This window comes from Netta rufina, assembly GCF_964035555.1.
Source record: "Netta rufina genome assembly, chromosome: 1".
NCBI lineage: Eukaryota > Metazoa > Chordata > Aves > Anseriformes > Anatidae > Netta > Netta rufina.
In genome coordinates this window covers 125,663,515-125,807,693 of record NC_140123.1, presented here as the reverse complement: position 1 = coordinate 125,807,693, position 144,179 = coordinate 125,663,515, and the positions used below count along the sequence as shown (strand labels likewise).

The following is a 144,179-nucleotide window of genomic DNA, read 5'->3' as shown; positions in this document are numbered from 1 at the left end:
GTGGGTCCTGTCAGCTGCTCACTGCTACAAATCGTACGTATGGCTTGGGTTGTGTATCCGGGTGGATTCTGCTCAAATCTTACAAACCCACCGCATCCAGAACTCCGGTGCCTCTCAAGAGAAGACCATGCATGCATGGGGGGAGGGACAGGGGCGGGGCAATGCATGGTGTACCTGAAGCCAAAGGAGAAATCCTAGCCTCAGTCCTGCTGTGTTACATGGTCTTTCCAGTATTCCTGCACTCATAGCATCCTTTTCTGTGCATCCTAACATGCCATTCAGTCTACATTTACACGTCCATGGGGCTTACCATTACCGCTTTCTTCTTTGTCATTCCTCCAGACTTTCTCCATGGATCTCCCTCGTCCTGAGTTTAGGGCACACTTCTGTGCAGAGGGAGAAACAGGAAACTGAATCTCCCTTTCTTGTCTATCTGGCAATGCTCTCCCAACTCAGTCTTCCATGAAATCATGAAGTTCCTAGAGCTGCGTGACACACAAACCATTGATTAGCACAGCACTCCCTTACTCGCTTTCAAGTGTCTGCCGGTCCCCACGTGGCAGCCAGTTGTTCTACCCATGGCTAACTGCTGCTTTTCTCTGCAGCCGTATACAAGTGAGGCTGGGAGAGTACAACATTGATGTGCAGGAAGACAGTGAAGTAGTCAGGAGTTCTTCCGTAATCATTCGCCATCCTAACTACAGTTCAAGAACCCTTAATAATGACATTATGTTGATCAAGCTGGCTTTCACCGTGGACTACAGTGCCGACGTTCAACCCATAGCCCTGCCCACCTCTTGTGCCAAGGCAGGGACGGAGTGCCTGATTTCGGGCTGGGGAAACACACTGAGCAGTGGCAGTGAGTATCTACGCACACCGCATGTAGCTTTCACACTTCTCCTGCTCTACCACCATGCTTGTGAGACCCATGTACAGTTCGCCCCTTCTTTGCAGCCTTTTCTTGTTGTGCCCGCAAGTCCTCCACGCTGCCCTGACTTCACGCTGCCCTGCCAGTGTGTCTCAATCTACAATGCACTTCACTGTTTTACTTTACCCTGCTCTGCTGGATGGCTCTCGCATATAGGTCGTTGGTCTTTCTGTTCACTGACAGTACTGAGTCCCAAGACAAAACCTAAAACTGTTACTGCTCTCCCGGCAGCCAATTACCCTGAACTCCTCCAGTGCCTGCAAGCGCCAATTCTGAGTAACCAAGAGTGCCAAGATGCTTACCCGGGTGAAATCACCAGCAACATGATCTGCATAGGATTCCTGGAGGGTGGGAAAGACTCATGCCAGGTAGGAGTTGATGTCTGCGCAGAGCCCTGGGCCACACACTGCCAGGGTGCGCCAGGCTGCACGGTATACACTGGAGCTTGGCAGCCTGCTTAGCTTCAGCTTCCTCCTCGCCAGGTGCTCTCTTCTGACGCACCCTTTGCAGCACGCTTTGGGTGCAGGGTGGACTTCACTGAAAATAGCAGGCCCAGCCGCATCTGCTGGTTGGCACTGAGCATGGTACCAGTGAATTTTGGGGGGCTAGAGGAGGCCAGCAAGCAAGGGGGGGTATCTCTCTGTGCTCCCATATCAGGGCCTGCTGCGCTTTGTTTTGCATTCCCTGGATTCTTTGTGCCAAGTCAAAAACTTTCTGGGTGAGATTCTGCTTTTAAATCATCTTGTGCCTCTAAATTTTCCCCTTCAGGGTGACTCAGGTGGACCAGTTGTGTGCAACGGAGAACTCCAGGGCATTGTGTCATGGGGAATCGGGTGTGCTCTGAAAGGTTATCCCGGTGTCTACACCAAGGTCTGCAATTATGTTGATTGGATCCAAGAGACCATTGCAGCCTACTGATACCTTGACAACCACCTGGCTCCTTGGCCACTACCCTCCTGCCCTAATGCTTTCCCTAAGAAGACAACAGCACAAATAAATATCTAACTTAAAGAGCCTTACAGACATTTACTTTGGGGACTGTAGCTCATCAGAGACAAGTGGGGTTCCCTGCAGCCTTCCACCAGCTCCTCCTGAACCTTCCATGTTGTTCCGGTTCAGGTGTGTGCACTGGGAGCAGCACCCTAGAGCTGTTGGGCTGTGAGAATCTGCAATGGGGAGCTTGCAGGCCCTCTCTGTCCCTCAGAAGGGAGTCGCCTTTGACCATTACCCTTCTTTCTTTCTTGGTGGAGGGAGTCTTGAGGAGCGGAGGTGACGTCCTTGCCTGAGACAGCGTCCTGTGTGGCCTTTCCCCCACATCCTCACCACCCTGTCCCTTGCACTCCAGGGCCTCAAATCTAGTGTGTAAGGGCACTTGGGGTCGAGAGGCGGGTAGGGATGGGGTCGCCTGCGATGCCAAACAGGGACCAGTATCCATTCCTCTCCATCTCTCAGGCCCCCTCCATCTGCCCGACAAGAACAGGGTGGGAGGTCCACCACTCTTTTGGGTGCGTTGCCCCAGTGCCTTTCTCTCAGGCGTGATAGGGAGCGACTCCACCAGCCCAACTCCTGCTCACACTCCCTGATAGTCCTTAACCTCCTTCTTGAGCTCTGCCACCAGGCTGATCACATCCTCTACCCGCTCGCACCTCACGCAGGCAGTATCTCTCACCCACCATTGGCAGCAGCAGGCTCAGGCACTCCCTGCAGCCAGAGACCTGAACAGCCACATCTTTGGGCAGGCACTCAGTCTGGGGTTCCATAGTGGTTTTGGCAAGCACTTCAGTGAGTGCTTCCTGCCTGGTTGCTCATGCTTCCTAGGGGCTGCCTTTGTATGATAGGGAGAGCTGCTGGCTCCGCCCGCACCTCATGAGGCAGCCTCATGAGGGCGGCTGGGTCGTGGTGGCTGCCTCAGAAGCCTTGAGCGGCCTCAATGCAGAAAAGCGCCCTCTTGCTGCTCCTCTGCAGTAGGCAACTGCGTTGGAACTGATCACCTGTTGAGTGGCCATGAAATAGCGGTGACACCTGATTGAAATAGCTTGCCACTGCTTCTGCTGGCTCTGCTGCATCTTTTCAGCCACCCTTGCGCCTCTTCAGCCACCCTCAACAGCCACTTTGGCATAAGCTTTGGGCCCTGAAAGGACATCGCCGCCTTGGCAGAAGCTTTGGCCTCCAAAAGGACATAGAGGACTGGGGAGTCCCAGTTTTAAAGTGTACATTTAACCCATCTCATGCAACACATGATCTATAGAGGGTGGAAGAGAAACCTCCCCCAAAGCACCCTAAGGCAGTGTAAACTGGGCCAGTACAGAGCAACTTTAGCCTCTCCAAACCTAGAAACTGCCTCTTTCTTGTGAGAATCTGGGATGGGGAGCTTGCGAGGAAAAAAAGAGAGAGGCTGAGGAGAGACTGGGAAAAGTGCAAGATTCCTGCAAGGGTGGTGAGGTGGAGAGTCGAGTGGTGGAGAGTCGAGTGGAAAGGTTTCTGCAAGAATTGTCTCCAGTCAGGTGAGCCCTGACCCTCCCGATAGTCTCCTTTTTATTAAGGGGCGATCTCACTGCTTTCCCCAAGACTTACTGTTGGGTAGAGCTGAAACTGGTAGCCCGACAGAGGGGTGGCTGCCATGGCCTCACACACCCAGGCCCAGCCAGTAGCAAGGCTGAGAATGTGTTCTCAGTAGGAACTCATACATGCAACGCTGTTGAGGGATTTTTTGAACCAGCAAAAATCCCATGGCTTGCTGCAGCTGAGCAAACCAAGCTACCAGGGCAACTATGAGAAGTTCCCATGACAGTGTTCCCACATTGCCCAATTGAGGAATTTAGAAAAATATTGTTACCAGCATCTGTCTTCAAGGACAAGGTCTACGTGACTGCTAATCACAAGGGGGTTGTTTTCTTGTAGTTGTTTGTCTGAGTGCTTTTGACCAATAATCATGTGTGAGACACTGTCCGCCCCTGTTAAGTTCACTATAAAAGTCAGTCTATTCGGGCAATAAAATGGAGCATGATCTGGCTCTACTGGTGTCTGTCGTGCTTTCGACCGTGCTTCCTGCAACACAACACATGCATACCTACATTTGCAGCCAAGCACACAGATCAGCATAGACTCACACTCACATTCACACCAACAAAACCAGCATCATTTTTCTTTTTTTCTTTTGTGATTTGGCTGTTTGTTTGGCTGTGGGTTTTATTTTGGTTGGATTTTCGTTTTGTTGGATTTTTTATATACACTTGTCTGCTCATCTTTTTACCAAGGCAAGAAGCGCATGCCTGATTTCTGGGTGGGGAAACACACTGAGCAGTGACTGTGAGTATCTACATACGCTGCATGTAGCTGTCCACACTTCTCCTGCTCTACCACCATGTTCATGGAACCATGTACATGGAACCACACCTTCTTTGGAGCCTTTTCATGTTCTGCCCACAAGCAAGGTTCGTTTTGGGGAAATATGGACATCTATAAGTACAATTTGCATCTTTCCTATAGCTGTGGTCAGACACTTTGTCTGGCCAGTAGCTGCCCCTGGATTCCAGTCTCTGCTTTCACTGGTACCTGGTCCTATGAGCCCCCAAGCACAATCACAGAGACACTGTGTTGGGTCTGTCTGAGCTGGAGTCACATTTTCCCTGCAGCAGCCCACACAGTGCTGTGCTCTGCACTCGTAGCTGGAACAGCACTGAGAGCACTCCAGTGTTGTGTCTATTGCTGCGTAGTGCTGGCACAGCATCAGGACTCCTTCCAAGCCCCCAAGAGCCGGCAGGCTGGGGGTGGGCAAGTGATGGGGAGGGAACATTGCCGAAGCAGCTGACCTAAACCAACCAAAGGGATATTCCATAACACCTGATGTCACACTCAGCAATAAAAAGGGGGGCTCTCGTGGGGGAGGGGGCTGTTCCTCCTGAACAACCACTGCGCGTTTTGAGGCTTCCCAGGATGTGGCTGAATATCGCTCATTGATGGGAAGTAGAGATTTTTTTTTTTTCCTCTCTCTGTGCTTCCACGCGGACTTATTGTTTCTTTTCTTTCTTTTTTCCTCCCCATTCCCTTTCCCTTTAATTAAACCTTTCTCATCTCAGACCTTGAGTTCTCTGTGTTGTATTTTCTACAACACAGAGAGCGGTTGTGGTGGAGCTAGGCTGCCCACCTGAGTAAAACCACCAGAGACAGCTTTGCAAACAGCTGCCTGGGACAACCCTGGTCCCTTTGCTTTCCAGTTCCCACTCTAGTCCTGCCATCAGATACATACACACATGTACCACCCATGTTTTTTTTTGCCTACGTTCCGTGGAGTCCAGCCTGATGTTCACTAGCAATCATACAGACTGTCATACCCTGCCTTGCTCCTGTAGCTGGCATCAGAAAAACATGGGCCCATTTACCCGTGGCCTTCTTCGAGTTCCTAGTGCTTAAGTTCACTCACTCTGGTCTCTCCAGTCACTGGTACCTGTGGTCTGTGGTCTGACTACAGTTCGTTACACATAGCCCCCCAAACACAAAGGACATGTACACAGACCAGAGTTCCTCACTTAGGGAAACTGTTAGAAGTAGAACTTAATAAAAGGAAAGGGACAGGTAGAGGCATAGGGCATAGCCAGGCAAGCATACTCACTAGCAGCTTGCCCTTTCTATACCTTTATTCCTCGTTTTTCCCTGAATTCATTCCTCCCCAGATCACCTAACTCCCTCCATTGCCTTGCCTTTGGTTCTTCACATAACCATCCCCTAAGTCTGATGCAATCCCCAAGTGCTGTTCTCCTGATTCCCTTAGCATGTTCCATGCCTGTAGGCAGTAAGACCCATGAGACCCAGAAGTGATCCAGAGAGCTGCTCGCCTTGATTCATGTAGATGGATTTCACAGCTGGACCATGGGGCTTATTGCTCTTTGGGGATAGCTCTGGGTAGAGGTTGAACAAGCTGTTTCTTCAGCTCTGAAATTTGGGTTCCCATTGTAAGGAATGTTTCAGCAATTCGTGTCAACAGAAGGCTTGCAGGTGAAACCTTCCGTCTCTGACATCTGGGGGGGGCGGTTCAGCATAACTGCTAACTATTGTGACTATTGCATGGGACACGACGCAAGTCTCTGATATCTGGCCAAGAGATTAAGGAGAAGGGGAAAGCTGAAGGATGACTAAAAGACAAAGCTTGCATGGGATGCTGCGCAAGTCTCTGATATCCAGCCTAGATGGACAAAGGAGAAGGACAAGGAAAAAGCCTGGGAGGAAGACTATGAGCCTTCAGCACAAGAGACCCCCAGAGGGACCACCAGAGACTGATATATATGCACCAGTGGGAGGGTTCGGATTCCTTGAATTAGTTATAATAACTCTGCCTTTTCTAGAAGTAGTAATGAGTATGTATTAGCCTAGGAGCGTAAAGACCATCGGCCTGATGTAACTAGTGTGTGTGTTGGAGGAGCCCAGGCTCCCTGCGTACCCAACGCTGTTTACTTGCCTTTTATTGACCCCATAAATAAATCTTATACAGCTAAATTGACTCGGAATTTATAACAAAACCACCTCCCATTGTGCCTCGTGTCTCTTTGATTGTACAGGTGAACCTTTGATGGGCTAATCACTCTTGTGTGGTAGGACTGGGAGAAGTGACACTAGGGTGTCCCCCCGTCAGACATCGCCTCTCTGCTTCAGCTTTTATTACATAACCTAGCACTTACCATTTCTTCAAAGAAAGGGAAGTTCACAGAGAAGAGCAAAAAGGTATCTTTAAGAAAGTACGGCTATAGAGTTGTATATTTTGGAGTTCTTCTGATCACAGGAAAAACAAAACAAACAAACAAACAAACAAAAAGAGTGGGGGCTGAAGAGAATAGCTGGTAAGAGCAAGGTCAGGGAAGCATCTGGGCGCATGATCTGTGCTAGATCCTCCCTCCCATACTCCGCTTTACCACAATTTCTGAGAGACTTCTGTAGTGCCAGGATGGATCACTCACTGTCATGCCAGGATCCTAGCTTCTTCCTGGTCAACCAAGCTGCGTAAGTTTTACTTTGCTTCCAGGCTCTGCTCTAAAATAAGTTACACTCTTCTTGACTAGGGAGATACAGACGCATGACAGATACTTATGTTAATTGTAGTCCTGCCCTGGGCATAGGGAGGGCTCTGAAGAGGCTAACTTTCTTTGTTACCCTGACTTAATGCAATCCAAAAAAGACATTTCTGAAAGGGCCTTGCACACCCTGGTAGTCAATGTTCTTACTTCAGGAGTTGTTCAGCAAGGAGTGTAGCACAGCATTCCTTGTTCTCAGGGAGCACTCACCTATTTGCTCCTCAGGAAATTCTCGGGCCCCTGATCTACTCACTGTTTATATCAGGTAATAGACACACAGCAGGGAAGCACTGGGAAAGCATTGTCTCTCACAGACCCAGTTAGTTGGTAGTATTGGTGATAGGAAGATGGTTGGACTATATGATTTCATAGGTCCTTTCCAACCTTGTGTTTCTATGATTTTAAGGCATACATCAAAACAGCAGTGGCCCATGCAACTGTCTCAACATTGGACGTGTCTCAACCTTTCTCATCGTAGCAGTGCTCAACCTAGAGCCACTGGAGAGCATACAAAGCTTTCACACATCACATAGAATATACATTCTGCCCCTCTGGGGAAAAAGTATAGCTGTTTGGGTCATATCTGTGACATCAGAAAATCTCAAGTATCCATTAACAAAAGTCATATACTTTGCGATGCTGAAATGGCATGAGAGACTAAATCAAAATGATCTTTTTACTCTATTTCATTAAGGATTGGTGGCACCATAGAGGTGGAAATTTTCCTTCCTTAAAAAGGACAATCCCAAGATCAAGGAATACTCCACACTATTGGATTAACGATCTTGGGCTTTAATCAGCATGCAGTTTTCTTACAAAAACTTTTAACACGAAAAACAAATAAGGATTAGAGATACCCTCTGGAAAAGGATTTATAATGTTAATGGTAGTAAGCATGGCAGAAAGTATCAGAGCTATCTAAGTACATCACACACAAGTAGGGCAAAAGAATTTCCACGCTGCAATAGTGTTTATTTTGATTCTGCTGTGGATTTTTAATTTCATTCTCAAAAACATACCACTGGCATAGAGAATGACTGTCACCAGACATTTTAAATATTGTTCCTGATGTCTAAATCTGATAACTGAATTTGGTAGCTTATAGGCTGTGGTGGTTTTACCGTGCTGGGCAGCTAAACCCCACAACCGCTCTCTCACTCCCCCTCCTTTAGATGAGGAGGGGGAGAAGTAAAGCAAAGAACAACTCACGGGTTGAGATAAGGATAATTTAATTAAAGGGAAATAATTATAATAATTAAATAAAGATTACCATGAACTAAACAATTTAACTAAGGGGAAATAAAAAGGGAAAGGGGAAAAGGGAGGGAAAAAGGAAAAATAAAAAGAAGGGAGGAAAACAAACAAACAAAATAAATGAAGGTTATATGGAAGTGCAGAGGAAAGAAATTACTCTCTACTTCCCACAAATGAGTGATGATTGACCATGTCCTTGAAGCAAGGCCTCAACGTACGCAGCCGGTGTTTGAGAGGAGGACCGACGTCTTCTCAACGAGAGCCCACCCCTCCCCTCTTCTTCCTGTTTCCACCTTTTATTGCTGAGTGTGACATCACATGGTATGGAATATCCCTTTGATTGGTTTAGGTCAGCTGCCCTAGTGATGTTTCTCTCCTCACTTTTTGCCCACCCCCTAGGAGGGTTAGAGAAAGGCCCAATGCTGTGCCACTGCTGCTCAGCAGTAGACACAACACTGGTGTGATAACACTGCTGTTCCAGCTACAAGTACAGAGTACGGCACTGTCTGGGCTGCTGCCGGGAAAGTTAACATTCCAGCCAGACCCAGTACATAGGCTACAAACGCTGTCTCCCGTTCCCATTTTGCACGTTTATTAATATTAGTTTACATAGCCTGTCTCTTCTTCCTCCTCCACCAACCAAACTTCATGAACAAATCAGAGCACAGGGAAGGGCATCAGAAAATGGTATAGACAGGAGCCCCAATTACTAAAATAGCCTCACTAGGTCATAGCAGTGGTACATTAAGAAAACTAGTCCTAGGAAGAGGTTGCTTTCATTTCCCAAGTACAGCTCTCAGGAAAAGTTTAGACATATTGCTGGGTGCCAGGGTCGACGGGGAGAGTTCTTGTTCTGACTGCTATTCTCTCCCATAGGTGTATGCTGCTGCCTGAGTGTTCACCACACTCTTTCAGATGTTTTAAGGAGATGTATAGCACCTGAGTACATGCTGATAAACAGAAAGCATCTTCTACTCCAAAATGGTTGTACAAAACAGACTCAAAGACTCCCGAAGATGAGGCTACAAAATGTTCCAAAGTTCCTCTAGCTGAGAGGAACTACAAACATTTAATATTTTCCTGTGGCGGTCTTACCTTGCTGTGAATCTGATCTCCACCACAACCTCTCTCTCACTCAGTCCCCATTCCTGGAAGAAGAGAGGAAGAATAAAGTATGATCGATAGAAAACAAACAACAAAACAAACAAACAAAAAAACAAAACTCACAGATTAAAGGAAAATTTAAAGGAAAATGAAGAATGAAAACTAAAAACAAAACAAAACAAAAAACAACAATAATAACAACAAAACACCAACAAGCAAAGACTGCGTGGCAGCACAGACAGAGAGAAAATAAATTACTATTTCCCATCAACGTGTGCTGTTCGGCCACATCCCAGGAAGCATGGCCACAGTACATGTAGTATTGCTTGGGAGAACAGACATTTTTGTAACAAGAGCCCTCCCATGCCCCGCTTCTCCTTTCCCACCTTTTATTGCTGAGTGTGACATCATACATTATGGAATATCCCTTTGGTCAGTTTAGGTCAGCTGCTCTTCTCCCTCCTATGACCAAGCTTCATGGACAAATCAGAGCATGGGGAGGGGCATCAGTCTCTAGCCTCTTCTCTCTTAATGCACACTGTTCTGGAACAGCTGCTCCTAACCATGCTGACCATTTTGCTTGCTCTTCTGCCTGGTGAGAGACAATAGATCCATCTACAGCATCATCCAGGCCATGCTGGACTGGTATGAGGTGAAGGGCCATTTTTGGCCACTGTCCATACTTCTTCTTCTCCTTTTCACTTTTCCTCTTTGACTCATGCAGGAGTTGGGGTCGGAAAACTCATCACACAATGGCCAGAGGAAACCCTCAAGAGAGCTGGAGAGACTGTGGACATCTCCTGTTACCAGAATAATAGCCACCAACTTGCCTATATGTTCTGGTACCAGCAGCCTCCAGGGAGTGGCCTTAAGCTAGTAGCCAGCACTTCTCTGTGGTTGCAGAAATCTTATGCGGAAGGTTACAGTGAGGCCAAGTTTGAGATCAGCAGAGACAACAGTGAACTCTCTGTTATGACTATCAAGAATGTGACACGCAAGGATGCAGCCACGTATTTCTGTGCTGCGAGTGATCACACGGTATCGTGAGGGGGTTGAGCACTAACATAAAATCCCCACCTTGCCAGAATGGGAGACAAAGTCTCTGAAAACTGTGAGACAGATTGGAGAGGGGCAGAGGAAGATCAGAAGGAACACAAGGGCAAAGTAAGTTAATGGAACCGGGACTCTTTGGAGGGAAGAGGGTCAAGTAAAACAATGCAGCAGCACCTAGCATTTTTGAAGACAAAAACCCTTCAGACATACAAACACACAGGTCGGCATTAAGAATTGAGGCACTGCTGGCGTGGTTAGTAAAAGGCAGCAGATACTTCTCAGGACTAGTGCTGCGGCAGCACAGCCGTGTTCTGGGCCACTATCCCCACAGCAGGCCCTACCGTGGCACCAAGCAGAGAGAGAGTGTGGTAAGAAAAGGTTGGCTGTTGAGGGAGGAGAGCCCAGCCTCTGGCAATGGACATGGGAGGCTGACACCAGTCCAGGTGGGAGGAAGCATACCCAGGGCACCAGGCATTCAATCCACTGTGGAGAGGGCAGCCCCTTGGCAGCTTCACAAGTAACAATGTGCCCTGGCAGACACTTTTAGCCACCTGCTCCACACACCTCTTAACTGCCACAGGAACGCGTACAGTTCTGAGCAGGACTAAGGCACCTCTTGATGGCAAAACTGCATGTCCCGAGAACGGAAACCGCAAAAGGCTGCTCTCACATGGTGCATCCATCGTGACAGCCAGCTGTGGGCAGAAACTGAATACATCTTGGCCAGAGCACTGCCTAACTAGGCTTGCAATTTCCCTAACCCACCTCCCCCTTTTAAGGCTCCCTTCAAGACCCAGGGAAGGAACCGTCACCCCCCGTGTGGAAGCACATGGTATGTGGGCAAAGCTGTGGTCTGGTCTACTCACATGAATGTCAGGCACCTCGGCATTGGTACATGGGACACTAGTACTGTAGGCAGTCAGTCAAAAAGGAGCTGCAAAACAGCACATCCTTCAAGCAGCACTCTGCACCCCAGGTGGGGCCTCTCTGTACCCACTTCCTCCCGAGGCCTCAGGAAACCCACACTAAAACACAAGACTCCCTCTCTCTCTGTGTTTTTGTTTTTGTTTTTTTTTTTGTTTTTTTTTTTTTTTAATTTACCAGTTTAAAATACAGATCATCCACTCTCAAAGGCATATATGACATCGCAGGGGGCTGGGTTGGTAATCTCCTTCGAGGGAAAAGGTCTCTCAGACAGTCTCTGTGCTACCTGCTTACGTCAAGCAGCGGATACTCCTGTCACCTTCCCGGACTAATGCCAGAGCTTGCAGCAGAAGTTCTGGATCCTTGTTCCTAAGTCCTTGATGAGAGACATATAGTGAAAGTACTGCATCTGAGTCTCTCCCCATTCTCTGTGAATCCCAGTAATCAAGAGGGCACACCTCTAGGCGCAATAGTGCTGGAGCTCATGGCACAAACAGATCTCAAATGGACAACTCAGATATCATCCAGGAGACAGACCCCATCAGAAAAGAATTCAGGCTGCTCGTTGGGAACTCTGAAGGATGAACTGACTCCTTTGTGTTCAGGTTCAAATTAGAACATCTTCCCTCCCTCCATCCCACCTCTTCCTCTTTCTTTAAGATGAGGAAGCTCTCCATGGAATGTAAATGCCCTCTTCTGCTCACTGTGGGTGAACATCCCACAGCCTCATTATTCGGGCTCTTTCCAAACATAAACTCCTGGGGTGAGTCCAACTCTCCAGCTGCAAACAATTCTCTCATTGAGTGCAGTGGCACTGCAGCAGAATGCTGGTGGCTCCAGGGGCATGGGAGAAAGGAGGGTTGCTAAATGGAGAGCAGCTATATTCTGCGTTATCAGTGGTCTGGCAATGATACCTTGCATTTCTAGAGATACTTTCCCCTAGTTCAGGTATTTCAGTCAGATGTGTCATCACTGTACTCAGATAAAATAGGTAAATTTTTCCAGTCTGATGCAAGATCCTGGGAAAGGGAAAGCTGGAGAGACCATGGGCTGACAAAGATAAAGCTCTCCAGGAGCATAAAGCAGAGGAGTTTCTGAGGCTAGTCCTCATCCACGTCACAAAGCTTGGTCGTGGAGGCACCATGCATTCTCTCTTCCTCCTTCTCTCCTGCCTGGGAGCCGCTGGTACGTTCTCTAATGATACTGATTGTCTAGCTACCTGCACACCTGAGCAAACCTTCTCTCACAGGCTCTTGCCTTGTCCTCTCTACTGGCCTTTCTCTTTCCCCAGTAGCATGACATTCTGTTCTTCCTCAATTTCCACCCATGTCAGAGACAGACTCTCAGCCTCCTAGAGACGTGGAGAAGGTAGGACAAGACAAGGGTGCATAAAACAATGCAGGGCTTGCTGTCTCCTTGTCTACAAGAATTAGGGAGTATGAAAGACAGCTGGGCATTTTGGCAGGTTCAAAAACAGCAAAGGACATGGCCTGATAAAATTTGGGGGGGGTGAAGGTGAGCTAGAGGGGAAGAGGATGGGACGGATGGTCAGGCAACACATTTGTGAAAGAGAAGTCCATTGTGGTTTATGAAGTCATCTTCTGCTCCTTGCATCTGTAATGGATGGTCAGAGGCAGGATCCCAGCCTGCAATGTTCTAGTGCAGTGGGTTCTAAAATGGGGTGCATGCACCTCTGGGGTTGTGCATTACAGTGTGGGAGGAAAACATTCGAAGTTCAGTAGGGCAAGTACGTAACTTCGAAATGAACAAATAGACATATGTCAGGGCTGTGGGAAGGTGTTTTACTGATAGGGTTATGGAATCAAAAATGCTGGAGACCACCGTTCTGTTGGCTCCAACAAATATCTTCTTTCTTACATTCTGCTATGACATCATCCTCCAACTCTGTGGAGCCTTTGTGTTCTCTCTGAATCCTTCACTACCAAGTTTTTCTACCTCTCTTGCTCACTCCTTGTCTCACCCCTGCAAATGAAGAAGTTCTCTCAACTGCGTTTGCCCGTTTTACATACTCTTTCTACCATGGCACAGCTGTCTCATCCCAACCCAAAGGTGCCCCGGAAGGAACACAGTGAAGGCTGCGTACAATTCATTTATGAGGTTCTTTGGCAGCTTGTGCTCTCCTGTTCTCTTCCTGACTTCAGGTGGTACAGACAAAGCCTGGTGTTTCAGAGTAGTGCAGAAAGAACTCAGCAGGATATTTCAGGAGTTGCCTGGAGACTTCTGAAGTTTCAAACTGTCTTGGCTCTTGCTCATTCTCTGTAGCTCACTGGCTGCTGCTATGCTTAAAGAGAACGGATTCAGGCATGGTGCTGTGAAACCCAATTCTCTTTTCCTCAGTTGCTTTCCCTGGAGCTGCTGATGATGACAAGATTGTAGGAGGCTACAACTGCCCAGAGCATTCAGTTCCCTACCAGGTGTCCCTGAATGCTGGCTATCACTTTTGTGGAGGATCCCTCATCAACAACCAGTGGGTCCTGTCAGCTGCTCACTGCTACCAATCGTACGTATGGCTTGGGTTGTGTATCCGGGTGGATTCTGCTCAAATCTTACAAACCCACCGCATCCAGAACTCCGGTGCCTCTCAAGAGAAGACCATGCATGCATGGGGGGAGGGACAGGGGCGGGGCAATGCATGGTGTACCTGAAGCCAAAGGAGAAACCCTAGCCTCAGTCCTGCTGTGTTACATGGTCTTTCCAGTATTCCTGCACTCATAGCATCCTTTTCTGTGCATCCTAACATGCCATTCAGTCTACATTTACACGTCCATGGGGCTTACCATTACCGCTTTCTTCTTTGTCATTCCTCCAGACTTTCTCCATGGATCTCCTTCGTCCTGAGTTTAGGGCACACTTCTGTGCAGAGGGAGAAACAGGAAACTGAATCTCCCTTTCTTGTCTATCTGGCAATGCTCTCCCAACTCAGTCTTCCATGAAATCATGAAGTTCCTAGAGCTGCGTGACACACAAACCATTGATTAGCACAGCACTCCCTTACTCGCTTTCAAGTGTCTGCCGGTCCCCACGTGGCAGCCAGTTGTTCTACCCATGGCTAACTGCTGCTTTTCTCTGCAGCCGTATACAAGTGAGGCTGGGAGAGTACAACATTGATGTGCAGGAAGACAGTGAAGTAGTCAGGAGTTCTTCCGTAATCATTCGCCATCCTAACTACAGTTCAAGAACCCTTAATAATGACATTATGTTGATCAAGCTGGCTTTCACCGTGGACTACAGTGCCGACGTTCAACCCATAGCCCTGCCCACCTCTTGTGCCAAGGCAGGGACGGAGTGCCTGATTTCGGGCTGGGGAAACACACTGAGCAGTGGCAGTGAGTATCTACGCACACCGCATGTAGCTTTCACACTTCTCCTGCTCTACCACCATGCTTGTGAGACCCATGTACAGTTCGCCCCTTCTTTGCAGCCTTTTCTTGTTGTGCCCGCAAGTCCTCCACGCTGCCCTGACTTCACGCTGCCCTGCCAGTGTGTCTCAATCTACAATGCACTTCACTGTTTTACTTTACCCTGCTCTGCTGGATGGCTCTCGCATATAGGTCGTTGGTCTTTCTGTTCACTGACAGTACTGAGTCCCAAGACAAAACCTAAAACTGTTACTGCTCTCCCGGCAGCCAATTACCCTGAACTCCTCCAGTGCCTGCAAGCGCCAATTCTGAGTAACCAAGAGTGCCAAGATGCTTACCCGGGTGAAATCACCAGCAACATGATCTGCATAGGATTCCTGGAGGGTGGGAAAGACTCATGCCAGGTAGGAGTTGATGTCTGCGCAGAGCCCTGGGCCACACACTGCCAGGGTGCGCCAGGCTGCACGGTATACATTGGAGCTTGGCAGCCCGCTTAGCTTCAGCCTCCTCCTCGCCAGGTGCTCTCTTCTGATGCACCCTTTGCAGCACGCTTTGGGTGCAGGGTGGACTTCACTGAAAATAACAGGCCCAGCCACATCTGCTGGTTGGCACCGAGCATGGTACCAGTGAATTTTGGGGGGCTAGGGGAGGCCAGCAAGCAAGGGGGGTATCTCTCTGTGCTCCCATATCAGGGCCTGCTGCGCTTTGTTTTGCATTCCCTGGATTCTTTGTGCCAAGTCAAAAACTTTCTGGGTGAGATTCTGCTTTTAAATCATCTTGTGCCTCTAAATTTTCCCCTCCAGTTTGACTCAGGTGGACCAGTTGTGTGCAACGGAGAACTCCAGGGCATTGTGTCATGGGGAACTGGGTGTGCTCTGAAAGGTTATCCCGGTGTCTACACCAAGGTCTGCAATTATGTTGATTGGATCCAAGAGACCATTGCAGCCTACTTATACCTTGACAACCACCTGGCTCCTTGGCCACTACCCTCCCGCACTAATGCTTTCCCTAAGAAGACAACAGCACAAATAAATATCTAACTTAAAGAGCCTTACAGGCATTTACTTTGGGGACTGTAGCTCGTCAGAGATAAGTGGGGTTCCCTGCAGCCTTCCACCAGCTCCTCCTGAACCTTCCATGTTGTTCCGGTTCAGGTGTGTGCACTGGGAGCAGCACCCTAGAGCTGCTGGGCTGTCGGGCTACGGGAATATGGCACTATTCCACCATCCAAGAAGTTTTCTGAGCCAGGCACCTCCTTTTCTTTGCTCCTGGCCCTCTTACTGAGAAAAGGAGCAGGTCTCTGGGGAGCGGGTTCCTACAGCAGCAGAGCAGAGTTCCATTTTGCTCCTGCCAGTGGCAAAGTTTTCTTCTCACTGGCACCGTAACAGCTTTGATGGTGGCCATTACTGTTATGGCACGAGGTGGGACAGCAGGCAGAATCCGGAAGCACAGAGCAATCAGGCTACAGGCAACACCTGTGGGCAGTGATATGTTCTCCTTCACTTGCTCCAGGACATTCGAGACAGGTGGACTGTGTCCACCAGGGTCCAGCAGGTAACACAGACTATCTGCTAAGGAAAGGCGGACAACAACAAAAGGGGATAAATACCCCAGGCCTGACTGCAGTGTAAAGCATCGAGGGAAATCAGTTAAGAAAGGAAATACAGAGAGCAGCTTTGGCAGAAGCTTTGTGCTGCAAAAGGACATAGCCCATGGATGAGTTCCAGTTTTAAAGGGTGTATTTAACCTATTTCATCCAGCACATGATCTGCAGAGGGTGGCTAGAAAGACCTTCCCCAAAGCACCCTGAGGCAGTGTAAACTGGGCCACTACGGAGCAGCTTTAATCTCTCTAAACCTAGAAACTGCCTCTTTGTTGTGAGAATCTGGGATGGGGAGATTGAGGGCCCTCTGTTCCCCTCAGAAGGGAGTTGTCTTTGACCATTACCCTTCTTTCTTTCTTGGTGGAGGGAGTCTTGAGGAGTGGAGGTTACTTCCTTGCCTGAGACAGCGTCCTGTGTGGCCTTTCCCCCACATCCTCACCACCCTATCCCTTGCAATCCAGAGCCTCAAATCTAGTGTGTGAGGGCACTTGGGGTGGAGAGGCGGGTAGGGAGGGGCCCCCCTGTGATGCCAAACAGGGACCAGAATCCATTCCTCTCCATCTCTCAGGCCCCCTCCATCTGCCCACTAACAACAGGGCAGGAGGTCACCACTCTTTTGGGTGCGTTGCCCCAGTGCCTTTCTCTCAGGTGTGATAGGGAGCGACTCCACCAGCCCAACTCCTGCTCACACTCCCTGATAGTCCTTAACCTCCTTCTTGAGCTCTGCCACCAGGCTGATCACATCCTCTACCCGCTTGCACCTCACGCAGGCAGTATCTCTCACCCACCATTGGCAGCAGCAGGCTCAGGCACTCCCTGCAGCCAGAGACCTGAACAGCCACATCTTTGGGCAGGCACTCAGTCTGGGGTTCCATAGTGGTTTTGGCAAGCACTTCAGTGAGTGCTTCCTGCCTGGTTGCTCATGCTTCCTAGGGGCTGCCTTTGTATGGTAGGGAGAGCTGCTGGCTCCGCCCGCACCTCATGAGGCAGCCTCATGAGGGCGGCTGGGTCGTGGTGGCTGCCTCAGAAGCCTTGAGCGGCCTCAATGCAGAAAAATGCGTGCCCGCTGCGATCCCACGCTCCTCTGCACTACGCAACTGCCTCAAAATTTTTCAGCTGGTGAATGACTGTGAAATAGTCGTGATGCCTTATTAAAATAGCACACCACTGCTGGCTCTGCTCGCATTTTGTCAGCCACCTGCCTTTAGGCTGCTGTGTCCTGACAGTTTTTTCAGCTGCCTCCAGTGGCCTTGATGCTGAAAAGCAACTGCCCGACACTATACGCCAGTCTGCTGCAGCATGTTACTGCCTCGGAACCAATCACAAAATCCTGTGGGTACGTGTCCAGCGGTAAATAAATAAATAAATACATTCCTGTTTAAAGCTCTCCAGTTTTAAAGTCTGTATTTAACCCATCTCATGCAACACATGATCTGTAGGGAGTGGCAAAAAGACGTCCCTCAAAGAACCCTGAGGCAGTGTAAACTGGGCCACTATGGAGCAACTTTAGCCTCTCCAAACCTAGAAACTGCATCTTTGTTGTGAGAATCTGGGATAGGGAGTTTGTAGGAGGAAAAAAGAGAGGCCTAGGAGGGACTGGGAAAAGTGCAAAATTCTTCTAAGGGTGGTGAAGTGGAGAGTTGGGTGGTCTAAAAATGTTAGGAAGGGGTTTAGAAGTGGGAGCTACTAAGTTTGGCATAGTGAAATAGAATGAAGGAGGAGGGGAAACTCATACCACATCAACAGGTGCAGTTGTATCAGAAATGGAATAAGAATGGACTGTTTGGGTATGAGAGGTGTGAAAGAATGAGCATAGGACTGACTGGGCAGGGGATCTGGGATGGCAAGCCCCAGGTGGAAGGGTTTCTGCAAGAATTGTCTCCAGTCAAGTTCCGGGGGAACTGTGCACCAACATAGGCTACTGAATGAAACTGGCATGAGATGCTTTACATCCATTAAAGCCAAGAAGCCATCTGATGGTAATCGCACACAGCCACAGTTTAGCTGGACAATCCTAGTTGTGGCGTTAAGTGTTAAGCATCTGTCGAGCTTTGGAAGTGGGCTGCCAGTGCCTTCGTTGCATTGAAACCATCATTAGTCCCAGTCACGACTGGAAAGCCAGTCCTTACTTGATGTTCTCAGTCAAAATATTAGCCTCCAAATCCAATAGAAACTTCTGCCAAGCAGCTCTTACTGTTCCCAGCTGTCCTTAAACACCCTTCCCTCAATAGGAAGCATTTCCTTGATCCTTTGGTCCTCTTCCACCTAGGCAGGAGACATCAGCCCTCTGGTCATTGCCACATCTCTTCCTATAGTCCCTATTTTATTAAAGGGGCGATCTCACTGCTTTCCCCAAGACTTACTGTTGGGTAGAGCTGAAACTGGTAGCCCAACAGAGGGGTGGCTGCCATGGCCTCACACACCCAGACCCAGCCAGTAGCAAGGCTGAGAATGTGTTCTCAGTAGGCGTGCATACATGCAATACATGCATACCTACATACATAGCCAAGCACACAGATCAACACAGACTGACATACTCAGCAGTCATGCCAAGAAAACCAGCATCAATGGTCTCACCTTAGACATCTTTTTTTTTTTTCCAAAAAAAATCCAGTAGTTCAGAATCTGAACTGGTAAGCTCAATCATACCTATCTTTATCTTACTATGGTTTGGCTTACAAAACATACAAAGCATTAAAAAAAAAGCATACAAAGCTTTCACACATCATATAGAATATATTTACTTCCCTTCTGGGAAGAAACTATAGCTGTTCAGGTCATTTCTGTTTCCTTCTTTAAAAAGCAGGGTTAAAAAGGAGAGACAGGGAATATTCACTACCAATTCTTCTGGGATGTACACCACTCTTACAGGCAGAGCATGCCCTTTCTACAAATCTTTGAAGGCCAAGGGACAGGTATGAACCTCGTTGAGCTTCAGGCAAATACGTGAGGCATAACGCCAAAAAGGGTGGAAAAAGTGAAAACCTCAGTAATATTGCTTGGAAGAAGTAACATCAGGACTAATGAAGAGGGTTACTGCAGTCAAAGACCTACATTTCAGTCCAACAGTCCTGTGAAAGTTCTAGGAAAACCAGTTTATGCCAGAATCACTATGGAATATAAACACCATGATGGCAACTTTGGAAGTTTTTTTTTTTTTTTTTTTTTTTTTTCGTCTCCTTTAATAAGTTACCAGTTCGTGAAATTCATAATATTACAGTCCTAGTTCAGACCTCTCCCTTAAACATTGAAAACCAGTTCTATTAGCTTGGGAACATAAGCAAAAATCTATTTCTCAGCTCCCAGTTACGTTTTTTTTTTTTTTTTTTTTTTTTATTTTATTTTTGTATGAGAAATGCAATTGTAAGAGCCTTTTAAAGCAAATTATCAGTAGCCTTCATTCCAGTAAATAAATGAGCTGGTTATTGACTGGTCACAGCTGTGTAGTTTCCAGTTGCAGTGGAAAACCATCCATATCTCTAGTGGACTTTGTCAACTTGAAGTTCTGCAGCCACAGTGCCCAATTCCAGCTCTGAGGTAAAACTTGATCCTAGGCATTGGTTCTTTTGCAAGCTTGAGATGGCACCGAAAATAACCTGCTATTCTAAGAATAGTTTATCATGAAATAGCTATTTTCCTTGTCTCATTCCCTGTCCTTATATTTATTCTTCTTCAACTCCTGCTGTAGTGGATTTTAGGGAAGCTGTAATTACAGAAACCACAGTCAAAGGTACCTGTTGCAGATGTCCAGCAATGACATTCCAGACACAACTGTGTAAACTGTTGTATATTCACAGTGTTGTATATTCACAAAAATAACAATTTGTCAGTAATAGCCTACCAGCAGTCTAGAAATTGATCTGGCTTCTCAAAAGATAATATGGTGGAAGGAGAGGATATGTAAAGTCACATCCCTATGCAGAAAATGCCAGACCACCCTATGTATGTATATTTACTTTCCTTCCATTCTCTCCTAGCCTGTGTATACTCAAGCTTTGTATTAGAGCCACTGGTTTGCACCCAAGTTTTACTTTAGTTTTACTACTAAGGAACAATATTATTTCCCAAATGCCCATCTGCTCCCAAGCTAGTGCCTATACTGGGCAATTAGCACAAGGTCATCTGTCCTGTTATTTCTGTTCTGTCAGCTCTTGTACCACAAGAAGCCTGAAGAACAGCATCTGTAGTCACAATTTTTCAGCTTTTTCTTCATTGTCTGTTCTAGCTACTCAGACTTTTTCTGCCTTTCTCCTTTTAGAAAGTCAAGCTTATAAGTCTTGGAATGAGGAAACTGACTTTTGCTTACCCAGCTAGGAAGCTTGATCTCTCTGTTCTCCACTATGCAGCGCAATTATGCTCTGAAAGGGCTGTTGCTTAATTTTAGGGGTTCATGATCTGAAGTACTGAACATTTGTGAAACAAACTTCCTACTGCTCCTAAGACAAATTTATAAAGCTCAAGACTTCTCTGTATTTTGCTTCTTCTGTGTATTAGAGAATAATCCAAGACAGACATAAGCAATGAGATCATTATTTCCTTTGAAATTCCCTCACTAAAATGATACTGTTTTTACATAATATGGCCTTAAATGTTTCTTGTTGACAAATCCTTACCTTTCCTTCTTGGCTGGAGTTTTACACATGAAGCCTTCTATCAGATACATGGAAACCCAAAGCAATAAACAGTCTTTGCTTCCCTCCCACTTGTTTAAATTCATGGCCTACAAGGCCTTTCCTTTTGAGGAGGGATGAGGGGGGATGCAAGGGGGGGCGGGGGGGGAATGGTGGGAACTAAAAATGAACTCTAAAGTGGGACAAGACTGCTGTCTGCTGGCACTTTTGGAAATTACCTCATAATAGTGACCATCTATGTGATGTTAGCATCACATAGAAATACTCCTTCAAAATTAATACAGAAGAAGTGGTTTGAATGGTTTTACATGAAAGACACAATGTTGGAGAGAGTCTGCTAATGACAAAAAGGACCATAATGGAGCTGTAGACTGGTAAAGGAAACAGAATAATCTTAAAGGGATTTCAGTAGAATGGTTTTAGACCCTGAGTAAACACTGCTGACATCAGAGACAGAATTAGACCAAGGCAGGCAAATAATATCACACTATTAGTGTTATCATGTAGGCAGAGACAGACCAATAAAAAATGCTAAATGTATTTTTAAAATAACTCAGTCCAAACAAAGACAAATGTCTGCCATCATTCTTATAATTGGTGAGTTAAACATACAGGCAAGTTAAACACACAGGGCATCACCTGTCACCTGTCCAATATTTTACATGGCTTTCTGTAGTCTTCTGTTTTGGTCCTAAATGTTTCAACTTACTCTGACTTTCTCATTCACCTCCCCTGGGGACATAACAGCTGTTAGGAGCTTAGCAGAACAGCACAAAAGAAAAAGAAATATTTTGCTTGGAAAGCTATCTATTTTCAAATAATTGTATGTATCCTATAGTAACTGACTGCTATTTATATCAAGACAGGATGGAGTGAAACCATTAGAATGCAACATGAATTGTAGGTATTCAGTAATGTTGCTAACTATGTCCTGACTATTTACACAAGAAGATGAGGCCTGGATCAGCTAAGCATGTCCTAAACCTAAATTTGTTTGTTCATGCTCCTGTCTCTCCCTGTATAGCCTCAATGTCTGTTGGTATACACAGTTGCACTGGCACAGATCTTTCCCTCTTGGAAGCTACATCATACCTGGGCACACCTAAGGGGAAAAATGCAGTTTTGTTTCTTCATTTAATTACGTGTGTGAGAGAGAAAAAAAATAATAAAGTACCCTTCCACCTTAAAGTTCTCACCACCTTAAAACAATCTCCAACATGAAGGTATGCTTGTACTCCTAGATGAAGCTTTTTTGTAGTCATAGATACTCAGGAGAAGATTATATTTCTGCTTCCTGGAACAGGGTAGTCAGAGTAGTAAAAACCTAAGAGCTCAAAATCATACTTCTTGCCCTTTCAGAGCAGCCAAAAAGTATTGCACAGACAGAAGAAGATATTCACAACCAGGCAAGACTACAAGTATAAACACCAGTCTGTAGTAAGCAAATCAATCTCAATGCAAAACAATTACAGTTGGTTTGCGTTCTGCTTATCATTCTGTGTTGGAAGAGTGAGAATGAAAGCACCATAAACACTACCATGAAGTTGCATGGTGAAAAATAACTGCATATAAAACCAGTTAATAAAATGGGAAGAAAAAAAAAAAAAAAGACTAATTTTTGTCTATAGGAAAAAAAAATTAAAGTTGGAAATATAGATTCTGGGATAATGGATACACTAAGAGGTGATCAGATTATCTCACAGACAAAGCAATGGCAGTGGAAGGAAGGGGCCTGTGGTTGCCACAACTTCTCATGGTGACTGGATGACAAAATGTGAGGGTGGAGACATGTGGGATTGTTTTTGTATGAGGTTGTATCGTTGTGGGGACAGGGGATCCACAATGATATATTCTCCAGGAGGTCTTTACAAAAACCCATATGTGCATAAGCCTCAGGGGAGAGTGTATTTAGACAAATACAGAGCATTCTGAAGCACAGTGGGCATGTTCTGTCTTGGTTTCTCCTGACAGACCCAGTATGCTGAGACTTACTTTTATCATCTGAGAACTGCAAGCCTAAGCCTATCCTGTCTAGAAGACAAGCCAGAAGATTCTGGGATGACTTTGAAATAATTTTCAACAAACCAGATTGATTGGAGATGCACCTAAAACTTATCAGAGTATGTGAAACACACAACTAATATTTTTTCTGATGCAATAATGCCCCCACCCTCCACCCCATGACCCCCTCCCAATTGTTCTTTGCTAACATGACCAAAGTGTTAGGAAAAAAATCTGAAAAGTAGCAGGTATCAGTCAAAGGCAATATATAAAATGGTGTTGGGGCTTTCTCTGGGCAAGTCTCCAGTGTCCACTAAGACATGCTTGTCAGGGCAATTTTCTTTTCTCAAATCCTCCATTCTTTCTCACTGCAGTTTTTCCTAATGGATGCAAAAGGGTTTGTCTGAGATTAGCCAACGGATTCTTCTGGACTGTACTTATGTAGATTACTTTTAACCTATCAGGAATTTTAATGGGATCTTGCAAGACTATTTAAGATGTCTGACCTGCCGCTGAAGGGAAACAAATGAGTTTGTTTTAATTCAATACCACAAAGCTGAAGCACCTATATGAAAACACATGACCATGACCACCACAAAACAATTTGATTAGTAAGCTTCACAAGCTACAGAAATGAAGGCTTCCCTATGCTTAGAGTACTAGGCTGACAAAACAGAAGTTGTAGTTGTAGAGGAATTATATTTGTAGACTTTGACAGCCTCTGGTATTTCGAGTACCTCTGTATGGTTTCTATGTCTTCAAAATGAGAGCAGCAGGTGATATCAATGAGAGTAAATGGAGATTAGGCCGTGAAACAACTGGAGGTGAAATGTAGACAACAAAAATAAGTATCAATAAACTCTGAAAAGTGCTCTTATAAATGCTACAGATTATACAATAGAATTTCAAGCTGGTGATCTGCCATAGTCTTTCAGAGACTAAGGACATCTTTGGGTTTTCAGATACAGTAAACATTACCTAAGTTTCTGCTTACTAAACTCAACTGCAGCACATCCATTTTCTTAGCTTATAATACAACAGTTTGTCATTGTGACCAACACTAAGGTGATTTTTGGTTTTGGCACAAAAGTTACAGTGATGGGTAAGAAAATTTTGTTTTCTCTTTAAATAACTTTAAATCCCTTTAAAGTTTAAATCCCTTAAAACTTTAAAGTTCTTCTTTTCAGAGAATTTCAACTTTATCCTCCTTTTCATCATTAAGCTGGTGTTTTACTAATGTTCTAATATCCCTGTCTGCTTTGGAGACCAGATTAAGTTTGCTACTCTAGTTAATTACATACATTTCACGTTGGAGAACAAAGGCATCTTCTGTGAATAAAGGACTGTCCATAAAAAAGATAGACAGGTTGAAAAATATGTGCATGTTATCACTGTATCTTCTTAATAAATTAGCATCTGCAAAAATCATTATTTTTGAAAGTATAGCTATGCCCCCATAATGCTAGTTCTCCTGCGTTTCCAGGTTATCCATAACAGTTGTCTAAGTTATGTTTACATTTAGGGCAGGTCTAGAAAACAAATCAAGAATCTACAAACGAATTACTTTGAGTCTTTTGAGGGTAAACTAAAACATGTTATCTCAGATGACTGGGAAAGACAAATAAGTATACTACTGTTTTTGGTTAACAAACAGAAGCAAAAATATTCAGCTTTATCATAAGCAATAATATCAGCTCTCTGCAGCTGTTTAATTTCTAGTTGTTCTAGAAAACTACTGTCCATAGCATAGCAAGTTTTTCTTCCACAGAGCACACTTATCAGGATGATAATAAAAATTACTCTTACAGTTTTTACTATTATTATTATTACTATTATTAAATAAAAATACTATTCCTATTACTATAATTACTATTTCAGAATAGATTCTGAAAGGCCACTGAAAATCACCAAAAGAGAATGTGTGGTTCATTTCGAATAAAAGTAACTCCTGTGGAATATTTCTATCTGGGCCACACTTCTGGATTTGGACTGTTTCCAAACCCAAGGGAAAGCAAGGCTGTTTCTGAGACTGATTAATGATGGTGATCTCTCCTTCTCATTATTATTCCTGGAATTAGAAGAACCTCGCACTTTTATACCAGACCCTTCCTCACAGAGAAAAATGCTTTCAAGTGATAAATTTTAGTCTTCATAGGAAAAATGGAGGCTCTTCCTCAGACATGATCAGACATTAGAAAAAAAAATACAGTGCAAATCAGTGGTTCTGATGGAAATATTAAAAGTTTATTTTACAAGAGAGTAACATTCACTAGATTGAAAAAAAAAAAAAAAAAAAAAAGAGGAAATAAGGAACTGAGTCTGTTCAGCAGAAAATAATCAAAGAAAATTGCTCTGTCTGCATCTGAGAAATATTTTCTAACACTGCATGTGTCCTCTAAAGAAATGGTGAAAGCTGCAGCAGAGCTCTGGAAGAGTTATTTCTTAGATTGGTTTCACTGGATCAGACACATAGGTGTATTTGCTGTTCCTTTACACATCTTTACACATCTTTTTTTTTTTTTTATTTATTTTTTATTTTTTTTTTTTAGGGGACCATGAATTAATGAGCTCCTAGTTTCAGTATTTGCTAGTTCTGCATGAGGGAGGGTTAGTCCAGAGGTATGGCTCAGAGGACTAACAGTAGCAGAGAGGTTTTACTGCAGCTGCAAAATAGTGTGAATAATGAGAAACTGTTCTTTGGCACTGGGACAAAACTCACTGTCATAGGTAAGACAAAAATCAGATCTCTGTATTATGCATGTAATACTGTTTTAGGGGACAAGAACATTTTTAATTCACAGCAAAATAATGATCATGTTTCACTCATCTATGATGACAGAATTAATGATTTGTTGGTTGTTTATTAGAAACAGAAGTTCTGATATAAAAGTGTAGGGTTTTCAGGCACCAATTTTAAGATTGTTTTGACTGTGAAATTCATGATGGGAGAAAGAGAAAAAAAAACACTGCTCCCATTGTTCAAGAAAACATTACAGAGTTTGAAAATGAAGGGTCCTTCTTTAGTCTGCAAGGTGTTTTTTGTTTGTTTGTTTGTTTTTCAGTTCTTCTGCCCTGCTGTCTAACAACCAAAAGCAAAATTTCAGGGATACTGTCAAGTTCACAAGTATGCTTGTGGTGGCTCGGAATCAGGCAGGGAAGGTGCAGTCTTGCTGGTATTTTGCTTCCCTCCCCATAGATGGTAGGCAGGCTGCCTGAAATTGCACTGGGACACTGTTTCCTTTTAACATTCTTTTTCACTGTTAAAAAGGATATTTTAAAAAGTCTGAGTTATCTTTCTCTTACTTTTCTGACAAGAGTGCACTTTTCTCCACTATTCATTCTCTTCTTCCCTATATTCTTTCTCTGCCTTCTCCCCTCCAAGGAAAGGATTTAGCATGACCTGCTCTGTTAATACCATCTTCCTTTAACATCAAGGTGGTTCTGTTGAGCATTTTTGAATCACAGGACAAAACAACCTTATCACTCTGCCACTGCCAGCTCTAATAGCAAACTGTAGAAATACACATGGGCTTGATCCTTTAAACATTCCCATTTTGGGGAACTAAGTAGCAGACAAAAACAGGAAAAGGCCCCTTTGTGTTACTGGTGTAACACAAATGGTGTAATGGTGTACACCTGTGCTTCTTGACTGTACCAGTTATATTTAGAGTTGGCACTGTGTTCAGAGTTATATTTAAGCTCAATGTAAAGGACATTTGAAAATTTTCCTTGCATTAATTATACATAACATATACGCAGATGATTTTCAAATGGGAATAGATGTGAAAAATAGCAAGATATTATTAAAATGATCTTGCTATTAGGGGAATGGGAGAACTGTGATACTTTTTCTCTTAGATAGATGAAGAATGTTTGACAGGGTATACATGTATTTATATACATAAATACAGTGATTAAGCATTGCACCAGTGATCTTCCGTGACCAATGTGGAAGATCAGAACAGAATGGGCTGTTGATATATATATTTTTCTAATTCTCTCTGCTCTTGCTTATGTCAGTCTCCTAATTCTTTATTCCATTTCAAGTATGCTCATCTCTGGCTTTTTTTTTTTTTTTAATTTCAATACATTTTTTTTTTTTTTTTTTTTTCTGCCAGCCTTTTTCACTGCCTTCCTTTCTCTCTCTCTCTCTCTCTCTCTTTTTTTTTTTTTTTTTTTTTTTTTTTCTTTTAGCATGTTGAATCTTTCTCACTATTCTTTTCTGTTCTCCTCATCTGTTTCAGTGTCTTCACTTTTAGCCACTGGGGCTATGAGACAATGAACTTATGCTAGAAAGAATTTTAAGATTAAAAAAATAAATCATCAAGCCATGTACTAGAAGGAGCAGTAAAAGTGATCAGCCTTACTTTTGGAAGGAAAGCAGTGCCAAACTTGCTAGTGAGCTATGAATGTAACTATCTAGTTACCTCTTCTGAGGTCTGTATGAGCTCATGTTTTCACAGAAAGGCCTAAGGTTCTTTGTAGAGTAGGCACTGACAATCATGATTAAGGCTAGCGGTTGAAAGAAAACTCCAGGGCTTATGGGTCAAGATCTATGCAAGATAAATTTCTGTTTATTTATGTATGTCCACTCCAGAAAGGAGGGAATGATCAGGAAGAGCATCCACAATGTATTGTAGAATCATAGAATGGTTTGGATTGGAAAGGACCTTAAGGACCACCTAGTTCCAATCTCCCTGCCATGGGCAGGGACACCTCCCACTAGACCAGACTGCCCGGGGCCTAGCCCAACCTGATCTTGAACACCTCCAGGAATGGGGCATCCACAGTCTGCCTGGTCAACTTGTTCCAGTGCCTCAACACCCACAGAGTGAAGAATTTCACTCCTAACATCTAATCTAGATTTCCTCTCTATTAATTTAAAACCATTCTCCCTTGTCTTATCATTATCTGCCCAATCAAAAAGTTGCTCTCCATCTTTTTAATAAGCACACTTTAACTCTTGAAAAGCTGCAATGAGGTCACCCTGGAACCTTCTCTTCTCTGTGATGAACAACCCCAGCTCTCTCAGCCTTTCTTCATAGGAGAGGTGCTCCAGAGCTCTGATCATCCTCATGGCCCTCCCTGGACCTGCTCTAACAAGTAAACATCTTTTTGTGCTGGGGTCCCAGACCTGGACACAGTATTCCATGTGCGGCCTCACAAGGGCAGAGCAGAGGGGGACAATCACCTCCCTAGAACTGCTAGCCACATCTCAGTTAATTCTATCATATGGAATAAGTAAAAGTTTACTCTTTATCTCCATAGTTCTTTCTGACTTTCTGTTTCCATGTGCACTCTGCAGACCTGGCAGAATTATCAAGCTTGATAAAAGAAAGGAATTCTAGTAAAACATATAACAAATACAAAAAGATATAAAAAAGTGGCTTTTAGAGTCACTGCCTAGTTTCTAAGTAGCATCTCATTGTTACTTTGTACATCCCTTCTGACTGCAGATATACATATAAGATATACACATATCTGCATATTTTATATGTATACATGTATATATATGTAAGATTAAATGTCTTAAACACTCTTGAGAATAAAAGTATTAAACACTCTAGGACATGGAATATCTTTTGTTTTCTGAGTGTATAAATTCTCACTTTACTCTGAAAAGTGTAAGGTGAGGTTTTCTCATACCCAGGATAATCTAAATAATAAATAACATAAATATGATATTTCGTAGTCTTAAAAAAGGATGGCAAGTAAAGATCTAGAGCTAAACTTGCCCCAGGCAGGCTCAGGTTACCTACCTAAAGTGTTATTCACTTCAGATAGTGAGAAAGATTATCTCTTTCTTTTCATGTCACACCTCAGCTGGGGCTCCAATTAGGGTATCACATGGAAATACAATTCTGAACACTGCAGTAACAGTCCTGTCTTACTACAATTTCAGGAATGTGCTGCAGTCAGCTAAAGATGCTTATGCCTTATAACACAGGCTTTTACCTGTTACTACAAATACAGGCCTTTTGGTTACTTTACTTTTTTTGCACAGCTTTTTATAAGCTTTCCTGTTCTTTTGACAGGGACTATGCCAGAAACACAATCAGTGCTCCATTTCTGTAGCCAGGCCTTTTATATTTCTGTGCAATGAGTGAATTTTTGCACTTTCTTGATGTCTTTCTGTCTAACAGATAATAATATCTCTAATAAGCATTCGTTAAAAAGCCAGATGCACCAGGAGTCACACAGCACAAATACGATGCACAATTACAAGACCTTCTTGGCTAAAAACAATAATGGAGACTCTGGGCTGTATTCCTTTCTGTTTCAGAGAAAAACGATGAAATCAAACCACCAGCTGTGGCCATCTTTTCCCCATCAAAGCAAGAGATCCAAGAGAAGAGCAAAGCCACACTGGTATGCCTGGCCTCTGATTTCTACCCCGACAACCTCAATTTAGTCTGGAAGGTGAATGGTGCTGAGAGGACAGAAGGGGTGGGGACAGATGAGACTTCCACATCATATAGGAATACTTATTCACTGACCAGTCGACTGAGAATCTCATCCCAAGAATGGTTCAACCCTTTGAATCGTTTTGAGTGTGTTGCCAATTTTTTTAAGAATGGAACACAGGAATCAATACACAAATTCATCTATGGTGATGCTGGTAAGTAAAAAAAATAAAATAAAAAGAGTATAATCATCATCATGGTGTACAAACTAGAAATCACTTAAAGTGGGAAAAAGGCTATGGGTTACTTATTTCTATGTACAGTGGTGTGTTCATGGCACAAATTATATGTAAATGTGTACCTATTTCCATGTATATCTTTATATTCCAGCCCTGTGTATCTGTTATTATCATTATATATCTATGAATTTTCAAAGGTTTCTTCAGATTTTCTTAGTGTAAATATATAGTAAAATATTTATTATGATATAATATATACTATATTTATATTTTATACTATATATATTTACTGTACTAAATATATACTGATGTAAAATATATAGTATAGTAAAATAAATACTGTGAAATTAAACTTCTAAAATTTGTGTTATATTCACATTGAAGAGAAATGTAACTTTCAATTCATTTTTGTCTTTCAGGATGTGCACTTACTGAAGGTATGTGTGTCTTCTCACAAGCAAGTAAATATCTGCATTTATTTCAATTCCGTTTTTACTGATGTTACGTACAAGGGAAATGAGATATATATATATTTTTTTTTTTCCCAATAAAATAATAACTTATATTTCTACAGCTAAACAGCATGAACATCAGATTTAAGAAAAAAAAAAAAAAAAGACTCAGGAATGTCTGGACCTGCATGTTGTATGTAGCTATTTTTTTAGCTCTTCTTTATGTTTACATTTTGAAATGGTGCAAGAAACAGTGGAACTTTACTGTACTGTCATCTGCTTTTTTATCTTCTCCAGTCCTCAATGCTGCTTTCTATTGGGAAGCTGCTTGCTTACCTTTTTTTCTAGAAGAAAAATAATCCCTGAAAGAACAGAAATCATAGTTAGCCAAGTGATTATGACCTCAAAATTATAACACCAGAATTCTTAATATTTCTTATTATTGAATTCAGAATGTTTCTTATTAAAAGTCACATCTTTCCTTCAAACTGTGAAGACATTCATATAAATAACTATGATTATTTCCTCTATGTATTCGTAATTACATATTCTTGGTTTTGACCAACTTCTTTACTGCTTCAAGTATCTGAAGGGTGAAATGAAATCAGGCTGGTTTCTCAACACTACCACTGTACCTTGAGAGTGAAAAAGATGTAAGAATGAAAGGCTAGATTCCAGGTTATTCTGGACTAAGTAAAACTTTGCTTATATATCAGCATTTACAAGGCTACTGAAAATAATGAGTGAAAAAAAAAAATATATATATATATATATCTTGTGATTCAGCTTAATTTCAGTTCCTAAGGGTGATTAACAAGACCACCCTAGTTTTTCAATGTGTGGTAACACAATGGTTAAATGTTCCCAATTAAGACATAGTCTTTTAGAATAAAGCCAATCTATGTCTTTTCTAGGGTCATTTTCTTCTTTGGTTCTTTGAATCACAATGTTCTATCCACTCCTGTGCTATCACAGGTGTTAACATAGCTATTTATTTGGCTCTAGTTCCTTTGCTTTGCTTAGGTAAAGATTTCAAGAATTCTTATTTGATTAAAGCTACATTAGATCAGTCTCTCCTGATGATGATAATTCAATACAACAATGATATTTGGTTTGCAGAGTCCTACATACTGCATGGAAATTCTCTGAAGCTCACTTACCTTATTCTCTGTGGGAAAGCCTTCCTGTATGCTATTTTGGTGTGCACTCTGATGTTGACAGCCAAGGTAGGCTTGTGTATCACTTCCAGGGTGATTTTGTTCACTAGTACAAGCATAAGACAAAACCTACTTTCAGGCATGGGGTGTTCTCCATATGCTCTGCAGAGCTATGTCCTGCCTTGTTTGAAAAATCACAAGTGCTGAATTTTCTATTACTGTTCTTCCACATCTCAAACAAAATCAGTGCTAACACAGCAATTCCTTCTATAAATATTCTTTGAACACATGGAAAAAGAAGAACAATTATGTACAACTTACCCAGAAAGTAAAAAAAGGAAATATCATATATATCATACTTTTCTATAAGCACTGAAAAGAGACACATGTCTGCAGTAAAAGTAATAAACAGGGGTTTGAGGAGATATGTGCAATGAATGGGATAAATCTGAAGAAGTGGGAGAAGTTTAAATAGCTAGTAACTGCCATGAAATACTTTTTATCCATGAGCTTCTCATACATCTAGCAGATAATTACAGTAAGAGTAGTGGAAGTCTCAGCATCTGTTCCTTTAGAAACAGGACGGGCAGGTATGTTTGAAAAGGGACCTGACAGAGCTGAGAGTATGAACAGAACCTCAATTATTTTCAAGGCATTTTTGTCTCCCTTTTGAAGGCTGCTTGAGGAAGTAGGTTTGTACTTTACTGGGTCACAATGATCTGTGAAAATTCGTGTGTAAAACTATTAGGTCAGGATGTAAGAAAATATTATGTACAGGTTAAGATACTTTCTTGCTACAAAGAGAGGATGAAAACATAGAGCTACAACATGCTCATTTTTGTTAATATTCTCAGGAAACAGTTTAGACACTGATATATCAGGTCTACTGTTTACTAGATTGTTGTATTTTTGGCTTTTGCTTGTTTGTTTATTCTGTTTTGTTTCCATTTAGGCTGGTGGCACACTGTATACAGAATGAATGAATAACCCTCTCCATTGCATCATCAGGACCAAAGCAAATTCTATTTTTTACTGTATAAAGGATCCAAGCTTCTGTCTAAGATCTTCTTTGTTTCTTGTGTTTCTCTGTTCCCTCCTGTTCTTTCTAATTTGTTGTAATCACTGGTGGGTTTTCCATGGACATCCAAAAAAATCTCTGTCATAGCTTTAAAACTAACACCTTGTTGCTTAGAGAGTTGCATCAAGTTGCATCAGCTCCTTGAATTGGAAATAAAGTTTTATCTTCGTTCCATTTGAGAAGCTTGAATTTTATTTATTTATTTATTTATTTTATTTTTTTTATTTTTTGTAGCAATAGTCTACTACACCACAAGTTCCAGTGACCTGTTGTGTTGTGAGGAACTCACATTAAAAAAACATTCACAAACAGTCTTGAGAGAAACTATCTCTTATGAAAATATTAGAAGGCTCATCCACTGCTGATACTGTATACCAGCAACTGGAGTGGACTCCAAGCTTCAGAAGCTTGCACAGTGCAGTCCAGTGACTGTGAGAGGGGTTACCAAACAGACTGCATGTCTAAGTCAAGTTGCTGGGAGATGCATAGTACATATGTGTAGGTCCCAGTGTGTGTGCAGGTGTGTGGGGTAACTGGAAGATAGTATCTGTGAACGGGAGGGTCTGTACCAGGGAGTGGAGTGGGACTGCAGGCCTCAGGGGCTCAAATGTCCAGCTACGAGCATGTGAGAATGTGAGGAGCTCAAGGATCCAGGCCAGCTCCTAGACAAACAGAATGTCTAAGGCCAGCTACTAGAGGGATCCATACTGTATATCCCTCCTGATCAGACCTTTATCCTGATCTGCTAGAGGGGCACAGAATGAGGCTAGAACAGCCCCTTTTCTGTTGGATTCAGTAACCCCAACTAAAATAATTGGAACTTATCATTCCCTCCTAGAGCATTCTCTCCTTCATCTTGGGGCACCTAGGACATCATCAACCCATGCACAGCATTGGTTAGATGACCAGTGGTACATTTTATGTTAACAGTCTTGCTATGCTTCATCCCTACTTTGTCAACAGTTTTTGTGCTACAGCAGTTCATAAATTGAGAAGATGGATCCAACCTCAGTCTAAATGAAGAAAAGAAAAATGGGGGTTTAGGTAGAAGGGGTATTCCTGTGATTTGACAGTCATAAATTTACTGGGGGCCAAGGAAGAAAAAAATAGTAAGTTTTTTGTAATTTTTTGGTATTGCCTACAATACCACACGATGCCAGCTGTGAAGTATGGAAGCATTCTCACACCAACACAGATCCCACATTCAGACCATTATTTTGATCTTTTTATTATGAAATGAAACCCTCACTGCTGATACATAAGGAACTAACTTCTGCCCTTCTCATCATAGAAGCCAAAGTCTAAACAGGTGATAAAAACTGAGTTTCTCTTTCCCTTATATTACAGAAGATAAGTTAAGGGTAAATGCAAGAAAATTAGCTTCATAAACTTACCTGGGCAAAAGAGAGTTTACATTTATTTCAGGGCAGGAAAACAAGAAAATTCCAAATGTGTATTTAACTCCTGCATAAAGTTAAACACTCACAGGACATGCATAAACAGTACTCCATCTACTGTGTCTACTCCAACCAATGCTGGCCACTGTTGCTCAATCACCACTATATACCAGGTTCAGGTTACACAGAGCTCATACAGTGGCCCAGGACTTCATTAAATTTACTTAGGTCAAACAATAGCTGCCTTAAATACCAGCAGCTTGTTTCCCTTTCAGTACCACTGAATAAAGCCTGACTCTGTATTCTTAAAACCATACCACATATAGTTCTGTACATTGGTGAGATTCCACCCTTAGTCTTCCATTCTCCAGTCTAAACAGTCACAGGTCCCTCAGCCTTAGCAGTTTCTTAATCATGTTAGTGGCCCTTCGCTGGACTCTCTTCAATATTTCCACATCTTTCTTGTATAATGGAACCCAGAAATGGGCACAGCAGTTCAGATGTGGCCTCACCAGAGCTATGTAGAGGGAAAGATCACTTCTTTCAACTTATTAGCAACACTCCTAGGGCAGCCCAGGACACAATTAGCTTTCTTTAGACTGGGCCAATGGGCTGAGGTCAACTGCATGAAGTTCAACAAGGCCAAGTGCCAGGTCCTGCACCTGGGGCACAACAACCCCAAGCAGAGCTACAGGCTGGGAGATGAGTGGTTGGAAAGCTGCCAGGCAGAGAAGGACCTGGGAGTGTTGGTTGATAGTCGGCTGAATATGAGCCAGCAGTGTGCTCAGGTGGCCAAGAAGGCCAACGGCGTCCTGGCTTGTATAAGAAGCAGTGTGCCCAGCAGGACTAGGGAAGCGATTGTCCCCCTGTACTTGGCTCTGGTGAGGCTGCACCTCGAGTACTGTGTTCAGTTTTGGGCCCCTCGCTACCAGAAGGACATCAAGGTGCTCGAAAGAGTCCAAAGAAGGGCAATGAAGCTGGTGAGAGTTCTGGAGAAAAAGTCTTACAAGGAGCAGCTGAGGGAGCTGGGATTGTTCAGCCTGGAGAACAGAAGGCTCAGGGGTGACCTTATCACACTCTACAGGTACCTTAAAGGAGGGTGTAGTGAGGTGGGGATTGGTCTATTCTCTCATGTGCCTGGTGACAGGATGAAGGGGAATGGGTTAAAGTTGTGCCAGGGGTGATTTAGGTTGGATATGAGGACGAACTTGACTGAAAGGGTTGTTAGGCATTGGAATGGGCTGCCCAGGGAGGTGGTTCAGTCACCATCCCTGGAGGTCTTTAAAAGACATTTAGATGTTGAGCTTAGTGATATGGTTTAGTGGAGTACTTGTTAGCGTTAGGTCAGACGTTGGACTAGATGATCTTGGAGGTCTCTTCCAACCTAGATGATTCTGTGATTCTTTGCCATAAGGACACATTACTGCTTCATGGTTTTATGGTGCATGGCCTCTTGGTGTTGGTCTGTCCAAGAGACAGGACCAAAGACATGACTGGAGACAAGCTACAGTGTGCATATGAGAGGTCCATCTAGAAAACAAGCTACCAACAATGAAGGTCCAAGGTCCACTCAGGAGGATGGATACAGGTACACCGAAAACATAGCTTAGGCAAGAATTGAAGGCCCAGGTCCAAGCTCAAATGCAGATCCTGGGCTCATGGATCCAGGTGAGGGTGATCAGGTACGTTATGGCTATTAGCACACTCAGGCCTTGACAGAAAGTATCAAAGTGAAACCTGCCTGAAAGTACCACTCAGACAAAATGAGGCTTTGACTACATTTGCCTGGTTCTCATTCATTACATGATTCTATGAGGTAGAGAGAAATAAAACACAGATCACTGTGATGGGGGAGAGTTCCAGACTGCATCCTCCAAAACTGTTAAAAGGTTTTCATCTTTGTTTTATACATGTATACGTGGTGGGAAGCTAGAAGGTGATTGCAACAGGTAACAATTGTTAATGGGCTTCAAATATGGATAAAGTCAAAGAGGTCAGTCTGGTGTGACATGACTAGGAAGGCAAATGCTGACTTGTGCCAGCCATCTAAGGCAAAGAACAGTAAATAGTTGAGACAAGATCTCTTCCAGGCAAAAACATTAATGATGTCCAACACTGTAGAAGACAACTTGAGGTGAACATTGTAAGCCTGGTGATCAGCCTGGACTCAGACTCACTGACCAGTTGGAGTGAGTGTTATGTTTATCCACATCCAGGGTGCTGGCCACAGCTTTTATGGAGGGCTTGATTGATGTATTTTGCGTATTCTGTGTCTGTCTGTGTGTGCCAGAAATCTTGGAATAAAAACTGCTATCCACCCATTATACCCAGCCTAATATATTAGAAAATGTATTTTAGATACTATGGCACTTGGTGGTGGTGTTTTGTCTTTGTAACTATCTTACCCCTAAATTATACTATAACAACAAGTTTGCACTAGTCTTTTTTACTGCACCTGTGCTGTTTACCTTCCTAATAGCGTTTAGCATCTCTGTGGTGTGCTCATACCCATGTTTGTGTCTTTCTAGTTCTCAGCCTATCACAGCCATCTCCCCTTCCTGTTTGTCATCAGATATATACAGGACTGGGCTGATGTGTGGTAATGTATTGGAGGAGACAAATAGCATAGTACAGCTCTGCACACAGAGGGACAGAAGCGCTTTATTCTCCCCAGATATCTTTGCAATATGATCACACAGTCAAGACCATCCATTTTCTATAGTTCAGTCAGTGTAAGCACAGACTTTGGCATTTTCTCAATTTGCCCTTGGTCACTGAGGGTGGAGCATCAGAATGAGAATCAGTCATTGTAGGAACACCAGTAGGAGAATGATGCATTCCTTTGGTAGGCCTTTACAGAAACCCTCCCTAAGAAGGGATACACTCGGAAACTCTCAAGTACACTCAGCAAGAACAGGTAGACAAAACATAATGAATTCTCTCCTCTTGATACGCAGAAGTCACCCACATATTTTTATTTTTTATTTTTATCTTGTAATGAAATCCTGGCAATGTTCCTGTTTTTCTTCGTGTGGGAGGGTTTGCAGTCTAGATGTCATTGAGGACTTTGTAAGTAGAAAAAAACATTTTGCTCAGTCCATCAATGATCTGTAGATATTTCCAACATGACAGGACAGTCTCAAACAAGACATCCTCTGTACAAAAATCAGTAAGTTTGTGGTCATTAGTAAATGGCCACATGGGAACCATACTGCTTAATGCAATGTCTTTCTGCTCTCCAATGAGGTCCTGGAAGATTCTGTCAGGCTGGGGCTTAAGGAAAAATGAATACAATATTATCATGAGGAAAAACAAACAAACAAACAAAAACTAATTTTGACAGGCTTATGAGCATTGCTCATGCTGGGAAGGAGTACCAAATCAGGCAAGTGACTCCTAGGAAGGAGGCCACAAGAAGGCCTACATCTACCTCCCAATCCCATGTCATTCTTTTGACAACATATCCAGCAGAATACTTCTTCAGATGTTGTCCAGTCTAGTTTTCAGTTTCCAACAAAACAGCATTTATACCACTTCTTTTGGGGAAGCAGATTCTGTGGCCTACTTGTTAGCTCTATTAGCATTCTTGCACGTTCTCCTGCTAGCCTCAGTCTCTGTCTCCTCTCTGGATTTTTCACGTGGTGTAGTCATATTACTCTGTCCCCTTTTTGTTATGGGGAGGGGCATATTTTGAGAGAGCCTCTGTAGTACCGTGATACATATTCGGTTGAGTTTGGTCCTGGGACCCACATAACAGTACTAGGTAAGGAGAAGAAGCCTGTACTTTTAACAAATCCATGACAGTGGAGTTTTTTTGTAAGAGAAAATTGAAGAGTTGTATGAAGATTGGGCAGGAGGGAAGACAGGCAAACTAAGCACAGAATGGGCAGATGGGTGAGTTCCAGAAACTCGAGCCTTCATTAGCACAACTTAATGTTGGCAGAAAGAAGATAGATTCACTGTTGCTGCTTTTGTTTCCAAAAGTTTTCTCAGACTGAATTCTGAAACTGAGAAGTAGAATACAGAGATGAGAAGAGTTACTTCCTACAGAGGCTGGGTTCACTAGATACAGCATCTCCTGAAGTAATATTCAACCTGTTTCAACACATTTTTCAGAAAAGTATAGTAATTTTCTAACACAAATGACAGCATAATAGTCCCTTCAGTGTCTGGTCTCACAAAAGTTATGGTATATCCTGATATCATATAGGTTTTATGTGCAGTTGATAGTTCGTAGTGGCACTTTTTAGTGGCACTTCAAAATACTGTGCAATCTCAACAACTGCATTTTGGAAAGGGCACCCAGCTGACAGTGCTTGGTAAGTTTCTTTTGTTCCTTTATTTGTTACTCTAGGATATTAATTCATTACAGAATAAAATGCTGGAACAACCAATAAAAAGTGATAAAGGTTTGATTATCTTGGCAAAAGGCAGTTGAGAGTAATTGCTAAATCTTTGTCTACTGACATGAAGGAGAAAAAGAAGTTTGCATTACTAAGCATATTTGTAAACTAAATGTTTATGTGGATCTGGTGTGAGATCATATAGGTTAATGTAGGACAATGCTATAAATGATTCTTCAATTTTCCTGGAGTACCTGAACTGAAAAGTGCTGGAGATAAGAGCATTTTAGGGAAGTAACTTCTACATGCCTTCATTAGTCTTATGGTCTTCACTTGATATTTATTCTTCATGAACGCAGAGATATGGTGTTAGTTTAGTGGAACCTTTCAACATGACCAACACGACTATTTTGACATTTTTGCATTCCTGTTAAAAACAAATGCAGCCAAATCAGTAAGTGGCAAAGCTTTAGAACATATTCCATTGTATTTTCCTGTGTTATGGGTGTGAAGGAGGAGCTTTCTTACATTTCTTTTATCTGTCATCTAAGCAAATGTTCAAACAACTGCTAATAAAAAAATGTGCTGATTTCTAGCCAAAGTAGATGCAGGATTCTAGCATGGTAGATACAGGAACAGAACAATAGCTAGATGAGAAATGACACCCTTTCAGGAGAGAGATGGTAGCTGCTGTTTCTATCAGTGTTCTTACTCTGGAGTTTGGTGATTGCACCAGGCTTGTTGTGGTAGGTAAGAAAAGTGAATTGATTTGGTGAATAGATTAAAAGTCCTGTCAGTTAGTACATTTGTTGTTCTTGGTACTTGAAAAGGATTTGATGACAGATTTTAGTGTAACCTGGCATATATTTTTTAATGTCATTATCAGAAAAGTTGTATACATATATATTGGTGCTACTGAAAAGATAGGCATAGAGCCCATGAAATGGGCTTGCCACTTACTTCATCTGTTGAAAACTCTTTGAAACAGGAGAAAATATCATATTGAACAGAGGTTTGTTTGGTACTCTGATTACAGATGTCACTTATGTAGTCTCGTGATAGTTCCAATCAAAAGGAACTGTTTTGTGTGAAACTGCTTTTTACAAAAAATGCCTTTATGAGTGTCAAATTCACAAGGCATGAACAAAAAAAGGCCTTTCTATTATCACTTATTATCACTGACTAACCAATGTAATGTGCCTCAATAATTCACATAAAGTCTTAGCATTTATTTCTCCACCAAGAAAGGAATTCTGAGTTGATTTCTCTTTCCCACTGACTCAGATGATAAAGAATAACAATCATAGCCATTTGGATTTCTACCTTCAAGTTTTTAGCAATAATTATTAGCAAAAATAATTTGCTTACACACAGCCATTGCAATTTAGAGCAGGGTCCAGGCAGATTGTTGCAAGTAAGAAAATGTTGTTTAGAATGTGTGTTTAAAATAAAAGACAGGAAAGCTAGAACTGCTACTTATAAGAATTTTGTCTTTCAGTTTTTCTGTTTGTTTGTTTAAATCATAATTTTCTATTTTAAATAAGTATGTATAAGTTATTCTGTGTACCAGTGAGAGTGGTGATCAATCTTATACCTACATTTGCTAGCTCATAACTAATTTTTGCCACATTTGCAATGATAATTGTAAAAGGTGTTCCTAGGATTTTTTTTTCCTTGAGAGAGTGAAAGAAATATAATAATAATAATAATAATAATAATAATAATAATAATAATAATAATAATAATAATTTAAAAATATGGAATATAAACAAAGAGAAACGCAGGCAGGAATGTATGAGGGGGGAAGCCCTTAGGAGAAAGTAGAAGATTAAGAGAATTTACTGGACTTTTTTGATTCTTGAAGTAAAACTCATTAACTGGAGATAAATTGCAGATAAAGACACTAAAACTCTGTTCAGGAATTGAAAGATAGATTGAGGGACAAACCAGAGCTCTATTAATATAATTTATGAGGAGGAGGAGGGTTGATGAAGTACTTAAAGACCAGGACAAACATTAATTGTGAGATAGGAGAAAACAGGTCTTGTAGTTTAAGCACCTGATAAAAGAAAAGATAACCTTATAACAGGGAAGGGAAGGGAAGGGAAGGGAAGGGAAGGGAAGGGAAGGGAAGGGAAGGGAAGGGAAGGGAAGGGAAGGGAAGGGAAGGGAAGGGAAGGGAAGGGAAGGGAAGGGAAGGGAAGGGAAGGGAAGGGAAGGGAAGGGAAGGGAAGGGAAGGGAAGGGAAGGGAAAAGAAAAGAAAAGAAAAGAAAAGAAAAGAAAAGAAAAGAAAAGAAAAGAAAAGAAAAGAAAAGAAAAGAAAAGAAAAGAAAAGAAAAGAAAAGAAAAGAAAAGAAAAGAAAAGTTCTTGGTTATTGTTTGGGGCAGTTAAAGTCAGGGGTTTTATAAATTCCTTGTCTAAAGGCAAGTCTTTGTAGGTTCATAAGGAAAATAGTGACTAACTCCAGCACAGCTTAAATGTTTTTTTTTTTTTTCTTTTTGTTAGGCTTGAAATAAAGGGAAGTAAAGTTAGTAAGTGACTGCAAGGGAAGAATGGACAGGATTTTCGGCATGGTCCTAGTATTTTAATGCTGTAGACTTTACTTTCAGAAGTAGCATAATGTATCTCCAGTGGCTTTTATAACAGTTCCAGTGGTGGCTTTTCTGAGAATGAAGGACTAGGAAATAGAGAACTGTGACAATAAGGAGGAGGAAGGCAGGGCAAGCTCCTCAGACATTTTCATGTAAAGGTCAGCAGCAATACCATATTCTGAAGAAGGAACATGGCTCACTGTCCTAGGTAAGAAAAGAAGTGTAACGGAAGGGCTTGAATCAGGAGGGCCTCACTAGGAAGGCTGCAAAGATGTTTCAGGAAAGACAGGTCAAGAAAGAGGGAAATAGTAGGTATTGTGAAGAAGAAGGGGACAAATTAAACAATTCATTATTATTATTAAATTTGCCCGGGGAATTGGATGTGTTGATATTATACAGTCAGATTAATAAACCTAGCAAGAAAACTAGCAAGCAAGCAAGATTAATGGAAGAAATTGGAGTCAGAAGGAAAAGACAATCAAAGAAGAGACCTCAAGTCAAATAAGACTGACTTGTAAGTATGTGTATTCTGGAAGAACATATACTACCTTTGAAATGCAGAAGTCCCAAAGACTATTCAGGGTTCAATGAGTCTACGGGTTGTCTTCTACTAGAAATGAACTATATTCCTGACCAAGTTTTTTTTCCACAGAATTAGGATACCTGTAGAATGAACCAATCCTTATGATTTCTTCTTATCCCTACAGTCTATCTCCCATTGTCATATTCAAATAGAATGTCTGTCCATGAAAGAAAAGGATGGAAGAATTGGGAGGGATGTACATATATTCATAAGGAACTGGCAAAAGACATGGAAGCTGGAGGGAAAGTGAAAATGTATCCAAAAGAAGGATGGATTTTTCATTATGCTTCATAATTCCTAAAAAGTGTGAGGATATACTGATGTCATAGTACAAGAGAAGAGTAGACAATAAATTGTTTTATTAATGGTTTATTAACGACAGAGAAATGAGCTATGATTTAGACCATATGCTATGATATAACTACCATATAGATAATTGATACACCTTCTTTTCAGTTAACCTTTGGCTACTACTGTGGGAAAAAAAAAATCATATCTGAACCTTTAACACATTTATCACTGGACAGCAATGCAAGACAGGAGTGAGTAGTTTTGATATTAGACTGTGAGACTGTGTTTTATCAATAACCAGTATTTTGGAGAAGGAACAAAAATAACAGTTCTGGGTAAGTGGGAGTCCTAAGTGACTTATTTTGTACAAGGAACAAGATTCTAGGAGTGTAATGGAGAAAGATGAAATTCAGTCGATTCAGATGAAGGATCCTCTTTTCAGAATGTCTCATTATTGATGCTTTATAGTTATTGTAGACTAGAATGAAATATACCATTCCATTTTTATGAAAGCACAGCAGAATGGAATATAAAAATGATTCCATCTCTGACTGGAGCATATTAAGATGAATATAAGGACATTTGGTGAACGTGACTGTATTTATCAAGCCTACGAAAAAATATCCTGACCAACATATTGCTTACACACAGACTTACAGAGTGGATATGGTGGAGCTTTGTATGAGTGAGTAGAGGAGAGATTTGGGGGTGGCCATTTTGGATCAAAAATAAGATAGTGTGTTATCAAAGACAGAGAGTACATTTTGGAGGAGGAATACACTTTAAAGTTCTGTGTAATGAAGAAAGAAAGAAATATACCAAACACTAGATAATTCCTTTATGATTCTAAAATAAAAAGAAAATGTATTTTTGATGGGAACTAAAACAGTAAAATCTGGTGATCTTCAGTGGGATTTTTTAGGAAAAGATAGAGAGAAAGGAGACAGGCAACACAACAGATTTAAGAATAGAGGGGAATGGTGGTGCATGAGAGTGTGTGAGTGAATGAATATACCCTGCTCCAGCTCTGGTGAAAATACATTGCTGGAGAAAAACAGCTCAAAGTTGCAGATAGAGTGCTAACATCTATGACTTTCCTAATTGACAGCATTTATAATTTCGGAAGGTAGGACCAGTTCAGGGGAAAGAGAAGTGACCTACACGTCCACCTACACGAAACGTGGGAAAATGCATTTCCTCAAATTAAGTGCTGACCCTGACCTATACCAATGGATCCAGAAAAAAAAAAAAAAAAAAAAAGAGTTGCTAGTTTAATTAAATGACTGATAAAGCTTCCACCAATTTCACTAGAATCAAGATTCCACCCTCCCTTTGTTAGTTTTATTCCGGCTTCTGACACATCAATTAGTGTTGCGGAAGTTATTTTTACCATGATATTTCTGGTTGTCTACCTGCTGTCTGGCTATTCAGATTTCAGAAGGATTCCTAGCAGAGAGATGAGGAAAGAGAAAAAGAGGAGAAGGAAATAGTCAAATGAGTCTGAGAGAGAACATCGGCAAAAACTGTAAATGTTAATGAGGGAGATAAATCTGTAGTGTCATCCATGAGAGCATAAGAAAAGACAAAAGGGAAGAGTCTGAATTAAAGAGTTGATTAATAACACTCAAGTATTTATATTGTCAGACAAAGACAAGTAAACTTTTGGTAAAAAGAATTCTTGTCTAGCATTTAGACATGTCTGTTTTTTTCTGAACTCCATTCATTTCCACATTGCCATGGATTTATGCAAGAAAAAATGAGTGACGTTTATAGAAAAGATGGAACTGACAAGTTCTGTGATAATGGCATGAGAAACACAGTTGAAGTCCCATTTGCTTTTTTTCATACTATAATGAACTTGCACTTTGCACTATTTTTGGCACTAAGGATATAATACACGCGTTTCTTATCAGGCAGAGTGGAAGTTGTATCATTAGTGCAGAATCAAGCCTTCAAAATTTAAATCCATGTTTTCCTCAACAGACAGAAAGCAGGAATTTATTACTGCTTTATGTCCTCGTGGTTTGGATATAAGCAACATTTTGTGGCAGAAATTAAACTGTCTGGCTTGGGTAAGAAAACATAGCCTGCTATTTCTTTGCTAAGAAAGAAAACGTTGTCATTCCTGATTTTTTTGGGAAAATTTGTAGGTTAAAAAAAATAGAAGATTATAGGTCTGGGGAATTCAGTTTGTTTTCTTTTTCTTTTTAAAACTGTAAGACAAAGAGAAAGAGGACTTGAGGTGGAATAAGCCAAGATATTTCAGAAAAGTCTTGACTCAGAGAGTGAGGAAACAAGCATACACAGAGACATAAAGACCCAACAGAAGGTGAATGCAGAGGACCACTTTGACCCCTGCTCATTGTCTAACTTAGCACAGAGAATTAAAGGAGGAGGAGGAGGAGTATTCAGTTAGCATTTAATGTTTAGTATTTTGGCTATTTGGTCAAGAATAAGAAAAAATATTTTGTACTTGCTCTGCACATTTACACTTAAAATCCTCATACCAGATCCTGTTCAAATATCCTATTGACTTTGACTCAAATGGCATATATAGCATGACATATGTAGTACATACTATCCTGGAAAGACACTTATAAGCTAATGTATGCATACTTGTCTTTTAGCCCAAAGATCATGGTCCTGCATACTCAGTGCTTTAAGTCAAAATGAATTGTGAATTCACTATACAGCTTCCCATACACAGATTTCTACAAACAAACAAACAAAACAAAACAAAACCAACTAATCAAACAAACAAAATCAACAAAAAACAACCATACTTTGATATCTGCATGTGTGATGGTAAAGTCATTGATGGAGGCTCTGGGCTGTATTCCTTTCTGTTTCAGAGAAAAACGATGAAATCAAATCACCAGCTGTGGCCATCTTTTCCCCATCAAAGCAAGAGATCCAAGAGAAGAGCAAAGCCACACTGGTATGCCTGGCCTTTGACTTCTACCCCGACAACCTCAATTTAGTCTGGAAGGTGAATGGTGCTGAGAGGACAGAAGGGGTGGGGACAGATGAGACTTCCACATCATATGGGAATACTTATTCACTGACCAGTCGACTGAGAATCTCATCCCAAGAATGGTTCAACCCTTTGAATCGTTTTGAGTGTGTTGCCAATTTTTTTAAGAATGGAACACAGGAATCAATACACAAGTTCATCTATGGTGACGCTGGTGAGTAAGACTTATGTGGGTGTGGGTGTCATCCTCTGTAGGCTCCTTTCTCTAGGGCAAGTAGTCATCACTGCAAGCATGTTTCTTGGCAGTTCTAGTACACTTAACTCAGATCTGTCAGTACCCAGAAAACTGAAACCAGTCAAAGGAATCCATTCAATTCCGTTTTATTTCAAACTGGCTAAAAACTATATCATTCTCATTTTTACATCAACCCTCCATTATACAAATAATTGCACAAACACAGGAAAAGGTGAGCTGATACACATCACTGCTCAAATAATAACTCCTATTCCTTTCCTTCTGCTTTTAGGCTGTATTATCTTCAAAGGTAAGCTAAATCACTGTTTTTTTCTTCTCTTGACAAAGCATCTGTTACTTTGTGCAAACACTTATGTGTGCAATGAGAGATGTGTCCTGTGTAAAAGTGTCTCAGTGTGTCCTGTGATTGTTTTTTCTGTCAGGCATGGCAGTTTATGCCTGTGTACATAGATGCAAGTATGTGTGGACATATACATTCATGTTCTACTGTATATGTGTGAACATCCAACTTCTGTCTGTTATCATCAAACATTCCATGAGACTGGCTGCTAAAACTCAGCATTTTGGCATAAAAATATCTCTCACTGCGGCACAGCTGCTCATAGTGTAAAGTTGGATGCTGATTTTCTAGTGAGAAGTCAGAACACTTGGTAGGTCACTGACAGCAAAGACATTCTGCAGCATGTTGTCTCCTTAAATACAATGCAGAATTAGAATAAATTATATTCCCATCTGAAAGACTCCAAATACAATTTCATTTGATGCTTCCAAATTCTGATTTTTCAGATCAGCTCCTAATCAGTCCCACCACTGTGAATGTGAGAAATCTAATAAAATTAATGATTAAGAGGATATTTAAGCTAAGGGCACCAAGTTATAACTTGTGCAAATGAGTGTTGTACAAGTTTTCTTAATCAGCAGGTTGAAAAGTAATGTCCTTGCCCAGGAAAATTTTGTAAAAAAGAATGTTTTCTCTGTTGGTTTTTATTTTCTTCTTTTCCCCCTACTTTTCAGAAAACTATCAAAGAAGTGCTACAGCTGGGAAGTTTTTGTACATCATGCTCATTTTGAAGAGCATTTTGTATGGGATATTTGTAATGGGGATGATGCTTAGGTCCAAGGTAAGAAACAGAGTTTTTTTTACTCTGTACGCATTTGTCTTAATTCATTCTACAGGAGACCCATCTGGGCAAAATGAAGTCATACAGTTGATATTTATACAAACCCACCTCTCTTAAATTATATTGTGTGTTTCATCATTTTCAAGAGAAAAAAATAGTGAGGATAGAAGGAAGATCTCCAGACAAAAAGAGGGAAAGGTGACAGGGAGGTAGGCAATGAATTCAATATTACCAAAATCTATAGTGTCTTTAAATAAAAGAATAAAGAACAATTAAAGTGTGAAACAATACAGAGAAAAGTAAGATAGACAAAGAAAAGCAAAGGAGGAAAACAAACAAACAAAACCCTACCACTCCAAGAAAAAATGGAAGAGAATTTAATCTATGGGGGAACGGGAAGGGGAAAAAGTAATGGTTCTTTAAAGCCATGTTTGTAGGCACCATTGATTTGTTGTTGAAAACTTTCTCCTTCCTTCCTTCCTTCCTTCCTTCCTTCCTTCCTTCCTTCCTTCCTTCCTTCCTTCCTTCCTTCCTTCCTTCCTTCCTTCCTTCCTTCCTTCCTTCCTTCCTTCCTTCCTTCCTTCCTTCCTTCCTTCCTTCCTTCCTTCCTTCCTTCCTTCCTTCTACCCATTATCTCTTCCCTCCTCCTTCCCTGTTCCTTTCTTCCTATCAACTTTATTACTTAAACACAAATAATCACTTTCCATCTAGATACATAATGTATTCTAAATCCTTTTGTTGTTGTAAACAAAACCATCTAGTTCTTTTATCCATTGCAAGAATTTAAATATTTGTAGACTGAACTGTGGAAAACTTGATTATTCCCATTCTTCCTTTCTCACTCAGAGAAACAACTTACGTAAGAAACATTGCTTGGACTTCAGTAATTTCAGTGGCACATCCTTAATCTCTTGCTCTTTTCCTTCTTTATGCAGTAAATATTCTAGATGTGCTTTGCCCTGAAGAGGAAGATGGACATATGATGCAAGCTTCATATCTTTGAACACAAGTCCTCATTTGCTTCAGGAACCAGCCTTCTATACTAACAAAGGCAGGAGAACAGCGATTTGGCAACATAATTCTATTATTGCTTGTTTTCAAAATTATCTTTTTATAAAAGTCTATCTTTAATAAACTTCTCTGTAATTTCCTTTATAAGCTATAGGATGACACAACTGTTTGATTTCTACTGTTCTCAAAGAACTGAATGGATACAATTAGCTCTAGGGAGAATATACAAGTGAACAAAGACGACCTCTACTTATTGGAGTAATGTGGTACTCCAGATCATGTTCTTATGGTATATTTAAATTACATAGGGCATAAAAGGAAGTCTCCATATCTCAGGGAGGAAGGAAGGAAGGAAGGAAGGAAGGAAGGAAGGAAGGAAGGAAGGAAGGAAGGAAGGAAGGAAGGAAGGAAGGAAGGAAGGAAAGGGAGTAAGGAAGGAGAGGGAGGGAGGGAGGGAGGGAGGAAGGGAAAAGAGGGAGAGGGAGAGGGAGAGGGAGAGGGAGAGGGAGAGGGAGAGGGAGAGGGAGAGGGAGAGGGAGAGGGAGAGGGAGAGGGAGAGGGAGAGGGGAGCGAGTTAGGATGGGGACAGAGGAAGAGAGAGGGAGAGAGGAGAGTGAGGGAGAGGAGAGAGTGGGGGGAGAGGGGAGGAAGGGTTTGCAGGGCAAGAGAGAAAGCACAATCCCAGACATTACTACAGATTGGGGGATGAATGGATTGAGAGCAGACTTGTGTGGAAGTACTTTGGGGTGTTGGCTGATAAAAAACTCAACATGACACAGAGATGTGTACTTGCAGCCAAGAAAGTCAACTGTATCCTGGGCTGCATCAAAAGAAGTGTAGCTAGCAGGTCAAGAAATGATTCTCCCTCTCTGCTCTGCTCTTGTGATACTCCACCTAGAGTACTACATTCTGGTCTGAGGTCCCCAATGTGGATCTGTTGGAGTCCAGAGGAGGGCCATGAAGAAGATCAGAGGGCTGGAGCACCTCTCCTATGAAGACAGGAGAGATCTGGAGTTGTCCAGTCTAGAAAGAGAAGACTCTGGGGAGACCTTATAGCAGCCTTCCAGTAACTAAGGGTGCCACAAGAAAACCGAAGAGGGATTTTTTTATAAGGAACTGTAGTGATAGGAAGGTGGTAATGGTTTTAAACTGAAAAGAGGGTAGAATATGTCAGGAAGAAATTCTTCACTATAACTTTGGTTAGGCACTGGAACAGATTTCCCAGAGAAGCTGTTGATGTTCCATTCCTGGAAGTGTTCAAGGCCAGATTGGATTGGTCTTTGGGCAACCTGATCCAGTGGAAGATGTCCCTGCCAATTGCAGGGGGATTGGAACCAGAAGTTCTAAGGTCCCTTCCAACTCAAGCCATTCTATGATTTCTAGGCTGCAAACGCACGTTGCCGTCTCATGTTGAGTTTTTCACCAACCAACACCCCCAAGTCCTTCTCCTCAGAGATTAAGTGACTAAATGTGTTTGAAAATCTCTTTAAGGGAACAGCAGTTGAGTTTTAGCCAAAACAGGATGCGGTTTGACATTTACTCAGAAAAGAACCGTTTCATTAACTCACCAGCGTCTTACCGCAGCACCCCCCCAGCCTCTCAGGATGAGGCATAGGGCACAGCTGTCTGTTCACCAAGTTACAGTTGGACAGATATAGTGACATATATGGGTCTTATGAAAGCTGTGGTTTTTTTTTTGTTGTTGTTGTTTTGTGTTTTTTTGTCTCATTATCTCACACAATCTTCTTGCTACTGAAGTCTGTAGATGGTTTTGCATGTGCAGCTGCAGTTTCTGTTGTTCAATGCCAAAAAAATAAAGACTTGTGGGTTTATGGGGGAGGGTTGCTGACCTGCTTTTAAAATTTAGAACAATTACAACAACAATAAACAACCTACCATAAAAAAAAAGCAACATAAAAAAAATCAGGTGTTTGCTAGGTGTCTCAAAACAACAAAACAAGATGACAAAAAACATTGACTTGTAGAAAAAATGATGGAAAAGGACTTCAGTAGGTTTCTCAATCTGAATTCCTGTTCAAAATAGAGCTAATTTGAAAACTAGGTCATGTTGTACAAGGGTTTGTCCAGCTGAATTCTAGATATCCTCAAGGAAATAGATTTAATACGCTTTCTGAGAAACTGAGTGCTGAAGTACCATTGTAGAAAAACATTTGCTCCTTATGTCTAATCAATTTCCCTTACTGAGTTTTTTTTTTTTCGTTTTGTTTTTTGTTTGTTTGTTTTTACCACTATCCTTTCACTGTGCCCCTCTAAAACACCAACTCAGGCTAAGACACCAAAACTCCGGGGGGGGGGGGGGGGGGGGGGGGAAGGAGGGAGGAGGAGATATGCAATTAGCTATCCTTTAGTCTCCTTGTCTCCAAGCTGAACAAAATTGATTTTCTGAGCCTCTCTTCTTATGTTTCTTTTCCAACCTTCTGACCATTTTAGTGATCCTTGGCTGGACTTTCTCCAGTTTGTTGGTACCTCTGTTGCACAGGGGCTGGGACAGGGTGAGCTGGGGTGTATGGACAGTAGAGGTAGTATTCCAAATACAGCCCTGCAAGTGCTTCAACGTACTAACTGCATTCTTGCTAATGCAACCAAAAATGTAATTAGCATTCAAATAGCTGAAAGTCTCACAGCTTACTCATGTTGAATTGCTTTCCCACAAAGCTGCTCCCTACTCAGTCAGTTGGTGTTTAAATGACTCAGATAAAGGTTCTTTCACCTTTTCACCAGGGGATGTACATGTAATACAATAGTTCCTTTCCCAATGAAGAAATGCGGCATAGTAATCAATAACAAAATTTGTCATAAAGGTTCAACAAGTTTGGTAAAACTGTGTGAAAGTTGTGTTTATTTATGTTCAACATGACAGTTGATAAATATTCCTTTGCCCTAAAGCACTTACAATATAATTTAACATAATTCAAACAGGGATAAGAATAATGTCAGAATGTGTATGCCGAGTCTGTATTTATTTAATAGTTGCATTCTATGTCCTTTCTTTAAGATTTTCCAGCTTTAAAATAAATAAATAAATAAATAAATAAAAATAAAATAAAATAAAATAAAATAAAATAAAATAAAATAAAATAAAATAAAATAAAATAAAATAAAATAAAAAACTTCCGAGTGGAAACAGATTATTCTTCTTATGCTAAGAATTTAGGATATGTTGTTATAACATCATAATTTAATGCTTAGACCATAGTGTACCTCATGCTATGATCAATCCATTCAAAAAAACATTAACACAAGTACCTGGGAGAGGGGTGCTGCTTTATGTGTTTTAACTGGAAATACATTGGTAAGTCTTTGTGTGTGGGAGCCATAAGACTCTTTGTGGAAGGTATGAAATATTTCATCAGGGAGAAATCTGCCAGTAGATAAAATTACATTCACATTCTGCTTCTTCATCCTTCTACTTTTTTTTTTTTTCTTCAAAATATGGATGCTTAGGGCTTAGCTCAATTTCAAAACAACTTAGGGTCTTTGAACACGGGAAATCACAAAGTTGCCTGGGAGGGGAAAAAAACAATAACTCACAACTCATCCACAAATAAGGAGTAAACCAAATGAACATAGATTGTCTTGTATCTTGTAACAAAACATAAGTATGAGGAATAAAGGGACAGATGTAACACACATAAAGCATGTACTTCAGAATATAGCTGGCAGTAAGCTGAATAAACAGAAATCTGAATTTCTCTTGAATGTGAATTCATTCTAAGTTGTATACTACTTTACGCCATCTCTTTCTTTATGGCCTCCATGCACCTGTAACTTATCAGGAATGTGTCTACACCTATCAAACACTGTAATGGTTGTTCTGCCATTTTAGGCCAATCTGCAGCATGTTAGTTCTACTTAGCTTCTTTTCTTATATCATATTTTGTTCAGAGATGTCCTCGTTACTTTTGACAGTCTTAATTGTATTAATTTATTCTGTTTAGGGTAACCTTACCAAGCACAGTGAAAATCACTGTGACTCTCACTGCATGATAATATCCAGAGTGGTGTTAGAATGGTCATACAAATTATTGTCTCCAAAGTATTTCTGACTTGTATGTAAGTATGGATATTTCAATTAACTGTTCTACATCAGGAAGAAAATAGTCTGTGGGACAATAATTTGTCTATGTGAAGATGGCAGTTTCCATTTCCTTCTTTTTATGTCTGGATTTGATTAACAATATTTAATGATCTAATGTGATAGAGAATCAACAGGTGATCCAGAAAGAGTTCAAAAATTAAGCTGCACCTACTTTACCTGTTTTAGTCCAAGTCCTCAGCAACATATGGTTTTTGAATAGGCTATTTGCCTACATGCCATTTTCCTGTGCTGAGAGCTGCTCCCTCCTGAGGGAAGGTGAGGGAGAGAAGAGTTTATGTAAAGAAAGCAAGTGACTTTGAAGTGTTGTGTCCAAACTGCTGGCACAGAAATAGACTGCTGAGTGGTTCATCTTCACAGGTTTAACAACTAAATGGAAGTCTGAGAGATTTAACCGCTTAGCTTTGTATCCAGGGTGAGTATCACCCACAGCTTCCTGATCTGCACCGATGGAATAGTAGAGTAATTGCAGCCCCTTCCCTGGCTGTTGCAGATACCAGGACATATAATTGTGATTATCATTTTGACTGCATTTCAGAGTAGCTTCTCCATCTTCTTTCAGTACCAGACTTGATGTTTGGGTTATTTTAGCTCCTATAAGACAAAATAACAACAAAAAAATAAACAAGGTAAGAAAAGTAAACTACATTCTCCCCACAGCAGAAGAGGTATCATGGCACAGCTGATGCCTTACTTGCTCCAAAGAAGAACGTGACCACACACCAGGCTGTCCACATACCCATTTCTGCTTCAGTAGGCAGAGAGCATGATCTAATAAGGGACTTCTGTAGGTCTGTTTCACATGCTTCTCTTAAACCAATAGCAAAGACGTCTGTAGCAGCCACATCTATGCTGAAAACCAAGCTTCTTCCTGTATGAAATCTCAAGCAAATGTATTGTTTTAAGTGTATCTGTTGAAAACATACAGAAGCTTTCAAACTGGCTCTAGTAGAAGTTTTTCTATCAGACAGGATAGTATCATACACAACAATTGTCTTTTTATTTAATGTTGTATATCTTATTTTTAGCTTTTGATGATTTGCTTCCAGAATGAAACCAAAAGACTTTACTGTAACGAAGTAAAGAGGTTTTTTTATATATTGGTGAATGATGGATTTTTTCTTTCTGGAAAACTTCAGCCATTTCTGGTCACTCTGTACTCCTATGGCTGCAGATTTCTGACTTCCTACACATTCAGTGGAACCTAAACAGACTGAGAAGAACAAAAAATATATTTTCAAGGTCCACAGAGCATGGTGGGTCTTCTTGGCATAGCACAACAAGAAAATAGCTATTTTATGAGCAAATCAAACACATATGCTCCTTAATTATTTTTCTTCCTTCTACACCTATCTAGGCCAGCATTCATGATCTTTTGGGGGGGATCACTTTAAATGGGACCTTGTTGTATCCTAAGCACACACCAAAATAAATAAATAAACAAATAAATAAATAAATAAATAAATAATAATAATAAAAAAGAAACCTAGGTTGCCCCTGAAGCAAACATCTTACAACTTCTTTTCCCTTAGGTGTCCTAGCAGTATCTCAGCAGGACTGAGTGGCACAGTAGTTGCTAAAACAATCTTTTATCTTGTTTTAAGAAGACTGATTATTGTCACACCTTGGTATTTTCAATGCATACTGAGAGCAATTGCAACCATCATATTTGTGATCTATAGTTGAAAAATTAGGTGCCAGAAATTAATATCAGAGACAAATACACCAAAACCAAACAACCTAACAGCTGTGCTACTGAAAATATTCTTTCTTATTTATGTGAAAGGAAAGAATGGATGTTTACAGTGAACATTTTGGGCTGTATTTCCCACATTTCTCTATTTTTACATTGGCAGAACTGCATGAAAAAGATGCTGGAACTAATGTAACAGCCAGATATGTATGCTTGTCATTACACTTGTGACTGTGAAATTCTGCATTGGAAGTGCTGACTCAGAAATACATACATTCTTTTTCTCTATAGGAGAAAGATGTCAGAGCTGATATTAAGAACATGAGTTCACAAAGCCAATATACAACAGCTGAGGGAGATAGTGTGTGGAATAGCTGAAAAAATATATACCTAGTGAGGTAGATAAGATGTAAAACTTGTCTTAAGATACAGGCACCTGGCCTGGAAAGAGAACTCTCCTTTTATTCAGAACACATAGTTAGAATGTTCTTCTGGGTTTATGTGGAACTGGGGCTAGAGGGGCAGTTTACAGAAACATAACAGGTGAAACTCAAGCAGAATATCTAGATTCAAATCCCCCATAGTTATTGCTTCAAGCCAGGATCTGAAGCCAGATAACCCAGCTCTCCAGAGCATACTGTGTTGTAGGGTATCTCAAAGTGATTAATGACAAATGTTTTTCTACTCTATAAAAAAAAATACAGAAACTTATAGCCTGGACTTTTTGCACAGAAAGCCAGATTCTATGTCTTTTTAATATATATTTAAGTATTTAATATGAAGTGAAAGGATTTCAAGAGAAAAATCTGATTCACAGTATCCTGTTACACAACAGTGAGTACATCAAGTCCAAAGTAAGCAAAGGGAGGAATCAAAACTAGTCTGCTAATTCTGAGGTGTGCATTTTACTTCTTGGACTACTGACAATAAGTGTGGTCATTTGGAGGGAGAGATCTCATCACGTAATTCAGGCAGTGTTTGAGGGAGATTGAACCTCTTGTATACATCCAAGCAACTGGACTTGTAAACACCTACAAGACAAACCCAGCTAAGTCTTGACACAACAAGCTGCATACTACTCTCAAGGCTTAGACTGTTTTGAACACAGATATTGGCAAAAACTTGTTTGTCAGGATCTTCTTACCAAAGCAATACATCTTGAAATAAGGATAAGGAAATTACCCATTTTTAAGTAACCACTTCCGTAGTTTTATTGCAAGCATGTTTTCACTCCTTTTTCAGGTAAAGTCTACTGCTTTGAACCACAGCAGCACCAAGAGGGAGCTGCAATTCTCACAGTAGACATTTGAAGATTTATCTGCTCTACAGATGAGGAGATGGAAGCACAGAGAAGCCAGAATCTTGTGTTCAGCTGCAAAATGGGGAGGTGAACAAAGACCTTCTTGTTGGCTGATTTCACAAGTCCTCAAAGGCAAGGTGCTGCACTTATACTGACACAGTGTATCTCTATAAGCCATTCTGAGCTGGCAGTTAAGGTGTTTCTGACGTTAACATCCCTAGGGATTTTAACAATAATGCATTGCATGGAAGAGCAATGAAAGTGTAGCAATGAATGGATGTGAACATTCACAGAATCGTGCTATTAGCAGTGGAAGCTTTAGGTCTGCTGAATTTTAACTCAGGCTCCCCCTGAACAAACTTGTTCATTGAAGCTGCTTTCAACCTAAGAAGGCTGAAGGTGAACAATTAATGGCACAAGTGTGACACACACTGACAGGAGAGGAGTAGTGTACCCTACTAAGCCTAGAGCGGTGGTTCTCCTAGGCATGACAAAGGAGTAGGAGTACTCAGAGAGTTTGATAACTAATTGTGATTGTTGTTTAATAAGTGACTGTAAATTTAGAAACTTTCTCCATTCTGTGTAAATATATATCCATATATATAACCATATATATATGTGTATGGACAAACAAAAATATACACTCAGATAAGATATATACACATTATTATATTCAAAAGGAATAGACAAATTAACACACACTATTGTTATACATTTTTCTCTCACTCTGTATCTTATGAAGCAAAATTATGTTCCAGGCTTAATGCCAAATAACCAAAGTCCAAATCATTGCTATATATAAGGGCCTGAGTTATTCACATTGAGGTTCCTTGTGAAATCATATAGGCTTGATCTCTCTTTCACCCACTGTTGCTGCAAGGTCTCAAAGTGCTTTTAATACCTACAAAATAGAGACCATTATTTAATTTCCTTTTTTTTTTTTTTTTTTTTTTTTTTTTTTTTAGCTACAGGAAAAACGTGGGCAGACAAATGCTTTAGTCATGGATATATATAATCAAACACTATTACAACTTACACAAAACTTATCCCTATCAAATTAAGCATTGAATATTGCTTCATATAGCACAAGACATGAGATTATCTTAATGTACGTTAAATCACAGTACAAGAAAAAATGTAGAGACCTATATAGCCACTTACGGAGGTACCCGTTAGAAGCTGAAAAATCAGGTGGCCCAGAAGGCTGCTGCAGCTCCTTGTCCCCACATCCATCCACTAGCAAGGCTGAGTGTATATTCCCAACAGGCATATAAACAAACACACACAAAATACAAATATACGCATCCACAGAGCCAGCCACAAATCTACACAGACAGAAACACTCAGCACTCATACAAGCACAAACAATGATAGTCGGCTGAATATGAGCCAGCAGTGTGCTCAGGTAGCCAAGAAGGCCAACGGCATCCTGGCTTGTATCAGGAACAGCGTGACCAGCAGGGCTAGGGAGGTGATCGTCCCCCTGTACTCAGCTCTGGTGAGGCCGCACCTCGAGTACTGTGTTCAGTTTTGGGCCCCTCGCTACAAGAAGGACATCGAGGTGCTTGAGCGGGTGCAGAGAAGGGCGACGAAGCTGGTGAGGGGCCTGGAGAACAAGTCCTACGAGGAGCGGCTGAGGGAGCTGGGCTTGTTCAGCCTGGAGAAGAGGAGGCTCAGGGGTGACCTTATCGCTCTTTTTAGGTACCTCAAGGGAGGCTGTAGCGAGGTGGGGGTTGGCCTGTTCTCCCACGTGCCTGGTGACAGGACGAGGGGGAATGGGCTTAAGTTGAGCCAGGGGAGTTTTAGGTTAGATGTTAGGAAGAACTTCTTCACTGAAAGGGTTGTTAGACATTGGAATGGGCTGCCCAGGGAAGTGGTGGAGTCACCATCCCTGGAAGTCTTCAAAAGACGTTTAGATGTAGAGCTTAGGGATATGGTTTAGTGGAGGGCTGTTAGCGTTAGGTTGGAGGTTGGACTCGATGATCTTGAGGTCTCTTCCAACCTAGAAATTCTGTGATTCTGTAATGATGTGCTTGCAGCCTCATTCTGTTCCCCTTTGGCTGATCAGGATAAAAGTCTGATCAGGAGGGATATACAGTATGGATCCCTCCAGTAGCTGGCCTTAGATTTTCTGTTTGTCTAGGAGCTAGACCTGGATCCTTGGGTTCCTCACATGCTGGTAGTGACACAGGAGCCAGGGCACATTGCTGGCTCATGGTCAACCTGTCATCCACCAGGACCCCCAGGTCCTTCTCTGCAGAGCTCCTCTCCAGCAGGTCATCCCCCGGCCTGTACTGATACATGCGGTTGTTTCTTCCCATGTGCAGGACTCTACACCTGCTTTTTAAAACCTCACTTGATTTCTTCCTGCCCAGCTCTCATCCTGTCTAGGTCTCACTGTTCATTTCCTTCATAGGGAAACCAGATCTGAATGAGAGGCATAGTAGAAACACAGATCTCATTTGCACATGGAGTTAGGATACAGTCAGCATACACTCAGTCCCAGGAGCAAGACAACATTCCCAGGTCCTAACACGTTTACCCATGCTTGAATGTTTCTGCTTCTGAAGCAACTAGGAAAGCCCAATAAAGAGATCAAGCAATATGAATCTCACAGGTCACAGACTTGCAGAGCAAAACTTTTCTGGCTCTGTACATGAAAGAATCTCATCTGTAAATTCCCAGCTCCATCTATTAAAAGTTTCTGTTTGTTTGTTTGTTTTTCCCAAATAAATGGCCACAACTGTAAACTGGCAATGGTGAGTATGCCACTTGAAAACGTTAGTTTTCTATACTGCCTCCCCAAGTGATTGAGTGAAAATTTCTTACTCTAAAATCACAGGCAGAGAGCAGAAAGACCACTTACTAGTATGTCTTGTAGAGGGAAGGGTGGAATCTATGCTAGGCCATCCTGACAGTCTTAACGCTACTTCATTCACCATATATAGTACCAAATGAAATTAATCAGGATAACATTTCTTTGCAGCAATTTCATACACTGAATAAGAACTGTCTGTTGTGTTTTAACGTTCTGAGGTTATTTATTTGTGTTTCACCAGTTGCCACTGCTATTTTACACAATGAGTAACATGCACAAAGATATCCCAGGAAAGGAATTTCACTTGCTGAAAAAATTCAATTATCTACATAATTTATTGCCAACTTTGGATTTAAGAAAAAACATGACAGATAACTTTAAAAACTTTGTAGTGCGGTTACTGGTATTGAGTTTGTCAGGAAGCATGTAGTAAGAGCAGGGGAAGAAGTGCCAGATCACAAGACAGGCAGAAACAGCATCCTCGCTGGTAAAATCCTAGAGTAGCCAGTCAAAGTTGGTGACAATTACATGTTCCGTCAATGATAAATACCAATCAGATAAATGCAAAGTAAAAAGTCAAGTTCATGTTCAGTCCATGAACACAATCAACAAGCCAGAAACAACAGAGGTTAAGAGTATGCACAAGACTACCTTCAGCAGAACTTAGGGAGTGGATGCCTAGGTTTGAGTTTACATACAGCTCCATGGTCACTGGACTGAAACTGCAGTGTTGTAGGGCACAGGTGAGGTTGTTTGGACAATTAAGGCTTATTGGCACACTTGGGACCATGACTGTCCTGGTTAAAACAGTACAACTTCTAGTAGCATCACAGAAGAAATCCTAGACTCACAGAAAAATAAATAAATAAATAAATAAAATAAAAACACTTTATAAATGAACTTAATTCTTTATATTGTACCATTACACTGTGTCACTAAGACAGTGCTGACTTAAAACAGAGAATACCCATTTTACCCATTTCCTAAAGACACTTTCTGCCACACAGAGAAGCTGAGTAGGGTAGTCGTTAATGATTAATAATAGCCACACAGAGTTCCTGAGTGACATGATAGGTATTTTCAAAATGCTTTCTCCACCAAGTTCAGTTGGTCAAAGGAAATAAGCAGGTTAGGTTAGCACTTTTCTGAGCTTTGCTTTACTACGGAATTTAAAAAAAAAAAAAAAAAAAAAAGTACACTGGAAGTCGATACCCGTATCTCTCAGGTTTTGGTGTGCTTTGTCATGCTTGCATGTTAAGGAGCATGCTGTTCTCTTAGCTAGCAATACCGCTTTTGTCCACTCAGTGGAACTGTTCGATTACACAGACACAACGTAGACAATCCTCTAGCCTGAACACGTGATTTTTGAAAGACGCACTAGTAAATTACACTAGTAAATTACATGCTTTGTGTGATTTTAAACCTACAGCGAACTAGAAGTCCATGTTCTCTTTAAAGAACTGGAGAATGCTAGACCTTCCAAATATTTAGTCCCTCTGAACTATAGACTTTAGCACAAACAAACAAACAAAAAAAAATATTACTCGTTCTCAACCCCCTCTCCCCCCCACTGGATACGCACTGGTTTCCCTGAGCTCCAGCTACAGAGTATTCTCCTTTATTCTTTAATTCTTTTTTCCTAACTTTTTCACAGTTCTTAGTTCTCTCTTTATTACAGAACTCATATTCTGGTGACTGGCATAAATACACTTTAACCATAAATCAGTTGGGTTGCTGCTAAAGGGAGCAATCTTGCCAATCTCTCTCCTGCTTGCACATCCTTTGACTTCCATCTTCCAGCTATAGCAGACTCCATAAAGCCTCCTACACCTGCTACAAAATTTTCCTCTTTTTTTTTTTTTTATTAGTTTTCAGCTAGATTAATTACTTGCTCCAGACACTACACAAACCTTTGCTGCCAGCACAAGGAAGGTGATGAGGACATATGAAACAGGACAGAAAAGGGAGAGAGAAATGTTGTTTATCTCAGAAAAAGCTTGTACCCTTGTGGAGTTGAAATGTTTTGGGGACCACAGCTTTGGAAGCAGTTCCCCTTTTTGCACTTTGGTGACTTAAACTTTCTACAAAAACATCACCACTAAGCTTCTGAGCATGCCAGTAAGTGCATGTGAGATGGAATGTGTGAAGGAAGAAATTCTTAATGCTTCCTGTTGAGATGTTTCCATGCCTTACAGGTAATTAGGCATTCCTTGAGGAAAAGACTGGGACTGAGATGCAGGTAGCCAACTACCAGGCTATAGACTTGTTCTGTTCACAAAATATTTTTTCTGCCAGCAGCTTTATGTGTTTAGCCAATCATTTCCATCTCTGAAGAGACCCTGAAATAAATAAGCTAAATGGAGTGTTTCATACTAAACAAAAAGAATTATTTTAAGCGTAACTTTTCCCATACTTTTCCTCTGATCTGCCTTTCAACTCCAGTCATATATTTTCCTTGTTTTCTATTGGGCTTCCAAGAAAAAAAGGTTGTATGTTTTGGAACCTTTTTAGCAGAATAATTTTGCTTAAATACCAAGTATTTAAGAAAAGTAACTTTCCATCCTATCTGCATTACTCCGTTTGCTTGCTCTGTTTGAGCATAAGCATGCAACACAAAACAGAGCTTTTTGAAATCTTATGCAGTTTTCTAGAATCATCCTTTAGATTTGCAACAACCACCTGAATCTAGCACAGATCTGCTCTAAGCATGGAATACTTCCAAACAATCTTTTTGAAGCAAAACCACACTGGGATAATCGCAGTTTGCCTGAGCCCCTCTTCTTTCCAAGTCAAACAGACAACAGTGACAAAAGTACAGTGGTACTTTGTCTACCCTATTCCAACCGGAGTTTGGAGTTCCTGTTTTTCAGAAATCCAGCAGAAATTAAAAATCTCACACTAGGACAATAATCAGGGACATCACACACTTCCAAAGGCAAAACAAAACCAGAAACTACTGGGGAACTTTGGAATGTGCATCAACATGGATCAGCAGATAAAAAAGGCTAGTCTCAGGTGCTTGATAGAAGACAATGAAGAGTACAAGAGTAGACAGAGAAGATTACAGGAGCAATATGTGCCTTTTAAGAGATACACATTCATACTTTCTTGGGAGTTCATAAGGCTTTATTAGCAACATGCACAAGATAAATATACATTTATTTGTCATATAACTGTACATTTCTGTTTCCGAGTGACAGATATGGGGCTTTTGAATTTATTTCAAAAAAAAAAAAAAATAAATATTATTTTTTTGAAGCTTCAGAATCCCTGTTTTGTCTCATGTCCCAGTGAACTTCAAATTAATTTACTAGGTCTAGGTATTCAGGTAAAAAGCCAGCAGCTAGTATTGAACTCACCCAACTGGACTGCAAGTCTATACAAAACTGACTAAATACACCCAAAGAGTCCAGTCCCAGCATGGAACCAGAATTACTATAAAACCAGGCATGGATTCCCAGACATCTGCTTCTCCTTGTAAAATTTTTCCAGGAGATCCTGGTATACAGCTTAGATAGTTGGTTTTATTTTTGGTATTAGCATTTTGAATGCCAGTGTTTAACCTGTGTGATAAATATGTCAAAATGTTGGATTATATAGGCAGATTTCTATAAAATGGATAGATAGTACAAGCATTTACATTATAGGCTCCACTGCAAAGGTATGAGTCTAACTCTTCACCTTTGAGACTGATACACATACTTTACAAATGTGTACATATTCAGATAATATATATATATATATATATTTTTTTTTTTTTTTCCATTTCTAGTTTAACTTTACTTCCATTAAACCTCAGGAAACAGTGCTCTAAGCAGAAGTGAGTGACAGAATAAAAGGATCAAAGCTGACAACGTTTGCTCTGTAAGCAGAAACATGCTGCTTCTTTCAAGGGGAAAATGAAACCCTTCAGAAGTCTTCTTGTTTGTGGAAAATCTCATTATTTGTTATAAAGATTAAAAAAAAAATAAAAAAATTATGACCAGATATTCATGGCTACCAAGAGCCAGTGTAGAGACTGCGACTCTGTAGCTTCTGGTCTTTCACACTTGATCTTGCCTTGTAGTCCTTTTGTATTTCCAAGCTTCTCTAAATCCTATTTAATTAACTCCTGTTAATTTTCTTCAAGTTTCTTCTTTTAAACACTAGGCTTTCTTAGAGAGAAAATACCTTCTTGTCACCAGACACAGTAACAGACAAAACAAGGCCACAAATACATTGTATCCAGAAGAGTATTGCAAGGTTTCAATTTACACCTAATAACTTCATCTTTAAGATACTTTTTTAGAAATATTGTTAGGAAAATTGTGTTATTTTAAACTTCTGATAAATCTGATCTTGAAAACAATCTTCTTGAAGAAGAATTTATCCACTGGAAATAGTTCTGCTTCAAAACAGCTTGTAAAATGTTTGTTTGTTTTTATTTTTATGTTTAACTACTACCCTTCATACTCTTTCCTCTGCCTGCTATTCTATTTGCTATACCCGTTTCTTTATTGCTTCCCTTTCCTTCCCTTTTATGGTTACTCTGTGTATGTCTTGTTTTCTCTGGCTGTCTCTTACCTCTCTCACTTTCACCCTCCCTTTTTCTTTTGAAACTCTATTCTCCATGTCTTAGACACAGTCTTCCCTTTTATCCTCCTCAGCCATTTTCATGGATGTTTGTTTTTTTTCTTCTCTCATTGTGTGGTCTCCCCTGTACATTCCACCTCTTTTCTCTTCAGGACCCAACATGTTCCACGCAGTACAGAGATTACTTTGAAATGGATTATGCTTTGTTATTCTGACCTTTGTATTAAGAAGTGCATCTTCTTTTGCACTTTTGTTTGTTTGTCTGGACATTTGTGCTGTGCTGTTGTGTGTAATTCTGTGTCCATAAATTGCATATGTGACCATTCACATGATTGTCTGTATCGGTACTATCCAAACTTTTTTGATATACCCCTATCACTAAAAACATTTTGAGCATGCACCTCCAATATTTATTTATAATGTGTATTACTGAAACTCTAATATTTTCTTCCTACACCCCAGTGGGTCATCTCATGGACTCCCAGGGATGCATGCATCCCACTTTGGAGACCACAGATCCATATCATGGGACCTCACAGTTGCCTAAGTTATGCTATTTTTTACAGAATCACAGAATCACAGAATTTCTAGGTTGGAAGAGACCTCAAGATCATCGAGTCCAACCTCTGACCTAACGCTAACAGTCCTCCACTAAACCATATCCCTAAGCTCTACAACTAAACATATTTTAAAGACTTCCAGGGATGGTGACTCCACCACTTCCCTGGCCAGCCTGTTCCAGTGTCTAACAACCCTTTCGGTAAAGAAGTTCTTCCTAACATCTAACCTAAAACTCCCCTGGTGCAACTTAATTCCATTCCCCCTCGTCCTGTCACCAGGCACGTGGGAGAACAGACCAACCCCCACCTTGCTACAGCCTCCTTTAAGGTACCTGTAGAGAGCGATAAGGTCGCCCCTGAGCCTCCTTTTCTCCAGGCTGAACAAGCCCAGCTCCCTCAGCCGCTCCTCGTAGGACTTGTTCTCCAGGCCCCTCACCAGCTTCATTGCCCTTCTCTGCACCCGCTCAAGCACCTCGATGTCCTTCTTGTAGCGAGGGGCCCAAAACTGAACACAGTACTCGAGGTGCGGCCTCACCAGAGCCGAGTACAGGGGACGATCACCTCCCTAGCCCTGCTGGCCACACTGTTTCTTATGCAAGCCAGGATGCTGTTGGCCTTCTTGGCCACCTGAGCACACTGCTGGTTCATATTCAGCCAACTATCCACCATCACTCCCAGGTCCTTCTCTGCCTGGCAGCTCTCCAACCACTCATCTCCTAGCCTGTAGCTCTGCTTAGGGTTGCTGTGCCCCGGGTGCAGGACCCAACACTTGGCCTTGTTGAACTTCACGCAGTTGACCTCAGCCCATCGGTGCAGCCTATCCAGATCCTCCTGCAGAGCTTTCCTACCCTTGGGTAGATCGACACACGCACCTAACTTGGTGTCATCTGCAAACTTGCTGAGGGTGCACTCAATGCCCTCATCCAGATCATCAATGAAGATATTAAAGAGGACCGGCCCCAGCACCGAGCCCTGGGGAACGCCACTAGTGACTGGCCTCCAACTGGACTTGACTCCATTTACCATGACTCTTTGGGCCTGGCTATCCAGCCAGGTTCTAACCCAACAAAGCGTGCGCCAGTCCAAGCCAAGAGCAGCCAGTTTCTTGAGGAGAATGCTGTGGGAGACGGTGTCAAAAGCCTTGCTGAAGTCAAGGTAGACCACATCCACAGCCTTCCCCTCATCCACCCAGCACGTCACTTTGTCATAGAAGGAGATCAGGTTCGTCAAGCAGGATCTGCCTTTCATAAACCCATGCTGACTGGGCCTGATCGCGTGCTTGCCCTGCAAGTGCTGCGTGATGACTCTCAAGATAATCTGCTCCATGAGCTTCCCTGGCACTGAGGTCAAACTGACAGGCCTGTAGTTCCCCGGGCCTGCCCTCTGGCCCTTCTTGTAGATGGGTGTCACATTTGCTAGCCGCCAGTCAACTGGGACCTCCCCCGATAGCCAGGACTGTTGATAAATGATGGTAAGTGGCTTGGTCAGCTCCTCTGCCAGTTCTCTCAGTACACTTGGGTGGATCCCATCCGGCCCCATCAACTTGTGCACATCCAAGTGCCGTACCAGGTCACCAAACATTTCTTCGTGGATATTGAGGGCCACACCCTGCTCCCCATCCCCTTCCACCAGCTCAGGGTACTGGGTATCCAGAGAACAACTGGTATTGCTGCTAAAGACTGAGGCGAAGAAGGCATTAGGCACCTCCACCTTTTCCTCATCTCTTTTAACTAAGTTTCACCCTGCATCCAGTAAAGGATGGAGATTCTCCTTAGTCCTCCTTTTTGTGTTGACGTATTTATAGAAACGTTTTTTGTTATCTTTAACGGCAGTAGCCAGATTGAGCTCCAGATGAGCTTTGGCCTTTCTAATTTTGTCCCTGCACAGCCTCGCAATATCCTTATAGTCCTCCCTAGTGGCCTGCCCACTTTTCCAAAGATTATAAACCCTCTTTTTTCTCCTAATCTCAAGCCACAATTCTCTGTTGAGCCAGGCTGGTCTTCTTCCCCGCCAGCTTGTCTTTGGGCACATGGGGACAGACCGTTCCTGCGCCATTAAGATTTCCCTCTTGAAGAGCGCCCAGCCTTCCTGGACCCCTCTGCCCTTCAGAACCGCCTCCCAAGGGACTCTACCAACCAATGTCCTCAGCAGCACAAAGTCAGCCCTCTGGAAGTCCGATACAGTGGTTTTACTGGTCCCCTTCCCGGCCTCGCCAAGAATAGAGAACTCCACCATTTCATGGTCACTCTGCCCAAGACAGCTCCTGACAACCACATCCTCCACCAGTCCTTCTCTGTTTGTGAAGAGAAGGTCTAGTGGGGCGCCACCCCTGGTAGGCTCACTAACCAGCTGTGTCAGGAAGCTATCTTCCACGCTCTCCAGAAACCTCCTAGACTGCTTTCTCTGGGCTGTGTTGTGCTTCCAGGATATGTCAGGGAAGTTGAAGTCCCCCACGAGAACAAGCGCTGACGATTCCGCAACTTCTGTCAGCTGCCTGTAGAATTCCTCATCCGTCTCTTCATCCTGGTTCGGCAGTCTATAACAGACCCCAACCAGGACGCTAGTCTTGTTGGCCTTCCCGCTGATCCTAACCCAAAGGAACTCGACCTTGTCATTCCCAGCCTCGAGTTCTACAACATTGAAAGATGCTCTAATATAGAGAGCCACACCACCACCCCTTCTGTGCTGCCTGTCCCTTCTGAAGAGCTTATAGCCAGTCATTGCAGCACTCCAGTCATGAGAGTGGTCCCACCACGTCTCCGTGATGGCAACCAAGTCGTAGCCTGCCTGCTACACGATGGCTTCCAGCTCTTCCTGTTTGTTACCCATGCTGCGTGCATTGGTGTAGATGCACTTCAGCTGGGCCATTGCCTTATCCCCTGGCCTTGCCATTGTTCCCCCTGGCACAGCTCCAACAATCCTTGTTTCAGCCCCATCCCCCTTCTTACCTAAAGTTTTTTTTGCTACATTTAAAGACCGTCCTAAGAATCTGATCCACCTGTGGTAGTTTGGGATGGAGAGCTTTTGTCTCTCCATTCCTGTCACATCTGGGCTGTGACTGTTTACATTTTAGAGAGGAGTGGGACTTTTTTTGTTTGTTTTTTGTTTGTTTGTTTGTTGGCATGTGACAATCTGCCTAGTACTGGAAGGTTTCATGAAGTAGAAGTGTTTTTAAAGATATAAATGTATATATTGCAAAATGATGTACCATCAAAGAAAGAATATTTTAACAATACCTTAAAGTTAACCCCTAGTAAAGAATTGACTGTCATCTTCCCTTCCAGTAAATGATTATCTTAAAATAGAGGGTGTGGACGTTGTGTACATGTGTGTGTCCCTGTATCACAGGAACGTGGGAACTTTGCCTAGACTTCATTCAGAAAGGCAGCACTTTTCATGCTTGGCTTTCATTTCACAGGAAGAAGGAGGAGGTTTGGGGAGTGGTGGGTGTGTGTGTGAGGGGATGTGAGGGTGTGGTTGGATCTCTGTCTCTCTCTCTCTGGAATATTCCATTATCAAAAAGGGGAGGAAGTGTTAGTTCAGCTATTGAACAAAATTTCCAGTTACCCAGTTTCCTGACCCCAATACAATGGTAGAGTCTCACTGCTCCTTTCTAGGGGCCAGATGTAAATTCCGTATATTACTACAGTTAAGAAAGAAGGAAAATGTTACTGTAAAAGCCAGTGTAAGAAACTCTCTAAGACTCAATTATGGAGATTGAGAAAGCAAGCATCCTTTTTATTGCAGCACTGGATGCACAGGGGATAGTTCCTCCTATTGTGCATAACTGGTTCAAAAAACCTGTTCAGTTTATGTACACTGCAGGCATTACATATGCCAAAGTTTTCCCATAAGGCATATGTATATATTTTCAATACTTTACCCCAAATCATTTACTTAGTGTCTGCCCCTTTTTGGGCACGCCCTGTTAAATTTATCGGTGGTCTCAAGCACTATGGAGATAAAGCCGAGCATTTGTTCTAGGCATCAAAAACGTGCAAAAATTTACCACTGAACCAAGTAAGGGCCAGATTCTGAGAGAAGCTGAGTACCTGCAATTCCTCCTGAAGTCAATTTCTTTTAGAATCAGGCTGGGGGAGGGGAAAGGAGTCAGAAGGAAAGAGGTCTACACTAGCTCATGTCTAGAAACCCCCACAGAGAGAATTAAGAAAGAACCTATACTGCCTATGAGGATGTAGGTACTTGTGCTATTCCATCTATATATGGAAGTGCTAGAGAAGACTGCAATGTGTGGAAACTAGCACTAACTTTCTGAACTCAGAGATGTAGCACTAGCTTCAGACAGTACTTCTTTTAAGAAGAAACCTATACTTTTTTTTTCCCTGAAATAGGGTGTCTAATGTGCATTTTTGCTTTTATATGTGTCCCGCTGTTTAAGGGAATCATTCATATGATTTCCTTGTATTGTGTCATTTCGTATTGCATGTAATGTGAGGCTTATATTTCAGACCAAAAGGAATTTACTTTGGGAGCAGAAGCACAATATTCCACTCTATTATCACACAAGTATTTGTGAAATTGTAAGCCACTGATTTTTGTCATATTTTCCATTCAGTCCTAATGAGTGCGCATTGTTTGCACTGTAGCTGATGGCATCCTAATTTTCTGCCGCTTGTCTCTGTAACTTGCTGTGAATGTAACTCAGGTGGATGGTAGATAAAATCTGAGGGTTGTGCAGCATGCCTAGTCCTCTAGCGTTTTCCAAATTCAGCCAGTTACATTTCCAGTTTGAGTAGGCAGACTCTCATTTATGTTCTTGCACTAGGAGAAAAGAGTGAACCAGAAAGATGCTTCCAGTCCATTTTTTCCATATCTGATGTTGACATTCTCCTTTGGGATCTGCTCTGCTCTTTACTGATGAACCCCCCCCCCCCCCCCCCCCCCCCGCCCCGCGTTGGATTATTTAGGCCACTGCTGGGAATTAAAGCAGAATGGTGGTCTGCTAGTAAGTAGAATTAAGGAAGCACACACAGCCTCTGTGACATTTTACCTTCAACATTTGGACACGGAGTGCAAGCATGCAAGCCTGTCCTAGCCTGAAGCTAGGGTTCCACAGAACAATAGCAGATGCCGTACAGCAACGCTAATTTCAAAGAGAAACCAGCCAAGAATCACTAATTCGTACTCTTAGTCCCGTATTGCTGCAACTCTTGACTTCTAGCATGAAGCTGGCTGCCACGTGAGGCGGCAGCGGCAGACCTACCGGTGCTGCAGTCCTACTCGGGCATGCCGCAGGAAGACAGGACAGCGGGGGAAGCCCACCCGGAGGCTCTCCCTCTGAGAGGCGCTCACTGGCTGAGGGCTGCGGGAGGGAACAGCCGTGATTTTAACCGAGGATCGAAGCTGGTGTCGCCCAGCAGTGCCGGTGTAAGGCGGGGGGGGGGGGGGGGTCTGCACCTTGCGTGAGCTTGGGCTACACGATCCTGCATGGGTCCGTTATGCTGGAGGTGGGCGAAGGGGGTGGGCCGAGGCAGTGGTGGAGAGGGGTGGTGACAGCAGTGGCCACTGACTCGCAGCGTGCCGTCTCAGTCGCGCAGCTCCCCATCCCCATGTACTCTCGAGTGCTGCGCTAGGCTGGGCCTCTGGAGAGGAAGAGAGGTTGAGGGGGTAAAGCACAGAGAGAGGAGGAGGGGTACGGGGGGTGAGGTGAGGGAAGGAAGGAAGTAAGGAAGGAAGGATGCAAGCAAGCGAGGAAGGAAGGAAGGAAGGAAGGAGGAGCAGAGGGGAGAGAGAGAGGGAGGGGGAAGGGGGAGAAAGAGAGGGAGGGGGAAAGGGAAAAGGGGGGAGGGGGAGGGCGGAGAGAGAGGGAGGGAGAGAGAAAGAGAAAGATCCTGGTAAGCGGGAGGAAGAGAGGCGTCTATGGGAGAGAGAACCCGGGTGGGTAGAGAAAAAACATTACCAGAGAAGGGCCAGGAGAGGAGTGCGAGAACTGGGACTGGTCACAAACGTCAGGCTTCTTGAAGACATCCGTTGGCTGTGCCTTGGGCTGGGGGACAAAGAGATAGTGGGCGCAGAGCGGGAATGACCCAGCGCTGGCCCACCAAGATGGTGTAATTTACACGGTGAAAACAGCCTTTGTCCAACTTTTCTGATGCCACGAGACAGCTCTTTACAGCTTTGGTGGGAAGGCCTCCTCTTGAGTAATTCTGGGAAGTGAAGGGGGTGTTGCTGGAGTCCTACAAAAGGTATTGTGGCGGGCGAGCAGGCTGGCGGGAAAGGATGTTGTGAACCTGTCCAAAGAGACCGGAGGAAGAGAGCCATCTTCTAAGATATCATTGGGTCTCTGCCATTGGGGGTGGGGGTGGGGCGGGGAAGAAAGATGACAAATGAAGTACTACTTCGGAATGTGATTAAGACTCCAAAAAATTGTGTTGTTTTTTTTTTCATTGTTGGTGGTGGTTCATTGGTTGGTTTTGTTTTATCCCTCCATATCCTAGTGTTTGCTGTATGGAAGTCTGCATTACTGGGACTTGGGAGGGTCCTGAGACCCCCAAGCTCACTTATGTCAGATGCCGTGTGTGGGCAAGGAGAGAAAAGCCATATGAAATCATGTCACAGTTTCTCTTCTCATGGAAATCAGTATCAAAATCAGATACTTTTAACACATGCATGGTTGGTGTGGTCTGATCCTATGTGCTTTTGTTGTTGTTATTGTCTTTCCCCCCTCCCCCCCCATCTTTAAGAGCTATGATTGAATCTTGCCTTAGAAGTCTCTGAAGCAGGGAGGCAAAGGTAGCTTGATATTGGTGCTGATTCCTGATTCTGGTGGACCAATATAAGGAAGGCTTTGTGGCCTTTTCTGTGGATAGGGTTGTTGAATGCTCTTGCAGGGGACAGAAATCTGTATAAGTGTGGCAGAGGAAAGCTGTGCTACTGTATTTTTCAAGATGGAGAATAGTTAGTACAACTCATTAAATTATGATGTGACTGTTGCTGTGTTAGGTATTTTAAATTTGCCTTTTGTGACCCACTGAGATAATTTTATTTAGTCTGAAGTCTCTTTGGCTATTACCCCACTTGTTTGGTTGAAGAGAGCAGTGAATTTCACCTGCCTCCCTCACAAGTTACATAAATAAAGTCAAGATAGTGAAGCAAATCTCCCAACGGGCATCCCTCATTTAGGAACGATATCAGCTCATCAGCTGATGAGGAAGGAGAGTGAGAGGGCAAATGAAAAGAACAAAGTTAAGATGGGGGAATGATTAACTGCTACTAGGCACATTTGTTACAGAAACGGATCTGCTGCCTCAGCTGGGATGAGCAAGGGAGGTTCCCCTTTTCCTTGCTACACAGATCCTAATCAGAAACATGGATACTGGATGAGGGAGCACCTCTTCTTTAGTCACAACTTATCTGCCTACCTTCACCTACTAATACAGGATTGCAGTGACTGTTTTTAGGGCTTTCTTCATTCCCAGTTTGAGATTACTTCAGTGCTGAGGTGCTTTAAAGTAAACGTACAGCTGAACAGTGAAGGAAGAGATGCTCCACAATCTAATAATCCTGTTTCTTACATGTTACCTGATCTCTATACTGAAAAACAAAACAAACAAACAAACAAACAAACAAAAAAACTGTTTTTTCTCTAGAACTTCATTCCCTAAATTCAACTCTTTGTGCCACTTAAGGTTATTTTGCAAACCTCGTATAGCTGGAGGTAATTGATTCTCTCCTGTACTGACTTTTGCATGTATGTGCTCTTAGCTGAATTATATATATGCAGTTTTTAGTTCGTTGTCAAGGACTGGTGCCCCTTCAATCTTTAAATGTATTTACTGTGCCTTCTGAGTTCACCCTTATTTGAATTCCTCGACTGAGCTACACAGAATACTAGGTATGGCCATATATTTTGATACTAGAAAAGACCATTGCTTTGGGGCATTGGAGCTTGTATGAAGTAAGATTTTATCCTCTATAATCACTGAAACCATGCAGAAAGACTTGTTTTCTTGCTTTGTTCTGAGGTTCTCAGCTCTTCCACGCTATTAACTGTGGCAAGAACAGCTTGGGTTATAGACACTGTTTTTAGAGGGGATTGGGCAAGAAATGCCTCTTTTCTTTTGACCAAGGCTAGTACTGACTTCACCTTCCGTATTTCACTTGCAGGCTGACCCACTGACATGGTGTAAATGTTAATTTGGGGAGAGGCAGCAAGTTGTCCCAAGGAGACAGCTGCTTATTCTCCAGGATGGCTTGCTCCTGTAGGCTATGTGTTTGACAAGAGAGCTGATACCTCACTCAACTGAGAATTGTCTTCTTTATGCCTATACAAATTCACTGTGTACAGTCCTTTTTGTGACCAGGTCAAGGTGTTTTTCCCCTTTCCCCCAGTAGTACAGCATATGCCATAAGCAGAGAATCATATAAGAGATCACTATGGTTTCTCAACCCTTATTTTGTGTACGACCATTAATACAGAATTGCTTTGTGGCCGACTCATCCTTCCTCTGCATTGTTGAGACTTGCGCATGCTCTTTCTCTGGCATCAGGAATGCTTCCCATCTATGTCTGCTTCCCCCATAACCTGCTTTTCCGTGTTATGCATGCATTATGCCTTAGTAGCTTCTGTGGGAAAAAGTCCCTGAAAATTAGTGTAAAGTACATTTAGTGCACTGTTAAGGTTTCACAGTTTATTACTCATTTTTGTGGCCATATTTATATATGGTCAATGCATACACAAGCAATAGAAGATGGAAGAAGTAGAAACTGGTACGTATGGTCAAGCTAGACCTATATAATGTAGTTTAACAACCAAAAAGGTTGGCAGTATCACCATAAAGGGTGCTATTGTGGGAGAGTGTTTGTGAAGAATGTGTCAGTTAGAGTGCTTTCTTTCATAAACATACAATGATACAATGTTTTTTTTTTTTATTATTTTATTTTTTATTTTTTTCAAAAAGCCAAAAGACTCTTTTATGTGAAGAGAAAAGATGGTTAAAGCTTTAGGAGAAAACTGATGATCCTGTTATAATTTTGTCTTTTTTTTTTTTAAAGTCTTTAATATTATGTTACTAGTATGTCTTACTGTCTAAAAAAGGAAAGTATGTTTTGTAAGAAAGCTGTATATCATCTTACAGAAATACAGCTAACACACTTTTTCCTGCTACTAACTCAGCTACTAATTCCAGCTGCTAACAAATTCAGCAAGTTTCCACATTTTTGCAACTTTATCTTTGCAACTTTTTATAATTCTGTAGTTGTTGTATAGCAGAAAACTATCTCTCTGTTGACAATTGTACTAGGCATGCAGACCCCTAAAAGGATGAAAACTCCCTAATTTCCCATGTCAGCCACTGTGCTCTGACATATGAGGTGTAAATCTGCTGAGTAAGAAGATACCATTTTATATCATCACTCTTATTACATTCAATTTACACAAGGAGTTTCATATTTAACAAAGAGAAGAACTACACTAGCACTTTCTGCTCAGAAGCATATGTTTTACTTTCAGGAAATATTCCTCTGCCATCAGTAACAGAATTTTGTGTGTGTTATTGATACATACCCTGTTTTTATTTAAGTGTATATTTTGTGGAAGTACTGACACATTATTTTTATGGAAAATGCTGTCTTTTCTCTTAAAAAAGGTCACCTTGGAGTAGGCTGATATTCCTGTCAGGAAGGTGATACCTGATTGTTCTAGAGACCACTTCTGAGATAAGAGGCAACTTTGGGAATCAATCTTGTCTAGTCACTGTTTTCAGTTTGCCATGTTTCCATGTTTCTGCATTCTGCTACTCAGGGCTTGTTTGTCAAGGAAATTTGTATTCAGATATTTCACATGCACATGTGCACACATGTATCTGTGTTCACATACACGCACACATGCACACAAGAAGAGAATAAAATAGGAGAATAAAAGTGCTTTTCTGTGGCTAGACAAGATGGTGGATAGTGTCAGAACACAGCCTATCCAGTCTGAAAACTAGTCGTGTGAAGGCTAGATCCTTAAGGTCTTGGTTCACCTCAGGATGGAAATTCTGTCCTGTCCAGACGTGTGGATTGAAACATCCATGACTTCATTTTCAGACAGACTTTTTTTTCCCCCCCTAGGCTTGCCATGTAAATGAATCCTCTGCTGATTCTGGAGTTTCCAAATGCAGCTTTTCTCTGTGTCATGTCTCCGGAAAACATTCTGTGTGTCTAAATCATGTAATTAAACCCTAGAAGGTAGTGACTGAGAACTACTAGCTCTGTCTAGTTTATTTCTGTTTTAGCAAGCTTTTGATTTTGAAAGGTAAAATGGGGCACACTGATGTTCCACCAAGTTCTATAAAGCTTTCAAAGCTTCCTTAAATTACCTAATCTCTCTCCCACTTAATATAAAACACACACATGATATGAATGTATTTGACCCAGCTGACCACTTCAGAGGCACTGTGTGGGATGGAGACGCCTGTGTGGGGGCTCTTAGCATCATGCTTACAACAGGTTTCCGCAGATCCTGAGGATGTCTACACATGGAAATAGGGTTCCTTGGCAGAGCTATTTTATCTTCCTAAAAATTATTTAAGAAGTGTATGGAATATCACAAAGGAGATCTTGCTGTGGAGACCTCTGGATAGGGTTTGAATAACTTCAGTTTGGAAATTCAGGGTTTGGACTGTTTATAAAAATTGAACTTCCAAATGTTGCTTTACACACAGCTTGGCTCAATTTGATCCCAGTAAGCAGGATCAGAAATACCTTCTGCACCAGGGAAAATATTTGGATTTACTCCTTCCTGGCTTTGAACCAGGAAGAATTGCTGATGGAAACACAGCTGGACTAGGATGCTTGCAATTTTCTCTGAGACAGCTCCTTCCCATTCTAATGTCAGTAGGCTTTGAGCTAGTGCCAGTAGCAATGGGAATGCATTTTCACTTTTCAGTGACTTTGCTAATCCCATTTGAAGCATGTCGTCCTTATAAAGGGGCAGTCACACCAGCAGTTATCACTGCCATCACTGTAATATCAGGACTGGAATAATTCTCTTGAGTAATGATCATTTAATTACTAGCACAGAGAGCATCTCAGTGGCCTTCTTATATACTTCGCTAAGCATACTTCTGCATTGGGAATTGGCAGAGACCTGGTACTACAACATGATTTGACAACAAATTCTGCTGACCTGGTCAGCAGTGGTCTGTTCAGATCTAGCAGCTAAACAGAGACTTGATAGAGGGAGTTTTCTGTAGTTTGCATGCATCTTGGTGTTGTGTTCTTCCGTGACACACAGATCTGGGAGTCAGATGCTGAGGAGTAATTAGTTTTCTTTTGGTGCTTTACTATAGCACCCATTTGCTCAGGGCCCTGGACTATGTACTAGAAACAAATTTGGTGAAATAACGTAATAGGAATGATACATGACTTGCGTTCCTTATTTCAGTCAGAAGTCATCCTAACGTTGACTTGAAGAATCATGTTAAAAATTGCCTGTTCCTCATGGATAATTTTACCCATCCTTAATTAGAAGTGGCTCTGGATAGTCTCAGACAGCTGAAGGTTCCTGCAACTCAGGGAACCAAAATAGTGACTAACTACCTATTTAGTTCTTATTATTACACTCTCTCTGGCAACTGGGGAGGGAGACAACCTTCATGTCAGAAAATGTGTCTTGGATCTGCTGTGTTACAGTTGAGACCAGTATCGAAGGAAAGGAAGTGGTGTGTTGTCCTTGCTTCACTTTGAGTGTTGTCCTTTGCTTTTGTTATTGAACATGATTGTTAATAAGAATAATGAGCCCCAACATCCACAGTGAAATATAAGTAAGCCTTTAAGACACAGAGGAGGCAGGATGAGATCTGAGGCTTATATGTGATTGCTTTCATCTCTGGCACTAAAAATAGTACACATGTAATTAGAAAGAAATCTTATGAGTCTGAAATATCTTTCTACCATAATCCACTTGGCCTTCCCTTTTCCTCTTAAGACTTTTCTATTTTTGTTAAGTATTAGTGGCACATAATGTTCCCATTTCCTGAGTATGGAAACAATGAGCTGGAAATGCAGGATGGAGGAAGACGAGGGAAGGATCTGGCAATGGACTTAGTTGCTCTTCAGGCTTGGCCAGTGGCAAGTTCATGTTTTTTGGTGGGGCTTTCTAACCTACCTTCACTGCTCATGGGCTTCCTGGAATGCTGCATTCAACTCATCTAATCATTCCACCCAGTCATTCCCTTCCAGGTCATCTGTCTCTTATTTACAACCTAGATCTCTTCAAGCTGCTGTTTCTGCCTCACTGCTCTCTGAACTGCCGTCTGCCTCACTGCCTCTGCTGTCTCCTAAACAAGAGCCAAGTTTGAGTAACCAGACTGACAAAATCAAAGTAGGGGCCTAGTCTGAGCTCTGAACTTGCATAAATCATTACTGTTGTCCTCTAAATAAATATCTGCATATAATTGATAAAGATTTAAAAAAAATAGTGCAAAAGTAAGATGTTTTTGAAGTTGAATGGGACTGTTACATTCTCTGTTGTTGCTGCTGGTTTCAGTCACTTTAATAGTAAGACCAACATACCATGAGAGAAGGGGACTGAGTCTGAAGATTCTGGATTTAGAAGCTGGAACTGGAGAGAGCTAAAAATAGAGAAATCAGCAATTTTCTAATTCCCAGAATAAGTTCTAGTTTTCACAATCCCTGGCTCTGTGCTCTTACATTTCCTCGGGGGATTGCTACCAAGATAGTCTCTGTTTGCATGTTACTGCAAAGTGCCATGCACCTAATCCAAAAATGGTTAGACATAGATTAAAGTTAGTTTTTGTGTATAGTACTGTTGAGTGTGATCAGTGCAGTATAGGATTTTGTGGCACTTTACTGCCTGATGGGAATGTGAGGCTCATACTAGTGGTGGAATAGACCAAACTCCTATCTTGAAAAATGATGGTCAAATAAGCATAGAAGATGCATCGTGGAACTAACTCTTCTTTAAGCTGTTTTCCCTCTCCCCCATAGTTTTGTGCATATGTTTTCCATATCCAACACTCTAATTGAAATGCTGCAACTAAAGCCTGTATATTGTACAGCCTGTTGGTGCAGTCAGCAACATTTAAGTGAATCAGCATGACTGAAGATAATTTTTAATCCCCAGTTCCATATCCTAGAACTAGAAAACTGATCTTTGCAATAGGAGATATGGGGGTATAACTGGATGGAAGCTAGCTGGTAAACGATCACATGGAGTGGGGCTGGGGACTAAGGTTTGGATGGCAAGATCAGGGCAACAAAAAAAAGATGAGTGATGTGATTATGTTTCAGTGCTTCTGTTGTCTTGTGTTTTGCAGAGAACCATTCTGTGCTTGCTTCTCTTAAGATGAATAAAACCAGTGATAAATAGTGTTAATAATTAAATAGTTTTTAAAAGTAGCCTCTATCTGAAAATGCTTGCAGCCAACACTTTGAGAGCCAAGATATATGACAGAACAAGGCTGATTAAAATGGAAAAAGTAGTTATAATCAACGCTCAAATCATTAAGCATGTTATCTGAAAACCCAAAATTGCATACTTTGAGCAAGAAAGGAGAGTTTTTTTAGGTTGATAAAGACAGCAGCAATTAAATGAGGAAGTTTTAATATTATTAGTTCTTTCTGTAGTCAATTTGAAATGTCAGGTTCTCTCATGGAATGAAAGGCAATTTCAAATGGAAGGAATTCCCATAGAAGACTAATGATTTTTTTTTAATTATTTTTTTATTTTACCAGCTGTCAGTGTTGCTGCTGTCTCCTAATGAACAACATACATTTGAATACTGTGAATAGCATGCATTTTCTGCTTATGCCAAATTCTCCTTGCTGAAAAACTCTAAAAAAAGTCAAAAGCAAAATCAGAGATGAAGACAGTAAATATATTTTTAAAAAGTCTTTACTGCAGATAAAAAAAAAAATCTTAATCCTTATAAAGGGCTTTGCAAACTTTTGTCCACAAACAACGGTTAAAAAGAATTAAGCAGTTTAACAGTTAAAAAGTTAAAGTTAGAAGTTTTCTTAAAAAGAAAGATATTCTCTCTTTTTTTTTTTTTTTTTTTTTCTCCCTCCCCATTGCAATGTTTAAGTGTTTATACATATATTTTGGTTCATGTGTAGCCTTACATGGCTGGAAATACTCTTAACTTAAAATGGAAGAGAACTTTAGTATAAAAAATTCATTTTCTTAGGCTTGTAAGCTTTCATTGTTCATATCTTACTTTTATAAGACCACCATTTCCCCCCCACCCAAACTTTCGGGGACTTGATTTCTTTTACAGCATCCTGACAGTGCCCTTAAGGCCCTTCTGCAGCTCTGTGCCTAGTTTGTCCATGCAGATTTGCAGATGATCTCCCAGATAAGGGAAGCAAATATCAAGGTTATTTGCCTGATTTGTGCTATTGCTTGTCTTACCATTATTAACACTGTGCTTGGCATCTTTATCATATTTTTCCATCCATTAACAATCAAATTAATTTAAGGTGCAAAAGAAGCAAAATCAGCACTGCTTAAAAGATGAGAACATGATTTTAGGGACATACTCTTTATGTCAGACATACTTTGCTTGAATATTGCTTGTGAAAAATGTTTTTCCCTTTTTTTTCTTTTTTTTTTTTTCTTTTTTTCTAATGACAAAATAATATGCATCATTTTCTGTAATTTTTTCAGAGTTGTCCTTATAAACTGTAGGTGTCACTACCCTAAAATTACTGTGAAACTTCAGGCATTTAAATAAACTTAGTGCTAGTATTACACAAGAAGGAAATTTCAATTTTCAAAGAATTTTAACTACCACAGAATTTTTTCATCTAGAAGTTGATGATGTGGTGTGATATTACCTGTTTGAACAGCTAAACTCCACCACAACTGCTTTCTTACTACCTCTCCTTCTCAGAAGAGGGGAAGAAGAAAGTATGTTGAAAAAAAAAAAAAAAGCTTCCAGATTTAGATAAGAATAATTTAGTTAAAGGGAAAAGGAAGAAAAGGAAGAGGGAAAAAAAAAAAAAAAGTCTGTGCAAAAGCACAGAGAGAGGAAAAAACTACATTCTCTACTTCCCATCAACAAATGATGTTTGGACACGTTCTAGGAAGCAGGGCCTCAATACCCGTAGCCATTATTATGTAGGACAGACATTTTCATAATTCACAGAATTCACAGAATTTCTAGGTTGGAAGAGACCTCAAGATCATCGAGTCCAACCTCTGACCTAACACTAACACTAAACCATATCCCTAAGCTCTACATCTAAACGTCTTTTGAAGACTTCCAGGGATGGTGACTCACCCACTTCCCTGGGTAGCCCGTTCCAATGCCTCACAACCCTTTCAGTAAAGGAGTTCTTCCTAACATCCAACCTAAAACTCCCCTGGCACAAATTAAGCCCATTCCCCCTCGTCCTGTCACCAGGCACGTGGGAGAACAGACCAACCCCCACCTCGCTACAGCCTCCTTTGAGGTATCTGTAGAGAGCGATAAGGTCGCCCCTGAGCCTCCTTTTCTCCAGGCTAAACAAGCCCAGCTCCCTCAGCCACTCCTCATAGGACTTGTTCTCCAGGCCCCTCACCAGCTTTGTCGCCCTTCTCTGGACTCTTTCGAGCACCTCAATGTCCTTCTTATAGCGAGGGGCCCAAAACTGAACACAGTACTCGAGGTGCGGCCTCACCAGAGCTGAGTACAGGGGGACGATCACCTCCCTAACCCTGCTGGCCACACTGTTTCTTATGCAAGCCAGGATGCTGTTGGCCTTCTTGGCCACCTGAGCACACTGCTGGCTCATATTCAGCCAACTATCCACCATCACTCCCAGGTCCTTCTCTGCCTGGCAGCTCTCCAACCACTCATCTCCTAGCCTGTAGCTCTGCTTGGGGTTATTGCGCCCCAGGTGCAGGACCCGGCACTTGACCTTGTTGAACTTCACGCAGTTGACCTCAGCCCATCGGTGCAGCCTATCCAGATCCTCCTGCAGAGCTTTCCTACCCTTGAGCAGATCGACACACGCACCTAACTTGGTGTCATCTGCAAACTTGCTGAGGGTGCACTCAATGCCCTCATCCAGATCATCAATGAAGATATTAAAGAGGACCGGCCCCAGCACCGAGCCCTGGGGAACGCCACTAGTGACTGGCCTCCAACTGGACTTGACTCCATTTACCATGACTCTTTGGGCCCGGCTATCCAGCCAGTTTCTAACCCAACAAAGCGTGCGCCAGTCCAAGCCAAGAGCAGCCAGTTTCTTGAGGAGAATGCTGTGGGAGACGGTGTCAAAAGCCTTGCTGAAGTCAAGGTAGACCACATCCACAGCCTTCCCCTCATCCACCCAGCACGTCACTTTGTCATAGAAGGAGATCAGGTTCGTCAAGCAGGATCTGCCTTTCATAAACCCATGCTGACTGGGCCTGATCGCGTGCTTGCCCTGCAAGTGCTGCGTGATGACTCTCAAGATAATCTGCTCCATGAGCTTCCCTGGCACTGAGGTCAAACTGACAGGCCTGTAGTTCCCCGGGCCTGCCCTCTGGCCCTTCTTGTAGATGGGTGTCACATTTGCTAGCCGCCAGTCAACTGGGACCTCCCCCGATAGCCAGGACTGTTGATAAATGATGGTAAGTGGCTTGGCCAGCTCCTCTGCCAGTTCTCTCAGTACCCTGAGAAACAGTACGAAATTGTACGAAACTAGTGTGATACCAGTGCTATTCTAGCTACAGGTGCAGAGCACTGCAATATATATGGGACACTGCAGGGAAAGTTAACTCCATCCCAGCCAGAGCTAGTACATATGGCCACCCTCAGGGATAATTAAGTCAAATCCCTTAAACATAAAATGCTTTGTTTAAGTTCTTGGAACTACAACATTTTACACACTGCTTGAGAAAGGTTTAATTCTATTATTTAAAAACTGAAGATCATCCTGTTTTTATACAGATAAAACCTATAAAAGGTAAACCACACCTGAAATTGAAGAAAAAAAAATCATGTTTATTTCCACATAGATAGAAGTGTATTGCAAGGGTCTGTGCATAGTTGTACTGCAAGAACTTTCCAGAAAAACAAGGTGAAATTTGAGACAAGCAGAGCAAAATTATAATTATTTATTGATCTGTTACCTCTCTTCTTTCTACAGTCTCCTTCATTTACTGAGTAAAAATTAAATGGAATAACCTCTATGCTTTTGCAATTCCTGTTATTCTTAGGAAAGTTTATATCAGACAAGTGATGGGTAATGTGCACAAGAAAGTGTTTGTTAATTTTCACTCTATAATGTGTTTAAAAGACCAAAGCTGGAGCTTTGCTTCCAGGTCTTAGTGTTAGAAACTTGAGTATGATTACCAGTGTTCCTTTAAAAGCCCGTGAATGGCACAAGGCACTCATGAATCACTATAAAAATCAAGTCAGATCCTGTGAGGTGGCAAGAAATTTATTCAGGAGCTTTAAAATATGTTTTGTGGTATTTAGTATGCATATAATTCAAGTACCTAGTAAGCAAAGAAAGGAGCTGCTTTTGTATCTTTAATTAGGGAAACCTTATTGCTTTTTATTTCTTTTTTTTTTTTTTTTTTTTTTTTTTTTTAATTGCAATAATATCAAGAGGTCAGTATCCACCTTGTAAAGCATGGTAGAAATATAATGGGGAGGCATTGTGAGAATTTGAGGAAAGATAGGACAGAGGTGAATGAACTTTGGTCAGGAAGAAAAAGAAGGGTGACAAACAAAGATGTGATGCATATGCCTAGCCAGGTAAGCAAAGAAGAGAGATTTGAAGGAAAGCTCTGTGGTTAGCTAAAGAAATATGTAATATGTCAATTCTGTGTATGGGACAGGTTGCAAGACTTCACAGATAACTCCCCAGATAACTTTAGGTTGAGAAGCCTGCTGGGGAGAGTTGAGCTATGCATAGCTCGCTTTTTATTTAGTGGACATATTAGATATCTGATAGAGATATTTGAGCTCAGTCCGCTTACTCTAGATATTGTTTGAGGAATGATGCTCGTAATTTGTGCATCCAATTTGATGGGGTAAATCCAAGCCTCAGGAGCTTAATAAAAATAATAATAATAATAAAATCCATTTACTTTAAGGCCTATGAAAGTTCTTGGATTGGATCCCCATAGGAAATGTATAGTCAGAGCACAGAAGTTCAGCTTCAAGACTACTGATATTTCAATGGCAAACAAGGAATTAAATTGCTGTCTTTGGATAGCATTCAATATCAACCTTTGGCTTCTTGAAAACTAAAGAATCCCAAAAGATGTAGACACAGCCCCATTCCATTGCAGATCAAGGTGAAACCTTCTAGCTGGTTTTATAGGCTTGATCAAACCAGCTAGAGGAAATATTTCATTGATATGAGAAATATGAGAAATAATTTCAAGATTAGTTATACATTAACACCTAGAACTTTTATCTCTAACGTAAATTAATAAATTGCATGTATGATTAAAACCCCACAAGAGTCTGTAACAAATTCCATTCTTCTCTCAGATATCTTAAAAATACTTTGTTGTCATCAAAATAATTTCAAAAAGAGGATAAAATGATATATAAGAACTATTGAAATGATTTATAAATTGAATTAAACATCCTCTGTGCTGCTATGTGTGCACCAGTGATGACTTTTGTAGAAAATCAGATTAATTTCAAAATACTAGAACCCTGGGTGACAAATAATGTGTTGCTGTACCCCTATTCACTTCCTGTTTGAGATGTAGAAAGATTTCCATGAATAGCAGTTACTGTAATTGTGGTCAAAGAACGAAGGTAAGCAGTATTATGTCATGCACAAAGTGTTGCACAGGCAACACAGTTGTGAAGAATTGACAGCTTTTCACAACAGCGTTGTGAGCTGGATGGATAAGTTTTTCATAGTGAGGTGCATGACCATAGACACAAGGGCATCTCATTGTTAAAGAAGTAGTTGTAGTAGGAGAGATCTGGGGGTAGAGGGATAGGCCTTTGACTTGATGTATGACACTATCATGATTTCCCATTTTACATGAATGGGAAGAAGTGTTAGCTTCACTTCTTGTACTCTTCTCTACCTAAACATGATGAATAAGTGTGTGTACTATAAATTAATTGATGCAGTAGTTTATTGACTCTCCATGATTGTGTTTATTTATCTCCTCACTGAGAGATAATATTATGCTGTTATGAGTCACAGTGCAAAATGTGCAAAAGGATAAAAGAAAAAGACTGCTACCAAAATTTTTAAGGTATTTGCTTTACCCTGAAGAATTTTTGAAGTTGCATTTCCTTTGCATCTAGATGATTTTTATGTAGAAGTATGACAAATGTGAGGGACATTTGTTGAATAAAGTGTAGCAGAGAGAAGTTATGCCTATATAAATATTTCTACTGTGATACCAGCTTAGAGGAGTCAGTTAATCATAAACAAGGAAGAAGCATTTTTCCAGTGGGACAAAACAAGATGATCTAGAAAAGCTCTTGGGACAGTTAGGAAGAATGGGAACAGCAAAAAAAAAATAAAAAAAATCTCACATTGTTAGGTTCTCAGCTCTTATTGGTAGATCAATTTAAAATACGTAAAAGTAGTTTGTTGCAAAGGGATAGATACATTTTCAAATCTGTTGCCATAGAAGCATGTACAGAGTATCAGCAATTTTTCAAAATTGGGATTAGATAAATTCATACAGATATATTAGAAGGAATGGTTTGGTGTCTACCATTTAGCAACTGTAGTTTTGTGGATGCTAGAGAAGTAGTAGCTGAATGCAACGGAGAGAGGCCAAGCTTGCAAGCTGGCTCTAAATCTCTTCCTGCCACTCGAGGCACATAGAAAACTGTGTTAGATAGACTGTTGATCTGCTTCAGTGTTCATTCTTGTGTTCTGAAACATGGTTTGCACTAAATCATGAAGAATAGTTATTCTGCTGACTGCTTATCTGAACACATAAGTGTTCTTCCAGTAAGGAAGACCGTCAAGAAAATAACTCTAGATTAAGAATGGACAGTTCCTTCACTGTGTGGACAGACCCATTGTTTACATTTGGCTCCAGTGAATAAGCTACTTGGACCAATTTTAGAGGTGGGATTTCTGCAAAGTAATGCAGGATGATAACCTCTTCGGAGTAGTGGATCAAACTCCTGTCAGCTTTCATAAAATGGAATAATGGAACTGACCCTTCGGTCTCCTGTAGTAATTGGCGACTATAGGACTGGCAGTTCTCCCTGCTGCCTCTGTTTTGGTCTCTTACTTTTTGTGAAATAAAGAGCTCAAAGAAACAGATACATTCCATTTCTGGATAGGAAGAACCTATCAGGCCCTCATCTCTTCTTTAGAGGGCTTTTGAAATGCTTGAATAATCTTGCTTTTTTCTTAATACTAAAGGCACGTCCAAATTCATTCTGTAGAACCCAGATAGAAGCATGTTTCAGGTGCATATTTAACTGCCATTTTTATGCATGTTTTGCAGGTGGTGTCTGTTAGAGTGGTAGTGTGTACTGTTTACTGATCTGTAGTTACAAGCTGTCCACCTACTAAGCTGGACTATACTTCAATGAAGGTCTGCGATTTATGGGTTTAATCAAAAGGATTAGAAAGTGAGGGTTTTTCTTCAAAGCTTAGATTCAGTAGATCCTGTGGCCAGGGGTGAAACAGTACAGTATCTCTAGTTGTGACTGTTCTTCATAAGTCTCAGAGGGTCAGATAAACCCAGAAGAAAAGACAGTCGTTTCTGAGGAAATCCCTCCTAGATGGGCCATTTGCATGACCACGTCATCAAGACTCAAGGCGTATGTCATTGGGGTACTGCAGGATAAGTGACTGCACAAATCCATATAACTGCCTGACACTTTGAGGGCTAACCAAAAGTTAAAGCTTGCTATTGAAGGTGTTATCTTAATGCTTCTTGAACACTGACATCCATGGGGCATCAATAACTCACTAAGAAGCCTGTTCCAGTATTTGACCACCTTTATGTTAAAGAAAATTTTCCTAATATCCAGTTGGAACCTCCCCTGGCTCAGCTTTGTGTCATTCTTGCATGCCCTATTATTTGTTATCAAGGAGAAGAGATTGGCACCTCCATCTCTACTTCCCCTGCTCAGGCAGCTGTAGAGAGCAATAGGGTAACCTCTTAGCTTCCTTTAATCCAAACTAGACAACTCAAGTGCACTCAGCTTCTCCTCATAGGACATGCTTTCCAATCCTTTTACCTGCTTTGTTGACCTCTTCTGGATGCTTTCAAGTATCTTAATATCCTTTTTGTATTGTGGAGCTCAGAACTGCACACAATGTTCTAGGTGAGGATGCACCAGCACTAAATAAAGCAGATGCCTGTTGTAGACGGGCTAGCTATGCTATGTTAAAGGCAACACAAAATGTTTTGCTCTCTTGGCTGCCAGGGCACACTGCTGACTTGTGTTGAACCATCTGTTGATTAGCACCCCCAGATCCCTTCTTGTCTCAAGCAATAGTCTTCAGCCCTTTACCTGGAGAATGCTGCTATATGCTTCTCTCTGTAAGAAAGGGTATGCTCATCGTTCAACCTGAATTTTTCTCCTTTTCAGTTTCATGTGTGGTGTTTTTCTTCTGTGCTGTCTACATCTTTCCTAAACTGATTCCTGTATTACTGCTATCTTCTTTTTTTTTAATCTTCATTTTTCCTCAGTCACATTTTACTGTCTTTTGTTTATTTATTTTATTTTTTTAAGTTTCTCATCAGGGACAGTGTAAGACAGAACTATCCCATTTTGTCCAGTAATTTCTGCCCCTCTTTAGCAAAGCAAATGAAATTCCACTCCATTGCTTCATCTCATGCTTCCCAGGCTGCTTGTTCTATGCTACTCTAAAATTGCTCAATTTTCCCTTTTCTGGGTTTTCAGATAATTGCAGTGAGGCTGTCCCTTTAAATTACAGCTCTTCTGTCCCCTATTTCAGCCAAGTTACTGAGCCATTTCTTCTCTATATTGCCTGAGACATTTTTTTTCCTCCTTAGCCATGCTTCAGTGTCTCCCTGAAGTGTTTTCAGTGCTCTGCACAAAGAGCACATAAAGAAAAAAAACCATACTGTTCTTTGCATGTAACCTACATTGTACCATGAGGTTTCTTTTGTGGTACAAGAACTGGGCAGATGAGGCCAGAAACACCTTCCTTAGCAAAATTATTATATTGGGTTGATTTAATGTAGTGCTGGATTAGGCTCTGTGCTGTTTCCAAACTGTGACAATGGCCTTGATGCCTTGATGTCAGGTTCTTAGTAGTGGTGTTTTTTTTTTTTTTTTTTTGTTTGTTTGTTTGTTTGTTTGTTTTGTTTGCTTTTTTCCTTAGATAATAAATTTGGAATTTTGTTCATTTTTTTGGCAGTAATGCAGACTCCCTGTTTGACCTTAAAAAGCACAGTGTTTGCTTCCTCACCTGCAACACATTTGTGGGAATAGTACTGTCCAGCTTCTTTAGTGTGGTGCAGTACAATCTTTACATGGACAATTGTCTGCATCTGAAATGTAGTTACTTTTAGCATCAAAGTGTGTCAGCAGTGCAGATTTGAATTGTCACAAATGGTGAAAACTCCTGTCATGGCTACTGTCAAAAGTGAAATGTAATTATGAGACAGAATTTGGAAACAATGCAAGGGAATTGGAATAGAGACCTTCCAAAGGATGTTGCCAAAGACGCAAAGGGTCAGGACTTAAAGCAGCCTATACTGTGTGAGAAATTAACAATGATCTGGGAACCCCACTCTCACTGATGCCATGAATGTCTCAGAATCTGTGTTCACTAGCAGTGTACAAAACAACTGGGACTGAAGGCTGAGGAGTGAATGCTATGGAAACATGGTACATATTGTGTCTTTGCAACTCTCTTCACCTATACCTCTGAAGTAGTAAATGAGTAGGTGTATAAAAACTGCCAGGTCTATATTATTGTGACCTCATTTCTGTTTCTACCTTCTCTCTGTCCTTAACCAGCATTACTGTGTGAAGGCCTATGCTTTGATACTGAAACACTTCAAGCAACCTCTGAACATTTCAAGAGTGTCTATTAGAGATGGTGGGAACTACAGAGAATCTTCATGGATTCTAATGCTGGCATCAATGCAAGAAGAGTGTTGGGAATGGGTTGGCTCTGGATGGTCTGCTTCTTTCATCTAGTCACCTCTCTGGAAGGTAAGAGTAGATTTTATGAAATGCAAGAACTTAACAGGCTTTTCTCCAGAGGAAAAAAAAATAAAAGTGTGTTCTCCAGCATGCTTATCACAGTAAAGATAAGCATTAAGCAAATACCTTTGTGTTTTTTGATGGTTACACTGTCTCCTGAGATATAAAAGATACTAATATTGTTTCTAGTGTAACAGGCAACAACACCTCATATGAAGAACTAGTCCCGTTAATGGATACTTCTACTGTCTGTTTCAGGAGTGACATTCTCAAATACTAAACTTCGTGTCCCATGAATAAGCTTGTTTATGCTTTGTATGTATTTGATTCCTGTGTTAACGTTTTTGCACCATGTTTGTTTTGAGAAAGTCTCTAAAGGTTTATGCTGTCTTACAAGGCAGCATCCAGTGGGCTACAGGAATTTTTGCCTCCACCATCTGAACAACTTGTCCTATGTAATAGACATGGAAAGAATACTTTGCATTAACAAGAAGAGGCAGTTTGGATTGAGCCAGCAGAGGAGGAGGCAAGGAGACAGAGCAGTGATGAGATGATAGAGTAAAGACAGGAAGGGGAGAAGAAAGGCCAAGAAAAGAGGATAAGAAAGAACAGGTGATAGGAGGGAGGATAATGAGGACAGGAGATGAGATGGCAGCTATGAGAGTGATTTGGAGAAGGGCAGAGGTATTGTAAACCATCCTCTTGTTTGTTCAAAGAAATATCCTTGCAGCTACACTTGTTCACTGAACTGCACTGCATTGTGCTGAATGTTCATCTCGCATACATGAAAGCCTCTGAAAAAGGAGAGGAGAGAAGGGGAATCAAAGGGAGACAGGACAGGAAAGACCTGGAGCGAGGGAAAAAAAGAACTGTGGGAGATGCAAGAAAAAGTGAGTGAAGAATGGAAAGAAAAAAAAAATGATTTTTCTATTTAATAGTGAAGAGGAAAGCATTCTTTCACTTAACAGGAGGGGAGAAGAGCATAGTGGAATTGAGTGAGGGAAGTTCAGAGGGAAAATAATTGATGTAACATTGTACACTAATACCTAAGTCTCTGAAACCGTTCATTAATGATATTTAAATTAAGTACTTTAAGAGTTGTTATTCCCTTGTGTAAATGAGATAGAGAAGGTGGGGAAAATGTCCTTCTTCCCCAAATATGAAGTAATTCAGTGACGCCTGTAGAAACATTTTCAGAATTCAGTGATCTCCCCTGAAAGTTTCTAGTCATGAAAGAATTTTGAAAATGCTCTTTGATACAACCACGCAGATCACATGATTTAAATGTTTTTATCAGAATAAGACAGTAAAATTCTGCCTATGGAGAAGTACAGCTGCTCAGGAGCTGAAATGCAACTCAGTGCAGTCAGGGGAGACAGGACCTTGTGTTGTGACAGTGTTATTTAGAACTAGGATTACTTCCCAAAGCTAATTAGTATCACAGATGTAAGTAATTTTGTTTTGGTCAAAACACAAAGAATTATTATACATTAGGGAAAGGACAGTAAGTGATGAGTGACATGTAAAAAGTTTTGCTGCAGTTATCCATAAGAAAGGAAAAAGAGCCATGGCCATTTTGTTAACTCATGATTATATATAGTAGAAACCTGAAACTTCAGATTAGAGGTTTAAGTTGAAAAAGCCCCTTTTGTCTTTAAGAAACCTTACCAAAAAAAAAAAAAAAGGAAAAAAAAGAAAAATAAAAGTTTTAAATCATAACTAAAATATGACTCATCACTAGCAGAAGAGGATTGACTGAGTAGGTAAAATCAATTAAGATAATTTTTCTTCAAGTTTTTATCAGGCATTTTTGTTTCAAACTAAATGTTTAAAATTTTCTATCAGTGGAAAAACAATATCGTTAAAACCTTGATATAAATGGTTAAGAAATAAAAGGAGAAGCTGGAGAGTGAAATAGAAAAATAGCCAAATTATTCACACTGTTTTTCTATACATCCTAAAGAGAGCAAACACTTTTTAGGCAAAATGCTTTTGAAATATAATGAAGGCAGTACCCTTTTACAAGACCTAATGGAACTTTAAGACTCCTCAGAAGAAGTTCTTATATGCAATTTAGAATGATTTTATTCTTGGTGGTGGTGTGGTTTTTTTAATGCATAAAAAGGAATTATCAGGCTGAATTCATTTGATACAGTTATAGAATATAGCGTCTGTCCAAAATTTTCCAGACATGATTTTTAGAGTACAGAACAATCTGCATGGGAAGCATAAGGCAAAACTGTTTTGGAAACAGAAGGCATTTGTAAACTTATTGTTTCAACTTTTTAAAAGGAAACAAGATTGCACAATGGTTCTCATTAAGATTGTGTTTACCAATGTTTATAGCACTTCAAAAGTTTTTGAGGTTTTAATTTGGGAAGCATTATTTTTAAGCTACACACTGGATGATAAAAAGATTTTTTCCTTGTTTTTGAAAAATCCTTAACTAAAAATGCACAGAAATTATATTTCTGTCAGTAGCTATGTATGTATGTTATTATTGTTTACAGTTTGTCATGTAAGATTTTTGGCAAGTTAACTTTATTAATCATAAAAGGTAGGGTAGCATAGAATTTCAGAACGCCTGATGGGCTACAGTCAAAATGTAGGAGAGCAAGTCAAAACTTTCTAATTAAATAGCTCTTACTAAGACAGAGTTAAATTTTCTGTGGAATGTTACTTTTGTTTCAACAGAGTTATAAATGCGTACAGCTATAAACACAAGTGTAGCTCATTTTGCAGAACTCATTAAATATGTGCAAAAAGAATGGTGTGTTCTGCATATGAATGACTATGTCTGTTTTACAGCAAATGGTCCAGCCTGTGGAATGGCTGGACAGTCTTTCTAAATGTTTTCTGGAAGTTCAAGACAGAGAGAGGTTAATTGTGTTGCTTTGCTAACAACTTTTCACATTAGTGTACCTCCTTAGCAGAAGGGAATATGGCCACAAAAAGTTGTGAGATCAGGTATTCTTATTTAATTTTTCCCCTACATTTTCTACTAACTGGTTGATAACTTGGTTTATTGAAAATAGTTTAGATTGCTCAAAATGACTTGACATGAAGTGAAGGAAAACTTTTTTTTTTTCCTCAAAGGTAATCTTTGGAGTAAGAAATGCTTGGCAGAGACAGGATCAACCTCACTAAACTGAGCAAAGATATTTTCTGAAAAAAAGGATGGCTGATCTCAAAAGGAAGGCTTTAAACAAGGAATCACATGTGAGGGAGAGAGCAACCAGCAGCCCTGTGAGGCAGTGAACAAAGGACATGCAGTGGTATGACAGGGAAGGAATCACAAAATCAACAAAATAAGTCTTATGTGGGGTCACCTCCAGCACTTGCTTTTAGGCAAGAAAGTTCCTATAAGGAACATTTTGCAGAAATCCCTCAGACCCTTTTAAAGAATGCAACACATTGGGGTGCCTCTCTTAAGTGCCTGTGTACCAAGGCATACAGTATATAGAATAAATTATGAGTTAGAGATGTGTGCACAGTTGCAGGGCTATGACCTTATTGGAATCGGAGAAGTGGTGGATGGCTCCCATGACTGGAGTGTTGCAGATTCAAATTAGTGATAAGTAATGGCAGTTCTGCAAATCTGAAAGTCTTGAGCTGAACTTCAGACTTTCAGAACAACCTATCAGAATATTTCTAAAGTTAGTAGACACAAGCTCATATTTGCTTTCTCATTTAGATTCATGCTTCCAAAGCCTTCTTTTATGTTTGATGACCAGATCCTTGCTTTGTACATAAAGGTGTGTTGAATTTATGTGGCAAGGTTTTGGTAGCAGGGGGCTGCAGGGGTGGACTCTGTGAGAAGAGTCCAGAAGCTACCCCATGTTAGATAAGGCAGCACCGAACAGTTCTTCAAGAACTGCTCCATTATCGATGCATACCACGGTGTCCATCTCTTGGGAGCAAACTGCTCCAGCACGGGACCCCACGGGCAGCAGCACATCCCAGGCTCCCTGCTCCTGCATGGGCTCCTCTCCATGGGCTGCAGCTCCGGCCTAGGGCCTGCTCCTGCGGGGGCTCTCCATGGGCCGCAGCCTCCTCCAGGCCACATCCACCTGCTCCACCGGGGGCTCCTCCACAGGCTGCAGTGTGGAGATCTGCTCCATGTGGGACCCATGGGCTGCAGGGGGACAGCCAGCTCCACCAGGGACCTTTCCACAGGCCACAGGGGAACTTCAGCTGCAGCACCTGCAGCACCTCCTGCCCTCCTGCTGCACTGACCTTGGTGTCTGCAGGACTGTTTCACACTCCTTACTCTCCCAGCTGCTGTTCCCCAGCAGTTTTTTTCCCTTTCTTAAATCTGCTCTCACAGAGGCACAAACATCACTTCTTGGCTTAGCTCTGGCCAGCAGCAGGTTCCTCTGGAGCCAGCTGAAACTAGCTGTTATCTAGCATGGGGCAGCTCCTGGATTCTTCTCACAGAGGCCACCCCTTCAGCCCCCCACTACCAAAACCTTGCCACACAAACCCAGTACAGATCAGTTTGGGAAGAACAGCATCTCGTGGGAGGGACCCCACGCTGGAGCAGGGGAAGAGAGTGACTGTGAAGGAGCGGCAGTTACGAAGCGTCATAGACTGACCACAGGCCCTGTTTTCTGCTCTGTTCCCCTTCGCCACTTGTGGGGTGGAGGTAGAAGAAGGTGCGTGGGGGGAAAGTGTTTTTAGTTTGTTTTTAGTTTCTCAGTGCTCTAGCTTGTTAGTAATAGTTAATAAATTGCATTAATCTCCCTGTGCTGAGTCTGTTTTGGCCTTGACAATAATTGTTGAGTGATCTCCCTGTCTTTATCTCAACCCTTGAGCCCCTTCCATTGTACTTTTTCCCTCTGTCCCTTTGAGCAGGGGGAGTGAGAGAGCATTTGTAGTGGAGCTCAGCTTCCGAGCTGAGTAAAACTACCACACTCTTCAAGGATATTCTTTGAAGAGTCCAGTTGGATAATGCCATGGAGAGAAGAGGGGCCCAAGAAATTTGGTTAATATTTAAGGATCACCTCCTCCAAGCTCAAGGGTACTCCTTCCCAATGAATAGGAAGTCAGGCAAAAAAGCCTGTATGGATGAACAAGGAGCTCTTGGAGAAAGTCTAACACAATTAGAAAGCCTGTAGAGGATGGAAGAAAGGTGGAGTGGAAGGAATACAGAGACATTGTCCAAGGAATTAAGTTAAAAAAGCTAAAGCCCAAATGGAATTGAATCTGGTCAGGGACACCAAAGACAATATGAAAAGCTTCTGTAAGTACATTGGTGACAAAATGAAGACTAGGAAATATGTGGGTGAATGAGATGGGGGATCTGGTAACAGAGGATGTGGAAAAAGCTGATGTACTGAATGCATTCTTTGACTCAGTCTTTACCAGCAAGACCAGCCTTCAGGAGTCCCAAAGAGCCTGGGGAAAGGCTGGAGCAAGAAAGACGTACCCTTGGTGTAGGAGAATCAGATCAGGGAGTACTTAGGCAAACTGGACCTTCAGAAGTCTATTGGCTCTGATGGGATGTACCTATGAGTGCTGAGGGACATAGCAGATGTCATTGCAAGGCCGCTCTCAGTAATATTTGATCAATCATGGTAACTGGGAGAAGTGCTCAAAGACTGGAAGAAAGCAAATGTCGCTCCTGTGTTCAAGAAGGGCAAGAAGAAGGACTTCAGGTTGGCCAGCCTCACTTTGATCCTGAGGAAGGCAATGGAGCTGCTAATTCTGGAAGCCATTTCCAGGCTAATGAAGGAGAAGAAAGTCATCTGGAGTAGTCAGCATGGCTTCAGCAAGAGGAAATCATGCTTGACCAACAAGTTTCTGCAATGAAAAGACTGGCCTGGTAGATGAGGGAAGTCATGGTTGTTGTCTTCCTGGACTGTCTCCTATGTGATCCTCATAGACAAGCTGTGAGCATATGGGCTCTATGGGATGACAGTGAGGTAGACTGAAAACTGGCTGAACAGCTAGCTGTTCCCAGAGCATGGTGATCAGGAGTGCAAAGTCTAGTTGGAGGCCATAATCAATAAAGATATTAAAGAGGATTGGCCCCAACACCGAACCCTGGGGAACACCACTGGCAACTGGTCTTCCTATTTCTGGCAATTTGTCTGGGATGTTTTGCACTGCTTTTGAAGTTGGGAACTGCAGCTGCTCCTCAGGAAAGCCTAAGAAATATAAGATCTCATGTAGGAATATAGGAAACATAAGTTCTGGCCCATGATGAAACCTGAGGCCTGATTAACCATGACCACTTGATCATGTTTACCTTAGGATGGGTTTACTCTGCCCTTTCTGATGTTTTCTTCCCTTTCAAAGAAGGGCTGTTCCACTGGCTAAGTGGGGTACTTGGAGTACACATAACCCAGCGACTGGAACTGTTTTATAGCAAATCTGCACTGGTCAAGGGCACTCATCCTACCAGACTTTCAAAGTACAGTGGTGGACTTTGTTGGAGAGCAAAGACTGCAGCTCTCTGTCTGGAGCATCTGCACAATCTACCACAGCAGTGGCCAAAGCCTTTACCCAGACAGAGCTGCTGAAGCAAGAGTCTGCTGTGCTCAGACTGCAGTGAGTGCTTAGACCTTTTTCCTGGGGCAGGGACAGGGAGCAGACCTGCATGCAGAAGGTGTGCCCAGGTGGAGGACCTCCTGCAGTAGGTGGCTGAACTGCAGGAGGCAGTGAGAAGACTGCATAACATTAGGAAGGCTGAGATGGAGTTAGATTGAACACAGTCTACAGTGGACCCACAGCCCACGGCCAAAGAGCCAAAAACTCCCCCACCGGCACACACTGAAGGGAGTAGGGCCAAAAACACAGAAAAATTGAAGCTTGCAATAGCAAGGAGCAGCAGGAGGAAGAGACTTCCCCTGAAGCAAGGTGTGCCGTTGCAGAACCGCTTCACCAGTCTGCAGACTGATGAGGAAAGACCTGTCACATAAGGAGAAATGCTGGAGCTGACTAAGCCAGCCCAATCTGCTCCTGAATAACAACCAAAGCAACTAAGAAAAGACAAAGGGTGATAGCAGTAAGTCACTCTTTTCTGAGAGGTACAGAGGCACCCATTTGCCAACCTGATGCATTCTCTAGAGAGGTGTGTTGCTTCACAGGCTTTTAAAAGGAATGTCACTGAGAGACTACCAAACCTCATACAGCCCCGATACAGCTGTTGTTGTTTCACATGGGCACCAGTGATAACAACCAGAAATCTGATAAGTACCAAGAGGGATAACAGAGCACTGGTGGCAGCGGTAAAGGACTCTGGAGCACAGGTATTTTTTCATCAATCCTCCTGGTGAAAAGAAGGGGATTTGAGAGAGCCAGTCAAATCTGGCAAATCAAAACAGTTACAGGGCTGCTGGTACCACAGCCACAGGTTTATCTACTCAGACCATGGGACTCACTTTGAGAAACCTCATCTACTTGGGGATGATGGTGTCTATCTGCAACAGGAGGGGAAAAGATCTTCAGTCACAGGCTTGTCAAGCTGACGAAGAGGGCTTTAAACTAAAGTTGCTAGAGGAGGATAACCTCAATCCATCCAACTCCTACCAGTTTGATGCTAGTGCCAACAATAGATGCCCAGAGCCTAGAGAAGGATCACAGATCAGCAGGAGAGCACCCAAAGAGCATCATGAAGGAATTTCAGCCACCCCAACCAGTAAGTCAGCTTCATCAGGGGCCCAACTCAAATGCCTCTATGCAAAGGCACATAACACAGGGAATAAATGAGGAGTTACAGACATATACATGCCTGCAAGACTATGATCTTACTGGTATCACAGAGACATGGTGGGATGGCTCTAAGTGTTGGAATGGAGTGTTGGAATAGAAGGATACAGGTTCTTCAGGAAGGACAGGCAGGGGAGATGAGGAGGGGGTGTCACCCTCTATGTCAGTGAGCAGCTGGAGTGCATGGAGCTGCGCCGAAGGATGGATGAGAAGGTGAACAAGAGCTTATGGGTCAGGATTAAAGGGAGGACAGGGACAAGTGATATTTTGGTGGGGGTCTCTAACAAGTCACTCAACCAGGATGACCAATCAGATGAGTCCCTCTATACAAATAGGAGCAGCCTCACATTGACAAACCCTGGTCCTCATGGAAGACTTCAGCAACCATGATGTTTGTTGGAGGGACAATAAAGCAGGGCATAAGCAATCCAGGACATTCCTGGAATATGTTGATGATAACTTCCTTCTCCAGGTGATAAAGGAGCCAAGGAGGAGAGGTGCTATTATTCTGGACCTCATTCTCACCAACAAGGAGGGGCTTGTGAGGAATGTGAAGTTCAAGACAGCCTTGGCTGCAGTGACCATGAAGTGGTAGGCTTCAAGATCCTTAGGGCAGCAAGGAGGGTGCCCAGCAAGCTCGCTGAACTGGACTTCAGGAGAGCATACTTTGTCTTCTTCAGGGAAGTGTGTGGTAGAATAGGACCTGATGAATGCATCCAAGGATCTTGAGAGAGCTGGTGGATGGAGTTGCTAAGCCACTATTCTTCATATTTGAGAAGTTGTGGCATTTTGGTAAAGTTCTCACAGACTGGAAAAGGGGAAACATAATTCCCATTTTTAAAAAGGGAAAAAAATGAAAATCTGGGGAACTACAGGCCAGCCAGTCTCACCTCTGTGTCTGGCAAGATCGTGGAGCAGATGTGCTGGGAAATTTTGTCAAAGCATATGGAAAACAAAGAGGTGATTGGTGACAGCCACCATAGCTTCTCTAAGGGAAAATTTTGCTTGACAGTTTGGTGGCCTTCTGCAATGGGGTTGCAGTGTTCATGGATAAAGTAAGAGCAACTGATATCATCTACCTGGACTTGTGCAAAGCATTTGACACTGTACTACACAACATCCTTGTCTCTAAATTGGAGAGACATGACTTGATGGATGGACCACTAGGTGGATAAGGAATTTGCTGGAGTTGTAGTCAATGGCCTGATGTCAGGGTGCCCTCACCATTACTGCTCATTATGATAATTGTTTAGTGCTGTGAGTATACTTAAACTTTGCCTGGGAGAGGTTTTGTCTGGCAAGAATATTTCAGAACAACTTACTAATGATGGCATAAGCACGATCATATTCCCTGCGCCTCTGTCTTGGTCTTGCTTAGTTTCCTAGTATAGATGTAGCCTATTGTATTTAATCTCAAAATATGAATGTATATTCTGGGTGTGTGGAAGCCCTCTACAAAAGTTGTTTTTTTGTTTTTGTTTTTTTTTCAAAGACAATCTTGTGAGGGACAGATAAGATTTTTGCCTGACTCAGAAGAGCACAAAGTACTTTTTTATTTAATCTTTTTAAATATAAACAGAAATACTTCTGGATACAACTGGAGAAACCTCAGAGATTGGCTGGACCACTCACCCTTCTGATGGGGTAAGCATTTCTCTTGTCCATTCCTTGACCTTACCTCTGCTGGGATGATGTGCATGCAGTTGATAAAGAAAAGGAGACTGGAGCCAATGAGGCTTGGTTTATATTTTTGGACATAAGAACAATTTGAACATAGTCTGTTGCTCAGAACCAGAAGAGAAGAGGATAGTTGATATAATACTATTGCCTCTTCCTTACCTTCTTCCTTACCCCCTCCTTCAAAAATATTTATAAGATCTCTAGCCAACCCTCTACACAGACTAACTGTGGTGGAGTTGTGTAGGAGGGACTTCTGCTTTAATGTTTTCTTCAAAAAGTGGTCTCTTGTTCCTCTGTCTTACTTGTGTTGTGCATGTCTGTGGATATAAGAGATAGGGAAGTAGTGTGGAAAGGTGTGACTTTGTGACTTAAAGATACTCAGTGCTGTATGAGTTTTGTATGAGTTATGTCTTGCCACAGTTCTTTCTTACAGGCTTTAGAAGCTTCTCTTTACAAGGTAATACTTTGTTCTGTCTGTAGTGCTGTGCTGCACATGACAGCAGCAGGCTCAAATCTTGTCATAAACATAACAAAGAAAGAAAAAAAGGAAGGGAAGAAAGCCCATCCTGTGTTTCTGGCACAGTTGAACACTGAATCCCTATTTTTTATACTATTTCTTCTTCTTTTTCTCTTCCATACATCCATTATAGTGGGATGAAGTAAGTGTCCTGGATGACAAGAAGCGCCCGATCCGAACCTTTGAAGTCTGTAATGTGGGTGAACCAGGTCAGAATAACTGGTTGCGTACTCGTTTCATAGAACGACGTGGAGCTCACCGAGTCCATGTCCGCCTCCGTTTTTCAGTGAGGGACTGTGCCAGCATGCGCACTGTGGCCTCTTCTTGCAAGGAGACTTTCACACTCTATTACCACCAGTCAGATGCCGACATTGCCTCTCAGGAACTGCCAGAATGGCGTGAAGGCCCCTGGACCAAGGTGGATACTATTGCAGCTGATGAAAGCTTTTCCCAGGTGGACAGCACTGGGAAGGTGGTAAAGATGAATATTAAAGTACGCAGCTTTGGGCCACTCACTAAGCATGGCTTTTACCTGGCCTTCCAGGACTCAGGAGCCTGCATGTCCCTGGTGGCAGTCCAGGTCTTTTTCTATAAGTGCCCAGCTGTAGTGAAAGGATTTGCCTCTTTCCCTGAAACTTTTGCTGGAGGGGAAAGAACCTCACTGGTGGAGTCACCAGGGAAATGTGTAGCAAATGCTGAAGAGACAAACACAACTGGGTCTTCAGGTGTTCGATTGCACTGCAATGGAGAAGGGGAGTGGATGGTGGCCATTGGACGATGCACCTGCAAGGCTGGCTACCAACCTGTTGATGATGAACGAGCCTGCCAAGGTGAGAGGCTTTTTTTTCTACCCCACTTTGTTGGTCACTTTGTTGGTCCTGTGTTTGCATATTTGGCATTTGCCTGGGAGTTTGTTTGCATATTTGGAAGTTCACAGAGCTATGAGATGAGATAATTCTCATCAATAATGTCTAAGAAAGTGTTTACTAGCAGTCTCTTCTCTTTATGCTTCCAGTTTCTCAGACTAGTATTGGAGGGACCACTTGTTGGTGCTAAGAACATGTCTGGAAACTCCATTCAGACCTTTGTTCAAGCTGCCTATTGGGTTCTGTCTGAAAAATGAGAAGTTGTAACTAACCAACTAAAATGTAGTTCCACTTCTTTACCGATGTGTAACAGTATTGAAGGAGAGATGCCACATGGAGCAGAGCTGACACCAGATCTAATACACTCTAGCATCTTAACTAGCTTGGGCCCTCTTGCTAGTGCTACTGAAAATAGTGGTCAGAAAGGAAAGGGGAAATAGCAGCAACCTGGTCATGGAACAGGGAGCATGTAGCAGGGGTCTGTGAGTCTGATTCAGTAAGGAACAGTGATAATGGTATTATCATTAGACTTCTAATGTGCTTTCTGTCTTGAGGCCAATGCTACTTTGTGTGAAATACTTGTAGGAGGAAGTAAAATAAATTGCCTATCACCCAATAAAGGTATTTGGCCAAAGTCTTGCCAAACTGTCATGACATTTAATTCCATACCACCTGTGTCATGCTCAGGTCACACACTTCCCAATACATCCTCATTAATCACCACATATGGAATGTCCGTAAAATGTTAATAAAACGTCCACTGAGATCTTTTACTCCTTGACTGTTATGATGGTCACTCTGGGACAGGAGAGATGGTGTGTTGTGTGAAGTTACTGGATGCCAAAGCCAGCTCAGGTTGGGTCACTGCTGTACTTGTACTGTCTTGTAAGGCTTGTCCTCCATTGTTTTGAGTGTTTCCTTCTATAGGACTCCTTATAACATGTAACTCAGATCATGGGTTACAAAAATGTAAAGGTATATCCATCACAATCTCCACTGCTTGTCCCTTTAGACCAGAGGTCCCTTCAGACAGATACCTGCTGTGTTGTGGTATTATCCACGGCCACAGGCACTCCGAAGTATTCTGGCATGGCCTTCTCCATGGACAGAGACACTGTAAGGTGTACCTGCTGTGGCACAGATTTCTCTGTGGCCACAGATGCTTCAAAGTGTACTTTGCTCCAGAGTGGACTTATCTGTGGCCAGAGATGCTTTGGGATGTGTGTGCTCCCATGTGGATTCATCCACAGATCCATCTGACTCATGTTCAGTCTGGAGTTCCAGCCTGTTCAGTACAGGAGCATAGGAACAGCAGTGATGCCCTGGTCATCTGCTAGCCCAGGCACATGTCCACAGTTCTTATCAAAATGCTCCCAAGTACAGAAAACAAGATAATAAGGAGTAGAGCATGTGAAAGAAGCAAAAGCAACCACTAACAAACACTAGACTCTAACATACAGCAAGCAAGCTCTGTGGCAATTATAGGAACCTGCCAATTAGAAGATAAACAGCTGTAATATCTAAAATTTGCTCTTGCATACTGTAATCAAACCTGTCATCATCTCGGAACCTTTGAGTTCTACATTGGGCATCAAAAAGGACTGTTGTGTTTTTACCCTGGCAGGCAGCTAAGTACCACACAACCACTCATGCACTGTCTCCAGGTGGGCTGGGGGAGATAAACAGAAAGGTAGAAGTGCAAGAATTTGTAGATTGAGATAAAGGTAGTTGACTAGGTAAAGCAAAAGCCATGCATGCAAACAAAACAAAAGAAGGAATTCATTTGCCACTTCCCATTGGCAGGCAGGTGTTCAGCCATGCCCAGGAAGGCAGGGCTCATCATGCATAATGGTTTATTGGGAAGAAAAATGCCATTACTCCAAACACCATTACCACTCCTCCTCCTTCTTTACTCCAGCTTTTATTGTTGAGCTTGATGTCATATGGTAAGGAATATCTCTATTCAGTTTGGGTCAGCTGTCCTGGCTGTGTCCCTTCCAACTTCTTGCACACCTCCAGTCTCCTAGCTGTCAGGGCAGCATAAGATTCAGAAAAGTCCTTGTCTCTGTGTAAGCACTGATCTGCAACAACTAAGAACATCAGTGTGTTATCACCACTTTTCATCAAAAATCCAAAACACAGCATGGTATGAGTTCCTACAAAGACAATTGACTCTATCCCAGCCAAAACCACGACATGAATCTGAAAGTCATGATTGTCATGAATGTCTTCCCATCTCAACCTTAAGACAATCTATTAAACCAAAATGCTGCTTATGTTACTTATATAATTTTTTGTATAATGTTATTGTGGAGCTTCCTTATTTTTGATATTCGGGTTCTTAATAATGTAAAATGTTGCTGCACCACAGTTAGTATTCTAAAAATTATATCTAATGTGGAACCCAGCTTCAGCTGCAGACACGATTTTAATGTTGGATTGTAACTTATTCAAGAGTTCGTCTAGGACATTGAGAGTACAAACATTTTGGTTAACACTGAGTTCAAATGCAGTAGGTAGTTAATGGTTGTCAGTGTGTTACCTAATTCCTGTTTCATTAAGTGATTGGGATTATGCAAAATAACATTATTAAAACACAGCTAATTGTGCTAGACACTTATGAAATGAATGTTGGACACTTATGAAAGGAAGTTGGTTAGTACTTTTTATTGTTTATTCTATGAGAACAATTAAAATGTGTGCCTTTTGATTTTGCTCATCCTGAAAGAAACGTCACTACATTCATACAGCGCTGCTCCTGTGACAGAAAGCTCAGCCAGTCATATAGCATCTCTATATGGCTCTAGCACTGTTGTCTTTATCAGTAGTGTGACTATTCCAAAATCCAGGTAAACTGCCTGTCAATAATTCAGTATCAGACAGTAGTCATAAGTACTCCAAAAATATTGAAATTAGGCTTGCCAAATAAAAATGAGGATTTTTTTTTCTATATTCTTGAAGGTTCCATTTTTTCTAGTCTTCAATGAATGCTGATACTCCTCTGCAGCCTGTTATTGCAGGAGCTGAACATATGTAAGAATGAACAAATATTTTAAGGATTACAACTGAAATAATGACAGTCTATCAAACTACAGAACGCTACACCCATTAGTCATTTCCTCAGCTTAGAACAGGCAAAAATTAGAAAAAAGAACCAACTAGTCAACTTGAATGTAAGAAGATAATTTTTCTCCTCATGGTTTTCGCAAAATTTTCTGGCTTGACAGCCATTCCTCATCTCCTCTTCTGCTAAAAATACGTTGCTGTCTTGTCTGAATGGAGCCACGTTCTGCTAGTGTACTTTGTACTCTTGCTTGCTTATTATCTTTGCACAGAGTCCTTTCCAGTACTTCTCTGTGTATATTCAGTTCTTCCTGTGAACAAAAGGACACTGGGATATATTTAGTGTTCTTTATGAAATACATAGCAAAAGCAGTAGCCTAAGAGCAGATCTCTACTAAACATCCTGCATAGACCTCTTTTTATCAAGACTAGAGAGTGAACTATAGGATAGAAAGGCGAAGCAAGTTCTCTTATGCTGTAGTAGAGGAGTGTGTGGGCATTTCCCTCCTCCTCACCATATGGAAGCCTGCGGAGTCCTTTCTGGACCAGCTGTTACCTCTTTATTTAGTACAAAGAATCTGACAAGAAGCATTCAAAGTAGATATCTTTGTCTCTCCTGCTACCTTTCCAAGATAACTTTGTCTCTCCTGACCCCTACCATGACTTAAGATATTCTTTCTTTCGTTTAATAAGACTGTCTGTTGGTTCTTACTATATGGCAAATTTATCCAGCTAATCAGAAAAGTGAAATAACATCCATGAGCAGTTAACCCTCCAGGTGATACAGGATATAGTGTGTGTTGGGGATTCACTTTTTACTGTATCAAAGTAAACTTCTTCTCATGCTCAACAGCCAGAGAAAGGAATGGCAGTTTACAGAAGGAAAATGAAGGTTCGAATCCTAGTTTATTTTCTTCCTGTAGGTGTATATAAACAGGGTGCCTTGCCTTGCAGGGTTTCCTGCAACTCTAAGGGCTTTTCCATACAGAGGGCCTAGTATGGAAAGTTCTAGGTGATTGGGCCATCCTAGGTTACTGGTTCCCAAAATTCTGGATTGATTGGCTTCTTTCAAATTGACAGATTCATTAATGAAAATGGTTGTTCCTGAATTCCATCCTCACAAACCTGTTTACAATGTGATACATTTCTTGGTATTCAGTACCCACTGCTTATCCAGGGCTTTTAGCTAAAAGTCATGTGGTGTTTAAGTTACCAGATGCTTTTGCAAATAGTGCTCAGAATTCACAACTAAAACATTTTTTTTAAAATATTTCAAAAATGAGAATGTGGGGAAAAAAGAGAAATGACTACTTGATAAAAGTGCTAAGCTGACACTTTTAAAAGAAGTAAAGTGAGCTTGAGGTCAGTGAAATAAAACTATTAGTTTAATAATATGAAATTTCTCTTTTTTTCCTTTTCATGTCCAAAATACAAATTAATTCCAGTGCAGTTCTGTCAATCAAGCTCTATGTCTGTTTTTTGTTTGTTTGTTTGTTTGTTTTTTCCTGTCCCATAGTAGTATCCAATATGATGTCTGCCCCGTATCACTGAAAATGTGCTATTGCTATGTGTGTACCCCTACATCTGTAATTACCAACCGACTATCCACTTGCTGTTTCTGTAGCTCAGGGGATCGACTTTTATCCCTTTATCCAGTTTTGATGTCTGAGGGAAAGATTGTTGGAGTACAGGAAGGAACACAGGTTGAACCATATTTTGAAAGGGATGTGGCGGAGGGAGCTATGTAGATCATGAGATCTAAATATCCTTGTTGGGTATCATAATGTATGGGACTTTTTGTGGCAAGGTTTTAGTCGTGGTAGAGACTGAAGGGGTATCTTCTGTTGGAAAAGGCTAGGGGATTTCCCATGCCAGACAACTGTTTCCAGTTGGTTCTGCAATGCCCAACTGCAGGACAGAGCTGAGCTGATCAGATATGTATGGCACTTCTGGGCAAACAATATTTAAGGTCAGAAAACATCAGACAGAGAGAGGAGGAGGGACTAGAAAGAGAGAAATAGCAGAGGGAACACCAAGGTCAGAGAAGGAGGAAGAGGAGATAGGTAGTCCAGGCACCATAGCAGATACTCTCTGCAGCCTGTGGAGGAATCCATGCCAGAGCAGATACCCACACTGCAGCCTTTGGAAGACTCCGTGATGGAGCAGATAGGTATTTTTTCACAGAACTGCAGCCTGTGGAGAGTCCATGCTGGGGCAGGGAAAAAGTGTGCGAGGAAAGAAGCTGCAGAGAGAAACTGCTATGCACTGACTGCACACCCTCCATTCTCCTCTGTGCTGCTTACGTGGGGTAGAAGAGTGAGGGAGTTAAGTTAAGCTTGGGAGTGGAAAGGTGTCATTTTAATGTGTTTTGGTTTGGTTTGGTTTGGTTTGGTTTGGTTTGGTTTGGTTTGGTGGTTTTTTGTTTGTTTGTTTGTTTTCTTTTTCTTTTTTTTTTTTCTTTTTCTTTTTTCTCACTACCCAAATTTCTTTTAATCAGCTATAAATTAATTTTCCCCAAGCCAAGTCAGTTTTGCCTGTGATTGTAATCAGTAAGCAATTCTCTGTCTTACCTCAATTCATAAGCATTCACATCCTATTTCTCCCCATGTCTTGCTGAAGAAGGGGAGTGGCTGGGTGAGCATTTGTCTGTTTGCCAAGATTAACCCACCACACACAGTTATCTCCTCTCTTCTTTCCCTGTATGTTTCTAGAAGTATTAGGGAAGAAATAGTTCTGCCTGGCTTCTGTATTAGCTATAGGCTCTTCTTTCATAGGATGCAGGAGTATATGAAGAAGTCAGCTGGAGAGGATAAAATTGACAGTCTCTTGTGACCACATGCAGACCCTTCTGATTGCAGAAGGAATCACAACTGTATTACTGATAGTTGGAGGAGCAAATAACTGTGCAGAGTTGTTTGAGGGCTGGTATGGGAAGAATATTGAATGATTATTTTATGTGTTATGAAAAGATGTCCTTCCTTACCAGCTTGGTTAATTTTTATTTTTATTTTTTTGTAAATATGGGATCCTAAATAAATGTTAAGATTTATGTTAAAGCATAAACTTCAATAATCTGCTAATAAATATGCATGTGCTGCTAGTATAAAATATATACAATAAACCTTTTTCAAATCTTAGTCACTTAAAAGATGCTTTCTACAAAACCAAAGAATAATTTAGGTTGCAGGGACCTGTGGAAATCCTCTGCTCAGACCCCACTCTCACAGCAGGACCAAAGTGTGTTAGGTCACTCAAGGTCTATTCTAGTCTAGTTGTCATTACTCCTAAAGATGAAGATTCCACAACATCCTTTAGCAACTGTTCCCAATGTTTTGTGACATGGTGAAATTTCTTTTTCCTATATAGCAGGAGATTGTAATAAGATGTAATAAGAGATTATTGCAACTTGTGTCTGTGGCATCATGTCCTATTGAGTATTGGTTGATAGTCGGCTGAATATGAGCCAGCAGTGTGCTCAGGTGGCCAAGAAGGCCAACGGCATCCTGGCTTGCATAAGAAGCAGTTGTGGACAGCAGGTCTAGGGAAGTGATTGTCCTCCTGTACTCGGCTCTGGTGAGGCCGCACCTCGAGTACTGTGTTCAGTTTTGGGCCCCTGGCTACAAGAAGGACATCGAGGTGCTCAAAAGAGTCCAGAGAAGGGTGACGAAGCTGGTGAGGGGTCTGGAGAACAAGTCCTACAAGGAGCGGCTGAGGGAACTGGGTTTGTTCAGCCTGGAGAAAAGGAGGCTCAGGGGCGACCTTATCGCTCTCTACAGGTACCTTAAAGGAGGCTGTAGTGAGGTGGGGGTTGGTCTGTTCTCCCATGTGCCTGGTGACAGGATGAGGGGGAATGGGCTAAAGTTGAGCCAGGGGTGTTTTAGGTTGGATATTAGGAAGAACTTCTTTACTGAGAGGGTTGTGAGGCATTGGAGTGGGCTGCCCAGGGAAGTGGTGGAGTCACCATCCCTGGAGGTCTTTAAAAGACGTTTAGATGTTAAACTTAGCGATATGGTTTAGTGGAGAACTTGTTAGTGTTAGGTCAGAGGTTGGACTCGGTGATCTTGAGGTCTTTTCCAACCTAGAAAATTCTGTGATTCTGTGATAATAGTCTTCCTGATTAGCAGTTCCTCAGTTAATCATCCTTTAGACATCTCCAAGGCCTGGGTCATCTTTCCCTTTCCTCAAAGAACGTATTTTATCTCTTTCATACAAAACAGAGTTAGCTATTGACTGGTATCACCTACACTGTCTTTATATACTCACATTAGGTGGCTAATGCCAGCAGTAAGATTCCCCCAGCAGTAGCATTCCCCCAGCAGCCTTTTCTTCTTTGAAATTAACAAACCCAGTGCTCTTAGTCTCTCCTGAGTGAGAAAACTTCATTGAAGTAAACTCATGTTTGGTAATACTGCTTGGCATCTTGTGCTAGATTATGTATTTATATATTATTTTTCTTTATTGCTTCTTTCTTCAGCTTCTGAAGTTTATTCTGCTACATGCACACATTTTGGTTCTTTTCATGTGATTTTCCTTCTGTCCAATGATTGCTCTGTACTCATATTCCCTTCTTTCCCAGCCCAAGTTTTCCTTTCATTTCACCTTTTTTGCTTCACACAGTCCATTCCCTAATGGTCTTCACAATGTATAACTAGTTCATCCCAGCAGTTCATTAGGAAACAGTTCTCAGTCACTTAATCTGTTTTATCTCAGTTGATTTTATTTTCCCCTTTTTTTAATAAGGCAAAACCAAAACAACCCACACCCTTCTCTCCTTATGTTTCTTTCACTTCCCACTGTCTGTTCCCCACCTAACCAGCTGTAGAAACTATAAATCTCTAGATCAACCTAGGGGGCTATTATTATACTATGCCTCAAATACTCCTATATTCATTTATTCCTCCAAGTTTGGCTCCAGTGCCAGATTTGATGCTCTGTTCATTTTTCATATTCTCACATCTAGTATTCATTCTTGCTGTAGAAACAGATAATTCCTAATGTAAATCTCTCCTGAAATCTAATTATTCTATGCTGTTAAAAGTAAGTTTGAACTCGTGAACTGTTTCTAAATAAACTGAAAGGAATCGTCTTTCTGATATGTGTATTCTTGACCATACTTTTTTTCCACTGTTCTTTTTTAATCTTGTTACTCTTCTCTTTGTGTCTTGATTGAATTCTGAGCTTCTTGGGAAACCTGCTTATTTGTGCTTTTTTTTTTCTAAGATACTTTGTGTACTGTCATAAGAGGCAGTTGGCTGTCCCTTTGTTTACTTGCAAAAAACAAAAACAAAAACAAAAAACACAATGTTTTTGAGTGTTCTTTTGGTCCTTGGCATTTGTCTTACTGACATGAGGTTACTATTAGTGAAAATTAAAAAACAAAATCTAAAATCTATTATATTGTTCATGTTTTTAAAGATGCCTAGCTTTTATTATTAATAGGCATATTACGCTTTAATTCAGTGTACTGCAAAATAGTTTATATTTACTGATAGTAGCCAAGCACACACAGTGTATCATTGATTTGATGACATACTAGTGTAAAACACAGTTTATATGTCTAAACCCTAAAAATATGTAATGATTTTCTGTGATTATTATGGTGTTATAATCTTCTGAATGTCCATTCCATGCTGACACTTTGCTTATCTTTAGGGCTTCCCATCACCCCTTCTCTCAGAATCTAGTGACTGCACAACCTCAGAGGGTGACAGCATAGACAATTGCCAAATAATGTTTTTTCTTTTCCTCTGTTTATCTGTTAGACTGCTTTACCAACAGATCAGACAGGTGAATTGACTTACTTTGAAACCACACAATCAAAATAGATCCAATGCAAGTAAAGGGGTGAGGGTCTGATTTTTCAAGGATTAGTCATTATTAGATAAGTTAGCAATGTGAAACTGTAGTCCTGAGCTGAAGAAAACAAGACCTTGAAGAAAACAGGGAGACTAGTAGTCTTGAGCTAGCAAAAGCAAAGCAGATGAGGGATGAAAGCAAGAAAACAAGAATTAAGAAAGCAGCTGAAGATTACAGACTGACCTTTTGCTCATTAAAGGTCATCAGTATATTTAAAACCACACCCACCAAAATGGAAATGTATGGAAATATGGGATTTGGTGTTCGCCCCTCCGGTCCTCTGTAACACACATGCTCAACAGAGATAAGTTAGGTGAACTAAAACAACCAATCAGAAGTAGCTAGAGAGATGATTTCACAAGTTAGGTGTGTATAAATATTGGCACTTCAAGTAAGAAATGTGCTTTCTTTGCAAAAGATCGCCAAGCACCTGATTCTGCAGAATTCATTATTTAATAGACTTTCATGTAGATTCCAACTCGCAGTGCCTGTTGGACAGGTGTATTGGGAACAAACCTTCGGATAACAAAACCATGTCCTAAGGCTCACTAACGCTGTTTTAAACTGAAGTAACAGGACAGACATAAAATGTTTGTGTAAATATTCCAAGTGATTAGAGAAGAAAGTAGCATCTGGGCAGGTACAAATGTATATCTCTTTTCCAACCTCTTGCTCAAAACAGGCTCAAAAAAAAGGTCAGACAGGTTGCTCAAGAGCATTTTTTCAATATGGTCTTGAAAATCTCCAGGAATAGAAACTGCATAACCTCTCCAAGTAAATTTTCCTAGTGCTTGATGGTCCTCATGGTAGTAAAGACTTCCTTATATCTAGTCAGAACATTTTGTGTTTCAATTTGTGCCTGTTGTCTCTCATCTTTCTACTGTGCACGGATGTGAAGAACCTGGCTCTATCTTTCTAATAAGGTCTTTGTAGATTTTGGAAGCCTACTTCTGGATTTCATGTTCTCCAGGTCCTTCACAGGGCAAGTACTCCAGCTGTGTAGCTATTTCAGTGGCCCTTTGCTGAGCTTGCTCCAGTTTTTCAACAACATTGAGGGATCCAAAACCAGATACAGTAATTTCAATGCAATCCTAAAAACTGCATCTCTGCTAGATATTCCCATAACTCTAGGGGCCTGTCTTCTTTCATTCAGTCCTACAAGTGCAATTTAAATGACAAATATTTTCAGATTATTGACAGTATCAAAGCCAATAGATCCCTTCTGGCCTTAGAAGAGTTCCTTTCACCTGACCTCCCCAAGGGGTTGTCTTGTAATACTGTTGTGCTCTCTTTCATAGTATGGCAGAAACAAGAAGCAAATTGGCAACTTAGAGAGAATGATCTGATTAAAACTGGTAAATCCCATGCAATAATGTTTCTTTGACTTTACCTTACTCTGCAACACAAACGTCTTTTGCTATGTCAGTTCTGAAAAGGTGGCTGTGGGAATTATGTATGTGTGTGAAAAAGTTGGGCAGCTTTTCCTGTATATCTTGTTTTCTGGGCCAGCAACAACACCCTGGATGCATGACCCTTTAGCCTTTTTCTTTACTTTTGTATATTGACTTTCTCTCCTCTCATGGTCCAAAAAGCTTTGCTAATCTAGTACCTGGACAAATCCTCTATCAAAGTCAAAGACAGTCTTTCCCAGACATGTCTGTTTTGCTTTAGAACAGTCAAAAAAACTGACACATTTTAAAATGGAGACTTTCTCCTAAGGAGAATGGAGATTTTCTCCTAAGGAGTAGAGAAAAGATCTCCACAGAACTCTTGTTTGACTGCCTCAGTCAAAAGGAGAGTGATTTTATGCTCTTCTAAATGTTCTCTTAAATCTCATCTCATTTCCAAATCAGGTCTGGGTGCAAAAAGTCAAAGTGTTACCCTAACGTCTATCCCGTGCCCTAAAAAATTGTATTGGGGGTACATATAGCTCAGTTGAGGTTTCTTTCTGTCCTTGGTCCTTCTCCTTGCTGTATTTTTTTTATGCTCTCAGAAGCTTTACTGTCAGCTCTTATTGTCCAAGTCAGCTTTTCTTTATGCCTTTTCTTCTCTCGTCTTCTTTGGTTCTTGTTCTATCCCCTCCTACACATACCCCATGATCCCAGAGCTTTTCTCTGCTGTTTTGATGTTAGAAGTCTGTCAGAAACTGCTTCTCCAGCCTCCCAGGTGGAACATTTCCCCATGGAGCACTCAGGCTAATGCAGACAAAGCAGAAGAGAGTGCTCCAGGGTGGAGCTGAGGGAAATTGGGTCAGCATCTCTGAGACAAGCTGTGACCAACTAAACTGTTGTGGCATTCTGACACAGTGCCAAGATGTGAAAAATAGCTGAGACAAACTGAGAGAAAAGCTCTTGCATAGTCCAAACTCTGCCTTCACCTTTCATAGTAGCCTTGACTTAATGGGAAGTGACAGCTTTTTCTATCCCTTGAGGTTCTAGCTCTGCTACCCTCTGTCCTTACATTAGACACTGTCAATCAATTAGTACTAAATCTCTGTTTTCCTGGAAAGTACTGGTGCCTTTGGGATGGCACAGTGACAAGGCCTGTGTTTTTTGTGAAGTTTTTCCACAGGCACACAGTGGAGGTGTTTCGGGAGAAGCTGCTCTTGTTCAGGCTTTCTTTGGGATGGTCCTAAGAAGGTGATGTTCATTAAAGCAATGCATGTCAGTCTTAGTGATGGTGGGTTCTTTTCAACTTGGGTATTCATTATGACTGCCTCCAGTGAGCACAGTAGTTATCTGCAGAGATTGTAGGACCGCAGGAAATGAATGTGATGTCATGATCTGCAATTAAGGGGGGAGTGTAAGGTGCATGAAAAGTGAAAAATCTCATGGTGTGAAGAAGGCAATCCTGCAGAAACAAAATAGAGCCGAACACTGTGGAAAGACAGCCCTAGGCTCACTATAACTGCTGGACTAAAAAAAGGTGTCTTTTACCTATTTAGATTGCCAGGAATTCCCCTTCCCTTCCCTTCCCTTCCCTTCCCTTCCCTTCCCTTCCCTTCCCTTCCCTTCCCTTCCCTTCCCTTCCCTTCCCTTCCCTTCCCTTCCCTTCCCTTCCCTTCCCTTCCCTTCCCTTCCCTTCCCTTCCCTTCCCTTCCCTTCCCTTCCCTTCCCTTCCCTTCCCTTCCCTTCCCTTCCCTTCCCTTCCCTTCCCTTCCCTTCCCTTCCCTTCCCTTCCCTTCCCTTCCCTTCCCTTCCCTTCCCTTCCCTTCCCTTCCCTTCGCTTCCCCTGAAACTTTTATATCTTATTTATAGAGTGACTGGACTGAGGCAGTGCCAGGAAATGCTACATACCATGGGAATGACTGTTGTTGCTATCTGTGAGCTGAATGAAGTGAGACAGCATATCTTAGGCAATTTTGGAAAGGGATGAAGATGCCCACAAACTTAACTATCTCCCTGATTGGGTACAGAGGCAGGGGTCTGAGTTCAGATGGAAGCAGGTGTGTGACAGCTGTAGGCCCTGACCATGGGAGGCTGTTCTTTACCTACATGGAGACCATGGAGACAAGTTAGTCTCTGCCATATTGGCCAAAATGTAAGTAACTAGAAATTTTAGGTCATAGTTTGCTTGTTGTTTTTTTTTTTTGTTTTGTTTTGATTTTTTTCCCCTAATTATCTTTGCATTAGGAATGCAGGGGAAATGTGAATCATGTTTAATCTTTAGAAATCAACTTAGCTTCAAGTATGCTATATGATTTCATTTTCTTTGGGGTTTGTTTGTTTTGTTTCGTTCTTGACTGTAGACAGTAGAAATCCCTGGGGACACAAAAGAGGTTTTCAGAGCATGATCCTTTCTCAGTATCTGCCCTCTCTCCTGGAAAGACCAGCGTGAGATCATAGGATCATAGGTTCATGTAGAGCAGTGTAGTGATTAATTTGTTTCACCAGACAATATAACCACTTCAGAGAGATCTCTCCTCCAAAGTTGTTCTGTACTACTCTTAATAGCTCTCCAGCTGCCATTTCTGTTATATGGGTTGAACTGACCATGTGAGTCTCTTCCCTACTGATTTTTTTTACGCTTTTTTGTTTATCTTGTTTGAACGTATTTTTTCAGATTCCTCCCTCAGAGGGGTCCTGTCAATCCTATTCCCATTTTCCTTCTGAACATCTAAAATGAGATGTTTCCTAGTGGCAAGAATTTTCCCTTTCACTGTTCCCCATCCTCTGACAATCATGTATATGCGGTGAAAACTCTGACAGTGGGGCAGCCGGGACCAGAGTGATCTGACCAGACATTTTAATTTGCCTGTGTTCAAGAGAAATCACAGAATCATGGAATGGCTGAGCTTAGAAAAGGCCTCTGGAGGTCATCATATCTAACCCCCCTGCGCAAGCAGTTTGTTGCAAGAAAATATGGATGAGAATTACTTGTAAGAAAAAAAAAAATCATGTTCAGTTTAGCATTCTCAAGTTTGAAATAAATACAGAAGACCCAATAAAATGGTAAATTTTTATTTACCATTTATTCATAAATGTTGGATGAGAACCGCCCATTGGTAATGCTCATAGTGTCAGTATAGATGTACTTGCCAAGAAATGTGAAAATTATATTCTACATCTGTGACTGTTAGCAGAGTCTTAAACTGAATGAATGAATGAATGAATGAACGAACGAACGAACAAATGAAGGGGATACGCTTCATAAAGTGGAAAAATCTTATTTCCTTTGTATTTTTTCTCATAGGAGCATAGGGACAGAACTTTCTGTATGAAAATAATTTGACTTTCTGCTGGATAAAGGTCTGAAGGCAAAGGCACTTGCTCTTTTCACAGAATCACAGAATGGCCAAGGTTGGGAGGGACCTCTGAAGACCATAAAGTCCAATCCCCCCAGCAGAGCAGGATCACCTAGAGCACGTTGCGCAAGATGGCATCCAGGCAGGTTTTGAATAGCTCCAGAGAAGAAGACTCCACAACCTCTCTGGGCAACCTGTCCCAGTGCTCTGTCACCCTCACAGTAAAGCAGTGCCCCCTCATATTGAGCCAGAACCTCCTGTGCTTCAGTTTGTGCCCCTTGCCTCTCATCTTGTAGCTGGGCACAGCTGAAAAGAGACTGGCTCCATCCTCTCAACACCCTCCCCCCCAAATATTTGTATACATTGCTGAGGTCTCCCCTCAGTCTTCTCTTTTCCAGGCTAAATTAGCCCAGTTCTTTCAGCATGTCCTCGTACGACAGATGCTCCTGTCCTCTAATCACCTTAGCAGCCTTCCTTTGAGCTCACTCCAGTAGTTCTATGCCTCTTTTGCTCTGAGGAGCTCAGAACTGGACACAGTACTCCAGGTGTGGCCTCAGCAGGGCTGAGCAGACTTACCATCGTATGCAAAATTGCAATCTCTTCTCCCTTTCATTCTATATGGCAATGTATTACACACGGAATGTTGTCATTTTCAATGTGTTGGGAAGATTCAGTGTCCTCCTATCCCAGTGCTATCATTCAGCATTATTGAAGTCCCTGTTATGGTCTGACTGTTCCAGGACTTAACTTTCTGTCACAATACACATGGACGTTACTCTGCAGCCAGAAGACTTCCAACAGAGAAGGTGAAGTAATATGAGTCTTAAAGCGAACAGGACTCCATAGATATTGTTTATTGGCTGTTATGTCCAGAATGTGTCTGAAACCTTTTCAGCTTTGTTAAGGTTTGCATCCCCACAGGCCTAAAGTATACATCAGAAATTCCCAAACAGACTTGGAGAACCCAAAGCAAAGGGAATTGGACACAAATGAGAAGGACAGATAAGCAAGCTACTTAGTTTTTTCTGAATTTGTTTATTTGTTAAGGAAGATGCTTAAAGGGCCACTCAACACGTATGTGTTAGAAATAATTTCCAAATAATTGGTATAGGAGGTGGAAGTCTGCTTTCCTTTGTCATAGTAAGTAATTACCAGATGGATTAATTCTTCAGCTTCTGGTGTGGTGTTCCATTTCAAAATATTCAGTAAGATATCCTAACTTCATGTTAACATCTGCACACAATGTTCTTTTACACAGTTCTCTTTGAAATATATGGTTTTTTGCTATTCATGATCCTTTGGATTCTTCTCCTTATGGCAATCACTAGGACGGTTCTTCTCTTGAAAGGAGAAAGCAGCATTACCATGTGTCTTCTGAAATCAAACATTCACTTGGGATCTATCTGAAAGCTTCCCCTTCCCTGGAAATGTGTTTTACTGTGAAACTAACTAAACAAATGTCAATCCATGAAAGAACATTCACCAGAGCTAGTTAGTCCATAGCATGTAAAAATTCTGTGTCTATTTATATAGAAAAGCAGCTATAGAAAACTTATTTAAAACCTGCATTAAAATTATAAAACCTCTATCCTACTATGTCAGTGCAAGATCCAAGCACTTTCTGCTATGTTATTCAGCACAGCATCTTTGCTGACCCTCGAATGTATTATACGCCTTTATTGTTAACCCTTTTTTATTTTTTTTTTAATTTTCTTTCCCCAAATGTTGGATTTCCCCCCTTGTTTCAGCTTTTTCCACAGGCGTGGTCCTATGCATTTGCAGATTAAACTTGACTATTTTAAGAAGCTTCTATCCACTACTGGAAAGTGTCCAGACCTACAGAAAAACAATTAGGACTGCATATCTCCATTCTGGCTCTTCATTTTGATGCAAAATCAAAAAAAAAACATGGTACCTTACATTAGTTTAAGCAATTCAACTGTCTAAGGCAGCATAAAAAAATCCATTTTTGTGGCTGTGTTGGGTGGGGGAAAGGAGATGTGGATGGTTATGGCTATTTCCAGACAGATCACACGACTGTGCACTTTGGCTTCTCCAATGCTAATGCTCTTTGGGTGAGTAAGGAGAAGACAATTATTTCAGATGGCCAAAGCTGTCTCTGGACTGATTCTGTTTCATCTGACAGTGAATCAGTTTAAGTACCTATTGTGTAGAATAAAATAAACTAGTTTGAAATTGCAACTTTAACAGCACATGCTCCATCCCAGAGCTGGTATTGTCTGTATAGCCATGCAGCAAGGAAACCTGCAGTAAATAATCTGTGTAACAAATTCTTTCAACAGCAGCAGCATGAGTTAAATGTAAATAAGATTGCATTGTTTTTGAAATCTGAAAAAATGTGTTTCCTGCTCTTGACTGTCTCATTTTCCTCCCCTTAGCCTGCCTCCTTGGTTCCTTTAAAATGTCTGTGGGAGACGACCCTTGCCATCTCTGCCCTGCCCACAGTCATGCTCCACTGCCAGGTTCCAGTGAATGTGTGTGTCAGAACCACTACTACCGATCTGCTTCTGACAATTCTGATGCTCCCTGCACTGGTAAGTATTTGAATGGAGCGTTTGAACGCAGGGAAAAGGGCTGTTAATGAGGGAGAATTTGCCTGAATGATTCAGGGGAGTTCCAAATCACCTCTTTTCATGACCAATAGACCACACTGGAGATGTGAAGACCATACTTACTATGTAGAAATCGAATTGTACTTATGGAAATGATTCATTTTCTCATTGGCTTATCGGTTATAACTTTTCACCGTCAATGATTATGAACATTAATAGGTCAAGCAAGTAATTAACCCCAGAAAATTAAGTAGGGTTAATGATGAGCACTCAAAATCTAATTTAAATGATACATCAAGAATCACTCATGAATTTTGTCAAAGTGACAGGGAATAAATTCATGTCCTAAAGCAACTTACAGTCACTCTACATCTGTGAAGTTAAACACTCAGAAATTAGGAAATGTGTTTTGTTTTGTTTTGTGTAATCCCTTGCTTGTACACTGCACAGAATCCATCCTCAACAACATCAAGCAATCTTAACTTCAAAGGCATTTTTCTTCCTGAGCAGTTATATATCCTTTGCATTGGTCACAATAAGAACCCTCGGGGAAAACTAGTATGTGATTATACTATTAAATACTATACCACAATACAAATTGCTTCATCTTGTCATGAATACATATTTTAACCAGTCTTTTGTGTGCAATTTTCTGGGATATTTTTGGGGAATAAGAGTCCACAGGAAGATACAACTAGTGGAAATATACAAAAAGTATAATCCTTTCCATTGATCAATAGTAAACAGACAAAAGGCTTTGACTGTAGGTTTCATAGATGTTTGCTGTTAATAAGGGTATAGTGAGAATGAGGATTCGTGGATTTCATTGAAACCTTTGGAGGGAAGTGTCCTGTAAATCGCGTCTCCCTTACCCCTACCTACTACAGAGCTCAATATCTATATCCCTGCCTTTTCTGTCTTTGTCTCCATAGAATCATTAAGGCTGGAAAAGACCTCCAAGATCATCTGGTCCAACCATAACCCTACCACCAATGTCACCCACTAAACCGTGTCCCTAAGCACTACATCCAACCTTTCCTGAAACACCCCCAGGGATGGCGACTTTACCACTTCCCTGAGCAAACTATTCCAATGCTGAGCAGCTACTCTTTCTGAGAAGAAATTTCTCCTAATTTCCAACCTGAACCTCCCCTGGAACAACTACAGGCCATTCCCTCTTGTGCTATTGCTAGTTATCTGTAAGAAGAGGCCAATTCCCAGCTCCCCACTTCCTTTCAGGTAGTTGTAGAGAGCAATAAGATCTCCCCCGAGTCTCCTCTTCTCCACACTAAACAACCCCAGTTCCCTTAGCTGCTCTTCATAGGACTTTTGTTCCAGGCCCTTTTCCAGCTTCATAGCCCTTCTCTGGACAAATTCCAGGGCCTCAATGTCTTTCTTGTAGTGAGGGGCCCAAAACTGAACACAGTACTTGAGGTGCGGCCTCACCAGAGCATAGTACAGGGGAACGATCACCTTCCTGGTCATGCTGGCTACACTGTTCCTGATACAAGACAGGATGCTGTTGGCCTTCTTGGCCACCTGGGCACACTGCTGGCTCCTGTTCAGGTGAGCATTGACCAGCACCCCCAGATCCCTTTCCTCTGCACAGTTTTCCAGCCACTCTGCCCCAAGCCTGTAGCATTTGCATAGGGTTGCTGCGGCCAAAGTGCAGGACTCAGCACTTAGCAATGTTGAACCTCATCCCACTGGCCTCTGCCCATGGATCTAACCTGTCCAGATATCTCTGCAGGGCCTTCCTATCCTCAAGCAGATCAACACTTCCCCCCAGCTTGGTGTTGTCCTCAGACTTAATGAGGGTGCACTCAATTCCTTCATCCAGATCATCAATAAAGATATTAAAGAGGATGGGCCCCAACACCGATCCTAGGGGAACACCACTGACAACTGGTCACCAGCTGGATTTCACTCCGTTCACCACTACTCTCTGGACCTGGCTGTCCAGCCAGTTTTTAACCTAGCAAAGAGTGTACCCATCCAAGCCATGGGCTGCCAGCTTCTCCAGGAGAATACTATGGAAGACCGTGTCAAAGGCTTTGCTGAAGTCTAGGTAGACTACATCAACAGCCTTTCCCTCATCTACCAGGCGGGTCACCTGGTCATAGAAGGAGATGAGGTTGGTGAGGCAGGACTTGCCTTTCATGAACCCATGCTGACTGGGCCTGATCCCCTGGTAGTCCATCTTATTCTGTGTGATTGCATTCAAGATTAACTGTTACATCACTTTTCCAGGCACCGAGGTCACGCTGATATGCCTGTAGTTCCCCAGCTCCTCCTTACAGCCCTTCTTATAAATGGGCATCACATTATTAAGAGTTCAGTCATCTGGGACCTCTCTGCTGATAGACTGCTAATAGATGAAGGAAAGTGGCTTGGCAATCGCATCTGCCAGCTCCCTCAGCACCCTCAGGTGGATCCCGTATGGCCCCATGGACTTGTGACAGTCCAGGTGGAGCAGCAGGTCTCTAACTGTTTCCACGTGAACTGTGGGGTGGTCTCTTCTGCTCCCCACTCCAGACTTCCAGGCTGGGAGGCTGAGTACTCCCAAAGATAAGCGGTCTGGCTAGTAAAGACAGATATAAAGAAGGCATTAAGATCCTCAGCCTTTTCCTTATCCACAGTAGTCATGTTCTCCCTATGTCCAGTATAGGATGGAGATTCTCCTTGGATGTCCTCTTACCATTATTATATTTGCAAAAACACTTTTTGTTATCCTTAACCATAGTGGCTAGGTTGAGCCTGTGCTGGGCTTTAGCCTTTCTGATTTTCTCTCTGCATATTCTACCAATGTCCTTGTACTCTCCCTGAGTTACCTGCCTCTTCTTTCCAGAATATGTCTGGGAAGTTAATGTTCCCCATGAGAACAAGCACTGGTGATTGCGCAACTTCATCAGTTGCTTGTAGAATGCCTCATCCATTTCTTCATCTTGGTTTGGCGGTCTATAACAGACCCCTAACAGGATGTCCGCTTTGTTGACCACCCCCTAATCCTTAGCCAAAGGGACTCTACCTTATCATTCCCAACCCTGATCTCAATAACATTGAAACACTGTAATATAGAGAGCCATGCCACTGCCACACTCCTGGTCACTTGCACTCCCCGGGGGGGCTGACTTTGTATGAGAGAGGAGGGGTGCTCTTGGCTACCTCAAGGGGCCTGGATGTAGGGAACCCCCTGCACACTGCGGCCCCCTGCTCCGTTGCAGAACATGTCTGCCCTGGAGCCAATCACCTTGGTGATCACCTCGGCAATCACATCATCTTCATGCCTAAGTTGAGCAGCGCAACTCTGCGACTTATTTCTAACTTTCTGAGCTTTTCACTGTCTACCTTCCAGTGTCTTGTCCCATTCTTATCTCTGCATAATCTTCTCACCCTCTGCATTTTCTGCCTTCTCTTCACTGTCTCTAATAGGGCAAATAGCGAATGCATAGCTGTTTTTTCTGCTGCCAGATTTTATTCCTGATGCCTGGCTGGTAGCAGGAGTAACTATAGCGTAAGTGGGGTTCAGCTCCCACAACTGATGGAACAATCTAAGGTCTGAGAGAATTCAGAGGTATTAGGTGCCAAAGGAGAGATCTAGAGGTCTCATTAGAGACAAATCTTTACTAAGGTGCAAAACTCAGTATTTCAAAGGCTTGAAGGTTTCCTAAACACTGGCTGTTCTTTTAGGGAAAAATTAAAGTCACACTCTTGAAACAAAGACCTTTCTTGTCAATTTTGTGTCCCTAAAATGTGTTAGTGTGGCTGCTCCAGCATGTGTGTGTATGACGTAGCAAAGAACTTGTTTTTCTTAACCTTGTACAGAGAAACAGGTAGAGAAGAGAACGAAGAAAAAGTAACTTGTTTCCCTCCCTTTGTCTTCTTCCCTCCTCCACTTCTTTCTCATTCTTTCATAGGATTTTTACCTTTCATTCTGTCTTCCAGGTGTTCCCTCTGCTCCCCGTGACCTTAGCTATGAAATTGTTGGCTCCAACGTTCTCCTGACCTGGCGCCTTCCCAAGGACCTGGGTGGCCGCAAGGATGTTTTCTTCAATGTCATTTGCAAAGTATGCCCAACAGGTTCTCCAGGACCCTGCGTGCGCTGTGGAGACAGTGTACAATTTGAACCACGCCAGATGGGCCTGACAGAAAGTCGTGTGCAGGTCTCCAACCTGCTGGCCCGTGTGCAGTACACCTTTGAGATCCAGGCTGTCAACTTGGTGACTGAGTTGAGTTCAGAAGCACCCCATTATGCCACCATCAATGTTAGCACCAGCCAGTCAGGTGAGGAACCTTTTCTATCTGAGAACCAAAATTTCCATGTCTGTCTCTCATTTGATTCGCTTTTATGTTTTACATCCTGAATCTTTCTGTGTTGTGCCTGCTTTTTATCTTAATGTGCCAGTTCCATGATTTCACCTCTGCCCTTCTCTTTCCTGCTTTCTGTTGAATGGGCTTTCCTTTCTTTCCTCTTGGCAGAAAATAATGAGTTTATCAGCTGATATACCTGTAAATGGAGAGGAGCTGTCAAGGCAGAATCTGCCCTGGAGAATATAGCAAAGGGAGATGTAGCTCTGCGGCTCAGAGAAAGCATGTATCTTCATTGTGCAAGATGGGAGACACTATCAGGGCTTGATGCAGATTTTCTGAGCATTAGCTTGCCACAGCAGCTCTTAGAGAGCATTTCTTTTTTTTCTTTTCTTTTCTTTTTTTTTTTTCATCTTCTCTACACCTTCTCTGCATCCTACTCTTCTCCATTTCATCTTATAGAGCATTTCTAGCATTTTTCACCTCTTCACTTTTCTTTTTTGTCTGTGTTCTGAGTTACTCTGCTTTTCCACCTTCTATTGTTCCCATACACCACCTTCCATTTCCCTCATTTCAGCTCTGGTTCATTAAAGAGTAAAGAAGTTTGGCAGGAACTAAACCACCTTGCATTCCAGCTTGTCCTCAGATATCAAAGTGACTGGGGGCATCTGGGCTTAGATTATGAGTGATGCCCAATTTGGCACTCTAAGTCCAGTCACATTCCATATATTGAATTACCATGATCATGGCTGCACAAATAGTACGATAGACCTTTAGTCGAGTAGATTAATGACCAGTGAAGTTTATTGAAGCAACAGGAGCAAAGGTCCTTTGGGTTCTAAGATTCTATAATAATGAGATTATAATGAGCAAAGTTCACCTAGAAGACATAATTTTGACAAAAAAACAGAAAACAGCTGGCTCTGGGCTGGCTATGCAATTTATCAGTTCCACAGTACCATGAAGTCCTTATCCCTGTGGTGATACCACAGAGCCTGGACACAGTGTCTCCACTCTACTCCACCCTCCGTGCGTTTTCTTTTAGAGACAGCAAACCAAGCTCCACTCTTGTTGCCAGTATCTAAGGCTGCAGGTTGTGTTGCCAAGGGGACTATCACAGAACACGTCCTTTGTATATCTACTATATCTCACCCTGGGAGTTTCCTCAATGCCATACCTTCCTTTAAGATGTGCACATACCTTTAGTCTCAATATGTCACTTCCAGCAATTATTCCAAAACTTCATACTCCAAAAAGTAGCGTTGTGTTTCATCAAATCTGTTCACCTTTTGCATTCCTGCTTATTAAAGTAAGGAGGTAGAAAATTGACAGATAGGCACTGTCTAAAGATGAAAATACAGATAAAGAATAAAGATAGGCACTGTATAACAAGAAAGAATATACATAATAATATTTACTCAACACCTAAATACTCATGACCCTGGGATAACACATGTTAAAACCATATAGCTGAGTCATAAATGAATATGAAAACTACAGTTCTTACAGTTCTTAGGGAGATTTTAAGCTGAATTTTGACAAAGGATCCAAACAATGGATGACAAATGGATGACAAAGGATGACAAACAATCACCATAGCTATTTTATTTGAGCTGCTCTAGGTTCTTCTGCATGTTTTGTGTTTACTTGTACTTTGTTCTTGCCTTTTTAACCTTGCTGTTTTGATAAATGGTCTTGAAATATTTTTCTTCTGTCAATGGGGAACAAAGATTTTTTTTGTTTGTTTTTATATGGGATAAATTTTTAAATATCTTACAGTTTTCACAAATGTGTTGTGATCCTTGTAGCTAGGACCTAAGTCAGAAGGATAACTAAGAACTAAAGTACTAATAGTATGTGTGGGCAGTCAGAAGAAAGGGAGAGATAAAAGGGTTGTAGAGAAGGCCAGACTGATTGATAGAATACAGAAGATTTGTATATGGAAGGAAAAACAAACAAACAAACAAAAAAGAATAGCATCAAGTGAAATCTGTATTTCTGTAAATATCCTGTACACAGACTGACTTACAGAAGCAGCCGGAGAGAACTGCATGCATATGGTTCTGCTAAATGTGAACAGTGAGGGACTGGGCATGAATTCTTCTTTATAAGCACGTAAAAGCATGTATGGAGAGGAGTTGTATACAGCTTGGTTAAGAGGATATAATGAGGAGTTATGTGGTAAGGAGGAGAAAAAGGGGGAACAATTTGAACTGAGTGACAGAAAATGTCTGTAAACATTTAAAGAAGTGTAAATGTTAAATAAAAACCTAATTAGATTCCACACTGAAGATGCAGAGACCCCTGCAAAAACCGTAAAGCTCAAAAGAAATGCTGCAGGGTTGGACATGAGATTGCGATCTTGGTTAAATCTCATCTTTTGATTTCTGTTTCTTCTTTGCTCTGGAAAGTAAGGGAGCATATACACACCCTAATAACTTCCTACTGCTAGCAAATGCCAGTGGTTTAACAAAGTCTGTTTCTTCCCTTCAAGCCATTCATTACCTGAAAGACAATTAGCATGTATATGATAGGATACCTGGTCCCCTTAGGAGTCTGGCTGCAAGTGGGTGGTCAATTTTTGTTTACAGTAAAAGATATGGCTTGGTAATTCATATGGTAATTTCAGACAGATGTTTTGGCTCCTGCCACAGATAGGCAAGTGTTCTATTAACACCCTGAAAATTTCATTTTCTTCATGCTTCTCATGTATGCCTTCTTCATCTATTTCTGGGGTAATTCAATTGAGCAACTTATTTCTTCTCCTGCCTAGAGTCAGCCAATCTGCTCTCTTTTGGTTTTGTCTGACTTTTCAGACCACTCCTATTCCTCCGGGCGTCTCTTAGTGTGTCGAGGCATGTTAGGTTTCTTGGATGTTTCTCTCCAAGATGAGTTTCTTGTGTATTGAAGCAGTCTTCAATGACAGGAGGCCAGAGTTCTGAAACAGCAGTGTGTAATGGAAGGCTTGCTTTCGTGTTTGCATTTTTTTTTCTTGCTCTTCCATGAAATCGCTAGAAGTGTGCTTGAGATGAGCCACCCTCAATTCACAGTGACAGCTCATACTAACAAGGCCCTGCTTTCTTTGTCATGTGGCCTTTTCTCAACCCTGCCCCCTCCCTTCAATCCCCTCAGCATCTTTTGTTTTTTTGTTGTTTTTTTCAGCTTTAGGTTACTTTTGTTGTTATTATTGTTTTAACAATTATTATTGTACAAGCCAAGATGAACAATTCAGGTTCTTAATGTTCTTTAAGAGACAAGGAGGGGACAGGAGGGCATGGAGGGTGAAAGAAAGCAAATTGGAGAAAGATGGCCATATCATAAATTTGGTTTATATTAAATTAAAGGTGGCAAAAGAAAGACCTTTCAGTGCTGTCAGCTTCTGAATGTTGTACTTATTCACACAGCAGTCAGAGTTCTCTGTGTTCCTTCCTTTTCTGATTAAAAAAATACACCTCCCCACACTCTGCCCCTTTGTTAGAGATACCTTAGGCAATACTATGCCCTGGAATAGTTATTTTCTCTCCTCCTCTCCCCCCCACTTCCCCCTCCCCCCCCTCCCCTCCCATCCGTTCCCTTTCCTTCCCCTCCCCTCCCCCCCTCCCTTCCCCTTCCCCCTTCTCCCCTCCCTTCCCCTTCCCCCTCCTCCCCTCCCCTCCCCTCCCTTCCCCTCCTCCTCCTCCTCCCCTCCCCTTCCCTCCCCTCCCCTTCTCCCCTCCCCTCCCCTCCCCTCCCCTCCCCTCTCTCCCCTCCCCTCCCCTTCTCCCCTCCCCTCCCCTCCCCTCCCCTCCCCTCCCCTCCCCTCCCCTCCCCTCCCCTCCCTCTATTTCTTTATTTCTTTATTTTCTTTATTACTTATTTTCTTGTCTTTTTTCCCTGCTACCTATTTGCTCTTCATTTTTGTCTCCAAAGCACTGTTGATCTAACACTCTCCTTATCCCTAACAGTCTGCTAACCCTGATTCAAAGTTTGATAGAATCCTCTAGTTAACACAATCACATTTTTGGTGATGGCCTGATTATGATGTTCCTACCCTTCGGTGACTATGTATTTCAAGATAGAATAACAAGGGCTGGCATAGAAAAACTTTCCTTAATATGAGGTTTCATTTTTTAAATAAGACAACCTTTTATAGCAAAAATTACCTGAATTAGGATAGTAATAATATGACATATTCACCGAGGCAAGTTACCAGAAGGAAAAAACTATCCCACAGGTGAGACAAGAGAAAAAGGAATTACTTTCAGCTCATGTTTGAAGTGCTGAGGGTGAATAGCTACAGAAGTGTCAGGATGTGTGGAAAGATGTTAGGAAGCCGTTCCAGATAGCACAAACTGCATGAAGAAAGGCTACTATGAAATTGCCTCTTTGCAGAGGAGAACTTGACAAAGAGAAACCACAGAACTTAAAAAAAAAAACAAACACCTTATTATTCAAAAATCAAAAAAATAAAAATAAATCACATCTTCAAGTATGTTCATAATGGTAAAAATAAAACACATCTTCAAGTACTTCAACTGCTTCATCTCATGCCTTAGAACAGAAGTAAGTTTTTCATTTAAAGGACTGTGAAAAAAATTTCTCTGTGCACAGTTGTAACTGCCTGTCCATTTTTTTCTTATACCTTCAACTGAGGCATGTAATAATGTCTGTTGCCAGAGCTATACCATTCTGAACTTATTCATTCAGGCAGTTGTTGCATTTCTAGCAAGAAGATAAGGGAAAAAGACAGCAGAGACTCAAATGTTGTCCCTGCAGACTTTTAAAAGCAAGTAGAATTTTCAATGGAATCTGGACATTATAAGAGCTAACAGATACATGAGTATAAAGGTGATGTGATGAGGCTGCCTTGTACCTGTGAAAAGATAGGTAGCAGCCTTCTGCAACAGCTGGATTCAGAGCAGTGGGACCTGGCAAAAATGTGTAGAACTGCATAAGTAAAAGCAGTCTGAAGGTTTGTGTAAGAAGTTGCATGGGGAAAAGGACAGTTAGGGGTAATGCAAGGAAATTTCAAAGGACCCGACAGAAGATTTTATGGCTGAGAGGAGGAAAGACTTAAACTCTGAGTATGTTTTTGAATTTACAAGGGCAAATGGATGAGTTGATCAGGAAAATTTGCTTGAAGTTGTCTGCTTTTCCAAAGACATATGGAAGAGTGCAGTGGACAAAAAATAAATAAATAAGTAAATAAAAATACTATTGTGTTTTGCCAGGCTAAAACAAACAGGTAAAGCAAACAATATATGAGCTCTGTGTTCATCATCCTCTGAATGAATTACACTAATTCCCAAAGTAACATGTTGTTTATCTATGATCCTAATTGCCAACCTTGAGCACTCAAGTTCCCTAAGAATTCAACTCTATTGTCTTCCTTTTGTATAGGAAAAATACTCTTGAAATATTTTTTTTACATTTCTCAACTTTGTTGTCTTCAGCAGATTTGGCCAGGTGTGATTGGGATTTAATTATCTTCAGCAAAAGCAGTGAATGAATATGCTTGTTTTCACATTGCAGGTTTCAGCAACTCTTTCAATGAAGATGGAAGCTTTCTGAGAAGGTAGAAATAGGAGGTCCATATGTCACATGGCACCTTGTGATATAAAGGAAAATTCTCTGCATATTAGGCATGAGTGGAACCCATTTATAAGAAATAGTAATAATACAGGTACAGGTGGTGAAAATAACTAAACAATTTGCCTTTCTAAAGCACTCTTCATGCACAGAAATTTTAGTACAAGGTTATGACAGAAGACAACGCGAGATACTTTTTCAGTATTTTCAGATATTTTAAAGAAAGGGTCAGAACTCAACTGAAGTCTGTGGAGAAGACATAGGGCATTTTCAAAAGAAGAAGATGTTAAAGACATGAATAAAGTGATTTCTATTCTGTATTCAGACATCTTCCTTGAAGATTATAAATAAGATGGGGTGTGCAACAAAGCTTGGGTTTAATGCCATTTGCTGAGAATGTGAGGATAATAGGATACCTGAAGAAGTAAAGGAGGAGAAACGACAATATGAGAAAGGTAGATTTGGGGCTTGCATTACAGAAGAAAGCATAGCTGAGGGCAAGTTTAATTATTTTTTTAATGATTTCTATAAAATCTGTAGACCTCTGACCTTTTGTTTGGATTTATTTTTTCAGTAGCTAAGATTTGTGATCTGACTCAGTGTTATAGTAGCTCATAGGCAATAAAGATATCCTGATTCCTGTTTTCCAAAAGCCATGTCTGTCAGGCCCACAGGCAAGTAGCATTTGTGTATCATGTGTACTGATAGATAAGGAATCTCTTCATAAAATCTTTTACCATTGTATCTTCGGTATACCTTGATAAAACAAGCAAATGCATCATAAGCACTATTTATTGGTGAATTGCATGTATGAAGCTAAAAAATAAGTGATGGTGATGACCTAGTTTCCTTTGATATTTGCAAATCTCCTATTTGCTGCTCATCAAAAACTCAGTTCTGCCATGGGCTTATTTTCTTTCTTGGTGCTTGCAAGCCCAGCTATATGGCGTCTCTGGGAGATAGAAGAGAAAATGCTGTGGGAGCTTACCACATCCTTTAAAGAAAACTTAGGTTGTATGACACCTCACTATGCTCAAGAACATTAGTTGGCAACAGGTTATATCAATCCAAACTGAGATCTCTTCCAGTCCACTTCCTAAATCAAGGGAAGACAGGTTTGTTGTTGTTTTGTTGTTGTTTTTCAAAAAAGGACTTTGGAGATCTGAATCAACAGGCTCTTCTTGAGTAACACTTGTGAAGCAGACGAGGTATCCTTCTTTCCTTCACATTCCTTCCTTACCTTGTCTGCTGATGTAGAAAAATTCTTAGGCTTGCAGGCACATGTTGCTTGTCAAGGACATCAGCATTATAAGGAAACAGCAGAAACTTGCCAAACATTAGTAACTCAGAGAATGTAGCATTTTCATGGTGCTCTAAATATTTTAAATCTACCATTGTGTGTTACCAGGAAGAATATTGTCCTGACATGTAGGAGAGTTACAGTTGACAGCCCATGAAAAATAGAATCCGGGAGCTGTATTTACCCAATGGTTAGACTGAATTATATCTTCCATTAGGTGTTATATGTGGTACTTGTGCAAGAATTTATCCATACACTTGCTATTTCATAAATAGTAATGCTAAAATACAAAAACAAACAAACAAACAAAAACAAAAACAAACAAACAAAAAAACAGTCATTTTCAGACTTCCTTAAAAATCTGATCTCAAAAAAATGTTTGCTTTCAGTGAATAGTTGGTTCAATCAGGCCCTATGATTTCAGCTGCCAGTGGATTGTGTCATTAGGCATTAATCTTGCATGTCTCCATTTATAAACACTATGTGAAAATAGCAAAATTAGTAAAAGTGATAAATCAACAAAGAACTGGATGCATATATATATGAAACAAGCTCTGAAACCAGTGTTTCATTAACAAAACTGTTGATAGTTTGCATGCAAAGAAAAATACTCTTTTGGCACTTCGGTGGAAGCAAGTACAAGGTAGAATCATTACTACATTACTACTACCTAGACTTTAAGCATTCCCAGCTGCAAGGACACTTGATCATATTTACAATCCTCCTCACCAGTCTTCCATTCTGATCCCATCCTGTCCCCCTAATGTTCCACTTTTAACCAATTCCTCCCAACACCTTCCTCTAATGTAATGAGTTTCAAATTAGTGATAAGTAATGGCAGTTCTGCAAATCTGAAAGTCTTGAGCCGACTTTTAGAACAACCTATCAGAATATTTCTAAAGTTAGTAGACACAAGCTCATATTTGCTTTCTCATTTAGATTCATGCTTCCAAAGCCTTCTTTTATGTTTGATGACCAGATCCTTGCTTTGTACATAAAGGTGTGTTGAATTTATGTGGCAAGGTTTTGGTAGCAGGGGGCTGCAGGGGTGGACTCTGTGAGAAGAGTCCAGAAGCTACCCCATGTTAGATAAGACAGCACCGAACAGTTCTTCAAGAACTGCTCCATTATGGGTCCATAACATGGGGTCCATCTCTTGGGAGCAAACTGCTCCAACATGAGACCCCACGGGCAGCAGCTCCCCCCAGGCTCCCTGCTCCTGCATGGGCTCCTCTCCATGGGCTGCAGCTCCGGCCTAGGGCCTGCTCCTGCGGGGGCTCTCCATGGGCCGCAGCCTCCTCCAGGCCACATCCACCTACTCCACCGGGGGCTCCTCCATCCATGGGGGGGCTGCAGCGTGGAGATCTGCTCCATGTGGGACCCATGGGCTGCAGGGGGACAGCCAGCTCCACCAGGGGCCTTTCCACAGGCCACAGGGGAACTTCAGCTGCAGCACCTGCAGCACCTCCTGCCCTCCCTCTGCACTGACCTTGGTTTCTGCAGGACTGTTTCACACTCCTTACTCTCCCAGCTGCTGTTCCCCAGCAGTTTTTTTCCCTTTCTTAAATCTGCTCTCACAGAGGCACAAACATCACTTCTTGGCTTAGCTCTGGCCAGCAGCAGGTTCCTCTGGAGCCAGCTGAAACTAGCTGTTATCTAGCATGGGGCAGCTCCTGGATTCTTCTCACAGAGGCCACCCCTTCAGCCCCCCACTACCAAAACCTTGCCACACAAACCCAGTACAGATCAGTTTGGGAAGAACAGCATCTCGTGGGAGGGACCCCACGCTGGAGCAGGGGAAGAGAGTGACTGTGAAGGAGCAGCAGTTACGAAGCGTCATAGACTGACCACAGGCCCTGTTCTCTGCTCTGTTCCCCTTCGCCACTTGTGGGGTGGAGGTAGAAGAAGGTGCGTGGGGGGAAAGTGTTTTTAGTTTGTTTTTAGTTTCTCAGTGCTCTAGCTTGTTAGTAATAGTTAATAAATTACATTAATCTCCCTGTGCTGAGTCTGTTTTGCCCTTGACAATAATTGTTGAGTGATCTCCCTATCTTTATCTCAACCCCTGAGCTCCTTCTATCATATTTTCTTCACCTTTCCCTTTGACGAGGGGAAGTAAGTGAGCAGTAGTGGTGAAGCTCAGTTGCCATGCTGAGTAAAACCACCATAAAAGGAAAGTTGAATTTTCCCTACAATAATTAGTATCTGACACAGACTCTATGCACTAAATATCCTAGTAGAATCAAGAAGGTTGACAGCTCCATCTGTGTAGTATATCAAGCTGGCCTGTTCACTAAAACAGAAATTTACCATGCTTTTTAAGAACAGACAGTAAAACCGCGTGTGAAGCTTCTATACATACACACTTACCAGTGACTCTGGCCCTGGAGCTGTTGGTTCCAGCCCATAGTGTTGATTAGAAGCCCATTCAGACTGGACTTCTGTGGCTTAATGACTTGCAGGGATACCAAGAGTCTCAAATACAACAGTAATTTTGCCATCTAGGTAACAGTCCTGCAGGGGATTGGCATGAGATTCAGGAACTAGTGTGAACTAGCCTTTAGATCAGGCTGTGAAAATTAGATGCTTTCATTCTTTATGATCTGCAACTGAACTGGAACCACTGAATGGAGGAATACTTCAAAGTCTGTTCCTTAACTCATCAGTCACCTCATCCTTTGACATCTTCTAGTTTGTAACAGTGATGTGGAAGTGAAAGACCTCTGTTGCTCAGGCAGGCATATTTCTTCCTCTCCCACCCACCCCCCAGGAAAGAATTACAGTCTTGGGGAGAAGCTTAAAAGAAGTGGTGTGCTCTGCTTTTGCTCTTGCCTCTATCATATTGTTTATTCAAGCATGATCCTTGAGCAAGGCAGTAGCATTGAATGGTCAATCAGTGATTCATCTTGCATGTAAAATTTTCAAATTTTGAAGCCCAAAATAATGTTCCAGCTACATTGTATGCCATCAAAACTCCTGATCATGATCAGTTAGATGTGAGTTTCTTCATTTTTTCCATGAGCTGTCTTTGACTGTATCTCTCAGCAGAGTAAAATTGTAGATGGGTTTCTTCTTGTTATGTTACAAAATATTTCATAATGCAAATTAAGGGAAATTAAAGGAGAGTTTGACCTAAGTTTTTGAGTTCATTATAATAAATATTCAACTACAGGTCTTTGTTAACGTTTTCTCTTTGCAATCTCTCCTCTCTTTCATTCCAGTCCCCTCTGCAGTCCCTATGATGCATCAAGTGAGTCGTACTACCAGTAGCATCACACTGTCTTGGCCTCAGCCAGACCAGCCCAATGGCATTATCCTGGATTATCAGCTACGCTATTTTGACAAGGTGAGAAGAGAGTGATGCAGTGCAGATTGTTATATAGCTGTTATGCAAAAGAAAAAGGGGAAGTCTTTCTGGTAGATGAACTCTTGGATCAGACTGGATAAGGCAGATAAAATGTTCCAGTTATGAGGGAAGAACAAACTATAGCAAGCACAGAAGTCCACAATACATAGTTATATTGTTATAACATCTGTCCATATGCATTTCCCAGCTTGGGACCATCTGGGGTTGATGTTAAAAAGGGAGAAGACACATGTAGCTAAGCTAAAAAGCTGTAGTTGAAACAACTGTGTAAGTTTAGTACCACCTGATACAGGAAATAGTGGAAGGACATCAAGTTTCCAGATGTCTATATTAAAATTCGACTCACTGCAACATCCTGTGTTTTATTTGTGGAGGGAAATTCTGTGTCCCAATTTATGCCTGGATGAACATCTCTAAGAAATTTTGGGTGGAGGAATGCACTCTTTCATTTACTAAGTGGCAGATCCAAGTTACATGTTTATGTGCTGAAATTACAGGATGACAAATATATAGTTGTTCTCTATTCACATCTTTCATGACTCCTAACTGATTTAAGGGAAAGAGGTCCATAGAACCATTAAGACAAGCTCCCATTCCCTGTATCTGATCTCTCATATAAATATATTTTTGAATATATGATTATAAATATATGAACCTAGGTATAAGTGAATGAGAAGTAGCAGTAAGAAGCAGTGAATAGTGTGTGAGGAAGTCAGGTCTAGAATATCAAGTGGGGTTGGGATACTTTGTAATGGATTCAAATATCATTGGACCCACATGGAAACTAGCATTCCTTGATGAGAAAAGCCAGCTTAATGGGCAAAAGTCTCACATTCCTTTTTGGTCACTGACATTCACAGGCAGAAGATGAGGATAATTCATTCACCTTGACTAGTGAAACTAACATGGCCACCATATTAAATCTGAGCCCAGGCAAGATCTATGCCTTCCAAGTACGAGCTAGAACAGCAGTGGGCTATGGTCCATACAGTGGAAAGATGTATTTTCAAACTCTAATGGCAGGTAAGTGTACTCAGATCTGCACATGCCTGCCTTTCACTAGTGTATGTCACTGATTGTATTAGCATATTCTCTGGGAGGACTGCTACCAGACATTACTACTCAACTTGTGTGTCTGTATATAGAAATTTGCATATATGGATTTTTTCTATCAAAGAAAGTTCATGGTGTCAGAGCATGTTGTTTACATTCCCTTAGCCACTGCTACTTCCATATTCCCCTGCCCTACTCCTTGTTCTCATATACCTTCATGCTTCTGATCAGCAGGAAGCAGAGTGTGTCAGTAGAACTCTCTTTACAAGGGTATTAGAGTGCATAGCACTATATACTGCTCTAGTTTGGTCTCCAGCTGTCACAGCACAACTTACAGATGAATGCTCTGAAAGTCTTAAGGCAAGTAGTACACAGAACATATACACAGAACCTTACCATCTATCTAATAGTATCACCATCTTTTCATGCAGAGACCTACATACTGCCTTGTGATGCCCTTTGGTCTGTATCAAATACACTCGTTTGTACTCGTAAAGCTAAAGCAATAGGGGACAATAAGATCAAAGCCCAGGCTTAGAACTGGCTTACACTTAAATTGCTAGTCACATGTCAGTGGACAAGGAAAAGTGTTTTGAGATGGAGTACTAGCTTTTCAGAAATAGGAAGGAAAGCACTGGAGAAGCACAATTGCAGGGGCAGAGCAATAATCAAGACAAACATTTGCTAAATTACTAGGACTAGCCTGGAAGCAAAAGGGCTGATAGGGTTGCAATTATGGGTGACTCCTAGGTGAGCAGATGGGAAACTCTAATTGTTCCTGTCTTCTGCATTTGTGTGTGTATGTGTGTGTCTTCCTTGCTAGGGGAGCGCTCGGAGATGGTGCAGGACCGACTGCCACTTATCGTGGGCTCAGCACTTGGTGGTCTAGCCTTCTTGGTAATTGCTGCCATTGCCATCCTTGCCATCATCTTCAAGAGGTGAATTCCTTGATTTTCTCATGTGCCAGTGCCTGCACCCTAGACAGTGGAACTTTCTTACCGTGGCTTCATAATCCATTCCCATGGGAAACAGCCCAATCTACATTTATTCAGATGTCCTTGAGATGACGTTTTCTAATTAAGGAAAAATCCTGCCCCATTGCACCCCTGTCAGAAGCCTCTCCTTTGGTAAACCGCTCATGTACTTAGCTAAGATTTGTCTAGGTAGCACTAAGAACACAATGGAAGCTTTATAAAGCTGGTGATCAAAAGGTGTTTAAATGCATCACTGTCAAGAAGTGACTGCAAATTACATTGTAATCAAGCAAGTGAAGAATGAAGTGATGTGATGAGGCATTGGTGGAGTAAATATTTAGATACATTAATTAAGAAGGTGCTGAGGAACTGCAAACTATTCTTTAACCAAGGACTGAGAGTCTGTAGTTCATTTGCTGAAGAATAAAAGCTGTACGTTATACATGGTTCCATGGAACACAGACTCATGAAATATGTGTTAAAGAAATCAAACACCACTTTCCATTTTGGAAAGAAAAGAAAAAAAAAAAAGACAAGTCAATATAAAAATAGTCTGTCACAGTGGGAGAGCAGGGCAGAAGTTTTAAAAACAAAGAGAAGTAAAGGTGGCTAGCAGAGATACCTAGACGAACAAAAGTAAACAATGGCTGAGGAGGTGGAGGGGAAAGAAAAGAAACAGTCATCACTTACTTCATGAATTTATTGAAGTTTGAACTTAATCTCCCAGACTGTCCATAATGGATTTCTGTGTCTTGTCTACTCTGCCTCTGCGCAAGTGGAACATTTTAGATTTGTCTGTTGAACTAAAGAAAGGTATAAATACTTTAGAAAGTGACATCTAGTTTTAGTAATTTCTTTTTTTGTTCTCTTCTTTTTTTTTCTTTCTTTTTTTTTTTGATATTAATTTGTTTTCTCCATTTGTGTGTATTTACTGTTAATATTTTTCGTTCTGGAAAGGAGAAAATTACCAAATATTGTTATATTTGCACTGTTGCCTCCTTTTGTAGCTTTGAGCTGTTAAAATACAATTTCTTACAGCTGGGAATGTAATATTATGTGCACAACTCAATAAAGCATATATTTTCTAAAAAAAAGATGCAAATTAGTATTAGCAAATCTGTGTTGGGGGACAACATTAATAGGTTTCTGTAAATGTATATACATAAATAAGAAATGTCATAAAAATGGTTTAATTTATACACAAAGGATTATGTAATAGTGATTCAGAAAAAGTAGATATATCAAATTTCTACTTAAAATTTGTCTTTGACAAAAAAAGGAAGTTTGATGATGTAGGAAATGAAGTCCATATGAAATGTCAGAAAAGACAGAATATATGTGGAAACAAATACAATAAATTAGTTTTGGTGCATATTGTCCAGCCAATACACAATGTGAAACACCTATTTTAGCTAATTGTTTTATTTTGTTTTTATGATACCAAACCATTAACATGTCAGGTGACCTATAAAAACCTGAATGTAGACCTGACAGAGTAGCACAGTTACAGCTTGTAGGTATGGGTCCCCAGTAAAGCCAATTTCTTTCAACAGCAGAAAGAACAGACTTTGAAGATAGAAATATCTGTGGTTTGGGAATTGTAGCAGAATTTTAAGAAATAAGCTCCACATGTGTGAATAATATACAGCTTCCTTATAGAATGATAGAATTAGATCTCTTAGTAAAGACAGATAATATTATCTTTCATGAAATTCTGACTTCAGTTGCTAACTGAATCAGATTGAAGGTCTTGTGCTGAAATTATAAAGTATATGAATGGGCAAGAATTATTGTATACAGCAGGAATACTATAGGAAAACAGGGTTTGATTTACAATGAATTATGTATATCAATGGCATAATTATATCAATGGTATAATTAACATGATTTTAAAAAGATTGTAAACTAGCATGAATTGTACATCTTCAGGGAGAAAAAAAGCTGCTTATAAATATTGTTGTGAACAAAGTAAGTGACTGAAAAATAGACAATGTTAAGAGCAGAAGAAGAATAAGGTGAAAGTTGGAAAACATCTAGATCATGTGGGAACGAATGACTTGAATAACACATATTTAAAGGAATAACAAAATTTGAGAAGTGCCAGTGCTGAGAATCACGTATGATTACTGTAATTTAGATGCTTATTTGCAATAAATATTACAGCAATAAAGACTGTACCTATTCTGATCTGCTTGTGTATAGATCACAGAACAGATTTCTGTCCATCTGTTTTTGCGTGGTTGGTTTTGGGTACCATAATAAAAGAATAGTCAAAGTAAATGCTGTTAGGAGAGAAGGAAGATAAATGAAGAAGTAATCTTGTGGGATGGAATTTATATGCTTTATGCAGTTGTCATTTGAATACATGGTTCTTAGAATGTTTCTGAAGAACTTAAAGGACATCACAGGAAATAGTTTCTATTAGTATTGAAAAGAATAATTTGTAGTAATTAAATGAAATTAAAATACGAATTTAACCTGAATACCAAGAAGACTTCCAAGACAGTAACATTAAACTGCAATTTTCTTTTTCAGGATACTGCTGAATTCCACATCATTTGTCATGTCTAAAGTGTTACACGATAGTGTAAAAACTACCAGACAGAAAACAAGCTAGCACTGGTTATGAAGAGATGGGCAGGATCATAACACTTATATTATATTGCTGAATTCAAAGATTCTCTGAGTCTTGCACTGAGAAACTTCCCCTAACATCCTAAGAGAGACTTGCATGTGTTTTGACATTCCTTTCTTTTATGTCCTGCAGTAAAAGACGGGAGACTCCATATACAGACCGCCTGCAGCAGTATATCAGTACACGAGGTAAGTGTTCTTGAGCAACAGATGCCAAAGGTCTATCTCTTCAGGAGTCACTAACACCCATTTCTCTCAGGGTCTTATTCTGGTGATGTTTTGGGCTGTCTCCTCTACTGCAGGACTTGGAGTAAAATACTACATTGATCCTTCAACCTATGAGGATCCCAATGAAGCTATTCGAGAGTTTGCCAAGGAAATTGATGTGTCCTTCATCAAGATTGAGGAGGTCATTGGATCAGGTAGTGTGAGCATCTTCAGATTTTGAAGCACCTTCTTGCCTTCCTTGATACCTGACACATTACTGTCCTGAAGTGTACCCAACCATGACATGTCAAGTGTTTCAGGATAGCTAACATTAATTTTTGCAAAATTCATCTTAACCTGCTTAAACTCAGATGCTGGCTCCAAATCAAATTTAAAAACACCCTTCAAAGACTCATTTGAATTCCTCATTTTGAACCTTGAACCTGAACCTGACCAGACTGAATTCAGAGCCTTTATTGAGAACTTTACCTTGACCCAAATTGTCCTGGTAACTATATTTCCAAGCGGTGCTTGGAGCCTTCCATATTAGAATGTTTTAGTGCAATTGGCTAAACATTTTGCTCTGTTTCCTTACTTGAGGTGTGTTTCTTCCCCCCCGACAGGAGAATTTGGAGAGGTATGCTTTGGGCGCCTAAAACACCCAGGGAAACGTGAATGCACAGTAGCTATTAAAACATTGAAGTCAGGTTATACAGATGAGCAGCGGCGAGAGTTCCTGAGTGAGGCCAGCATCATGGGGCAATTTGAGCATCCCAACGTCATCCGTCTGGAGGGTGTGGTCACCAAGAGCCGACCAGTCATGATTGTTACAGAGTTCATGGATAATGGATCACTGGATTCCTTCCTCAGGGTACAACAACCAGAGTCCCCCACAACTGTTACCTCTTCACCTTGCGGTGTGCCATTCTTGATTCTGATAGTTTTGACTGCCCTTCCTCTTCCCCTGTCACTACAAGTTCTCAATTGCCCTCTGCAGGTGCAATAGAAATAAAAGCAAATTACCAGGCTAAGTGGTTTTGTACCAAAATGATGAAAATATTCCAAATACTCACGCATCATGTAAGATCTCTGCATTATTTTTGACCTTTCAAACTCATTGATATTAAACTGTTTATCTTTGTACATGGCCTTCTAGTTCGTATGTACATACTCCAAAATTTGTCTACTATTCAGGCTTAATTCCACGGAATGTTTTCAGGTGACTTCAAGTAACTAAACTTGTCATTATTCTTGGACTCATAGTCTCCAGTGTGGTTTTTTTGTTTGTTTGTTTTTGTTTTAATAATGAAACAAAAATACAACATTTCTGTAGTATAGATGCTTCACTTCTTTTTTTATTGATTCAGATGGTAATTCAACCCAACTACTTTGGCAGGTACATTTTGAAGAGCACATGAACTCATTGTATAAAAAATAGAACTCATTGTAAAGATCTCAAAAAAGTAAGAACAGGTTTGCCTGCTCCCCTTTATTTAGCCATCTTAGTAGTTAATAAGAGACTAGACATAAGATGCTAAAGGATAATATGTCTACAATATGAGATCTGTCTTCAGAAGTAGATCACCAATGCCTGACTTTGAGATTCATTGCCTTAAGGCCATTTTCCTTCCTTGTTTGCTGTTCTTGAACTTTTAGAATTTATCTGAAGAGGTATGTTCTCTAACTTCATAAATCCACCTTATTAATGTGCTCTTTGTTAGTCTTCCCTGTTGGTTTCATTTCCTGTGGTCATGAAAGCCTGTGTCTACCTCTTCACTTTCAGCAAAAGGAGGGACAGTTCAGTGTGTTACAGCTGGTGGGAATGCTACGAGGGATTGCATCTGGCATGCGCTACCTTTCAGACATGAACTATGTGCATCGTGACCTGGCAGCACGTAACATCTTGGTCAACAGTAACCTCGTGTGCAAGGTTTCAGACTTCGGTTTGTCCCGCTTTTTGGAGGATGATGCTTCAAATCCTACCTATACTGGAGCTCTGGTGAGTTCCTACTGTGGAGTGAGTTACTGCAGTGCTGTCGTCTATAAATTTGTTCTGTGTTCCTCCTTGATTTGGTGCACCCTATTTAGTCCATCTTGAGACCAGAGAGACCAGTAGGATGGAGCCTTCTACTTTGTGGGCTCATCATCAGAGAACTGTAACTGAGTATCTGATCCACTCTGCCATGTGAAATAGAATCATAGAATGGCTTGGGTTGGAAGGGACCTCAAAGACAATCTAAATCCAAACCCTCTGCTATAGACAGGGATGCTACCCAGTAGATGTGGTTGGCCAAGGCCCCATCCAACCTGGCCTTGAACACCTCCAGGGATGGGGCATCCACTTCTCTTGGCAACCTGTTCCAGTGCTTCACTACCCTTACAGTGAAGAATTTCTTCCTAAGGTCTAGTCTAAATCTGTCCTCTTTTATTTAGGATCATTTCCCCTTGTCCTATCATTATCTAATTGAGCAAAAACTCACTCTCCATCTTTTTATAAGACCCCTTTAAGTATTCACAGGTTGCAATGATGTCTCCCTGGAGTCTTCTCTTCTCCAGGCTGAACATCCACAGCTCTCTCAGCCTTTCTTCACTGGAGAGCTGCTCCAATCCCCTGATCATCTTTGTAGCCCTCCTCTGGACTCGCTCTAACAGGTTCATGTCTTTCTTGTGCTGGGGGCCCCAGGCCTGGACACAGCACTCCAGGTGGGGCTTCACAAAGGCAGAGTAGAGGGAGACAATCACCTCCCTAAACTTGCTGGTCACACCTCTTTTGATGCAGCCCAGAATGCAGTTGGACTTCTGGGCTGCAAGCATGGAATATCAGTGCATTTCTTTATGGAATGATGGTGAATAGGACAAACTACATAAACTGGTTATCTTTTCCCTTTTATTGGCTTCTTACAGGAAATTAAAAGGACTGAAGGAGAGACTGAAACCTGTGCTACCACCTTTAGAGGAAAAAAGGGGGTGGTTTTTGTTGTATAGAAAAGATAACCAGTGTAAATATGTATGGGCTTACTACAAACCACCAAATTAACTTATTGCCTATGAAATTAAGGTGCCTGTTATACATACTACAAAAGTGGGGGGCAGATGAGGGAGAATAACAGGTGGGTTGAAACTACCATTTAATATGCAGGGGATTAAGAAGAATTCAGTTAGTGAAAGGAGAGACACATTTTAGATCTGTGTGTTTTGAAGAACTAACACTTCAGTCATTTCATCTGTCAGGTTATACCTGCAAGTCGGTAAGGTTGAGATAGAAAGAAAAAAGACTTAATGAAAACCTACTCAGTTTGTCTGTTGTTGGAGTTGCAGGTTTTGATTGTTTACATTATGAGTTATGGTTGTAGTGGACTCCCTCTTGAGGGGAAATGATGCACCCATCTGCAGACAGGATAGTCTTTTCAGAGAATTTTGCTGCCTTTCCAGAACTCAGGGAGGTCACTAGAGTACTGAAGAACTTAGTACAGCCTTCAGAGTATTACCCACTCCTGCTCTTTTGCGTAGGTACCATCATATTGGTGGTGCATCAAGAAGTTTCAGGTCAATCAAAAGGGAAAGATTACTAAAAGGATTCAGGTGCTCAGGTAGTGTTTTTCTCTATCCTCCTAGTAAAGTGAAAGACACTGGAAGGAACAAGCAAGCTCAGGATATCAACATCTGTCTCCAACACTAGTGCCTTTGCTACAATCCCTATTTTTTTGTAACCATGGCAGATTCTCCAAGACACAATGTCTGCTGGGACCTGACAGGATCCATCTATCTAGATGGGAAAATGTTTATTTGCCTGTTAGCTAGCAGTACTGATTGAGGGGGCTTTAAATTGGATTGACGGGGGAAAGCTATACTGCCAGGAATGCTGTAGGCAAGTCATGGGATGGCGCAGTTAATGGGAGCATTTATGCCTGTCCAGAGAGCACTGAGGGTCTGGGAGCCCATCTGAAATGCCTGTACACCAATGCATGTAGAACAAAGAGAACTCTTTGAAAGAGAAATGGGAAACAAGCAGGAGGAACTTGAAACTTCAGTCTGTTCCCAGATCTCTGATGTCATTGGTAATAGTGACACTTGGTGGAAGGAGTCCCCTTACTGGAGTACTGAGACAGAGGGCTATAATCTGTTTAGGAGAGATAGGCAGGGCAGATGAGATAGAGGAGTTGCAGTGTGTGTAAGGGAGAGGTCTGATAGTACAGCCCTTTCAGTTAGGAATGATGTGGTCGAAAGCCTCTGGGTAAGGGGCATGGACAATAAAGCAGATGTTATCATAGGTTTCTGTTGTAGTTCACCCAGTCAGGATGATAGTACTGATGAGTAATTTTATAGGCAATTAAAGAAATCTCTGGAACAGTAGGTCTTGTCTTTATGGACCTTGTCCAAATTTTTGATGAAATGAGGAAAATGGTCAGTAAAGTTGTTACCTTTGGTTTTAAGTGAGCAAATTTCAAACTGCTCAGGGAGTTATTTAGCAGGGTCTCCTAGGAATCTGCTTTTGAGGGCTTAGAGGTCCACATGAGATGGGTACTTCTTAAGATCCACCTTATAAAAGCACAGGAGCTGGCAATCCCACTGAGTTGTAAGTCAAGTAAGCAGGGCAGAAGACCTGCTTGACTGAACAAGGAACTTCTCTTGGAATTCAAGTAGAAAAAGAAAGTGTATGATCTCTCAAAGCAAGGTCAGGCTGTATGGGAAGATTACAGAGCAGCAATTTACATTTGTGGGAAGAAAACATAAAAGAGAAAAACTCGACCAGAGTTGAAACTAGACAGATATTTCAGATAATAAAAAAGTCCTTTTTCAATTATGTTAATAGCAAGAGGATGTCTGATGAAAATATTGGACTATTACTGGATGAAGTTAGTAACTTAACAAGCAAGGATCACAAAACAAGTGATGCACAAAGCGATCACTCACAACCCACTGACTGATGTCTAGCCAGACCTCGTGGAGCAGCGGTCTTCCCCCCACAGCCAAGTCCCCCCCTTTTTACTTTCCAGCATGATGTCATGTGGTACAGAATAGCCTTTTGGCCAGATTGAGTCAGCTGTCCTGGTTCTGTCCCCTCCCAGCTTCTTGTGCGCCTCCAGCCTCCTCGCTGGCAGGGCAGCATGAGAAACTGAGAAGTCCTTGACTGAGTGTAAGCACTGCTCAGCAACAACTAAACATCAGTGTGTGATCAACGTTATTCTCATTGTAAATCCAAAACATAGCACCATACCAACTACTAGGAAGAAAATTAACTCTATCCCAGCTGAAAACAGGACAACCATGACTGGGGAAGCAGCAACTTTCCATTTGTTAACACCAAAATTATAAGGAACCAGCTGTATCAGTTGAATGTTTCTAAGTCTATTGGGCCTGCTGGGATTCATCCTGGAGTACTTACACCTGCTTAGCAGATGTTATAGCAGGACCCTTCTCAATTATCTACCAAAAATGCTGGGAAGCTGGGGAGGTCCTTGCTGCCTGGAAACTAGCCAACATTATCCCAATTTACAGGAAGGGCATGAAAGAAAACCCTGAAAATTACAGTACTGTTAGTTTAATTTCAGTGCCTGGGAAAATTATGGAGAAAATTATCCTGCACTCCAATGAAAGACACTTAAAGAATAGGGCAATCATCAAGCCCAGCCAACACGGGTTCATGAAAGGAAAGTCCTTTCTTACTAATTTGATCTCCATCTGTGATAAGATCACCTGCTCAGCAGATGAAGGGAAGGCAGCAGTTGTAGCTTTTCTGGATTTTAGTAAGGCTTTTGATACTGCCTTTCACAGTACCCTTCTGGACAAGTTGTTCAATTGTGAGATGAACTAGTACATGGTATGTTGGGTGAAGAACTGGCTTAACAGTAGGGCTCAAATGTCTGCAGTGAAAGGAATTATATCTGGCTGGCAGCCAGTCACTAGAACTGTTCCCCAAGGCTCAATCTTGAGTCCAGTTATGTTCAGTATTTTTATCAGTGTTCTCAATGCCGGAGCTGAATGCATCCTTATTAAAACTGCTGACAGTGTTAAACTTGGAAGTGCTGCAGACTCTCTTGAGTGACAAGAAGCTTTGCAGAGGGATCTAGATAGACTGGAACATTGGACCATCACAATACTATGAGAAGATGCTATAAGAATGCTATAAGATGGGAGATTCTTGTAAAATTGACAAAAACAAATGCCAGATTCTGCACTTGGGACTGAGTAATGCCAGACATAAGCACAGACTGGGAGATGAGTGGCTGGAGAGAAGCCCTGAAGAAGGGGATGTGGGGGTGCTGGTTGACAGTTGGCTCACTATGAGCCAGCAGTATACCCTGGCAGCCAAGAGGGCAAACTGTATTCTGGGTTGCATTACATACAACGTAGCCAGACAGTCAAAAGATGTGATATCCTCTAATTATTATGTGAGGGCCACAAAGATGGTCAAGGGGCTGAAGCACCTCTCCTACAAAGAAAGGCTGAGAGAGCTGGGGCTGTTCAGCCTACAGAAAAGAGAAGGCTTTGGGGTGACCTCATTGCAACCTTTTAGTACTTGAAGGGGGCTTATTAAAGAGATGGAGAGCAACTATTTGCTCAATCGGATATTGGCAGGACAAGGGGTAAAAGCTTTAAACTAAAAGAAGGGAGATTTAGATTAGAGGTTAGGAGGAAATTCTTCACTCAGAGGGTGATGAGGCACTGGAACAAGTTGCCAAGAGAAGTTGTGGACGCCCCATCCCTGGAGGTGTCAAGGCCAGGCTGAATGAGGCCTTGGCCAACCAGATCTAGTGAGTGGCATCCCTGCCTATGGCAGGGGTGTTGGAACTAGATGGTTCTTGAGGTCCCTTCCAACCCAAGCCATTCTATGATTCTGTGGTATGATTATCTCACCACATACTGCATTGGTCCGGCCTCACTTGGAATATTGTATGCAGTTCTGGGTTCCACAATTTTAAAAGAATGTTAAGATACTTGAATGGATCCAGAGGATGGCAACAAAACTGATCAAAGCTCTGGAAGGCATGTCCTATGAAGAGTGGCTGAGGACATTTGGTTTGTCTAGTTTGGAGAAAAGAAGGCTAAGAGGTGACCTCATTGCTTTTTACAACTTCCTGAGGAGGGGTGGAAGGGAAGTGCTCATTGTTGCTTCTAGTGACAAAACGTGTGGCAATGGCTCAAAGCTCTGTCAGGAGAGGTTCGGACTAGACATTAGTAAAAACTTCTTTACCAAGAGAGTAGTTAGACACTGGAACAGAATTCCTAAGAAGGTGTTTGATGCACCATGACTGTCAGTGTTCAAGAGGCATTTGGATAATGCTCTTAGTGATACACTGTAACTTTGGAGTAGCCCTGAAATAGTCTGATACTTGGATTTGATCTTTGTAGGTTCCTTCCAGCTGAACTGTTCAATTCTATTCTGTTCTATTTTATTTTACATGGTTTTAGATTTCCAAATCATTGAGACTTTCAGGAGGATTTGACTATCTGCCACTTCTCTAACGCTGCTAAGAAGAGCTATAAGAGTCAAATTCCATTACGCTAAGGATTTGTAGTTGTCAGGGGGCATGATTCTGTTGTTTTGGTTAGTTGGTTGGTTGTGTGTTTTGTTGTTGTTGTTGTTTTATTTTTTTTTTGTGTGTGTTTTTCATCTTCATGTGTAGGTAGAACAAGGTAGAAACCTTTGGCATAGTTTAAATTTAAACTATCAATTTCTACAAGGCAACATTACTGAATTGGCACATCGTTTCAGAGTTGTATCATGCTACTGGCCTCTGACCAGGCCAGTGATGTCATTTTCCCTGGTAGTTCTTATCTCACTAACATTCTGGTTACTCCCTGTCTGCTTTCTAGGGCTGCAAAATTCCCATCCGTTGGACTGCCCCTGAAGCTGTCCAGTATCGCAAGTTCACCTCCTCCAGTGATGTCTGGAGCTATGGCATTGTCATGTGGGAAGTGATGTCCTATGGTGAGAGACCTTACTGGGACATGTCCAATCAGGATGTAAGTTTGGGAAATGGTGGGAGTGTGCATCTACCTTTCTGCTCTGTTTCAATTTGAGTAAAAAAAAGTCATACACTGCCAAGTGACTGAAGCTCGTTTGTCTTTTATTTTCCCAACTGTGATAAAACTTAGTTCTTCTTTTCCTGCAGGTAATTAATGCTATTGACCAGGACTATCGCCTGCCACCACCTCCGGACTGCCCAACTGTTTTGCACCTGCTGATGCTTGACTGCTGGCAGAAGGAGCGGGTCCAGAGACCCAAATTTGAACAAATAGTTAGTGCTCTAGATAAAATGATCCGCAAGCCATCTGCTCTCAAAGCCACTGGAACCGGGAGCAGCAGGTGAGATGATGATTTAGTGTAAAATAATACATGTCTCTGGATAGGCATCATACGGAAAGGAAGGTAGTGAATCAGACATTTTTCCAATCCTTTCTTCTGAGGCTGAGATCAATTAAGAAAGGAAAATTTGCAGGGGATGGTTGGAAGAACTGTATATCTTGATTCACTTAGTGAGTGATGAGGATGAATTAGGCGTTGTAAGTGCTGAATGTGAAGAGAGAGAAAGATCTTGATATGGTGAGGGAGCTTTGGGGATGGAGAGGATGAATGATTTCACAAAACTCTGTGATTGCAAGAGGTGATGAAGGATGAGAAGACCTTAGATTGTGGAGAAAAGAAATTCTCTAGCTAAAACTAATGAAAATTGCAGCTTGCATCCCACATTTTCCCATCTGCATTTTGCAGCCTGATGGAGGCAGGAGGTCAGCAAAGGAGAAGTCTTGGGGTAGAGGTGTAAATGGAGCCACAATTATATAGCTGTTGGACTGATGATGGAATTAATCCTGGTGGCCTGGAGGACTTCTGCCATGGTTATAAAACTTGGCCCACTGCAATACACTCTACATCCAAGGGCAAGGAGAAGTGTGTGGTAATGCCCAGTTTACTAGAAGCAGCACAGAAAGCGAGTTATGAGTTGCTTTGGGGCAGATTCAGATGCCAAGAAAAGTAGAAAATGCTAGTGATTTATCTGGCTTTCTACTGCTCTGTTCCACCTGGTTTGTATTGGAGCCCAAATGACACCCTGTCTCCTACGTTACCTGCAGAGCCAAAGAGCACATTCTGGAGAGGGGTAGCTAGTCACAGAGATAAAGGTACAGGGTCTCATCTTTGTGCCTTGGAAACCTCCTCACTGCAACTCTTAACCCAGATGACAGGTCTAGACCCAGGAAGTGTGGAAAGATCTGCTGCAAGAAGTGTTCATGCCAGAAAGAGTATAAAATGGGAAGGAAAGATCAATTGCTTAAGTTGGATGGATTGTTTTTAGACAGAATAGGGAAGACAGATAGTCTAGAAACATTCCGCCATCAAGGTGGGACTTTAGGAATCAGGTCATGAAGAACAAATATAATAATTTTGCTCCACTGTATGGTATCCCTCTCATAACTCTGACCTTACAAGTGTTGTCAACTGATGTTGGTAACTGGGGTTTTTAGAATCTGCCTCTTTTGCAGACCATCTCAGCCTCTCCTGAGCAACTCCCCTCCAGATTTCCTTTCACTCAGCAATGCCCATGAGTGGTTGGATGCCATCAAGATGGGTCGTTACAAGGAAAATTTTGACCAGGCTGGTCTGATTACATTCGATGTCATATCACGCATGACTCTGGAGTAAGTATAGAGGCAGAAAGAAGGAGATATTATGCGGAAAGTGAGAGGTATGGAATAAGGGCTATCTGAAAATATATATGCGTAATAAAGGGAGAGAGACTACAGAGAAAAGTAGCTACTCTTTCTTGCATTTTATTAGGGCCTCTGGATGCCCTCCATACCACAGTATATGTGCAATCTGTTTCTATTAGCATTAGAACTTGTCCCATGTAGACTACAAAACATATTGTCACTGTTATAGAGAGACTGTAACATCAGAATGTTCATGAGAGCTGACATAGGCAATAAGCACTTACAGGGGATATGTAGAAGTAGCCATGCCCCTGCTAGGTTGAAGTGTTATGCAGAAGACAGGATCCATGAGAAAGCTTCTTTTTGTATCATAACCTTCAGAGTTATGCCCACACCCCTTCTACCCACACACATTTTCCAAGCAGAAGCAGAAGTCTTGTTAAGTGCTTCTCAGACAATGGCGAAATCCACATATATTGATATGCAGTTACAGGGAAAGGGACTGGGAATGTGCAGAGTAACAAGCCTGTTTTAACACTTTTTGCACCCTCTATTCTCTTGCAGAGATATCCAGCATATTGGAATCACCCTGGTTGGTCACCAGAAAAAGATACTTAACAGCATTCAGCTCATGCGAGTCCATTTGAATCAGCTTGAACGAGTTGAAGTATGATGTTTAAACCATCCTTACTCCATGGGTCTCAAATTCTGGAAGGGTTCTAAGAGAATTCAGAGGAATTTTCACAGTAAGAAAAAGAGACGGCAAGATGCTCCTTGAAGACTTAATGCACCCAGAGAGTGGACATTACGTGTCCCATTTCATCAACAAAAACAGAATCTTGCCATGATTTGAAAGCAGAGCTAAATAACTGGTGGCATTTAAATGTGGCTGACATCATATGTTAGGAGTAGATTGGGGGAGGGAACGTTATAATAACGTAGTGGGGAGCTGGAATAATAGTTTGGACAGATCACAAGCACCTGTTAGCTCTTCTCTGCTAACGAAAGGTATCAGATAACTTTACAAAGCCATTAGCAGGCTTTATCTGTGGCTGGGAGTCCAGCAAGGCTGCAAAGACATAGTAAGAGGTTACAAACAGTACCGTTTTTCCAAAAGAATGTCATCTTGATGTGAGAGAGGGCATCACTTGTGATGCCAGATTTATGGGAAAATCAATTTCCACTTAGTGCACAACATGTAGTAAGCAATGAGACCTGGTAATTTTTACAGAGGTTGAGAGTGAAGGGCTCAAAATTCTATGCCATTTCATGTGCAGTTCTTGGGTCTATTCCATGATCCAGGAGGGAAATTTACTAATCCACAGTGAGTCCTCGATGCTATGCAGCTTTATTTATGGCACTGCAATGGAATCAGACAGTAAGGATTCCTATAATCCATACTGCTGGATCTGCAAGTGGAGAGGGAAACAAGTAGGTTCTGATTCTTGCCAAACCATTCCTGAGAGAAAAGGTGTAAGTTGCAATATTCTGATATCCTGAGCACTGGAATTTGAGCTTCAGTGCTTTTTGACCTCCTTACAAACATTGACGAGAGTGAGAGAAAGAAATCAAAAGTCCTTTGTTGTTGAAAAATGCTTGCTCCCTTCCTCATCCTCACCAGCTACAAAAGTTGGCACAGATATTGGTTGAAATTTTTTTTCTGAAGAAAATGTGGACCTGCAGTAGTCAACTCCAAATAGACAATTGGATCAAAGGATATGAAACTCTTTCACAAGTTCTTTTCAGGAGTCAGCATGGAATGGTACTAGTCCCAGCAGTAAGTTCAGTCCCTAAAACAGGAATTTGAATTTTCTCAGGATCAACCATGCTGTCTGACTGGTAGTGCATGAGAATGATCAGAAGAGATGGGTTCTCTCCATTCAGGTAGACTAGTACCTGCTTAAGGAAAGCAGGTACTAAGGAAAGCCTTCAGGCAGGGGCAAAGTGTCAGGGTTTAGGACTCTGTCCTGTGTCTGTCCCTATACAGGAGTATGAAAGCTGAGCTTGAGAGTAAAACTCGTAAACTAAACACTTGTCCACTTCACCAATGCATAGGAAAGGAAATGGAAATGGCATTGTTAAGCAAGACCCCAATGAAGACATTGCATAAAAAGATGCCTTCTTTGTGTCTAGAGAGGGAATTGCCCTAGCTATTCTGATCTGTGCGTGTCTGTTGGTTCACTGTGAACTAGTCATCAACTTAGTATATTTTTCTAGCTGTCAAGGTTAGAGTAGCACAACTTCTGCAGGACTAACTCCTGTATGGTTTTAAGAATTCCCCCAGACACACAAGTTATTGTCCAGATTTCTCCATATGATATCTATAATACGGAGTGCATAAGAAGACTGAGTAACTGGTATCAATGCCTAGACCTTCATGAGGGCATTAGGCTTTTGTGAGGACTCAGAGAGTTACACATAAAGGAGGTGATAATATGTTGCAAAGCCCAATAGCATTTCTGCTTGACCACCACCTTTTTCCAATCTGGAAACAGAAAGCAACTTCACTTCAGTGCAAGCTGTTTCATAGTTATTCCTGATGAGGTTCCTTGCATTTGCCTTTGTGTTCTCCATTGCTTGACAGTCTTACAGTAGATACAATCAGCACCAGTATGTCAGTTAATGTATTGTCCTGTCAAAGAGGGTATCAGGCAAGCTATTTCCCACCTGTTCTGCTGTGGTAAAGGAATTCTCAGCCAGGAGCTATATATCTGTGTGTTCCTATCTCACTAAGCCATGGCTTTTTTATGTCGTAAGTGGGCTCTGCTCACCTCTTGATATTGAGGAAAGGCTCCATGACAGTGTGACTTCCACAGTGTTTGGCACCCAAGTATCCTCAGTGTATGTGCATTATGATATGGCATGCACACTCCATTTTTGTTTTGTTTATTTGATTTTTGAAATTCAAGGGTGTAGTGCTTATTTTGACAGCACTATACTTGGGCTAGCTGAGGGAGCACAGGCTGCTTAATACTACTGAAGGAGAGCGAAAAGAGGCTGTCCCTTAGTACAAATGTTCAGCAGATGAGACGATCTAGAAAGAAAGAAGATGCTGTAGCTTCCTTGGTCCCAGAAAATTCACATGTTGTTAAGCTCAGTGAAACCTCTGGATATGGTGGGAAGTGTGG

The 144,179-nt window shown here is 41.5% G+C and overlaps 3 protein-coding genes across 3 annotated transcripts in view; all 3 read left to right on the top strand.

Moving 5' to 3' along the window:
• LOC311222345 (trypsin II-P29) overlaps positions 1-1,846 on the top strand; it is a gene marked incomplete at both ends in the record, with an annotated part of 3,194 nt that extends 1,348 nt beyond the window's left edge. The window contains 4 exons of the mRNA XM_084306600.1: positions 1-33; positions 606-859; positions 1,160-1,296; positions 1,697-1,846. The exon at positions 1-33 is cut by the window's left edge and continues 130 nt beyond it. Of these exons, the coding sequence (XP_084162726.1) occupies positions 1-33; positions 606-859; positions 1,160-1,296; positions 1,697-1,846 (574 nt within the window). The remainder of the gene's footprint in view (positions 34-605; positions 860-1,159; positions 1,297-1,696) is intronic.
• Positions 1,847-12,470: 10,624 nt separating this feature from the next.
• LOC311216898 (trypsin II-P29-like) lies at positions 12,471-15,748 on the top strand (the record flags this gene model as incomplete). Its single annotated transcript, XM_084298517.1, has 5 exons — positions 12,471-12,513; positions 13,687-13,849; positions 14,422-14,675; positions 14,976-15,112; positions 15,512-15,748. The coding sequence occupies 5 exons, from the start codon at positions 12,471-12,473 to the stop codon at positions 15,746-15,748; spliced, it is 834 nt and encodes a 277-aa protein (XP_084154643.1).
• A 69,147-nt stretch (positions 15,749-84,895) lies between these two features.
• Positions 84,896-141,724, top strand: EPHB6 (EPH receptor B6; the record flags this gene model as incomplete). Its single annotated transcript, XM_084292171.1, has 16 exons — positions 84,896-84,989; positions 94,273-94,337; positions 95,024-95,720; positions 111,819-111,974; positions 115,938-116,276; positions 126,387-126,511; positions 127,393-127,555; positions 128,409-128,523; positions 131,327-131,382; positions 131,496-131,615; positions 132,024-132,271; positions 133,184-133,399; positions 139,219-139,368; positions 139,518-139,711; positions 140,884-141,039; positions 141,616-141,724. 16 exons carry the CDS (start codon positions 84,896-84,898, stop codon positions 141,722-141,724), a joined length of 3,003 nt encoding a protein of 1,000 aa, XP_084148297.1.
• Between the last annotated feature and the right edge of the window lie 2,455 nt (positions 141,725-144,179).